The 144,179-nt window shown below is 47.5% G+C and overlaps 2 protein-coding genes, 1 long non-coding RNA gene and 1 pseudogene across 5 annotated transcripts; 2 read left to right on the forward strand and 2 right to left on the reverse strand.

The window, feature by feature from the left end:
* Positions 1-24,459: 24,459 nt before the first annotated feature.
* LOC125523068 (uncharacterized) lies at positions 24,460-26,793 on the reverse strand. The gene is made up of 2 exons (XR_007290092.2): positions 25,732-26,793; positions 24,460-25,382 (listed from the first exon to the last, which is right to left on the reverse strand). It is a non-coding gene; the product is annotated as an uncharacterized LOC125523068 (long non-coding RNA).
* Positions 26,794-29,103: 2,310 nt separating this feature from the next.
* On the forward strand, positions 29,104-65,751 carry PGR7 (proton gradient regulation 7). Of its 3 annotated transcripts, XM_048690878.2 has the most exons (6): positions 29,105-29,554; positions 30,472-30,552; positions 32,889-32,993; positions 39,896-39,943; positions 64,686-64,835; positions 65,224-65,751. In XM_048690878.2, the coding sequence occupies exons 1-6, from the start codon at positions 29,183-29,185 to the stop codon at positions 65,446-65,448; spliced, it is 981 nt and encodes a 326-aa protein (XP_048546835.2). In that variant the 5' UTR covers positions 29,105-29,182; the 3' UTR covers positions 65,449-65,751. The 3 variants fall into 3 exon arrangements, with proteins under 3 accessions (XP_048546837.1, XP_048546835.2, XP_048546836.1); XM_048690879.2 differs by lacking the exon at positions 39,896-39,943 and having other exon boundaries at positions 29,112-29,554; XM_048690880.2 differs by lacking the exons at positions 32,889-32,993; positions 39,896-39,943 and having other exon boundaries at positions 29,104-29,554.
* A 39,215-nt stretch (positions 65,752-104,966) lies between these two features.
* Positions 104,967-109,966, forward strand: LOC147959492 (uncharacterized). Its single transcript, XM_087532686.1, has 6 exons — positions 104,967-105,152; positions 105,273-107,443; positions 107,782-108,058; positions 108,122-108,607; positions 108,794-109,044; positions 109,090-109,966. The coding sequence occupies exons 1-6, from the start codon at positions 104,967-104,969 to the stop codon at positions 109,964-109,966; spliced, it is 4,248 nt and encodes a 1,415-aa protein (XP_087388812.1).
* Positions 109,967-114,401: 4,435 nt separating this feature from the next.
* On the reverse strand, positions 114,402-115,501 carry LOC147959493 (uncharacterized; annotated as a pseudogene).
* Between the last annotated feature and the right edge of the window lie 28,678 nt (positions 115,502-144,179).

Below are 144,179 nucleotides of genomic sequence, written 5' to 3' on the forward strand. Positions count from 1 at the left end.
CTATGACAATGCTACGATGCCTACCACTTGCTTGAAAGCCTCCCAAATTTCCATGTCAAACCTCTAACCCACCTTGTCCTAGCAAACCGTTGTTTGGCTATGTTACCGCTTTGCTCAGCCCCTCTTATAGCGTTGCTAGTTGCAGGTGAAGATTGGAGGCCGTTCCTTGTTGGAACATCTTTTATTTACTTGTTGGGATATCATTATATTATCTTGCTATCTTAATGCATCTATATAGTTGGTAAAGGGTGGAAGGCTCGGCCTCTCGCCTAGTGTTTTGTTCCACTCTTGCCGCCCTAGTTTCCGTCATATCGGTGTTATGTTCCCGGATTTTGCGTTCCTTGCGCGGTTGGGTTATAATGGGAACCCCTTGATAGTTCGCCTTGATTAAAGCTTTTCCAGCAATGCCCAACCTTGGTTTTACCATTTGCCACCTAGCCTTTTCTTTCCCTTGGGTTCTGCAGACTCAAGGGTCATCTTATTTTAACCCCCCGGGCCAGTGCTCCTCTAAGTGTTGGTCCAAACTGTCAGCCGCCGGTGGCTACCAGGGGCAACTCTGGGCTGGCCTACCGGAAGTTTGGACAATCTGAGTGTGCCCTGAGAAAGAGATATGTGCAGCTCCTATCGGGATTTATCGGCACATTCGGGCGGTGTTGCTGGTCTTGTTTTAACCTGTCGAAGTGTCTTGAGTAACCGAGATACCGAGTCTGATCGGAACATCTTGGGACGAGGTCTATTCCTTCGTTGACCGTGAGAGCTTGTCATGGGCTAAGTTGGGACTCCCCTGCAGGGATTTGAACTTTCAAAAGCCGTGCCCGTGGTTATGGGCAGATGGGAATTTGTTAATGTCCAGTTGTAGATAACTTGAACCTTAATTAATTAAAATGAATCAACTGAGTGTGTTACCGTGATGGCCTCTTCTCGGCGGAGTCCGGGAAGTGGACACGGTGTTGGAGTAATGTTTGCGCAGGTTGCTCTCTAGTTTCTCGCTCGCGCTTTGCCTCCTCTTCTCGCTCTCTTTTGCGAATAAGTTAGCCACCATACTTGCTAGTCGCTTGCTACAGCTCTACTCATTTTTACCTTGCCATACCTATAAGCTTAAATAGTCTTGATCGCGAGGGTGCGAGATTGCTGAGTCCCTGTGGCTCACAGATTACTATTACACCAGATGCAGGGCCTGATGATTCCGCTCCAGGAGACGCGTATGAGCTCAAGTGGGAGTTCGACGAAGACTCTCAACGTTACTATGTTTCCTTTCCCGATGATCAGTAGTGGTGCCCAGTTGGGGGTGAACGGGACCGTTGTCGCATGTTGGGTTCTCTTTTATTTTGGTGCCGTAGTCGGGCCATGAGTGTTTGGATGATGTAATGTTATTTATGTACTTGACTGACGTGGCAAGTGTAAGCCAACTATTGCTATCTCCCCTTTTATTATCATATTACATGGGATGTTGTGAAGATTGCCTAACTTGAGACATATGCCTTCAATGTGATTATGTCTCTAAGTCATGCCTCGACACGTGGGAGCTATAGTCGCATCGAGGGTGTTACAAGTTGGTATCAGAGCCTTCCCCGACCTTAGGAGCCCCATTGCTTGATCGTTTTTAGCGGCCGAGTTGTGTCTAGAAAAATGTTTTGAGTCTTTAGGAATTATATAATGGAGAGTTTAGGAATTCTTTTAATTCCCAGTCTCCTCATCGCTCTGGTAAGGCATCCTGATGTAGAGTTTTGTCTATACTCTTCTAAAATTTCACTAAAAATATTTTTTTAGGATCACGCGGGTATCTTGGAATCGTTCCGATGGTTTTGTGATGAGAACATTGTCTTGGTGCCTCCTGTCAGGGGTTTAGTGGAAGTGTCCCGGGGAGTTGAGCTCTGAGGTGTTGTCATCATAATTTTATCGTTGCAATTCTGGAATACCTGAGTTTAGTACGCCGACATCGAAAATCTCTTTTATGCAGTTCGTTGGTGAGATAACCTCGACGCCACCCAGTACTGGGGCGGGAGTTCGGGAGTATCGCCATAACTTGTATAACGGATGCTTTTCGAAGGTTGAGGTAGATGGTTTCCGAAGGTTTCTTGGTTATGTGTTAAAGGATGGATACAGCTGGATGTAGGATTTGCTAGTTTGGGTGAGATATTATGCTTCCCCTGTATCCCCAACACCTGATTGCATAACCGGAAAGGTTCGGGAGTTTCATAGGTGGGAATTCTAGTAACTCTAGTTCTTCTTCCACGGATATTGGTTTGAGATTGGGATTTCTTATCGATTATTCGTTCTTGATCCGTACCTTGTTGATTTATTTCTCTACCCTAATTCTACGTGGCTTCTCAATTTATGGATATGTGACCATTTCAAGAGGAATGCATTCGTTCATTTTGTTCGGATGTGAAGACTATATGTTGCAATTTTCATTCCGTTGGATTCAGCTTCAATATTTGTCTGTCAATGTGTTAATGGACATCAACCTCTTCAGGATGGCTCCTCCAACGCGCACGACTCCGAATCCTGATCCGCCACCACCTCCACCTCCTCCGGAGGCATGGCAAGTTGTGATGGCCGCAACCAATGCAAACACACAGTTGATCATGCAAATTCTCCAAGAGCGCAATCAAGGCAACCAAGAGAATCAAGGCAGCAATCAGAATCACTTTGCTACACTCAACCAGTTCCTTGCTAACGGGCCAAAGACTTTCAGCAATTGTGTTGAGGCAACCGATGCTGACGATTGGCTTGTGGATCTGTGTAAGCATTTCGTGTGCAGTAACGTCAAGACTGAGGACTTTGTTAAGTTCGCTTCCTTCCAACTCAAAGATCAAGCTGCAGAATGGTTCCAGCAGTACAAGGACTCCAGAGGTGGACGTGTTATCACTTGCGATGATTTCCGTCGAGATTTCCGAGCTCATCATATCCCTCAGAGCGTGGTTGAAAGCAAGCGTGAGGAATTTCGCAATCTGAAGCAAGGCTCTTTGTCTGTCTATGACTACAACAAGTTGTTCCATAAGCTCGCCCGCTTTGCCAAGCAGGACGTCCCTGATGAGAAGAGCATGATATACCAGTTCAGGGGTGGTCTCAGAGAAGAAATTCAGCTCGCTCTTGTCCTCTTTGAGCCCTTGAGATACGATGAGTTCTACAACATGGCACTGAAGCAAGAGGCTGCTCAGTTGAGGTGTGATGCTTCCAAGAAGCGAGTCAGAGATGTTACTCCTTCTTCCTCTACTCAAGTGGCCAAGCAGCAGAAGTATTAGCTTCCTCCTCCTCCTTTCCGTCAGCCGTATCAGCAGAAGAGCAAAGGTGGCAGTGGTTCTTCCCACCCACCCAACCCTGGCTTTCAGAACAAGACTTCGTCTCAAGCTCCAAGATCGAGTGCTCCGTATCATCGTCCGCTTTCAGAGGTCACGTGCAACAAGTGCCAACAGAAGGGTCACTATGCCAACAAGTGTTTCAACCAGAGGCGTCTTCCTCCTCCTTCTCCTGTCAGATCGGCAAGTACAGCTGTGGTCAAGCATAACCCCAAGCATACCAAGGTCAACTTGATGAATGCAGCTCAGGCAGAGGACTCGTCAGATGTGATCATGGGTAACCTTCCTGTTAACGATGTTCCTGCAAAAGTTCTTTTTGACACTGGTGCATCGCATTGCTTCATCTCAAAACCTTTTGCATCTAAGCATGAGTTGACTTCCCAAGTTATGCATAAACCGTTAGCAGTTGTCTCTCCGGGTAAATGTTTGCTTGCTAATCACGATATTCCGGATATTTCTATCATGATGGGTGATTTCAAGTTTCTGGCTTCTCCAATGGTTCTTCGTAACTCGGATATTGATCTTATTCTCGGGATGGATTGGCTTTCTAAGCACAAGGCTCAGCTTGATTATGCAGCCAGGCAGATTCAATTGACTCATTCGTCTGAGGATGTAATTGTCTTTGCCGCTCGGGATAATACCATCCGTCTGTTTTCTCTCAATGAGAAGGGTGAATTGGATGCCATCTCTCAAATTCCAGTCGTTTGCGAATATCAAGACGTCTTTCCAGAAGAGCTCCCAGGAATGCCTCCGCACCGGCCAGTTGAATTTGTTATAGATCTTGAGCCTGGCACGGTACTTGTGTGCAAGCGTCCTTACAAGCTCGGACCTGAAGAGTTGAAGGAGCTGAAGAAGCAACTCGATATTCAAGAGAAAATGGGTCTCATCCGGCCTAGTTCTTCTCCGTGGGGTTGTAGTGTTCTTTTTGTGAAGAAGAAGGATGGAACGGACCGACTTTGTGTTGATTACCGTCCAGTGAACAAGAAGACCATCAAGAACAAATACCCACTTCCCAACATCAATGAGCTGTTCGAACAACTCAAAGGTGCTCGAGTATTCTCCAAGCTTGATCTCCACATGGGTTATCACCAGATTCGTATCCGTGAGCAAGATATTCCCAAGACGGCTTTCAGGACAAGCTTTGGTTCATATGAATACACTGTCATGTCTTTTGGCCTCGTCAACGCTCCTCCGATGTTCTCTCGCATGATGAACTTCATCTTCAACGCCTACACCAATGACTTCGTTTTGGTCTATCTCGACGACATTCTGGTTTTCTCCATGAACAAGGAATATCATGCCAAGCACTTGCGTTTGGTTCTTGATAAGCTCAGAGAACACAAGTTCTACGCCAAGTTCTTCAAGTGTGAATTTTGGCTCGATGAGGTTCTTTATCTTGGTCATATCATCTCTGCCAAGGGCATTGCCGTGAATCCTGAGAAGGTGTCTGCAATTGTGAATTGGGAACCTCCTCAGAATGTGAAGCAACTCCGCAGTTTTCTCGGTCTCGCAAGCTATTGCCGAAGATTCGTTGAAAACTTTTCCAAGATCGCGAAGCCTTTCTCTAATCTTCTCCAGAAGCACGTCAAGTACGTTTGGTCTCCGGAGTGTGATATTGCTTTCAACACTTTGAAAGAGAAATTGATCACTGCTCCAATTCTCACTCCGTCTGATGAATCCAAGCCGTATGAGGTCTTTTCTGATGCCTCTCTCCAAGGTCTTGGTGCAGTATTGATGCAAGAGAAGAAAGTTGTTGCTTATACATCTCGCCAGTTGAAGCCTAATGAGAAGAACTACCCCACTCATGATCTCGAGTTGGCGGCAGTTGTGCATGCTCTTTTGACTTGGAGACATCTTCTATTGGGAAGAAAAGTGGACATCTTCACTGATCACAAGAGTCTCAAGTACATCTTCACTTAGCCTAATCTCAACCTCAGGCAAACTCGATGGGTCGAAATGATTCAAGAGTATAATTCGAGTATTGAGTATACTCCAGGCAAGGCTAATGTGATTGCTGACGCATTGAGCAGAAAAGCTTACTGCAACAGTCTGATTCTCAAGCCTTATCAACCCGAGCTTTGTGAAGCTTTCTGCAAACTTAATCTGCAAGTTGTTCCTCAAGGTTTCCTCGCCAACCTCCAAGTCTCTCCTACCTTGGAAGACCAGATTCGCCAAGCCCAGCTTCTTGATGCTATGGTGAAAAAGGTGAAGATTGGGATTGCCAAGAGTCAACCCAAGTACAAGTGCTACCGCCTTGATGACAAGAACACTCTCTTCTTCGAGGATCGTATTGTTGTACCCAAAGGTGACCTCCGTAAAGTGATCATGAACGAGGCTCACAATTCTCTCCTCTCCATCCACCTTGGGAGCACGAAGATGTATCAGGACCTTAAGCAGGCTTATTGGTGGACTCGAATGAAGCGCGAGATTGCTCAATTCATGAATGAGTGTGATGTCTGCAGAAGAGTGAAGGCAGAACACCAAAGGCCAGCTGGTTTCCTCCAACCTCTTGCCATTCCAGAATGGAAGTTTGACCACATTGAGATGGACTTCGTGACTGGGTTTCCTAAGTCCAAGCATGGCAATGATGCTATATTCGTTTTCATTGACAAACTCACCAAATTGGCTCACTTTCTGCCTATCAAAGAGTCGATCACTGCAGCTCAATTGGCGGAACTCTATACCTCTCGAATTATCTCTTTGCACGGTATTCCTCAAGTGATCTCTTCAGACCGTGGCAGCATCTTTACCTCGAAGTTTTGGGATTCTTTTCAGAAGGCCATGGGCACGAACATCCGCTTCAGCACAGCTTTCCATCCGCAGACTAGCGGTCAAGTCGAGCGTGTGAACTAGATTCTTGAAGATATGCTCAGGGCTTGTGTGATCTCCTTCGGCATGAAGTGGGAGGATTGTCTTCCTTATGCTGAATTCTCCTACAACAACAGTTTTCAAGCAAGTTCGGGAAGGTCCCATTTGAAATTATGTATGGCAGGAAGTGCCATACCCCTCTCAACTGGTCTGAAACCGGTGAGCGTCAGCTTTTGGGTAATGACTTAATCACAGAGGCAGAAGAAATGAGCAAAGTCATTCGTGATAACCTCAAAGCAGCCCAATCCCGTCAGAAGAGCTACTATGACAGTAAGCACCGCGATTTGGCTTTCGAGATCGGAGATCATGTTTACCTCCGTGTCTCTCCTATGAAAGGTACTCGTCGTTTCGGTATCAAAGGGAAGCTTGCCCCTAGATACGTGGGACCTTTCAAGATTGTCAGCAAGAGAGGCGACCTCGCCTATCAACTCGAGCTTCCTTCAAATTTTGCAAATGTTCATGACGTGTTCCATGTCTCTCAGCTTCGAAAGTGCTTCAAGACTCCTGACCGCACCGTCAACTTCAAGGACATTGAGCTCCAAGAAGATCTCTCTTATCGTGAGCACCCAGTTGCTATTCTTGAAGAGACTAAACGCAAGACTCGCAACAAGTCAATCAAATTTCTCAAAGTCAAGTGGTCACATCATACCGACCGTGAAGCTACCTGGGAACGCGAGGATCACCTCCGTTCTGAGTACCCGGCGTTCTTTCAGTCCTAGATCTCGGGACGAGATCCTTTCGTAGTGGTGGAGTGTTGTAACACCCCGGATGTAACTTTCCCTATTTGTACTCCAACTCTTGCCGTTTCCAGCGTTAAGTTATATTTATTTCCTCGGGTTCGGGTTTTCGTCTCCGTGTGTTGTTGTCGTCGTCATGCATCTCATATCATGTCATCATGTGCATTGCATTTGCATACGTGTTTGTCTCATGCATTCGAGCATTTTCCCCGTTGTCCGTTTTGCATTCCAGCGCTTCGTTCTCCTCCGGTGGTCATTTCTAGCTTTATTTCGTGTGTGGGGATTAAACATTTCCGGATTGGACTGAGACTTGCCAAGCGGCCTTGGTTTACTACCGTAGACCTCCTGTCAAGTTTCGTATCATTTGGACTTCGTTTGGTACTCCAACGGTTAACCGAGGGACCGAAAAGGCCTCATGTGTGTTGCAGCCCAACACCCCTCCAATTTGGCCCAAAACCCACCCAACTCTGCTCCATCATCTAGAGCGTTCGATCACGATCGCGTGGCCGAAAACCGCACCTCATTTGGACTCTCCTAGCTCCCCCTATGCCTATATATACACCCCCCATTCCAAATTCGCGGATCCTCTCCCCCCTAACCCTAAATAAATCTCCCCGCCGCCGCCGGACATGTCCGCCGCCTAACCGGACACGTCCGGCCGCCACAGCCGCCCAGTCGCGCGCCGCCACGTGGGGGCATGCCCACTTCACCGCGCCGCCGCCCGCGCGGGCCCGCCAGGCCCAAGGCCGGCCCCCGCGAGCCCGCGAGCCGAGCCGCCTCGCCCGCCGCCTCCTCAGCCGCGCCCCGCCGCCTCCTTCGCCGGCCGCTGCCGCCAAGCCGCCATCGCCGCCGCGCCGCAGCCGCCGGACCTCGCCGCCCGGCGCCATCGTCGCCTTGCCGCCTCCGCGGGCCACCGCCACCGCCGAGCGCCGCCACCGTCGTCCGGCCACTCCGGCGACCGGATTCGGCCGGCCCCGGCCTCCTTCGACCTCCCCGGCGCCGCCCCGCGTCCCCCTCCGGCAAACTCCGGCCAGATCCCGGCGATCCTCGACTTCCGCGCCAAAGTCAACCCTAGATCCGGTGGTAAAATTCGGCTAAGTCCTCAGAATTCTCAGTTCAAGTGCTCATGTTCACGGCTCCGTAACTTTGCATCCGTAGCTCCGATTCATGCATATAGCATATCAAAATGTTCATCTCAGAGAGTACATCATTTCATTCCATTGCATCATTTTCATTTGAGTTTATCTTGATTCCCGAAATGCTGTTAGAAGAAGGCTACTTGAGATAATTGTCAGATCGGCTACTCTGTTTAGCTTTTTGTCATTTTTGCTATGATTAATGTGTGCTTGCTATGCCCTGATGCTCTACATATGTTTTGTTAAGGGTTTTGTCTTCTTTCCAGAGGTGCAACCATGTATTTTTAGGATGGGTGTGGTGACTAGTGCAAGCTTGCAAAGTGGTGCACTTGCTAATTCTGTTTTCAGGGACTTAGTAATTTCACTAAGTCCTGGAGCTGTTTATCTCATGATGCCATGTGTTCATGTTGTTTCCTAGTGATCCGTGCCTCTTTTGAGGATGATCAGTAAGGGAGTTTTGTTAATATTGTAGTGCTCTATCCATCCATGCCTTTTTGCAATTATGGAGCACCCTACCTTGAGTCAATCGAGCTCTACTTTTGCTACTTTGTGAATCTGGGTAGATTGTCAACTTGTTTGCAATTTTGCCGGTGATGTTGTAGTTGATCCGTGCATGCTATGTTATTATTCTTGCCATGTCTGGATTGCATTTTGTGCCTTCTTCATGGATGTATGCTTGTCTTGCCATGAATTGCATCGTAGGGAGTGCATCGAGCTCGTAAACATGCCTACTTGAGTTATATTTCAGCATGTGTCAGTTTTCACTAAGTCTGAAAACTGATTATGTTTTTGCTATGTTCACGTGCTTGCAATTGTATTTTCTGATCCCTTTTGGCTCAAGGTCACTAAGGGACTTTTGTTAAGCTCTTCTAGTAGCTCCATGCCATGCTTTACTTTGCCATGTTCAGATCCTGTAGCATATAGTTTTGTTGCTCCGAAGAGAGCTACCTGATCTGAAATTCCAGACAAGTGTTGATTTCACTAAGTCTGAGATATGTTTGCCATATGCATTTTTGCCATGCTTGTTTGAACCTGTTAATGGATTAATTGGCTGTAGCTCAGTGCTAGACTTTTGTTAAGCATCTTGTGTGCATCCCTGCCATGTATTTTGTTGTCATGTTTGGGTGCTGTAGCATGTTCATCTCATTGCATTTAGATGCCTACTTGCTGTAAATCGCAGACCGGGGTCATATTTGAATCGCTTGCCATTTCCAAACCGTAACTCCGATTCCGGCGTTCTTTATATCGTTTTCAAGCGATTTCATCTCATATTTCCAGTGGCACACTTGGTTTTCCAAGTTGAGGCCAGGTTCATGCATTTCCTGTCATATCTTGCATTTTGCATCCCGCATCGCATCCCGCATAGCATATCATCTTTGCATCGTGTTGTTTGAGTTTGCACGTGGTTGATTGTATCCTTGTTGCTTGATTGTCTTGTTTGGGTAGAGCCGGGAGATGAGTTCGCTAACGAGGAGCCCGTTGAGTTTGCTTTTGAGGATCCAGTCAACTCTGACAACTGTGCAGGCAAGATGATCATACCCTCGAAATCACTACTATCTTTGCTATGCTAGTTTGCTTGCTCTTTTGCTATGCCAATGCTACGATGCTTACCACTTGCTTGCAAGCCTCCCAAATTGCCATGTCAAACCTCTAACCCACCTTGTCCTAGCAAACCGTTGTTTGGCTATGTTACCGCTTTGCTCAGCCCCTCTTATAGCGTTGCTAGTTGCAGGTGAAGATTGGAGGCCGTTCCTTGTTGGAACATCTTTTATTTACTTGTTGGGATATCATTATATTATCTTGCTATCTTAATGCATCTATATAGTTGGTAAAGGGTGGAAGGCTCGGCCTCTCGCCTAGTGTTTTGTTCCACTCTTGCCGCCCTAGTTTCCGTCATATCGGTGTTATGTTCCCGGATTTTGCGTTCCTTGCGCGGTTGGGTTATAATGGGAACCCCTTGATAGTTCGCCTTGATTAAAGCTTTTCCAGCAATGCCCAACCTTGGTTTTACCATTTGCCACCTAGCCTTTTCTTTCCCTTGGGTTCTGCAGACTCAAGGGTCATCTTATTTTAACCCCCCCCCCCCCCCCCCCGAGCCAGTGCTCCTCTGAGTGTTGGTCCAAACTGTCAGTCGCCGGTGGCTACCAGGGGCAACTCTGGGCTGGCCTACCGAAAGTTTGGACAATCTAAGTGTGCCCTGAGAAAGAGATATGTGCAGCTCCTATTGGGATTTGTCGGCACATTCGGGCGGTGTTGCTGGTCTTGTTTTAACATGTCAAAGTGTCTTGAGTAACCGAGATACCGAGTTTGATCGGAACGTCTTGGGAGGAGGTCTATTCCTTCGTTGACCGTGAGAGCTTGTCATGGGCTAAGTTGGGACTCCCCTGCAGGGATTTGTACTCTCGAAAGCCGTGCCCGCGGTTATGGGCAGATGGGAATTTGTTAATGTCCGGTTGTAGATAACTTGAATCTTAATTAATTAAAATGAATCAACTGAGTGTGTTACCGTGATGGCCTCTTCTCGGCGGAGTCCGGGAAGTGGACACGGTGTTGGAGTAATGTTTGCGCAGGTTGCTCTCTAGTTTCTCGCTCGCGCTTTGCCTCCTCTTCTCGCTCTCTTTTGCGAATAAGTTAGCCACCATACTTGCTAGTCGCTTGTTGTAGCTCCACTCATTTTTACCTTGCCATACCTATAAGCTTAACTAGTCTTGATCGCGAGGGTGCGAGATTGCTGAGTCCCTGTGGCTCACAGATTACTATTACACCAGATGCAGGGCCTGATGATTCCGCTCCAGGAGACGCGTATGAGCTCAAGTGGGAGTTCGATGAAGACTCTCACCTTACTATGTTTCCTTTCCCGATGATCAGTAGTGGTGCCCAGTTGGGGGTGAACGGGATCGTTGTCGCATGTTGGGTTCTCTTTTATTTTGGCGCCGTAGTCGGGCCATGAGTGTTTGGACGATGTAATGTTATTTATGTACTTGATTGACATGGCGAGCGTAAGCCAACTATTGCTATCTCCCCTTTTATTATCATATTACATGGGATGTTGTGAAGATTGCCTAACTTGCGACATATGCCTTCAATGCGATTATGTCTCTAAGTCGTGCCTCGACACGTGGGAGCTATAGTCGCATCGAGGGTGTTACAAAAGGCCCCCTCCCCCACTAATTCCCCTGGGCCTTAGCCCAACTAGACCGGCCCATCCGGCCCACCTAACCCATCCCCCCTCCCGGTCGCCTCTCTCTCCTGTATAGCCGACCGGGCGCTCGCCCGGGCCGTCCCCGTCCAACTAGCTCGCCGGCGCCGCCCCGAGGGGATAAGGATCCCCGCCGCCTCGGTCCTCCCCCCCCCCCCCCCCCCCGCTCTCGACTGTCGCTCGCTCCGCCTCTCCCTCTCCCATCGGACCCCTCCTTGCACTCCCCCTCGTTCCCCACCGCATCCGAGCGCCGCCATTGCCTCGCCGCAGTAGAACTCGCGACCTCCGCACCTCTCCGATGTGTCCGCTCGCTCCACCTCCTTCGACTACGCCTCCCTGGCGAGCCGCAGGACGCCGGCGTGCCTGCGAACGCTACCCCGGCCTCGTCTTCTTCCTCGGATCCCCAGCGCGTCTCCGACGAGCACCGTCAACTCTGCTGCTCCTAAACCACCAAGGGCCTTTCGTGACCGCTCGGTGAGCTCCATGCCTTCCTTCCTGTCCTCTCTGCGCTGCCTGTCGCCGCCCATAGTGGTCGCGCCATGTTTGCCCAAACGGAGCTTCGCCGTCGTTGATGCTGCTATCGCCACGGACGTTGTCGAGCTCGGCTGAGCTCGCAGTCGTGCTCGCCGTAGCCGTAGGATTCGAACGCGCCACTTGCCGCTGCTCTCCGTGCCCGGAGTCATTGTTTCCATGCACACCCAAACGTCGTCGCCGCCTGCGCTCGTCGTCGGCGTGCCTCCGATGACCAAATGGTCACGGGCCAGCGCCCGTTGCATTCGCCGCCTCACGGACGTCTCGCCCTGGCCTCTCAGTTCACTCGCTAGCGTGCTGTGTCGCCGTTTCCTCTCACGCCCGACTCCGGCCGTCCGCCGATGTGCTCGCCGCCGTCATTTCCGGCCACCCCCGCGCATTCCGACGCCGTACATAGACATGGGGCACTCTCCTCTTTCGAACGCAAGATACGGCGCTCGATTTGGTGCCCCGTAGGCGAATCCCGACGCTCGCCGGCGTTCGGCCGCTGCGCGCGAGCTCGCCGGAGCTACTCCGGCGGCTCCTCTGAGATGGCACACCGGGGCCCGCCCCTGGGTCACTGCCTGTGGGCCTGGGGCCCCAACTAGCCATGTTGACTGAAGTCAACTGCGCTGATGTGGCAGCTACTACCACTGACACGCGGGCCCGCGTCGTTTAAAACTTTTTTGTAAATAATTAAAATGGTAATTATTTCATTAATTAAGTTAGTTAACTAAATAGTCACTGATTGCTGGGCCCCACCCACTAATTAACCCATTTAGTTAGTCTAAACCCCCATGTTAGTGCCCCTGACAATGACATGTGGGTCCCACTGGACCCACCTGTTTGGTTTGACTGGTCAACCAACCAGTTGACCTACTGACATCACTCCGATGTCATGCTGACGTCATATTCTCTTTTCTGTTAATTTAATAATTCCAGAATATTGTTTAAGTCTTTAGAAAATCATAGAAAAAAATTCATAACCCCGATGGAAATGTTTTCTATATGAAAGTTGCTCAGAAAAATCCCGCGAATCCGAATGCGCGGTCCATTCACCTGTCACATGCCCCTAGCATGCTGAACATGGAACCGTCCCCTCTCTTTCATCTGTCTGGAATTCGTCTAACGCCGGGGATTCATCCTCGGATGTTTATCCCCTCCGTCTACAACGTGTAGTACTACGTTAGGACAACCCTAGCTCTGCCTATCGTCATGTTATGCCTTGTGATGCATTGTTTGCTCTGTATTTACTGTTTCTTCCCCCTCATCTCTCTGGTAGACCCCGAGACCGATGTTGCCCCTGTGATCGACTACATCAACGATGACCCCTCCTTGCCAGAGAAACCAGGCAAGCAACCCTCCCTTGAGCATTTCGATATCGCCCATTCTTTCCCTCTCATGCTTGCATTAGAACTACTACTGCTTTCTGTATGATCCTACTCTGATGCATAGCCTGTTTTTTTTGTTACCTGCTTTCATACCTTACCTGCTTATCCTAAACTACTTAGTATAGGTTGGTTAGTGATCCATCAGTGACCCCCACCTTGTCCAAGTTGCCCCGCTTTATGTTCGATGACTCGATCACGTGATCGATGTCCAGGCTCCGACACTCCACATCACCCCCCTAGTTGTATGACTCTGCAGAGTTACCATCGAGTGCCGAGGGTGGAACCTCTTACATCACTCCTGATGAGATCTCTATAGTGTAGCTATACGGTCGAGGTCATCAAGGGTGATTTCCTCCTTAACCACTTCCGTTACGGCTCTGTCGTGCAACCCATCAAATGTGAACCTCGAGGGTGGATCCTCTTACGTTCACCTTGATGATAACATCGAGTGGGATTCACCGGGGGTGATTCCTCGGGTTTTCCCCTTGGTGTTAGACACACAGTTACTATGGTTACTATGACTTTGCACTGAGCCATGTTACTAAAGACGGGTCGGCCCTGAGGGGTACCCGCGCGAGCTTAATAGCGAGTGATGTGGAGTCGGATTGACCTCGAAGGTGCCCGTGAGATACTTACGAGGCGTGGCCGGGCATTCTTAGCCCTCTCCACAAGTACTCGAGATGGGGCGACGGGGTCACATCGATCGTGAGTCTCTGCTCGTTACCGCGTGCTCCTAATCCACTATGATTTGGATATTTGATCTGAGAGGCCTCTGGCCTGATAGCACTAACCATCACGTGGGCATTGTATGGGCGTTCTGCGTTGTATACATCAGCCGAAGTTTAATAGGCGTCAGCGACTGAGCGACGCGCGTCGGGTTGGACTGCATAAGCTCCTGCCTTGTTTAAGGAGGTAGCTAGGTCTGCTCACCAGCCGCGTACGCAACATGCAGGAGTTCCCGGGGAGATGACCCATGACCCCTGGGGGCATAGGTTTAGTCCGGCGTGCTGGCCTCTCTATTAAGCCTAGGTCGGGTTGCGGCGTATTGTTTGGCCGAGGCAGGGCATGACCCAGGAAAGTGTGTCCGACCGGAGTTAATCGAGCGTGATGGGTAAGTTGGTGCACCCCTGCAGGGAAGAAAATATCTATCGATAGCCTGTCCTATGGTAACGGACACTTGGAGTTGTATCCCGATCGATACAACTAGAACTAGATACTTGCGATGAGAAATGAATTGTGCGTGAGAAATGGATAGTACGGCTCTGGGATTGCTTTCTCGCAGGGAGCCGAGAAAGGATCTCAGGCCGAGGTTGATAACTCTATTACTACTTTGCATTATGTCGATCTGTACTCTTCTATATGCTGCAAGATGCTTGAAGATGCTAGTCTTCGATAGGCTAGGCTTTCCCCTTCTCTTCTGGCATCTTGCAGTTTAGTCCATAGATACAGCCCATTTTCCTTGATACAGATGCATACTTGGTTTAGATCTGATGTAAGTCTTGCGAGTACTTTGGATGAGTACTCACGGCTGCTTTGCTACCTGTTTTCCCCCATATCCGATTGGTGCGACCAGATGACGGATCCCAGGAGCCAGACGACACCACTGATGATTACCACTACCCCGAGAGTGCCTACTACAACGTGACGGTCGCTGACGACTTGGAGTAGATAGGAGGCTCCCAGGCAGGAGGCCTTGCCTTTTCGATCGTTGTTGCTTTTGTGCTAGCCTTCTTAAGGCAAACTTGTTTAACTTATGTATGTACTCAGATATTGTTGCTTCCGCTGACTCTTGTGTATTCGAGCTTATGTATTCGAGCCCTCGAGGCCCCTGGCTTGTAATATAAAGCTTGTATTATTTTAAATTTGTGTCCAGAGTTGTGTTGTGATATCTTCCCGTGAGTCCTTGATCTTGATTGTACACATTTGCGTGTATGATTAGTATATGATTGAATCGAGGGCGTCACAAGTTGGTATCAGAGCTGACTGCCTGTAGGTAGCCCCCTTTCCAACTCCTTGGCCGAAGTTGAGTCTAGTCACTACAAAAACTTTTACTAACATGGTTGTGTGTCTTACGGGCCCACGTCGCCATATGGGTGGTATTAGGATCTTTTACTCCTCGATCTTTACTCTGGGACTCTGATCTCTCTTCTATTCGGGTTACAATGGTTTTACTAATTCTAACATTAGGATCCCGTGACCACATTCACCCCAAAGCTGGATAAGCCATAGTTTTTCCTTAGAGTAGTATTCTGGATAGTACACACACTGTCGTGATGACAACGAAGTGGTATCCATCGTACCTCTCTCATTATGCATGTTTCATCATGAATGATCCTTGTTTTTACAATGCTCAATGCTAAACTACCCCCTGTTACATGTTAGCAGGATGGTTAGACCCGCTGGTCGTGGCTGTGGTGCCAACGATCCACCACCGCCCGAATTCTTTGCTGGAATGATGCAACAATTTGAGCTGAACCGCCAGTTCATGGAAGGAATGATGGCTTAGTTTCCTCGTCCGAACATGAATCAACAGCCAACCCCAGGAACTCTGCAGGACTCTTTCGTCTCAACCCAACTATTTACCGCAGCTCAACTCAACCCCTTGATGTTGATGACTGGCTCTGCAACATCACGTATGAAATGGAGTCTGCTAGTGTGGCCTCTGCTAGCTATGTCACCTTTGCATCTTTCTTTCTGAAGGGTCCCGCTGCTCAATGGTGGAACAGCCACAGGTGTACCATGCCTGCTGGAACGGTCATCACTTGGCCGGATTTCCAAGCTGCTTTCCGTGCCCGCTTCATTCCTTAGGGAATCATGGACAGGAAGAAGCGAGAGTTCCGCAACCTCACCCAAGGCAACAATACTGTAGATGCTTATCAGCGGGAATTTCTGGACTTGTCTCGTTATGCTGAAGAAGACATTGCAACTGATGCTCGTAGGCAAGAAAAGTTCAGTGATGGACTTCACCCTGATATTAAGCTAGCACTGCTCGCTCATGACTTTGCCAACTTCGCCACCTTGGTGAACAAGGCTATTCAGGTTGAGACTGGTCTTCAGGAACACCGGGGATCCCTTAGGCGCAGCCGTGATGCTGGCTCATCTTCGAGCCCGTCAACACAGAAGCGTCGGATATGGATTCCCCATAGCTTGTATCGTCCAACTGCACCAACACCAAGACAGTCCTATGTTGCTCCGCGTTTTCCCCCTCCACCATAGAGGCAGCCCCTTCGGGCTGTACCACCCCAAGTTTCTGCTCCCAATCCCAATGATGGTCTGTGCTTCAAGTGTGGCCTTCCGGGTCACCACTCCAGGAACTGCCCTCAGAATCAGAATCAGCTGGCTCTGCCTTCTAATGCTCGTGGTATCAATCAACCCCGCAACCATAATGCCAGACCATATGGTCGTGGGAAGGCTAACAACATTGATCTGAATGAAGCTCAAGACCAGTCTGCTGCTATGATGGGTACTCTCCTTGTTAATACAGTACCAGCATCCGTTTTATTTGATTCAGGAGCATCACATTCATTCATGTCAGAAAAGTTTGCATACACACACGACATTCGATGCGAGCCCATGAACACTCCGATAGTGGTACGCACCCCTGCGGGTCGATGTCAAACTACCATGATTGGTCGCAACGTTCCCGTTGAGATTGAAGGGTTGGAATTCCTTGTTTCTCCCATTATTCTGGAGTCTTCCAATATTGACCTCATTCTGGAAATGGAATGGTTGAAAGCGCATACTGCTTCTATCATTTGCGCCACCAAGGTCGTTCACCTCCTACATCCTTTCGATGAGATAGTAAGCTACCACGCTCAACTTGTTCAAAACGCTGAAGCACGACTTTATGCTTTGAATGCGTTGAACACAGCACCTCTTGAGGGAATTGAAAAGATCCCAGCTGTTCGCGACTTCCTAGACATCTTTCCAAAAGAACTTCCAGGAATACCTCCTACTCGGGCTGTCGAGTTCGTCATTGACTTGAAACCAGGCACCGTTCCTATTGCCAAACGACCCTACAAGATGCCGCCTCATGAACTCCTTGAACTTAAGGAGGAAATCGACAAATCTCTTCGAAGTGGTTTCATTCATCCAAGTTACTCAGCTTGGGGAGCACCTTCTCACTTTGTAAAGAAGAAGGATGGAACGAACCGTTTGGTCCAAGACTATCGTCCTATCAACCAAGCTACAATTCAGAACAAATATCCCCTTCCTTGGACCAATGATCTGTATGATCAACTGGCTGGTTCATCGATATTCTCTAAACTCGACTTGAGGTTAGGTTACCACCAAATCCGTGTTCGTGAAGAGGATATTCCAAAGACCGCATTCGTCACTCGTTATGGTTCTTACGAGTACACTGTCATGTCTTTTGGCTTGACCAATGCTCCAGCCGCATTCTCTCGTCTGATGAACTACATATTCATGGATTACCTCGACAAGTTCGTCGTAGTCTATCTGGATGATATTCTGGTATATTCGAAGAACAAAGAAGAACATGCTGAACATCTTCGACTTCTTCTAGAAAAGCTTCGAGAACATCAACTTTATGCCAAGTATTCCAAGTGCGAATTTTGGTTACCCAAAGTCACCTACCTTGGTCATGTAATCTCCAAGGATGGTATTGCCGTCAACCCAGAGCGCGTTCAGGCTATTCTTGACTGGACCCCTCCGAAAACTGTCAAGCAAGTTAGAAGCTTTCTCGGACTAGCCAGCTATTGTCGCCGCTTTGTCGAGAACTTCTCCAAGATCGCCAAGCCACTAACCAATCTGCTTCACAAAGGCGTTAAGTTCGATTGGACAGACAAATGTCAGGAAAGTTTCCAGGCACTCAAAGACAAGCTGACATCTGCCCCAGTGCTTGCTCCCCCTGATTCTCGCAAGGACTTTGTCATCTATTGCGATGCTTCACGTCAAGGATTGGGCTGTGTCCTAATGCAAGAGCGCGGAGTGATTGCTTATGCCTCTCGTCAAGTGCGTCCTCATGAAGAGAACTACCCAGTTCATGACCTTGAGCTTGCTGCGGTTATCTATGCACTGAAGCTATGGCGACAATACCTTCTCGGTAATCGTTGCGAGATCTTCACTGATCATCAGAGTCTGAAGTATTTGTTTACTCAGCCAAATCTAAACCTCCCTCAGCAGCGATGGATGAAAGCTATTGCTGACTACAACTGCGGTATATCCTATACCCCTGGTAAGGCTAATGTAATGGCCGATGCCCTGAGCCGTAAGTCTTATTGCAATAATCACATGGTCTACAAAGCTCAACCCCGCCTTTATGAAGAGCTATGCAAGCTGAACATTCAACTAGTTCCACAGGGTTCTCTGAATAACCTTGTCCTGGAACCAACTCTTCTGAAAGCAATTAAGTCTGCTCAAGCCAAAGATGCTCATGTTAATCTGATGAAAAGGGATCTTGCCTTAGAGAAATCCAAAGATTTTTCACTTGATGAAGATGGAACCTTATACTTCAGAGATCGCATTGTGGTACCCCGATTCGAGCTTATGACAGAGAAGGTGATGAAAGAAGCGCATGACACCCCTCTCTCTATTCATCCGGGAAGTACCAAGATGTACTTGGACATTCGTCAAAAGTATTGGCGGTCTAAGATGAAGCAAGACATTGCTCGATATATTGAAGAATGTGACGTTTGTCGTCGCGTCAAAGCAGAACATCAGAAACCGGCTAGACTTCTGCACCCTCTCCCTATTCCTGAATGGAAACGGGATAAGATTCAGATGGACTTTGTCACTGGCCTTCCCAAGTCTCAGAAAGGTAACGATGCTATCTTTGTCGTCATCGACCAATTCTCGAAGGTTGCTCACTTTTTGCCAATCAAGGAGACTATCACTGCTAGTCAATTAGCAAACTTGTATATCTCCCGAATTGTGTCACTCCACGGCATTTCGAAGGAGATCAGTTCAGACCGTGGCAGTATATTCACTTCAAAGTTCTGGGATAGTTTCCAAGAGGCAATGGGAACTCATATTACCTGGAGCACTGCTTATCATCCCCAATCCCAAGGCCAAGTCGAGCGAGTCAATCAAATTCTTGAAGACATGCTTCGAGCTTGTGTTATTTCTTTCGGTAAGAAGTGGGAAGAATCTCTCCCTTATGCGGAGTTCTCTTATAACAACAGCTATCAAGCCAGCTTGAAGATGGCACCCTTTGAAGTGCTTTATGGACGTAAGTGACGAATCCCTCTGAATTGGTCAGAAACTGGGGAATGGACGCTGATTGGTCCAGACATTATTCAACAAGCTGAAGAGCAGGTTCGCATTGTCCGGGATAATCTCAAGGCGGCCCAGTCCCGTCAGAAGAGCAACTATGACAGAAAACATTGGGGTTTAACTTATCAACCTGGTGAACAAGCTTATCTGCGTGTCACTCCTTTGAGAGGCACTCATCGGTTCGGAGTTAAGGGCAAGCTAGCTCCGCGTTACATTGGTCCCTTCCGCATCCTCGTCCGTCGTGGACTGGTGGCTTATCAATTGGAGTTGCCACCTCAGTTCTCTCACGTCCATGATGTCTTCCACGTGTTGCAACTGCGTCGATGCTTCAAGGATCCGGAACGTGAAGTGGATCCGGAATTGATTGAAGTTCAAGATGATCTCACATACAAGGAGCATCCGATCTGCATTCTTGAAGAAGCTGAACGTCGAACATGCCAGAAGGTTACCAAGTTCCTCAAAGTGCAATGGTCAAATCATTCTAAAGATGAAGCCACTTGGGAACGCGAGGATAACCTCCGTGCTGAATACCCCGACCTGTTCCCTTCTACCTCTTAATTCTCGGGATGAGAATTTCTTTTTGAGGAGGAGAGTTGTAACACCCCGGTGTAATGATGCTACAGTAACCCCTGGGGTTAAGCTAATCATTTTGCTAAACAAGTGTTTGGTCATCATTGTCCTCTATCTCTTTCATTATTCTAGTTTCTGATTCAAAATCAAATCCTAAGTGAATTTCAAAAATGCTCAAACATGAAAACTAAAATGTTCATCATGTGTAAATTATTCTCCTGGTAATATTGGTGGTGAACCAACATTTTTGCAAAATGCCTATGTGGCCTAAAATAGCTAAAACGGAAAAGCTTTAAGAGAAAAGAAAAAGAAAAGGAGAAAAGGGAGAGGAAGGAGAAAGGCCCCCTCCCCCACTAATTCCCCTGGGCCTTAGCCCAACTAGACCGGCCCATCCGGCCCAGCTAACCCATCCCCCCTCCCGGTCACCTCCCTCTCCTGTACAGCCGATCGGGCACCCGCCCGGGCCGTCCCCGTCCAACCAGCTCGCCGGCGCCGCCCCGAGGGGATAAGGATCCCCGCCGCCTCGGTCCTCTCGCCCCCCCCCCCCCCCGCTCTCCACTGTCGCCCGCTCCGCCTCTCCCTCTCCCACCAGACCCCTCCTTGCACTCCCCCTCGTTCCCCACCGCATCCGAGCGTCGCCATGGCCTCGCCGCCGTAGAACTCGCGACCTCCGCACCTATCCGATGTGTCCGCTCGCTCCACCTCCTTCGACTACGCCTCCCTGGCGAGCCGCAGGATGCCGGCGTGCCTGCGGACGCTGCCCCGGCCTCATCTTCTTCCTCGGATCCCCAGCGCGTCTCCGACGAGCGCCGTCAACTCTGCTGCTCCTAAACCACCAAGGGTCTTTCGTGACCGCTCGGTGAGATCCATGCCTTCCTTCTCGTCCTCTCTACGCTGCCTGTCGCCGCCCGTAGCCGCCGCGCCATGTTTGCCCAAACGGAGCTTCGTCGTCGTTGATGCTGCTATCACCACGGACGCTGTCGAGCTCGGCTGAGCTCGCAGTCGTGCTCGCCGTAGCCGTAGGATTCGAACGCGCCACTTGCCGCTGCTCTCCGTGCCCGGAGTCGTTGTTTCCATGCACACCCGAACGTCGTCGCCGCCTGCGCTCGTCGTCGCCGTGCCTCCGATGACCAAATGGTCACGGGCCAGCGCCCGTTGCATTCGCCGCCTCACGGACGTCTCGCCCTGGCCTCTCAGTTCACTCGCTAGCGTGCTGCGTCACCGTTTCCTCTCACGCCCGACTCCGGCCGTCCGCCGATGTGCTCGCCGCCATCATTTCCGGCCACCCCCCGCGCATTCCGACGCCGTAGATAGTCATGGGGCACTCTCCTCTTTCGAACGCAAGAGACGACGCTCGATATGGTGCCCCGTAGGCGAATCCCGACGCTCGCCGGTGTTCGGCCGCTGCGCGCGAGCTCGCCGGAGCTACTCCGGCGGCTCCGCTGAGCTGGCACACCGGGGCCCGCCCCTGGGTCACTGCCTGTGGGCCTGGGGCCCCATCTGGCCATGTTGACTGAAGTCAACTGCGCTGATGTGGCAGCTACTACCACTGACACGCGGGCCCGCGTTGTTTAAAACTTTTTTGTAAATAATTAAAATGTTAATTATTTCATTAATTAAGTTAGTTAACTAAATAGTCACTGACTGCTGGGCCCCACCCACTAATTAACCCATTTAGTTAGTCTAAACCCCCATGTTAGTGCCCCTGACAATGACATGTGGGTCCCACTGGACCCACCTGTTTGGTTTGACTGGTCAACCGACCAGTTGACCTGCTGACATCACTCCGATGTCATGCTGACATCATATTCTCTTTTCTGTTAATTTAATAATTCCAGAATATTGTTTAAGTCTTTAGAAAATCATAGAAAAAAATTCATAACCCCGATGGAAATGTTTTCTATATGAAAGTTGCTCAGAAAAATCCCACGAATCCGAATGCGCGGTCTATTCACCTGTCACATGCCCCTAGCATGCTGAACATGGAACCGTCCCCTCTCTTTCATCTGTCCGGAATTCGTCTAACACCGGGGATTCATCCTCGGATGTTTATCCCCTCCGTCTGCAACGTGTAGTACTACGTTAGGACAACCCTAGCTCTGCCTATCGTCATGTTATGCCTTGTGATGCATTGTTTGCTCTGTATTTACTGTTTCTTCCCCCTCATCTCTCTGGTAGACCCCGAGACCGATGTTGCCCCTGTGATCGACTACGTCGACGATGACCCCTCCTTGCCAGAGCAACCAGGCAAGCAACCCCCCCTTGAGCATTCCGATATCGCCCATTTCTTTCCCTCTCATGCTTGCATTAGAACTGCTACTGCTTTCTGTATGATCCTACTCTGATGCATAGCCTGTTTTTTTTGTTACCTGCTTTCATACCTTACCTGCTTATCCTAAACTACTTAGTATAGGTTGGTTAGTGATCCATCAGTGACCCCCACCTTGTCCCAGTTGCCCCGCTTTATGTTCGATGACTCGATCACGTGATCGATGTCCAGGCTCCGACACTGCACATCACCCCCCTAGTTGTATGACTCTACAGAGTTACCATCGAGTGCCGAGGGTGGAAGCTCTTACATCACTCCTGATGAGATCTCTATAGTGTAGCTATACGGTCGAGGTCATCAAGGGTGATTTCCTCCTTAACCACTTCCGTTACGGCTCTGTCGTGCAACCCATCAAATGAGAACCTCGAGGGTGGATCCTCTTACGTTCACCTTGATGATAACATCGAGTGGGATTCACCGGGGGTGATTCCTCGGGTTTTCCCCTTGGTGTTAGACACACAGTTACTATGGTTACTATGACTTTGCACTGAGCCATGTTACTAAAGACGGGTCGGCCCTGAGGGGTACCCGCGCGAGCTTAATAGCGAGTGATGTGGAGTCGGATTGACCTCGAAGGTGCCCGTGAGATACTTACGAGGCGTGGCCGGGCATTCTTAGCCCTCTCCACAAGTACTCGAGACGGGGCGACGGGGTCACATCGATCGTGAGTCTCTGCTCGTTACCGCGTGCTCCTAATCCACTATGATTTGGATATTTGATCCGAGAGGCCTCTGGCCTGATAGCACTAATCATCACGTGGGCATTGTATGGGCGTTCTGCGTTGTATACATCAGCCGAAGTTTAATAGGCATCAGCGACTGAGCGACGCGCACCGGGTTGGACTGCGTAAGCTCCTGCCTTGTTTAAGGAGGTAGCTAGGTCTGCTCACCAGCCGCGTACGCAACATGCAGGAGTTCCCGGGGAGATGACCCATGACCCCTGGGGGCATAGGTTTAGTCCGGCGTGCTGGCCTCTCTATTAAGCCTAGGTCGGGTTGCGGCGTTTTGTTTGGCCGAGGCCGGGCATGACCCAGGAAAGTGTGTCCGACCGGAGTTAATCGAGCGTGATGGGTAAGTTGGTGCACCCCTGCAGGGAAGAAAATATCTATCGATAGCCTGTCCTATGGTAACGGACACTTGGAGTTGTATCCCGATCGATACAACTAGAACTAGATACTTGCGATGAGAAATGAATTGTGAGTGAGAAATGGATAGTACGGCTCTGGGATTGCTTTCTCGCAGGGAGTCGAGAAAGGATCTTAGGCCGAGGTTGATAACTCTATTACTACTTTGCATTATGTCGATCTGTACTCTTCTATATGCTGCAAGATGCTTAAAGATGCTAGTCTTCGATAGACTAGGCTTTCCCCTTCTCTTCTGACATTCTGCAGTTTAGTCCACAGATACAACCCATTTTCCTTGATACAGATGCATACTTAGTTTAGATCTGATGTAAGTCTTGCGAATACTTTGGATGATTACTTTGGATGAGTACTCGCGGCTGCTTTGCTACCTCTTTTCCCCCATACCCGATTGTTGCGACCAGATGATGGATCCCAGAAGCCAGACGACACCACTGATGATTACCACTACCCCGAGAGTGCCTACTACAACGTGACAGCCGCTGACGACTTGGAGTAGTTAGGAGGCTCCCAGGCAGGAGGCCTTGCCTTTTCGATCGTTGTTGCTTTTGTGCTAGCCTTCTTAAGGTAAACTTGTTTAACTTATGTATGTATTCAGATATTGTTGCTTCCGCTGACTCTTGTGTATTCGAACTTATGTATTCGAGCCCTCGAGGCCCCTAGCTTGTAATATAAAGCTTGTATTATTTTAAATTTGTGTCCAGAGTTGTGTTGTGATATCTTCCCGTGTGTCCTTGATCTTGATCGTACACATTTGCGTGTATGATTAGTGTACGATTGAATCGAGGGCGTCATAACTACCACTATAAACAAATATAAGAGCGTTGAAACGTTCTTATACTAGATGATACCCCGCGCGTTGCTGCGGGATATTGTTGCGGGATGTTTGACTGATAATTTTTAGATATTGCATCAAAGTATGAATGTGATAATTTTGGCAATATTGAGTAGGTTACTTTCTGTGCAATCAAAACTAAAATACAACTCTTGAACTATCGGCAATTTTGACTCTTTACGAAGCTCAGTAATAGTGGTGGAACAGTTAATGATCAAACAGAAGGATTTCTTGTTGCGCAATTTCCCTCCTGAAATACATGTGAACGAAATCCGAACATAAAATCACTGCCCCTAAATACCTATCATGTTTTGGCTCAATAGTATAACATTTTAATCAAGAATGAACTTGGCCAGCCAGCTTCTTTCTGCTTAGACTCAAATTAGCCAATATCTTGATAACATGAATAACAGAAGAGAAACTATAGCCCTTAGTGGAATAAGCATGAAAACTTAACTTGCGAAGGACAAACAGAATGCAAGATGAAAAACAAACACAACATGAAGCGATAAATTATGTGCACTTTCAGGTTACAACATTAAGTGACACCGTAGAAGAATGCAAGCAAATTATAGAGAAACTTTCAGCACACAATTACCTACAAATCTTTGCATATAGTGACTTTGACACCATCAGAGTAAAAGCAATATCGTCTTAGCAGCTGAATGGCACCCATGAATGACTGCTACTATTGGCACTTGAGATTGCTAATAATTTGCAACCATCATTATTAGAAGACAGTGAACTGAGATACTAATACACTACAGCCATGTAGATGCAACTAACATTCTCAATACAGAACATCTAAACCTTCCTCCCTCCTAAAAGAACATATATGTCAAGTCAAGTTAATAAATATTTTATGAAATGCAAGTGAACGGAAAACATGCTTAACAAAAGTATATACCGTTCTGTAATTAAAAGGGCTTCAAAGTTGATAACAGCATACCTCTCGAAGCTAATCCAGTAAGAGGGCTTCAGGTTACAGAAAATCCTTACATTATTATATGTCACAATATAACTTCTCAGTGTTTAACCATCCATGGTGGAAAACAAGGATATACATGATAACCCAATTGTTTGAAGTACATGGATGTTCATATGTGCCATGAATCAACCGTCATGGATTTCTACCAAAGAAAGGTGCAATAAATTGTGGTAAGGTAGCTAATATAAGGCCATACATGCATATGCTAATTTTGCCTAATAGGAAGAAGAAAACCAAAAGAAATATGAAATATTCTATTAAAATGTAGAATTCCAGCAGCTCCGACTCGATTTATATTATGTGATACATGAACACTGCAATTGCTATAGATAACACGAATTCTTGTTGATCAATATCTCTAGTACAAAATCGCTATATCCCGAACTGTAAGTGTGCATATCAAACTGAATGAAACTATGACGGCTTGATGAATAGATGAATCAATCAGTCAACGTGTTTTCTCCATAAGAGCATGAAGTATACAACATTACCTTTGTACTGTACTTGATTCTTTGGTCCTTCCGCTATATTATCCTAAGAATTATTTTGCTATCACCGGTGTCTCCCTGTCATCATCCTCTAAAACAGCAATCAGCTGATAAGACGTCAAAACCATGGTAATAAAATTATTTGCTTTTGTAGGTTATTGTTGTGATTAACCAAGAATTAAGCAAACACAATTAGTTGCTTGTTTCTAATTGAACTACAACAATGAGGACTTTGTACAAAATACCATGGCAAAAGTTCTGAACACAACATCTTCAGAAAAACACAGTACAGTATTCTCACCTTATCAAATGCTGGATGCTCACAATTCTATTCTACGACACCCAGCAGATTTTGGATGAAAATTTCCAATGATGCAGCAGAACAAAATCTCATATATTTCTCACCTTTTCTTTGGGCTGCATTGAAGCGAAATTTGGAAGCTCGGGAAGGGAGCGAGGCCAGCTAAGCTCGGTTGCAAAAGGGGCTGGCACAACTCCTCACTTCAGAATTTGATGATGGCAGGAGTCATCCCTCTCCTTGTCGTGCTTCCAGCGATCGCGGGGGTCGGCATGGTTGTCTGCTAAGATTATTGGACAGGACAATTCCGCTCTGTTTTCGCCACGTAAGGCGGGATATGGTGGGGAACACACCCGCTGGGCTCTCTCACCAATGTACCCGGATCGAGGAAGGTGCAGTCTGCGGCGGGGTGTGGCCTGATGCTGTCACCGGTGGGAGGAGGAATCCATGGCTACGAGCAGCGACGCCAACAGATCAAACATGACCACTGAGGAGGAGGTCGCTGCTCCTAGCCGGCGCTCCACCTCGGCACCAGTCTGCACCTTGACCTCTCCGCCTCATAGCTCTGATGTGATCAATTGATCGCTAAATAAAGAGATGCATCCCTTCCACTGCCACGATTTAATAAATAATTTGGAGAAGATGAAGTGGGGGAGAAGCCATGAGGTTGCGATTCGGAAGCAGAGGAGGCGCTGCGTTAAGAAAGAGGTCACGGGCGTGGGGAAGAGGATAGGTGTGATGGGAAATCTCTCGGGGAAAAACGTGCGATGGCTGAGAGGACAGAAAAAATAAAAGAAAAAATTGATGAAGTGGCAGATTAGCTGAGGTGGATGGCTACATGATTATTGCTGATGTGGATAAGTTGCATGTCAAGAGAAATATATTAGTGGGGATGAATTGTTTAGGTATTATACTCCCTCCGTCCGGTAGGGCTGCAAACGAGTTGAGTTCGAGCGAGTTCGTGTTCACTCAGCTCAACTCATATTAAAATTCAAGCGAGCACAAACTGAGTGAGCTCATGATCAAGCTGTAGAATATGACTCATGCTCAGCTTGTAACGATCTTGAGTCGATCTCGAGCTAGCTTCGAGCTAAATGAGATGGTGAAAATTATAAATTTATGACTATCTCGTCATTCTAGGGAGGGCTCATCTTGGTATTTTGGGCCAACTAGCAATAAATGGTGATCTTCATGGACAAAAAACAAGAAAATGAAGGTGCATATGTTGGGAACTTTTTCCAAAGACAATAGGATATTTAACACATAGTCGATCACGTATCATAATTAGGCCTAAATCTCAGCTACACTTAAATAAGCTTACATGTTTGCTAGTAAATAAAATGAAGAAAATTCATGAACATCATATATGGTAACAAATTATCTTATTTTCATTTAATATGTGGCATTATCATTTAACATAATAATATCATGTTGAGTTATCGAGCTAAAATCGAGCGAGCTAATATTGGCTCAAGATCGGCTCATTTCTCGGTCGAGCTACATAAAGTGTTCAAACTCAGCTCGTTTCTTTTCGAGTCGATCTCGAATCAAGCCAAAAAAACGAGTCGATCTCGAGCGGCTCATGAGTCTCGAGCTTTTCTTGCAGCCCTACCGTCCGGAAATACTCGTCGGAGGAATGGATGTATCTAGGTATATTTTAGTTCTAGACTAGATACATTCATTTTTATGCATTTCTCTAACAAGTATTTCCGGACGGAGGGAATAGATTTGTTTATGGAGGAAGTAATAAAAAAGGAAAACGCTCGCTTTCCGCCGACTGATAACGCGCAGGCATCAGCCGCCTCCCCTGCCAACCACGTGTCTAGGCGGGAGCCCACTGCAACGTCCTTATTTTTTCCTGAGCTCACCCGCCGCCGCGAAACCAACCAACACGTTGCTCGTTTTGTCTGCTCTTTCTTTCTCAGGCTACACATACGCCCACTGTCGTATGCTACTGATTTGTTTATAATTTCTTAGAATGGAGACACACTGCCATGCCATGTACTAGTAGTTAGTACTGGCTACTAGTACCTTTTTTGTACGTAAAAAAATAGATACGGTGTTATGTTCACTGCCATGCCATGTACTACCTTTGGAACAAGTTTCTGCAACAACGGTGTTGTTGCGGAACGACGACAGCGAACGACGACCGTACCAATGCGCGGCGCGACAGGAGATATTATTGCAATTTTTGTTGTTGCAATTTTTGCAACAAGGATCTTGTTACAGAAAATTAGATACGGCGGGAGGTATGTTTGCAATTTTTGCAACAAGGGTCTGGTTGCAAAAAATTAGAGAAGAGGTTTTGCAAAAGCTGACTTGTTGCAAGAAATTAGGGAAGAGGAGGTTCATAACAAAGCCCGTCTTACAAGAAATTAGAGAAGAATAGGTTTCGCAACAAGAGGGTCTTGTTACAGAAAATCAAAGAAGAAAAAGTTTTACAACAACAGACTTGTTGCAGGAAATTAAAGAAAAGGAGGTTTCGCAACAAAGGTCTTGTTGCAGGAATTTAGAGAAGAGAAGATTTTACAACCAGAATATTGTTACAGAAAATTAGAAAAACAAAACGGACCGTTTGCTTCACACTATCGGAGGAAGAAGCGCAACAACCGGCTTGTTGCAATTCGGGACGCGCATGATTGGGGGAGATCTGATGACTAAGGGCCTCTTTGATTCATAGGATTGTCAAAATGAAGGAATAGAAAAAATGCATGAATAGGGTGACATGTTCCATAGTATTCTACAGGATTTGAAAGAATGTTTGATAGCAAAAAAAAACAAAGGAATTCTACAAAGAGGTTTAAGTGGATGGAAATTTTCCTTCAAAATGTAGTACAAATGGATCATATGGAAAAATTCCTAAAGATGCCAATTCTACGAATCAAACAAGTATCATAGAAAATTTTTTTAAGGGTTTAAATTCTTTAAAAATCCTATGCAATTCCTTTAAATCAAAGGAGCCCTAATTCAGTGTTTATCGGATGGGATGAGAGGTGGTTGATATTTTAGCGCTTTCCGTCAAGGGACGCGTAGCGTCGCCCAAAAAGGAAAACGCTCGTAATTTCGTTGGGAAAGAATGTTTGGAGACCTATTCTACCATCTCACCCCCTACAATATCCCCACGAAATCTCTACCCAAACGTTCTCCAATTCCGCCATGTCGTTGACATCTCCTTCCCTCCTCTCTTCGCCGCTCCCCTCCCGCGGCGCCCTCGTCTTCAATAAGCCGTCTGCTTCGTCGCTCGCAGTCTCAACGGCGAGGCGTGGAGTCCGGGTGGTCGCAGAGGCCGCGGCGGTATCGTCCCCCGCATCGTCGGTGTCGGCACAGCGGACCCAGCCGTCGGCAGCCGAGGTGGCGCGGACGGTGGTTGAGCTCGCGCCTTCCGGGACGCTGTCCGTCGTGGGCGCCGACGGTTGGCCGCTCGGTGTCGGCGCTCGTTTTGTCGCCGACGCCGCTGGCGCGCCCGTGCTCTGCCTAGCCGCAGCGGGAGTGACCGTGCCTGATGCGCGGGCAAGTTTTCACGTTGAGGTGAGGGAATGCGGCAGTTCGACTTCATCATAGTCGAAGACGCCACCGTGCTATGCGCCAATTAAGACCACCAAAGGCCCGTGGGAATAAAATGTGGGTTAAGATATAATTTCCCCACTAGTAGTACACCGAAGTCATGTTGTTTTCGGAGGCTCCTAGTGTCCATGGTGCTCATTTTGCGATGAATATCGAGCTAGAGTTCGGAGACGCAGTTGTGTGCCCTTAATCAGAACTACATAACTATTTCTTTTTTGGAAAGACAACACTTGATCGAAGATTATATGTTTTGTTGTTGTTGTTGTTGTTGTTGTAGAATTTCTCTGATGAATATAATCGGTTTTTGTCGCTGTTAATTGCACTGTGACTGAAAAACAAGAATTATGATCCTTCCAGAGGTTTGTCTTGATGTTTTTTTTTTCGTTCCCTTATATTGAAGTATATTTGTTCTGTCATCTGGTGTTGGATATAACTAAGAGATGTTTTGCAGTTGAAACTTTGACCCTATGAATTTCCCGTGTCAGTTTGGACTTTGATGTGTTAGATTCTTGTCATTTTGAGAATGTTCCCACATTGTAGGGTGTCCAGTGATATTTGATTCATTCTACTTATCACTTTTGGTCTGCTATTGGTAGCCGTGTAGCTGTGGTGAATTTGTTCCTCAGATCTCATTCTTTTGGAATGTGAAGTGATCTCTTGATTTATGTATTGTTGTTGAACCAATGGCCAAATTCCCAACTACTTTACTGCTTTCGATTTTATTGCTGCATTTCACGATAAGCACTTTTTTGTTTTGCTTCATTGTGGTTCGTAAGTTTGTTACGAAATCATATCGGGCCCATAGTCTAACTTTGACATCTAAAGTATGTATCATCTTCATATTATACTCACCGTTTTTTCTTCTACTTTTGGTGCTGCAGTTTCGGCAAAGTGGAGCCAGGACACCACAATGTACTTTTCTTGGTGCCTTGACTAAACCTAGTGATAAATATGAGCTGAAGGTAAGAAAATTATTTTATCGCATCTTGCCAAGGAGATTTTCGCATTGCACTTGTGAACTATCAGTTGATTACATAAGGAGTTTTCTGCTCTAGAAGTATGGGCTTACATACTATGTTGGGCACAATAATGTTATGGCGTGGTTGCATCTCGGGCCTCCTCTTCCTCTTCCTTTGGGCCTCCTCTTCCTCTTCCTTTGGGTGACACGTGCGACGCCCCAAAGCCTACCCGCCGCCGGCATCCCCCGCCCCTCTTTCCCCCTCATTGTTGCTGGAGGAGGCCGCCGGGCAAAGCCCGCACTGATGACGGCGGCCGCGGGGCGTTTCTTAGCTCGTTGCAGTTGCCGATGGACTTCCTGCGTCGGTGAATGTTGTTGGTTGTGGCTGCACGCCCCCTAGTCAAACGCCCCTAGTTCACCTCTCCCCGCCTTGGATGTAACCCCAAAATCACCACGCCGCTGCCTCCGCCTCTCTCCACCCCAGATCGAAGGGCGGGAGGCGTGGACTCGTCGCCGGGGGCAGCCGCGTGGCTTGCCGCGCGGCGTCACTTGTGGTGGCTAGGGTGAGCGGCGGGCCTTGCTTTGGCGGTCGTGTCTACCGATGGCAACATCAGGTCGACCGGCTAACCGACACGAGTCTCGGGGCCCCCGCTGCCTCCTTCCTTCCCCCTCTCTCATGTCCCTCCTCGCCTTGGGAAGCATGATGGATGCAAAGGAGCAACCTTTTTCCTGGTTGGCTAGTAGTGGTCGGCAGATCCAGGGGAGCATGGTGGCTGCAAAGGCCCCTTGCCGACTGAGCGGAAATCGACGACGGTGAGTAGTCAGCCAATATTTAGCTTAGTTGGTTTGAGGAGGTTTCTTACGGCTGTCAGGACAAGAAGAACAGTGGTTCGGTCCACGACCGGTGAGAGATCGGCGTGGGTAGGCGATGTTGGAGATGCTCCTGGCATGGTAACTGCCTTAGGTAGCTGCGTCGTCTCGGTGCTCGACTGGAGGCGGGCTTCGTTGGTGCTCTGACATGGTGATTGGCAGCGTGTCGCGAGTGTTCGGCGATGCGTGCCTTATTACCTTGCCCGTTGCGCCCGTATTCACGCAGCTAGTCCTCTTCCCTCGTAGTCTTCGTTGATTTTTACTTGGCACGGCCGTGGGTGTTGTTGTGTGTGCAAGCATCATACCACATATCTGGGCATCCTTGTTGTGGATCTGGGATGGCTAGTGCAAGGGCCCTCTAGCCACAGGTTGGCTCCTAGGGATGGCGTCGTGGCTGGTCCGTGCTCATCTTTGATGCGTGGCGTGTGTTGGCCTCTGTTGGCGGGGTGGCGGCCATACATGTTATCTAGCGAGCGTGATTGTAGGTAGAGATTGGATCTTGCTGTTGTGACTTGGCAGGGTTGTTGTTGATGCATGAGTTGTGGCCATGGTGCTCCGAGAAAAGCCATGCATGACCTTTGTCTGTGCCAATGTCGACGCCTTTGGGCGTCGTTTCCTCCTTGGCGTAGTCGTTGAGTAGCCCAAGTCCACCTCCGTCCCTTGTGGTCTAATCCTGGGTGAAAACCTAGATATGGCTTGTTGGATTGGATGCCGACAGCATCGCCGATGTCGCTCCCTCCCTTGAGGTGTTGTTTTTGGTTGTCTGACCCTAGGTTGACGAACGTGCTCGTAGGTCTGCCTGCATCACACCCGCACGGATACCATGGATGGCATGGCTAGCAGATTGCGGAGAATCCCATGTCATGGCATCTTGGTCACATAGGGGCACTCGATGGATCTTGACTGACGGCTGCTGGCAGATGTGTGGTGGTGTGGCGTTCATAACACAAGTGGCATATGGTGTTACCGTGGCCTCGACACCCGTGGCGGTGTGTGGCCAGTGGTCTGCGACGTCATCAACTATGTCGCCTCAAATGCAAGAGCGACCTAATTCTGCCCTTCTTCGCAGAGTCAGATGCTCTCTTCTCGTGTTGGGGGTCTCTGTTCTGTGCGCTTGTGTGGATGACATCCAGTTGTAACGCATGTTTTGCGACAGTCGATTGTGTTCTTATCTTGAGTGGTTGGTTGTTTCGGCCTAGTGTTAGGCTTGCAATTTGTTACTCTATTCTATTGAGCCGCAAACCTTGCGTTTTCTCGAAAATAATGATAATGTTATGGCGTATTTGAACGAGCAAATCGAACTGCTTGGCCGTGATTCTGGACTCTTCCTGAAAAAGTTAGCATTTAGTTTATTTGGAATGTTTCTGTTAGTTCTAGTCTCTCAAAACTTAATGCATTATGAACGGCAGATTGTTCAGTTCTTGTGTAGTTGGACTAATGGCTTGTAATGTGCTGAACTGAATTACGCAGAAGCTGTCTACTAGGTGGGAAACCAAATTTGGGGAGGAGATAGATGAAGATCGTTTGTATCTAATATCTGTAGAGCGGATCTTGCACATGGAAGACTTCAACGAGGTAGATCACATTTATTTCTTCTAGTACTTGGGTTTTCGCATATTCTGATGTTAGTAAAGGGAGGGTCCTTAGTCTAGTACTACTAGCATGTTTGTTGTAACAGTCCCAGTTCTAAACTTGCTTAGATCTCCCTACTTCGACCTAACCCCATATGGGTAGCAACTGGGTTGCGTTTTAGTCTGGCTTCACGCAGAACAATTGGTCGAGAGTTACTACCATTGGATGGCTGAGCTTATATGTTTGAGTATGACTTTTCTCCCTAAGAAAGGTGGACTAATCCCTACAACTGCACACATATTGTGGGACTGTGGCCACACGTGGACCGAATCCTGGACTAAACATTGGTGATATAAACCGCATAGGTGGCCTGATCTTCACGATTTGGAGGTGGATTTGAGGAAGCAACACAAGAACAAGGGTAAGCAAAGGGGAAACAACACCTAGGACAAGATCTACAAATCTGAAGTCAATACGAGAGATGCATCTTAGATCCAAGAACAACTAAGGAAATAAAGGGTAACAAGGGTGGTTATTCCCTAATCCCTAGGAGATATAGATGTCTTGAGAGATAGTTCTTCTCCAACTTCTAAGATGACCAAAGCGCTCTTAAGATCTAGTTTATGCTTTGCTAAATTCTAGAAAATGAAGGAGGTACGAATTATATAGGTCCTAGGGAACGAGGCATAAGTCAGGGGTACAAAGGACATTCCGATATTTACTCGTAGGCAGACTTGTGGGCAAGAAGGGGGGTGGGGGGTTGCACACGGGTCCCATGGGCATGGGGTGTCCAAAGAGCTTATGGCTTGACCCTGTGGGCATGGGGGTGCAGGACCCCGTGCGGAGAGCTTTTGCTCACTTTTGAACAATGGGTGCCGTCTTCTTCTCCTCCTCCTTGTTGCTCCTTTTGTACTTGGCAAACCTTCCTCACTTTCCCTTGGAGGTCCTCATTTTGCCTTTTGGAGCCGATAGCGCAAAGTTGTCCTGATGTTTCGATGAGATAGTAACTATTGATTTCTGTGGAGTCAACTTCGACGATTCGACTACAAACATGCGATGATGTTGCGCCTTAGTAATCGCTAAACCAACTCCGAGAGGTTATTGACCATGTCGGACCACGATCAACCTGACCACGAAGCTCTATTCCCGGCAAGCAATCGAAGAACAAGCAAGAACTAAGATTTGCAATCTGAATTTTGTAAATAAAAGATAATGATTATTGATGAAAGTTGGGGTTCTGTATGGTCTTGGCATGGTTGTTCGACACAAACAAAGTACATAAAGTTGCTATGGCTAACTTTTAACTAAACAAAACCCAAGTCTAAACGATACCCTAAGGGCTGTATTTATAGTGAGACAATAAAGAATTTCATCCACCCTTGACAAGGTGAGACTAAAATCCTTTCTAAGTCGTTTTCCCTACCAATACAGACTCGAAAACAACCTATGATATGGTATTTCGAAATTACATGGGACTGGCCCAAAAATAAGGTGGCGCAACACCTATAGAAAACTATGGATGAAAATCATGAAGTGACATCTTGTATATTGTGTCCAAGTCTTCATACGTCATTATGGCAGCTTCAAAATCATGTCATCCCCACTTGAAGCTCCACTCTTGTTCCTTGTGCGCGCGTCTTCATCTCCATGCTTTTTTTTTTAGAACGAAGACGCCGGAGGGGTCCGGCTTTAAATTAATAAAGCCCACAAACAGGCAGAATCCAACAAGTTCAACACAGAACAACATAAAGTAAAGTGGCCACAGCCAAGGTACGTTACATGCTACCGGCCAAAGCCTGCGAGGAAATGGAAATAAGCTGCAGCGCGCAAACGGCCAGTCCAAAAGACTGCAACCAACGGCAAGCTAGTGGCGGGCGCCAATCTGGATCAAACGATCCGCTCCATAGCCTCCGTTATCCGGTCCGCATCACGCCGTTTCCCCAACGGCGTCCATGTCTGAAGGAACAAGTGGCATTTGAAAATAATGTCAGCCGGGTGAGAAGGAAATTTGTGCTCAATAGTCATCTTGTTGCGTGTAGTCCAGATGGTCCACAGCAAAGCACCCACACAACTCCACAACACACGCCCAAAACCGCCCCTATGAGCGACAAGGATAGCACGAAGGTCCGAAGCCGAGAGCGGGTTTCAATTCTGATCAAAAGCCTCCCTAACCGCACTCCAAGCAAAGCGGGCAAGGTAGCAGTTAAAAAAGATGTGGTTGGCATCTTCGTGCTGTCCGCATAGCACGCAAGAGCCATCGGAAGGCCCGTTCCTAAGAGCGATGTTATTAGAGGAGGGCAGGCGGTCACGAAACATTTGCCATAAGAAAATTTTGATCTTTAGGGGAATAGATGCTTTCCATAGCCCCCTAGCTATGTCCAGGGTCGGTCCCTCGGTCAGTTTGTTGTAAAGGGATTGGACAAAGAACTTCCCAGAGCGCGAGAGGGCCCAGGAGACCGAGTCGGCCTCAGGGCGGAGGACCACTCCCTCCAGAGCAGCAACAAGCCCATCCCAACAGGCTCGTTCGTTAGCGAGGATGGGTCTTTTGAAGGAGACAACGGGCGATTGAAGCGAAGCGCGTCAGCCACAAGTATATCAATGTTAGTGACTAATTGGTAGGCAGCGAAATGACTCCGTCACAAGGGTTCCGTGCCAAACCAATGGTCTAGCCAAAATCGCGTTGAGGTACCGTTGTTGACGCAGAACTTGGCTCCTAACGTGAAGGCTGGCATAACTTTCTGGATCCCATTCCAAAAAGGTGAGCCCTTAACTTTGGAAGTGAGGAAATTCCCATCAGGAAAGTATTTGGCGCGAAGAATGTCCGCCCAAAGCCCCTGCTCGTTTTGGGAAAGTTTCCAAATCCACTTGGTGAGGAGCGCGACATTCATGAATTTGGAGTTAAGGATCCCAAGGCCCCCGAATTTCTTTGGGCGGCAAAGCGCGGCCCATTTGATCAGGTGGTACTTCTTTTTGATCCCAGTTCCTTCCCAAAAGAACTTGGACCGGGGGGTATCGAGCTTGGCATGAACCCCATCAGCGAGCAAGAACATGCCCATTGTGAACAGAGGGAGGGAAGAGAGGCTGGAGTTAGTCAGGATCAGCCCGGCTGCCGAGGAGAGGAACCGGCCGCGCCAAGGGCTAACCCGGTTCGCCACCTTGCCGTACAGGGGTTCCCATTCAAGGATAGAAATGTGTTTATCCGAGATAGGCAGGCCCAAGTACTTAATTGGAAAGCTCCCTAGCTTGCAATTAAGCAAGTTGGCGATACGGGCAGCGAGGAGAGGGTCCAACCCAATGGCAATCACCTCGCTCTTAAGGAAATTAATCTTAAGGCCAGAAATGATTTCGAACGCAAGGAGAATGAGTTTGATTGAGGCTACACTATGATCGTCAGGCTCAAAGAGCAGTAAGGTGTCATCCGCATATTGAAGGTGCGTGAGTCCACCCGGGAGAAGGTGAGAAACAACACCGCGGATGTGGCCGGCGTCCTTAGCCTTATGAACCATGGCTGATAGGGCGTCCGCAACAAAGTTGAAGATCAGAGGCGAGTAGGGGTCCCCTTGCCTGAGGCCTCGTTTGTTGCGAAAGAAGTTCCCAACCTCTCCGTTGATCGACACAGCAGTCTGGCCTCCCGAGACCAGGTGCATGATGCGGTGAACAAAGCCTTGCTCGGATCCCTTTCGAGTCAGGACCTCGCGAGTGAACTCCCAGTTCACGCAGTCGTAGGCTTTCTCAAAGTCGAGCTTAAGAAGCACGGCCGGCTGCCCAGTGCGTTTAAGCTCGTGGACAATCTCCTGCAACACTACCGGCCCTTCGAGAATGTTGCAGCCTTTGAGGAAACCGGACTGACTATGATCGATAACACGCTGCGCTACCGGGGCAAGTCTGGTCGCATAAGCCTTAGAGCAGATCTTGAAAGGCACGTTAATAAGAGTGATGGGACGGTACTGCTTAATAGTGTTGGCCCCTTTGACTTTGGGGATGAGGCTGATGACACCAAAGTTGAGGCGCGAAACGTCTACCGTACCTAATGCAAAACCATTAATAATCTCGTAAAAAAGGTCTTTAAGCGCAGACTAGAAACGGCAAAAGAGCGCGACCGACCAGCCATCCGGGCCAGGCGCAGTGTCAATCTTCATTGCTCCCACCGCTTCGTCGATCTCCTCCGTGGAGAAGGATAGGGCCAAGAAGTCGTTCTCGGCTTGCGACACACGAGCATCTTCTCCCCAGAAGTCGGCCCGGAGTTGTAAGGGCTTGTGACGCCCTCGATTCAATCGTACACTAATCATACACGCAAATGTATATGATCAAGATCAAGGACTCACGGGAAGATATCACAACACAACTCTAGACACAAATTAAAATAATACAAGCTTTATATTACAAGCCAGGGGCCTCGAGGGCTCGAATACATCAGCTTGAATACAAACGAGTCAGCGGAAGCAACAATATCTGAGTACAGACATAAGTTAAACAAGTTTGCCTTAAGAAGGCCTGCACAAAAGCATCTACGATCGAAAAGGCAAGGCCTCCTGCCTGGGAGCCTCATAACTACTCCTGGTTGTCGACGGTCTCCACGTAGTAGTAGGCATCGACGGTGGCATCCGGCTCCTGGGCTCCGACATCTGGTTGCATCAACCGGAAAGAAGAAGAAAGGGGGAAAAGGGGGAGCAAAGCAACCGTGAGTACTCAACCAAAGTACTCGCAAGCAATGATCTACACTACATATGCATCGGTATCAATGAAATGGGCTGTATCTGTGGACTGGACTGCAGAATGCCAGAAGAGAAGGGAAAGCCTAGCCTATCGAAGACTAGCATCTTCAAGCAGCTCCAAGCATCTTGCAGCATCAGAAGAGATAAGAGTAGCATAAAGTAAAGTAGTAGTAGTGTTAACAACCTCGGCCAGAAATCCTTTCTCTGACTCCCTGCGAGAAAGCAATCCCAAAGCCATACTATCCAGTTATCACCTCAAGTATCTAGTTCTAGTTGTGTCGATCGGGATACAACTCCAAGTGTCCGTTACCATAGGACAGGCTATCGATAGATGTTTTCTTCCCTGCAGGGGTGCACCAACTTACCCACCACGCTCGATTAACTCCGGCCGGACACACTTTCCTGGGTCATGCCCGGCCTCGGCCAAACAATACGCCGCAACCCGACCTAGGCTTAATAGAGAGGTCAGCACGCCGGACTAAACCTATGCCCCCAGGGGTCATGGGCCATCTCCCCGGAAACTCCTGCACGTTGCGTACGCGGCCGGTGAGCAGGCCTAGCTACCTCCTTCAAAAAGGCAGGTGCTTACCAGTCCAACCCGGCGCGCGCCGCTCAGTTGTTGACGACTATTAAGCTTCGGCTGATGCATACGACACAGAACGCCCATACAATGCCCATGTGATGGTTAGTGCTATCAGGCCAGAGGCCCCTCGGATCAAATATCCAAACCGTTAGTGTGTTGGTAGTGCGGTCACGAGCAGAGACTCACGAAAGATGTGACCTCGTCGCCTCGTCTCGAGTACTTGCGGCAAGGGCTAAGAATGCCCGGCCACGCCTCGTAAGTATCTCGCGGGCACCTTCCAGGTCAACCCGACTCCACCTCACTCGCTATTAAGCTCGCGCGGGTACCCCTCAGGGCCGACCCGTCTTTAGTAACATGGTTCAGTGTAAAGTTATAGTAACCATAGTAACTGTGTGTCTAACACCAAGGGGAAAACCCGAGGAATCACCCTCGGTGAATTCCACTCGATGTAATCATCAAGGTGAACGTAAGAGGATCCACCCTCGAGGTTCACACTTGAGGGGTTGCACGACAGAGCCGTATCGGAAGTGGTTAAGGAGGAAATCACCCTCGATGACCACGACCGGATAGCTACACTACAGAGATCTCATCAGGAGTGATGTATGAGGTTCCACCCTCGGCACTCGATGGTAATTCTGCAAAGTCGAGCAACAAAAGGGGAAAGTGATGTGCGGTGTCTGGGCCTGGACGTCGATCACATTGATCGAGTCATCGAACACAAAGCAGGGCAACTGGGACAAGGTGGGGGTCACTGATGGATCTCTAACCAACCTATACTAAGCAGTTTAGAATAAGCAGGTAAGGTATGAAAGCAGGTAACAAAAACAGGCTATGCATCAGAGTAGGATTATACATAAAGCAGTAGCAGTTCTAATGCAAGCATGAGAGGGAAAGAAATAGGCGATATCGGAATGCTCAAGGGGGGGGGTTGCTTGTCTGGAAGCTCTGCTGAAACGGAAGAAGGGTCGTCGGAGACGTAGTCGATCGCAGGGGCAACATCGGTCTCGGGGTCTACCGGAGAGAAGAGGGGGGGGGGGGGGGGGAGAAACAGTAAATACATAGCAAGCAAGTACATAACAGGACAATAGGCAGAGTTAGACGTGTTCTAACGCGGTGCTACACGTTACCGGCGAAGGGGATAACATCTGGGCATTTTCGGACAGACGAACCGGAGGGGAAAAATTCGATGTTTGCTATGCTAGGAATATGTGACAGATGAACGGACCGTGTAGTGGGATTTGTCTCGTTGTTCTAAGCAACTTTGATGTACAAAGTATTTTCATCCGAGTTACGGTTTATTTTCTATGATTTTTCGAAGTTTAAACAAATATTATGAAATTCCTGAAGATTGGCTAAGTCTAAGAACTGCTCGGTTTTTGAACATTACTTAGCTGTTTTTCGGAGGCTATAGCTGTTGTTCTGTACATCCTATGATCTTGTGCCTTACATCAATTATGAGCATTTTTCTGAGATCTACATGTTAGTAACACCTTCCTCCATATTAGAGTTCATTTGCTTGATCATCAACAGCTCTAAAGTAGCTATTATTATAAAGCTGTTTTTCAGTTTTCCAGCTAACAGAACTTACCATTTTGTGAATTTTATAGGATTTAATCCGCGCATCAAATGGATTTGGTCCAATGGGGTATATTGAAGTTTGTCAAGTGTACTTCCTTCACATATTATTTTTACTCATGTTAACAATTGTTTTGCCGGAGTTTGAGGGCTATCTAGAGGGTTAACCATCGTAGAATTAGAAAAGCTAGCTAGCGCTACAGTAACTTTCAGTTACTGTAGCTGCAGCAGTACAGGCAGAGCAGCGACAGTAGGCAGCGAGCAGCATCGGCAATGGGGAAGCAGGGGCAGCGCAACGGCGTGGCGCAGGCGCGGCGAGGCTGGCCGAAGGCGGGCGAGGCCGGAGCCACGCACACACTGCACGCACCATACACACAGCGTACACCACACACGGCTCATGGCCATGGACATGGCCATGGCCATCTGCAACAGCAGCAACAGGCGGGAGCGGCGGCCGGGTCGCGTGGGTGCGGCCACGACCCACGAGCAGGGGCGCGCGGGCCAGCGCGGCTGCGGCCAACGGTGAGCGGAGACAGACGGGCGCATGGGCGGTCGGGGCGAGGTCAGGGTGTGGTCAGCGCGCACACGCACGGGGAGCGGAGCTCTCGTCATGGCGGCGAGCGGCGGAGCGGACGCCAAAGTTCGGCGTTGGTGGTTACGGCGATGTGGGGGCATGTCAAGCGACGCGGGGAGCGGGGTTGGGCTCCTACGAGCTTGGGCGCGAGCTCGGGCTACGGTGGTCACGGCGGCGAGCTCGTCTACGGCAATGAGTACGGCCATGACGTGGTCAACGACTACGAGCGCGGAGATGGGCAAGGGAGTAAGGGGAGAAGGAGTGGAGCTCACAACGCCCCTGCAGATGTGCAAAGCGGGCTTGGGGGAGGCTCGGTGTGGGCAGACGGCGGCGGATCGAGCGGCAGGGTTGCGGTGGCCGTGGCGTGGAAGACGGTCGCGGGTGTCGTCGTTCAGGCGTCTTGGCTCCGATCCAGCGATGAAGACGATGAAGGCGGAAGCTGCGGCTCTCCTGGACATCCTCCGGTGGCACGGAAGCTCGATGGCCACGATGATGGCGAAGGCGATGGCGACGACGTCTCGGGCACGTGCGAGGTGGACGGAGCAGAGCGTGGGAAAGAGGAAGAAAAGATCTTGGGAGTCCAGAGCGTCGGTGCTGGTCTTCTTATCCCCTCCAGGCGCCCTGTAGCGACACGATGGCGAGAGGGTGTGGCGGGAACGACGTCCTGGCTCGGGCGTCATGGACAGCTGGAGGGAGAGGTTGGGGGCGACCTGGGAGCGGGCTGGGCCGGCACTGTCGCTGAGCAGGCCTAATTGCACAGTAGCTTTAGTCCTTGTCTTTTCCCTTTCCTGCTATAATTCTCAGGCACTGTTTTGCATTTCCTTTTAGTACCAAATGAGTTTTGTTTTGAACAAAACTTGGCACATAAATCTAACACAAAACCTTGATATGGAACAAAAAGATTTGGGGTCAAAAGGAGTTGTCTAACTCTTTTTTTTTTAAATTGAAAAAGCCAAAATAATTGATGTTGGACCACTAAATTAATTCCCATGGGCATCTCGGGAATTTAACAGAGGTTGTTTCAACATGACAATGATCAGGGGAATTTATAGGATAAGGTGAACATTTTAGTTTTACTGATTGAAGAAATAAATATTTGATTGGCATTTTAAATTTGAATTTGTGTTTGGTTTGAAACAAAGTGAGGATTAGCAACTTAATTATGACGACATGGCATCATTAGGCAAGATATTATTGTAGCATGATACTGGGGTTGTTACAGGGCTTCTCCTCGGCTGTTCCCAACAAGTTGAGGAAGAAACCATAGATGTGGGCCGAGATCTCGGCCTGACTAACCAACAGCCCTTGATCGGATTGAAGTCTCAAAATCGAGCACTTCCGTTTACTTCCGTTTATGGCCGTTGGCAAAGGCGTGGAAATATCCCGTATTCGCGTTGTCCTTGGTGATCCACTTGATGCCGCCCCTACGGCGCCAGTATTCCTCCTCCCTAAGGATAGCAAGCACCTGGTTTTCAAGAGTGTAACGGTTGGCCCATTCCGCTTCCAAGAAGGGTCTGGTATCAGCTTGAGCGTCTAGGGCTTTAATTTCGGCGATAATAGCATCCCTAGCGTGCTTCGCGTCACTCCCGTGGTTTGCACCCCACCCACGGAGGAAACCACGGAGGGCACCGGCCTCGAAATCCAAGTGTCAAGAGGACCCCTGGAGCGGCCGACCGCAGCTCTTGCACGCTCCCAGCGCGCAATGAGCAAGGGGCCGAAGCCCTCAACCTCAAACCACCCTGTTTCAAAGTAGAAACGAGGGCTGCGCTTGATCCGGTCCTCCCTCGAGGCCAAAATCAGCGGCACGTGGTCCGACCCAATGCGCGTTTCTGCCACCAACGTACACATGGGGAAGAGCACTTCCCAATCGGAGGTCACAAAGACACGATCGAGAACACTACGCACCAGGAGAGTTGTTTGTTGGTCCACGTAAATCTAGCACCTGTCCTAGCAATCTCCCGCAGGGCACATGCCACGATAGTATTATTTAACAAGTTCACTCTAGGCCAGTCGATATCGTGGTTGTTCTTATCCGCTCCCGAGCGAGTAAGGTTAAAATCGCCCCCAAGGACGATGGGGATATTGGCGGCTTGTTTGGCCCCAACCAAACTTTGGATTTCACCCAAGAAACAAAGGAAATCCTGTGTTTGATCGTGACTGAAATGAAAAAAAATACCCGCATCCCAGCTTACAACATCACAAACATCACTGTTACATCCCAGAAGAAGACCGCCCGAGTGGCCGCAGGAAGGCACCCAGCCCCATACAAAACGATGAAGAGGGTCGTAGGCTGCCAGATCTCTATAAGTAAAATCGGCTTTAATCGTTTCTTGAAGCGCAACGACGTCAATACGCTCTCGGGCAATGTACTCTTGAGTTGGGTTTGGCGACCTGAATGGCCGCAGCCCCGAATGTTCCAGAAAAGGTAACACATCAGATAATTCGATTGCGAAGGCGCACCCCTCTGGATGTCACCGGTTTTGCCACACGTTTTTTAGCCGGGGCACGGCTCGTCGAGGGGGTAGCCTCAACCTCCCTGGTTTCAGCGGCCCCACCCGACACCACAACAGACCCAACAGGGTCAGGCACTGCCAGAGCCGTGGCAAAGGCCTCCCTGGCCTTTGCCAACGCGGCTGCCTCGGCCAGAGCCGCTTGGGCATCTTCGCGAGCGCGAATCAGCGAAACTAGCTCACCGCTCTCCGCACCTACTTTAAAACCGCTATCGTCTAGGATCGAGACAAGTTCAGGGTCTGTAAAGGCATTCAGAATCTTAAAGGAGGGGGGGGGATTACCTGAAGTTTTGAGGTTCTTCTCCGCTAGGCGCAGCTGCGCGCTCTCCATGGAAGACAGCTCGCCCAGCTGTGCCTTGGCCCGGGCACTAGGAGCGCGCTGGGACACTGGGGATGCACGAGAGCGCCGAGCCTTAGCCGACTCGCCCGTAGAACCCAGAGCAGCCTGCAGGTCCACGCACACCGACGCATTAGGCGAAGGAAGGGAAAGCATGGCGAGGTTGGCCGAAGGCTTGCGTCCAGCCGTCTTCTTGGGAGCACGCCTAGATCCCCCCGCGCTGCGATGAATTGACATCGGGGTTTGCATGGATGGTTCGTTGAGCACCACACCCGTGTCAGAGCCTAGCAGGCTGGGAGAGGCCGGGGCGCCCGAAAGCATAGAGCCAGCACCAGCCAACGCCTTAGGACCAACCTGGTTAAATGCCCCCATCAGCGCACGAGACGGTGTCGGACTGCTCCCAGCCGTGTTCGCAATCGCAAGCGCCCCGGCTCCGCGACTTCTTTGTCCTCATCGAGCGCGAGAGCTTTGAGGCCCAGCTTATCCCAAGTCTCTGTATCAATCGACGTATCCGGCATGCTGTCCTCATTCTCCTCTTCACGGCAGGCCATCTCCACATCCTGCTGGAGGTTGCCATTGGCGATGCTCGTCCCTTCCTGAGCTCCGGGAGCAGCCTGCGGTTGGCCTGCCGCACCCCCGGTCCCCGAACCAGGCTGGCCCGCGTGTTTGTCGCTAGGGCGGGGAGGAGCCTTGTCAGAACCTGGCGCCACTGGCCCCTTACCAGTGCGCTTCGGGAGTCTTTCCACCTCCACCTTGATGTCATAGCCCTCATGGTTGAACCATACTTGCACGAAGCCATTCATCTTGTTCGGGGCTTTGCAGCCAAACTTCATCCTCACCGGTCCCATCCGAATGAGAGAGAGCTCGTCCACCACAATGGGCCTGCCCAACATCTTCACTCCTTCCATCAGGCGATCGACGCGGCGGTGCTTCTTAGGGATGCCATGGAGACAAAGCCACACCTTCGGCATGGAGAGGGGCACGCAGGTCTCCTGGATAGTATCACGCACCCGCACCGTAATGTCATTGATGGAGAGAAACAGTTTACCACTAGATTTGACCATGTGCAGCAGATCCGCGGAGGGAAAAGTAACTGCATAATCATCATCACCCACTTGAGAAATATGCCAGTCCCAATCCCCCGCCACCATGTGCTTCAGCTCCTACTTGAGCACGCGCAGCGAGAGCCTCCCTGGCTCCGCCGACAAGATAGCACCATTGGCAGCCTGGAGATTATTGCCCTCCACCTCCTCTTCTTCCTCAAACTCCAAGCAGAAAAAACCTTCGCCCGGGATAGCACTGCCCATGATCTGGAGGTGAAGATGCTTGCCCCGCGACGGGCAGAAGGCCGAGGCGTGTCCTTCCTGCTTACAGATCACGCAGAGGGGAGGGAAGGTGCACTTGGCCTGGAAATGCCCGGTCCTGCCGCACTTGAAGCATTCGCCCCCCTCTTCTTCGACCGGGATGGGCGCGGCCGCCGACCCCCGCGGCGCGTCCGGCAGCACTACCGCCAGCGGAACGGCCGACGCCCGCGGCTTCTTGGCCAACGGATCCCCATGGCCCCCACCACAGAGTGGGTGCTCCTGAGGCTTGCGCTCCAGCTCGCGCCGCCGCGACCCATGCTTGCGCTTCTTCTTCCGCTCCTGCTGACCCCACCAAGGGGGAGGAGGACCCCAATCCCCCTCGCGCCCGTGAGATCCAGAGCCATAGCTTTGGCCATGGCTACCCCGTAGCCCTGACCGAATCCACCACCTTGTCCTTGATCGAAACCACCGCCACCATCTTCACGCCCCGCCGTCCTGGCCCGCTGGCCACGCTTCGCCTGCTCCCGCAGCGCCTTCTCACGCCTCCGCTCCTCGTCGGGGATCAGAGGATCCATCGGCCTCTTCTCCGCACGCCTGTCTCCCATGGTTGCCACCGCAACAAAGGAGCGGGTGAGGGGTGGAGGAGGAAGGGGGGAGAGAGATCTGGCAAACTGCCTAAAGCGCCACACCTCATTGGGACGAGCTGGAAACCCTAGCGAGGGGTCGCGCACGCCCCTGCGCAGCCATATATAGCGACGCGACCCGGGCTCACGGGCTCCATCCTGGACAGGCCGAGAGGCACATGGCCCAGCTGAGCCAGGCCCAGCAGCTGCAGCGCCCACTTGACCCCCCACAGCCCCATAGGAATCCACCCCAGAAGGCGGTTGGGCCCCAAGACAGCCCGAGGCCGGCCCAGGCCCAACAGGCGAAAGCAGGCCCAAGGCTGGCACCCCGCCCGGCAGCAGCAACCCTAGCGCGTTGGCTGTCTCCGCCACCCGCGCCACCGCCGCCGTCAACAACGCCAGAGCTGGCACGAGAGGGAGCGAAGGCCACTCCTCGGCCGACACCGAGGCCGCCACAGGGCCAGGGGACGACGAGGAAGCGCGGGCACGGCTCCGAGGGCACCGGAGGTCTCCAGCACCGCACCGCCGTAGCCCGAGAGCCAGCCACTGCCACCCGGAGCAAAACGACAGTGACGGTCACCCCGACCGGCGCTGGCCTCCACCGCCACCTGCACGAAGTCGCCGAGGGTTGCGCCCGCCGGCGGGGGTGCCAGTCGCGGCGGAGAGGACCCATCCTCCTTGTCGGACTCGTCCGCCGCCAGGGCCCAGAAGCGGCCACCGCATGCCCCCCGCCCCGACTCCGATGAGCACACCTGAGCAGGGCGCGCCGGGGCGCCGCTCGGGCCCCGCCGCACCTGCACCCACGCATCAGCCGCGACGAGATCACCGGGGAAAATGGAGGCGCCGCCGGCGTCGCCCTGGTCCGCCCCCAACGGCTCGCCCGAAACAGAACCCATCACTTCCCAGTCCCACACGAATAGGTCGTTCCTTCATCTCCATGCTTGATCATGCCCCAATGTTCATCCCTCTTGTCCATGCTAGGCCCTTCATTCCTAAGCAATACAAAAGTATCCAATTTAGGCAGCGTCATGTTCTCATGAACATTGGAAACATTACAAAGAAACGAAAGTACCTGATAATTTTATTAGTGTGTGAGCTCTAGTAACTGATCCATTTATGTGTAGCAGTAGGGGATATGGGTGGAGTGTTAGGGATGTCCTTATCATCCTCCCCTTCTTAAAAGTGAAGTTGTCCTCGATGGAAGCTCATCTCCCTCTTCCAAATAAGGCTTCAAATCTGTAATGTTATATGTGTAACTAACCGTAAAATCTGCAGACCATCAACATGTGCCATTAGCTTAGACTTGCGCAATTAGGAAATCTATCTTTGCGTAAATGTAACCAAACAAGATCTTCAGGTGCAAAGACAACATGTTTTCTATCTTTATCTTTAGCAAGTTTGTATTTAGCATTTATTTGCTCAATGTTTTCCTTAGTTAGCTCGTGTATTTTAAAGATAAATTCAACCCGTTGTTTTGCATCAAAATTAACCCTTCTTCGAAGATGAAAGAGGCAACAAATCAATGAGTGTACGAGGCTTAGTGGTAGAATGCATTGAACGATTATAAGCGAATTCAATATGAGGCAAACATTCTTTCTATATTTTTAAGCTATTATTTAAAACAATCCTAGGCATAGTAGACAAAGTTCTATTGACTATTTCAGTTTGTCCATCAGTTTGGGAGTCACATGTAGTACTAAAAAAACAGTTTAGTGATTTTAGTACCCAATTTAGCCCATAAATATCTTCAAAAGTGGCCAAGAAATTTAGCATCATGATCTAAAACAGTAGTATTTGATACACCATGCAAGTGGACAATTTCACGAAAGAACAAATTGGCAACATTAGCATTGTGTCTTTTTGAAAATTTACTGACGACAACAAATATGGTAGCCCTCCCCTTCTTTGTTTGAGGTAAACCTAAAACAAAGTCCATGGATATGTCCTCCCATGAAACACTAGGTACAGTCAAAGGCATATATAAACCATGAGGATTGAGTCGTGACTTAGCTTTTTGACATGCAGTGTAGCGAGCAACAAAACGCTTAACATCTCATCTCATCTTTGGTCAAAAGAAATGTGTAGCAAGTACGTCCTTTGTCTTCTTCATGCCAAACTGTCCCATTAATCCTCCACGTGTCTCCTGCAAAAACAAAAGACGAACGGAGCTAGTTGGAATGCATAGTTTGTTAGCACGGAACACAAATCCATCATGAACTTGTTCCATCTTCTTTCTTCTTTACAATTTTGCATTACATCTTCAAATTCAGCATCATGCACATTGATCTCTGATGGGCTCCAAACTAAACATTTTAAAGTCAAGTTATGAAAGCATAGTATAGTGATGAGACCATGTATCATCAATAGTATTTTCTTTACCCTTATTGTGTTTAATGACATAAGGAAAAGTCTAGCATGTTTACGGTCCAGTTTTGCTTGACTTGTAATATGTTTCAAAGATTCATGATCAGAATGTATAGCAAATTCTTTGGGCCATAATAATGCTGCCAAGTTTCTAAAGTCAGAGCATAAGTAGAATAGTTCAAACTAGGGCCACTCAACTCAATTTTTCAAAAAAGTATGCAATGAGTTTACCATCTTGTGTTATTAAAATCAGGAAGTTGGAGCAAAGGAGCATGTGCTAACTTCTCTTTCTATACCGTGAAGGCTTTTTCTTGTGCGGTAGCCCAAGCAAAAGGTACCATCTTTTTTTGTAAGCTCATTAAGAGGTGCAACAATGGTGCTGAAATCTCTCACATACCGTCCATGGAAACCAACAAGTCCAAGAAAACTCCCCATTTCTGTGATCGTTTTGAGTTGCGGCCAACTCCCAATCACTTCAATTTTGGCTCTAGCAACTTCAATTCCCTGTATAGTAATAACATAGCCAAGAAACGATACTTGGTCGGTGCGAAAGGTGCACTTCCCAAAGTTACCAAACAAACGTGCATCTCGTAGAAAAATAAAAAGTTAAAAACAGAACGTAAATGATCCAAGTGTTCCTTCTAAGATTTGTTATAAATCAGTATATCTTCAAAATAGACCACATCAAATCGTCCAATGAAAGCACGTAAAACTTCGTTCATTAATCTCATGAAAGTGCTAGGTGCATTAGTCAACTCAAAAGGTATGACTATCCACTTATATAAGCCGAACTTAGAAATGTTGTTTTTCATTCATCTCCCAATTTCATGCGAATTTGATGGTATCCACTACGCAAATCAATTTTAGAGAACATGGTAGAGCCCCTTAATTCATCAAGCATATCATCTAGCCTAGAATTAGGATGACAATATCGAATAATAATATTATTAATGGCTCTACAATCAACACATATAGGGCATGTTCCATCCTTTTTTGGCACTACTATAACAGGAACAACACAAGGACTAAGGGATTCGTGTATATAACTTTTGTCGAGTAACTCCTGTACTTGACGATGAATCTTCTTTGTCTCCTTTGGATTGGAATGGTATGGCAGCATGGCGCACAGTTGGGCAGTAAGGCACCAGGAATTAAGTTAATCTTATGCTCAACCCCTCAAATAGGTGGTAATCCCGATGGCACGTCTTGTGGATAGACATCAACAAACTCATGCAAAATGTTAGGGACAACAGGAGACAAAGAGTCCTCAAATGAAAATAATGCGTCTTTACACACAAAAGCATAGCAAGCATGCTTGCTAACATCCGGATTGATAAATAAAATGGACTTTTCAATTTTATTTCATTCACAACAGAGGATGATGGTCTGTTATTAGTCCTATGTTGCTCAAATTCTTTTGCCACAATTTGATTTTCACTCTTGTTTTGCTCCTATTTTGCTTTACTATCTCTAGTTAGATCATCTTTCAATATTTGTTCAGGAGACATCGGAAGTAAAGCAATATTTTTATTCATATGAACAAGAGCATACTGATTTGTCCTAGCATGGTGTACAATTTTTTATATCAAATTATCATGGTCTACCAAGTAAAAGGGAGCATGCTTGCATGGGTGCCACATCACAATCAACAAAATTAGCACATGCAACAATACTAAAATGCACACGAACAATACGTGTTACCTTAACCTTGTTGTTGTTGTTGAACCACTCGATATAATAAGGAGGATGCGGTCTCGTGGTGAGGGACAACTTCTCCACCATCTTCATGCTAGCCAAGTTGTTGCAACTCCCCCTATCAATGATGCTGTGAACTGAACGTTCTTTCACAACTCCCTTTGTATGGAACAAATTGTGTCTTTGATTTTGCTCGGCTTGGGTCATCTGCACACTCAAAGCCATATGAGCAGCCAGACTAGCATACCTGTCGGCGTTGTCAGCAGCCATATATTTCATATCTTGATCAAATTCATCGCCACCCTGTTCTTCACGTGTAATAAGAGTCAGCATATCCTCACTGTAGTCACTAGCGGACTCATACCACCATCTTCAATAACGATCATCACATGCTTGGATGGGCATTGGCTCGCATAATGACCCACACCAGTACAACAAGCACATTTAATATCACGATCACGTGTTTGACCTGTGGATGCCATGGATGACGAGGAACTCTGCGCAACACCATCAGGTGTGCTCTTGGCTGATGGTGGTGGTGTCTGTTTTGTTGTCTTTGTGGAAGACTTGAAGTTGGCGTCAGAAGGTGGTGCAGTAGGATGTGTGGAAGTAGAAGACGCACACAACGTACACGATGAAGGTCGTGCTGCAGAAAAGTTAGTTCGTGCCGTGGTCTGTTGATCCTACACTTGAAGCTTTGCAAGCAAGATCGAATAAGCGAGTGATGTTATACTCCTTATACTCTAAGATGGTTTGAATTTCTCTGTTTAGCCCACCCAATAAACTTGCAAGCATAGCTTTATTATTTTCTTCAATACCACATCTAAGCAACCAAGTTTGCAATTCCCGATAATATTCCTCTACATATTTTTTTCCTATCAAGGCTGCAATTTTTGAAGCAATTCATGTTGATAGTATGGAGGAACCCAACGAGTACGCATAACATCTTTTAAAAATAATCCAAGTAGTTGAAATATTAGTAGGATGCAATCGACAATGAATTCACAAACAACTATAACCCGTCTATCCTCAGGATATTGTAAGCATGTATAACGTTGTTCAGTTTCTAACTCTCAAGTAAGATACACATCGGGAATATATCTACCCTTAAATGGCGGAACATTTAATTTCAGTTTGGCCACATGTTCACCATCTCATACCTGAGGGGGTGGTGGTTGTCTACCTTTTCGATTGCAGCGTGTGGACAACCAGGTGGTTGTCCGTAGTTCTGCTCTTGTGCAATCTCAGCTTCAAACTTGTCCTCACCCTCGTAGGCCTCATACTGCTCGTCAGTAGTAGAACCTTGTTCCTGCTCAATGGTGACATGCTTTGCACATCCAAGTTGATTTGGGAGGTGACGTGCAGGAAGAGGTGGTAGTGGTTGTTGAGGTGCAGCATGTGGTGGTGGTAGACGCGCGAGCACTTCATTGGACTTGGCGGCCAACTTGGTGTTGAACATCTTCTCTAAGCTACCTATCTTGTCCATGGCCCCTCCAAATCTGGACTGAATGTCTTGTACCTGTGCAGTCATCATTTGTGCAAATTTATCGTGTAGCTCCTTGCCCGTCGTGTTCTCCCAGTCCAGCTCATCGACTTGTGATCTTGGCATCGTTAGTAGTAACAGAAACACACAAGAATATGGTCTTACTGACTACTAATAGGATGTGGTGTTGTGGAAAGTCACAAATCCGTCAAGCTAACCATAAATTCTTATCAGTTCTTACCAAGCAGCAGGTGATGATTAGCAACCGCTGTAGTCAAAACTCTCAAAGCTTGAGTAGAGTGATTGCCAGGTGCTGTCAAATGCATGAAGTAGATATATGTGCTTGGAAGACTTAAGTATGGTAGCAAAAAGGTTATTGTGCTGGTCCTAGGCTAGACCGTACTAGAGATGCGAGCCTAGAACACTAACAAAATCACGATGCGACACGTAATCAAGGGAGGAACAAACAAAGAGATAGCAGGTTTATCATGTATATGGAACGCATTTTGGTAAACCAGTTCAGTAGTAAGATGTACATGATTATACTAACATGCCTTTTGTTGCTAAGTACTCCCTCTGTAAAGAAATATAAGAGCGTTTAGATCACTACAGCATAAAAAAAACATATCCATGTACCATGGTCATTGTATTGTCTATTCCATCCCATTTTGTGTTGGCTCATTATGAATCTTTATTCTTTGTCGCACTTTTTTTGCTCTCTTTTTTGCACTTTTTTTTCGCTCCTTTGCTCACTAACATTAAAAACTGCCTAGCTAGAAATTTCCAGGCTTATATTCTTTTTGGAGCTTTAGTATGAGAAACCCAGACGTTTTTTGTGTGAAACTAGCTAATAAATCGGGCAGTCGAACCTGTGTAGAGAGAAAATCAGAAAAATACTGTTGGGAGTAGTGGGATTCAATCCAAGGTCGTTGGCTGTGGCCTATCCTTGATCTGATAACCACCTTAGTTGCGCTTATTTGTTGTATAACAAAGGAAACCATTGCCATTTGCCCTATTTAAATTCTATATAGCATATATTATTACTCTAAATATAGTATTCGATTGTAGAAAACTAGCAAACGAATCGGTGAACCGGCGGTCTGACCAGCAAAAACCTGAATCGAAGGCCTTAATGGTTCGATCATCGGTCCGCTTTTTTAACTATGGTCCGTACACACCCCTGCCTACTCATCACTAACCACGGTACTAAGGATACCCCCTCTCGAAAGTTGTTTCTTGAACAACAACATTAACGCCGACTGTGGGGAATCCTTATCGTGTGTGAAGTTACCCTAACCAGCCAAGCTAGACTGCTCCGATGAAACGAGCCTCAAATGAGGCTGAAGTATCTCTCAAGGGAAAGGCCTTCACGACAAAGTTGAAGGACCCCACCTGCTCGCAACACCACGTGTTATCCTTGCTCCATTGCCAACTTGGGGGCACTCGTCAATGTAGAGAATGTCAACATCGACTCCATTTGAGCTTTGGTCGAGACCCTCCAAACCGGCGTGGCAAATATCGGTCTGCATCCCGGACAGTCCTCTCCGATGAACCTCGGGCAGCATCCACCATGACTCCACCGTCGCAATAGCAGGACGAACCCTGTGTCACCAACGGAATCTGGTCCGATTAGAGGACCACCGTTCCAAGCCAACTTTGTCTCTTAGATGGCTCTGGTACCCTCTGGATCCCCATGGTTCTAGCCCTATTGGGCCTGCACATGGCCGTGCCCCCGCCATACTCAGGCCCGCCAACCTATGCCGCTCCAATGGGAGGACCTCATGCTGGAGATGCTCACTAAAGAGCCATCATCCTCCAAGTATGGTCCGCAAGGGACTCGCCCCAAGGTAGCCAAGCCTACATTGAACATAATGATTGGGAGTTTGTCGTCCCCAAGGAGGGCGATGCCGGTTCAAAAACAAGAACGGCGGGAGCAAGTCATCGTGAGAGCACTCTCGTCCCTCTAGTAGGGTCTGGGGCCGCCTATTGGAAATCTCCACTGACAAAAAAAGCGTCGACTCGTATGAAAGGTCGTTGCTAGCTCGTTTAACTTGTTAAGCTCGTTAAAGATATGAACATAAAACCTTACAAATACGATAAAAACATTACTTGGGAAATTTAACATGTACATATATGGTCATGCACCTGTGAGTCACCTGGGGTGAGTGAATGGGCCTTGTGTTGGGACGCAAGGTGTTTAGTGGTTGTTTTCTACTACCCCTAAAAATGTTTATTTTTTCACCGAGCCTAACGAGTTTCACGAGTACTTGTGAGATCGGCTCGTTTAACTCGGTCTATAAAAGATCTTAAACTAAAGCTCGACTCGACTTGTTATTGTTCGAGTTCGAGTCGATTCGAGCCGAGTCACGAGCTACTCGTTTAGCTCGCGAGCTTCGAGCTTTTTTTCCAGCCCTAATTGCGGCCACATGCCAAGTTGTTAGCACCGTCCTCACCGTGGAGCGGGAAGAAGAGGGCAAGGCTTACAAAGTTCAACGTCCAGTCTACTAAATTTCTGAAGTTCTGACTTCGTCCAAGCAGAGATATCCTCATTACCAGAAGCTCGTATGTGGTATTTACCTGACTGCGAAGAAGGTAGCTCATTACTTTCAAGAACACACAGTATCAATCGTTAGCGATGCCCTGTTTTTGAGATTATGAACAACCGGGATGCGACTGGTCAAGTGGCGAAGTGGGCTATTGAGCTCTTGCCCCTAGACATCAAATTCAAAGCAAAAGAGGCGATCAAGTCCCAAGCATTAGCAGATTTCCTGGCCGAATGGACAGAGCAACAACAGCCGACTCAAGGTCATTCTGAACATTGGACCATGTTCTTTGATGGCTCCAAGATGTTGAATGGTTCGGGCGCTCGGGTAGTCCTGGTGTCTCCAGAAGGCGATCGGCTCAGCTATGCTTTGCAGATCCACTTTGATTCCCTCCAACAATGAGGCTGAGTACGAAGCGCTCCTCTATGGATTACATATGGCCATCACACTCGGCATCCGTCGCCTGATGGTCTACGGTGACTTGGATCTCGTTGTGAATCAAGTGATGAAGGAATGGGACATCAGAAGCCCTGCCATGACGGGATATTACAACACAGTGAGAAAGTTGGAGAAGAAATTCGAGGGTCTAGAGCGTCACCACATCCCTCGAGCTAAGAACCAAGCAGCTGATGACCTGGCAAAGATCAGTTCAAGGAATGGGACATCAGAAGCCCTGCCATGACGGGATATTGCAACGCAGTGAGAAAGTTGGAGAAGAAATTTGAGGGTCTAGAGCTTCACCACATCCCTCAAGCTAAGAACCAAGCAGGTGATGACCTGGCAAAGATCGGTTCCACTCGGAAACCAGTACCCAACAACGTGTTCCTTGAGCACCTTCATTCCCCGACAGTGAAAGAAGATCCTTTCACCAAAGAGCCCCCGCAAGTAGTCGAACCCTCCGATTCGACTGAAGTTGAGATCCCAGCAGTTATCGACTTGGTCATGAAGATTCTGGCGATCACGCCCGATTGGACAGTACCTTATATTGCGTACCTGCTTAGGCAGGAGCTTCCAGAGGACGAGGTCAAAGCACGTCAAACTGTTCGTAGATCCAAGGCCTTCACTGTGATGGGCGACCAACTGTTCAGAAAGAGCGTCACCGGCGTGACTTAGCGCTGCATCTCCCCAGAGGAAGGCCAATTGATCCTCGAGGAGATCTACTCGGGAACTTGCAGACACCACGTGTCCTCTCGGACGATTGTGGCTAAAGATTACCGAGCGGGTTTCTACTGGCCACGTGCCAACGAGGCTGCCCAAGAGATAGTCCAACGCTGCACCAGCTGTCTGTTCTATGCAAACTTATCACACAAGCCAGCGTCTGCATTGAAGACCATTCCACTCGTCTAGCCATTTGCAGTTTGGGGACTTGACATGGTCGGCCCTCTCAGGGCAGGGGCGAGTGGATTCACTCACTTGTTGGTCGCTGTCGATAAGTTTATCAATTGGATGGAGGCGAAACCCATCAAGAAGCTAGACTCTCGGATGACGATCAAGTCTTCAGATATGGCGTCCCCCACAACATCATCATCGATTATCGCTCAAACTTTGACTCAGAAGAGTTCAGGACATTCTGCAGCACTCAAGGCACTCAGGTCGATTATGCCTCTGTGGTACACCCGCAGTCGAATGGACAAGCCGAAAGAGCAAATGGTTTGGTCCTCCAAGGGTTAAAACCACACCTCATGCGTGATTTGGAGCACGCTGCTGGAGCCTGGGTCACCGAATTGCCGTCTGTTCTTTGGGGCCAAGGACGACCCCTAATCGGTCTACCAATCACGCTCCCTTTTTCATGGTGTATGGAGCAAAGGCTGTCCTGCCGAGTGATCTGCTCCACAATTCAACCCGAGTGGAATTGTACTCTGAGGCCGAGTCGGAGCTGGCATGCCAGGACGGCGTCGACCTCCTGGAAGAGGGAAGAGAGATGGCCTCATCCGCTCGGCCACATATCAACAGGACCTGCGGCGCTTCCATGATAGACACATCAGGGGCCGGGGGTCGGGCCTTTCAGGAAGGTGATCTTGTGCTCCGAGTGGATCAGCAGAGGCCTCATAAACTTGCTCCCACGTAGGAAGGCCCTTTTATCATTTCAAAGGTTCTGCATAACGGAGCGTACAGGCTCTACAACCTCCTAAAGAATATAGATGAGCCCCGTGCTTGGAATGCCGACCTGCTTCGGTGGTTTTATACTTGACGTCGACATGTTAAGATGTAATAAAAGCACTAAAGTGATATTTGATAAATAAAAGCATGTCTTTTCCAGTACTTCATTGAGTTCACCTTTACACACTTGAGCCCAAAGCCCTTGTGGGTGAACACTCGTCAGCTTAGTTGCGAACCAATTTCGCCTAAGTTGAGAAACTACTTCGAGTGACGAAATTCCCTCTCACTCGGGGGCTTAGCCGCGAACCAGCTTTTGCCTAAGTTAAAAAGCTACTCCGAGTGACGAACTTCCCTCTCACTTGAAGTGGTTTTTAAACTTGGGCGAAAGCTGGTTCTCGGCTAAAGCCCTTGAGTGAGAGGGGAGTTCGTCACTCGGAGTAGTTTTTTAACTTGGGTGAAAGCTGGTTCTCAGCTAAATCCCCCGAGTGAGAGGGCTTAGCTGCGAACCAGTTTTCGGCTAAGTTAAAAACCACTTCGAGTGACGAACTTCCCTCTCACTCGGGGGCTTAGCTGCGAACCAGCTTTCGCCTAAGTTAAAAATCATTTCGAGTGACGAACTTTCCTCTCACTCAAAGGTTTAGCTGTGAACCAGCTTTTGCCTAATTTAGCAACCACTCAAAGTGACGAACTTTCCTCTCACTCGGAGGCTTAGCTGCGAACCAGCTTTCACCTAAGTTAGAAACCACTCCGAGTGACGAACTTCCCTCTCACTCGGGAGCTTAGCTACGAACCAGCTTTCGCCTAAGTTAAAACAACCGTTCCGAGTGATGAACTTCCCTCTCACTCGGAGGCTTAGCTGCGAATCAGCTTTCGCCTAAGTTAAAACAAACACTTCGAGTGAAGGCTTCCCTCTCACCCGAGGGCTTAGATGTGAACCAGCTTTCGCCTAAGTCAAAGACATTAAAGGAAAAGCATTCGAATAACTCCAGTAGTTCAAAAGCAAATGCAAGTACCCGGGCCCAAGACCAGAAAGAGTTTAAGTGGATACAAATTCACTTGGCATACCGAGGCAAATGGTTAAAGTTTAAAGTTTTCCCACGCGTCTGAGGGACTGGCAGGCTCAACAAAGGTGTCCAGATCGATGCCATCAACAATTCGAGTGACGGCCTTGATGAATGTCTCCATGAAGTCTTCAAACTTGAGCTTCTTCGTGTTGGCGACCTTGAGAGACTTCAACCTCTCTTCGTTCACGTCTTTGCAGTGGATGCGGGGGGGGGGGGGGGGGCTCGTTAAGGCGAGCCATCATCGCCTCCAAGTCACTATGGAGTGTCTCCTCTACCCACAGCTCCTTGTCGATCCTTCCCACCGCGCCCCGCAGATGAATGATGTACCCCAAGGCGTCATCGAGATGAGCTTCTAGTCGAAGAATGCCCAGGGTTGTCTTGTCCTTGACAAGTGACCTGGTGGGATCCAAATCCCTCTCAATCCTCTCAGTCTCCAACTCGACGTCGCAGCAGTATTCTGCCAAACAAAAATATGACAAAGGTCAGCATGTGCAAACAAGGTTCACTCGGAAACAAACAAAGTTCACCCGGACGATATAAAATACCTTCGAGCTTGGCGCGCATCTCCTCGGTAGAATCCTGTATGTACTTCTCTAGAGAGTCCCTTTTTTGGGTAAGCTGGGCGATCTTCTCGCTCAAAGTCTTCTTCTCCTGCTCGAAAGCACTCGCTTGAGTCTTGAACTTGCCATCCCACTCGGCTTGTCGCTTTTTGAGCTCGGTGATCTCCTTCTTCGCCTCCTCAGCAGCAGTCTTCAGCGATTTGTTCTCCTCCTCAAGCTTCTCGATTGCGGCCAACTTCTCTTTGGCAGCCTTGGTTTTCTCTCTCACCACCTTCTGTGCTCCCACCAGATCGTTGTCCTTGTCGACAAGGGCCTGCTTCATAGTTTCTAAAGAAATGCAGTTCCTGAGTCGCAGTTGGATTCGATGGTTTTCACTACGCACATCTGCTCGAGTGAAATCACCCGGTTCAAAGAAAGGAAGAAAATGAAAATAAGACACTCGGTTGCTGAAACTTACCTCTCATGGTCCGCACCTCCGCCCGCGCATGGGCTTTAGATCCAGTCGGAGTTGGTTCTCCTCCTTCTCCAGTGACACATACTGAGCTCCGAGCTCGCAAGTTCTCTGGAGTACAAAAAAATGAGTCAGTCGACGGTAAAAGGTACTCCGAGTGCTCGAAGATCAACACTCCTGGAAGGAACAAGCCAGACCAGTACCAGATCCTCAAGCACCCTCTTACCTTGTTGGCATCGTACACCTCCTTCAGGCACTGGGTCATCAGCTCCGCTTGGATCATTGCCTCCTTGCTAGCCCCCGTCTGGTCCTCCGGCACTCTATGCAAGCTGAACAAGCTGGCGGGAGGGACATGCGCCGGAACTGGGGCAGTTGGTGCGGCCGCAATGGGATCGATACCAGCATGGGAAGAGCCACTCGTCCTTTGTGGCGCAGTCGCACTGAACTCGGGCAGAGCTTGAGGCACTTGGCACAGTGGCGTCTTCCGAGCAGCGGTCCTTGAGTCGGTCGACATCTTGCTCCCTTTCTTGGCGCTCTTCTGTGGCGGCTCTTTGTCGTCGTCCCCAACAAGGATGATCTCTGCGGGCGCTGCGTTCACTCGACATCATCAGCCAGAGTTCACAATTCAGCCGGATCGAAAGCAAAACAAAAGGAAACAGTCTGAACCTTTCTGGGAAGTGGCCACATCCCCGGACTCAGCCTCGACGTGTTCCTCGTCGACCTGCATCAGCGACATTGAAGTTGCAGGTCTGGTTAGATTCACTCGGTCAAGAAGAATCAATGGAGTTCCTTGAAGCGAAAGAGGAAAGTGCAATACTTACGTCAACGTGATGGGCACAATCACCTTGATTCTAGGCAAGGCCACGGCCTTCCGAGGTTTGGGGGTTGCGACCTTGGGCTGCTTGGCAGTCTTCTCTGCTGGCTCCGGCGTCGCTGTCCGAGTGCGCTTTGGATTCCTTGCACTCGGAGCCGCGTCATTGGTCTGGCGCCCACTCGGATCATGGGACTTCTTGGTGCGGTGTTCTATGCGCTCCTCAGCAGACGGGTAAGACTCGGCCTTGCCCCCTCTTTCGTATTGTCGTCCTCCTCGCTGTACTCTTCACTATCAACATTGCCATGGTCACTCTCCACATTCCCAAGAATGTGGTCTCCATTCGGCACGGGCGAAAACACTTGTTGGAACTCCTGCGAGGCACGAGAAACGCAAATAGTCAGATCAGTCGAAGTCACTCGGATATCTTATGCAGAAATGATTCAGTCGGAAATACAAGCTTACCTCCGTTGGCCGGTGCTCGTTGTCGTATAGCGGGATCCGCCTCGACCACTAAGGGTTGTCGCGAGTGCCGGTGAGGCTCATGAGCCACCCTTCCACGACCTTCTCGTCCACGTGCTTCGAGTCTACTTGAGTTGGATTGTTGGGACCCTTATGCAACCATATGGGGTGAGCCCGTTCCTGCAAAGGCTGAATCCGTCGTCAGAGGAAAACCTCCAGCAGATCCAGGTCCGTCACTCCGCCCTGAATCAGCCCGACTAAAGCAGTCACCAGGATCCCCACATTCGTCTTTACTTGTCCATCGTCAGTCATGAAGGAAGATTGACCCTCTCGGTCATATAAGGGAGAAGACCAGTTGACGAGCCGGTGCAAGGGATATCATTGCAGTAGAACCACGTCGACTGCCAACCTCTGACCGAATCAGGAAAGGTCATCGTCGGGAAAGCGCTCCTACCCCTCATCCGGATCCCTAATCCACCACACAGTTGGGTCACGTGGGTTCTCTCTCCATCAGGAGAAGCCTTTTTCACCGACTGAGAGCGACATGTGAAGATGTGCTTAAACAACCCCCAATGCGGCTGGCAACCCAGGAAGTTTTCACACATGGAAACGAATGCGGCAAGGTAAGCTATGGTGTTCGGAGGAAGGTGGTGGAGTTGAGCACCGTAGTAATTCAAGAAACCACGGAAGAAAGGGTGGGGTGGCATAGAGAAACCTGACTCCACGTGGGTGACGAGGAGCACACGCTCCCCTGGCCGCGGTGCAAGCTTGATCTCTCCCTCCTCCGGCAGCCTCCAACTCCCTTCCGGCAGCCTCCAACTCCCCTCCGGCAGCAATCCGTTGATGACGAGTCCACCGAGATCTTTCGCTGTGGTGGTCGGCGGGAGCCAATCACCCTAGACCCAGCCCGTCGGAGGCGCGACCTTGGAGCTCGACGTCTTCTTCCCCTTCTTCGCCTTCTCCAGTTTCGCCGTCTTGTCCTTCGCCATCGCCGCGTAGCACTCCGGTGCCGAGCGGGCTCGCACAGAGTGGAGAAGAGGAGACGGGAGGACTGGGGGCGAGAGGAGAAAGGGGATCTCGTGCCCTCCCACCTGACGTGGGGGCCCTCTTATAGCATCGGTTCCTCTGCCCGCTGATCCTCATCGTTGGCTTCTGGGCCCGTGGATCTCCTCGAATCTCGCTGGTGGAGATCCTGCGATACGTGGCGAAAAGCGGGGCGAAAATCAAGGCATCACGCCCCACTTCCCCCACTCACCGCGTCGCAACTGTTAGCGCGCGCACACATTCCCAGTTTTGAATCCCGCGAAATCCGGGATCCGACAATCCAATTGCTTGTCATTTAAAGCCCTTCCAAAAACGCTCGGGCCTGGCCAGCCGCCCGACGCACGAAGGCTCATTTCACTCGGGCGGTGATACCCCTCAATTGGCTCGGCTCAGAGCGGAGCCCTCACTCGGACGCCACGTGATCCAGAATCCGTCGAGGCGTCGTGCAAGGTCGAGACCGTCGAATGACCAGCAAGAGTCCTTGAGCGCTTCCATAGCACTCGGCTCACCTGGGAATTCACTCCGACTTAACCCTCCTAACCCCGATAGATTCGGGGGCTAATGATGGGGTCATGTACTAAGGGTAGGGTAACGGTCCAGACCTACAGACCCTACCCTAGGACACCATACACCTTATATTGGGCCCCAGGGCCAGGATAGCATTCAGATGCACGTCAGTCAGAACGTTCACTCGGACGGAAGCATTCCACTCGACCGAACCCGTCGGCACTCGGACAAAGAAGTCCAGGAGACTCCTCGGAATTACAACGGTCAGGACGTGTGTTCACCCTCATCAAGTGTAGTTAATGCACCTGTTACCAGTGACGACTGTCCTTAAACTCCCCCCTTAAACCCTTGGTAATGGCAGCATTCATGGGGCGAAGGCGCACTCTATATAAGCCTCCCCCCAACTCCATAGCAAGGGTTCGCAATCTTTCTAATCTATACACTCTAATCAATCAGCTCCTGAGCACCGAGGCGTAGGGCTATTACCTCCACCATGAGGGGCTTGAACTCGTAAATCTGTGTGTAACAACTGCGTCGTAGCTGGGCTCAGACGTAGGCGTATTACCCCCGTACACTACTGTTAGACTTACACCCACGACACCTACTAGAGGAGATAGATCGACCAAAGCTCTCAGTGTTTTTTGGAATAACTAAGCTCTCTCAAGTTCTTAGTTTATACTTTGCTAACCCTAGATCTGGCCTAAGGTACGGTTTATTTAGTCTACAGACGAAGGGGTAGGTGGGGAGGAGAGATACATTGTCATTCAGCCAGATTCCTGCTTGTAGGCAGTTGGCTGGACATTCCAATTGAAATTAGCCCGGATAGTCCGGGCCTTAATGTGTGCCTTTCTCCTAGATGGCGCGGGCGTCAGCGAACTGGCAAACTCGGTGGCTGAACAGTCCGGGACTGAAGTGGCCAGACAGTCCGACGTCAAGCCCTGACAGTTCGGCCTCTGTCAGGCTTTGAGTTTTTGCTCTCGGATATCCAGGGCGCGAGAGCTTGACAGTTGGCCGGTCTCTCTTGCGATTCTCTAACTGTGACTGGACTTTCCAGGATGATTCTTCCGGATTGTTCGATTGCCTGTATGTGGCAACTCTTCCTCCCCTTCTTCTCCCTTCTCCACAGCTCAAACTTCTTCCCTTGCTTCTTCATGGGTGGTTCCTTGGTACTTGAGCATGCACCAGATCTTGGATTGAGGTAGTAGCAATGTCTCAGATGAATGCATGGGGAGCTCAGAGAGTAATGAAGTCACCTTGGTTTCAATGGCTCATGCGCGAGCTCATGTCATCGGTCCACTTGGAGTTTGTGGGGTTGATGATGGGTTCATGGTGATGTCCATGGGATGCTCGGCATCATCTCCCCCTTGGGGAAGATCTGTCCTTGGATCAAGATCCTAATCACCATGAAAAGGCGCAAGGTCGGTGAAGTTGAAGGTGTCGCTCACCGAGTGTAAATCTTGTATGCGTTATCGCTACCGTCGGCTCATGGAAGTAACTTGAACTTGCACTCTTTCGAGAAGTGATCTTTGTGAAGGTTCACCCACACGAGGTCATCGGTAATGAACACCGTAGGCTTCTTGGTGAAGTTGACCTTGTCGGCATGGCGTTGAACTTTTCGCTCAATGGTGAGTCTTGTGTCATTGTGCATTATCTTCATGAACTCGGCGCGGGCACTTGCATTCATATTGGTGAGCTCTTGGCGAGGTACCGATAAGATGTCCAAGGGTGAAAGTGGGTTGAACCCATAGACAACCTCGAACGGAGACTTGAATGTTGTTGAGTGTCTTGCAGGTTGTAGGCAAACTCGGCGATCGGTAGGCAATCTTCTCACTCTCTAATATTCCTTTTGATGAGCACTCGGATGAGGGTGGAGAGTGTGTGGTCGACCACTTCTAGAATTGGTATAGTTTTTACAGGAGTGAAAAATGTGTCAAACAACCACAAAGACCTAATGCTTATGTATCGCTAACATGCCGCAAGGTCACGAATCCTTCTTCGGCTGGTGGCAGGCATCCACGTTATCTGCTCCAGCTTCCCTTCGCAAAGGCACTGCCTCCCTTGGGATCATCGTGGCCCGGACCCTCTGGAAGCATAGGAATGCTTGCACCTTTGACGACGCCCGCCCATCAGTTACTGAAGCTTCCCGAGCTGCCCTGGCCGAAGCCGCAATGTGGGCCACGGCTGGTGCAAAGGGACTACGTGTTTTCATCTTTGAACCACCTTGAACGAACCTTGTAACCGCCTTGTAACCGTAACTTCGCGCAAGTCTAGCCACGAGTGTGTGGCTCGACCAAGCGCCTGTAAACTCTTCTCCTTATCAATGAAATGATACGCACTATGCGTATTCGATAAAAATTTCAGTGACATATAACATCCTCACTTTCCACCACAAATGGATGAAGTGGTGTCTTTGGTTCATCCTCTAGAGGTGCATCCCCAGGCGCAAAGTCGTCGAGTTTGATGAGGAACAAGCGTGTACACCGGTGACCCAGGACGTACTGCACGTCGCAGTTGTAGCAGAGGCCTTGGCGGCGTTGTTCTGCCATCTCGGTGGGTGTGAGGCAACGTGTAGCGCAAGGAGCTAGTGTAGGGGCAGCAGCTGCAGCAGGAACGGCCTGTGGTGCAGGAAGAGCAGCAGGCAGCGAGGTCGGCCTCCACACGGCATTGGTGCTGGGAATGGATGGCATTGTTCATATGCCTTAGAGAGGGAGACTGCCGTGTGGAGGTCCATCGGCTGCTGAAGCTTGACATTGACTTTGAGGCTCTCGGGGAGCCCGGGTGTGTACAAGAAACGTTGCTGCACTGAGCTTAAGGGCTAGCTGGTCCTGTGCAGCAGCGCTATAAATCTGCTGGCGTAGTCGGCAACGGTGGAGGTGCGGAAGCCGAGCCAACTCGCCCAGGGGTTGGTGTGTACAGACTGCCACTGCCCAAACTGAAGGTGTCACGCCTCTTTGAAGTGCTGCCAGGAGGGAATTCCGTGATCGCGCTCAAACTGGAGATACCAGGACTGAGCATTGTCGACAAGGTGGTATGCCGCTGTCCACACCTTGTCAGCCTCCTCCGTGCGCTGACCCCGGAAGAATTGCTCACACCTATGAAGCCAGCCGAGTGGATCGACGGAACCACGGTAAGTTGGAAAGTCAAGCTTGTGGAAGCTTGGGACAACGAGCTGGAGCCAGCACCTTGGTGCTGGTATGGGAGGGGGGCAATTGACGTGAGGTATTGTGAGATTGCATTTGTAGGCTGGGTATGTAGTGTTTGAGGAAGTGGGTGATTAGGGTTGGTGGGTGGCTGTTGGTAGGGCAGCGGTGGCAGAGATGCGTGGTGGAAAGCTGGGTTGAACGGAGGGTAAACAAGGGGTTGGTGATGGGGTGGTGGAGGGCCAGTTTGCTGTGGAAAGAACTGGGAGGCTGGAAAGCGCGGTAGTGACGATGGTGGGGGAAGGCGTGGATTAGATCCTGTTTTCACGAGGGTGGGGGTGGTGGTGGCATGGGCCGGAGCGGAGGAGGCGGAGGAGTCGCTAGCTGCCAGGTGAAACACCGCGTGTGGGTCAGTGAAGCTGAGCGCCAATGCTCGAGGGTCGACCAGGGCAGAAGGTGGTGGAGTGCTGGTCGTTGCTCCAGGGCGTCAAGGTGCTGGACGAGGCCCTCCATGAAGGCCTGATCAGTGGTCCGTTGCGCCACCACCTCCTTCATCTGGGTCGTTAGCTCCTTGAGCATGAGGTTGGTGTTGCCACCTTCGACTTTGTCATCGTCCGCTGTCGTAGTTGACTCTGATACCAGATGGAACAAACTCTAATTACTCAGCCTAATATATAGTAATAGTCTGAATTCTGATGATTTATTAATCTCGGGAGAAGCACTAACATATAGGAGGAATAGCTTGGCTGACAAGCTGACTCGAAGGAAATACAATCTGGTCTCTGAAACAGGTTCTTCTGGAGTCTGTACCTAATACGAATCTGATCGTAATAACTTGTAGCAGTACAAGAATCCTAGTCACTTTCGGCTGGACCAGGGGGTGGTGCGGCCAGGGCTGGGGCCCACCGACCATATGGTTCCGCACATAACAATGATGCTAACTGAATATTATATGGTTACCAAAATGGTTTCTCAACTGCCTTCTATTTTGCTAATTGCCTTTAGTATCATATATTTAAGATCCATCTTTAGCATGTTATGAATTTACTGATTTGTGTTTCACTTCATATTTTTTTCTGCTCATAGATACATGTTGAAGAGTCTACAATACCTTAGTAAATTGTAGTTTTCATTTTGCATCAATGATTAATTCTCTGAAATTTTTCTGTACTTGGATTTTGCCAGTGCAATTTGGCACTAGGAATTTGCTAATGATCAAGATGGTGATGTTGCATACTTTTTCTATCCAGGGCCGTGTGTGGGTAGTCCCGTCAGAATACAGTGATGCAGAACCAGATCCGCTTCGAAACTTTGCTGAAAGCGTTGTTGAGGAAATGAACAGTGAACATGCTGAAGATGTTCATAGGATATACAATATTTATGCCGAATCAGATTTTCAGGTAGTATTCAACTTATTCTGTTAATCCTTGGTTTGTTTCTCAATTATTGGGAAAAAGAAAGCCTAATGGAAACACATATTTTGTTTCCTTGGAAGTTAACATAGAGCTGTAGAGTTATTTATATTCAGCTTCTTGCACTTCAAAGCAAAAAGGCACAACTAACTTGTGCATCAGACATATGAGTTAAGAAATTGAAGATGGATATAAATTGAGCATCTTTTTTTTTTCTTTTTTAGAAGAAACAGAAATTTAGCCGTGTAGGAAATTTCTGATTTCATTTTTTTAGAAGACCTCATTTTATATTCCTATAAGATACCATATGCAACTACTAGGAAGCTTTTGAACTGTTGCTATAGTAGAATTAACTGTGTCCCATGTGTGGTAATAGGCATTGGATGTGAAGATGATTTGGGTAGACAGACTTGGTTTTGACTTGCACGTTCATTCCGAGGAAGGCATCTTCGCTGTTCGGATACCTTTCTCAAGGCAGGTCTCTGACCAGAAGGCGGTGAAATCGTCATTCAACATGATGGCTCATCATGCATGGGAGGTGGACAAGAGTTATGCCACCCCAGAGTTTGAGAAGGTACAATTCTTGAAGAAGGTCACATAGATGGTGTGATATCTGTATTCGATATGATACCTCCATTGTCAGTATTTTTCTGTCAGTTTTTTTTCGAATCGATTTCTTTTTTTCTTTTTTCTTTTAGCGCAAAGCGAACTATTCTTTCGCCTTTTTCTGTCATTTAGATGACCATGGTTGTGATATTCTATGCCTAACACATACGGAGTAGTTTTAAGTGTCTTTGTGTGTTTCCATCCATCTCTTTGCCTTATGTACCATTGATTAGCGCCATTCTGTAATAAGAGCAATGAATTTAGACGGTAATGTTTGATGTACATTGTAGTTGGTTCACCATAGTTTCACCCTCACCTGTATCTTTGAATTATGAGATGAGATCGGGCTAAATTATGTTCCATTATACTGTCTTTCCTGCTAGCGCTTGCTAGTGTGCCTTTGTGGCCTCTGTCAGTTGTAAGTTGTAACATGCAAAGTGATATGCATTTTCCATCCTGTCCTTGCAAATGTTATTTCAGAAAGCAGTCATCTAAATCCATTTCAATTTTTGTACCCCAGACATTTTACTTGATAAAGTTTTTTTTAAACATATGTAGTTATACAGTGTTACTTTGTGTCTTATTTAATTGTGAGACTGCTGGGCAACATGGGTAAGATCGTTCTGTGTGAGCATTCCTGAGATTCGACTTTATATTTCGTTCAACACATGTCACAACCGATGCACGTGGAATTCGTGTGAGTATAAATCATGAACTAGAATGTGATGCACGCCTTGCCGCGCCGTTTTTCAGTTGCGAATTAAGTTTACAATGTTTGTTTTGTGTGCAATTTATTATGGTTGGTTGGCTTGTTCATGTGTAATTGTCAGTTAATTATCTTACAAAGCAGCGTCATCTTGTTTTAACATCTCCATGGGAATATAATGTGGAGAGAAATCCATAAACAATTGGTGAGTGTGAGTTACAGCAACTATACACAACCAATGTAAACTTCAACACCGATGCATTAAAATTCACATGACAAAGAAATCAGACCATCATCAATATTCATACCCTCGAAGCAAAACTGAAAAAAAATCTGCAATATGTGTCTATCTGGATTCAGCAAATTACAAATAATTTTAACAAAGAACTAACAGTATTTTGGATCTTCAAAATCAAAGAACTCAAGATTCATCGCTCGATATAAAACAAATTTTCTGAAGAAATAAACAAATTGAACCGTCATGCAGAACTAATAAAACTGCATAGTACTGGAACTGCACATCTGGATGAAAGGATTAGCACACTTGGATGAAATTTATACATAAATATTTACACTGTAAAAGGATTATATATCCAAACTAATCAATGATTCATATAAGTAAAATAATATATGCATACAAAAGCACTTTCGTTCACCCAGGAAGAAGATCAAGTACTGTGAAAGCAAATTTCACCATCTTGGTAAATCACCAATGACCTGAATCTGTTGCATGCTTTAATGTTGTGAATAACACCATTATATGTCATCACACCACTGGAATGCAACCTTGGGAGCTTGGGAGATAATTCTTGTATGCATTTCTTTACCGCCATCCTTAGAAAAAATTGGAGCTCAAAATCAAGAGTGGTCATTAGAAGAAATTTTTTTCATGGTTTCAGCCTAGGCACTGTCACAAGATCTTCATTTATAGGTGCAAGTAAATGAAAGTATGGCGACTCCCACCTCCCACCCCCACCGAAACCCTAGCCACCTACCACCCCGACGATCTCCACATACCACCGTGGGTTTTGCCATCTAATCCACCCATCCTCTCCGCGTCCTCTGATCTCCCCACCGGTTATCATCTCAATGGTGGTTCATGCATCCATCTCCCCCAGGCTCGATTTTTCCCCGTGGATGGGGTTTGCGCAGGGGTTTGGCGATCTATTCACCGCACGGTGCACCCATCAGCTGAGTCCGGGCATTTCATCATGGTTGTCTCTTCTGTGCGGCACTCGTTTCGTCTCACTAAGGAGAATGTTTCATTGGCTTTGGAATCCGCAATTGGAGGCTATTGTTTTGATCTCAAGGTATCGTGCCTCAATGACCATGTCTTCTCTTTTCATGTGTCTTGCAAAGAAGTTAGGTTTTTCGTCTTGCACTAGAGGAATTTTGTTTTTCTCAATTCAAGTGTTTCTATCATCTATGGGGACATGGGGTCCAATTGGTTGCGAGACATTAATTCTTGGCAGTTTGATTGTCGAGAAGAATGGAACTTAGTTAGTCCTTCTAAGCATAGATCACGTTTAGGGATGGAAGCAATGAAAGTTCCTTCAGTTAAATACTCTACGCGTTCATCCTATCCTACCGAGCAAGTTAAGAAGCTGCGCTTTGCCACTGTGACGCCCCCGATTCAATCGTACACTAATCGTACACGCAAACGTGTACGATCAAGATCAGGGACTCACGGGAAGATATCACAACACAACTCTACAAATAAAATAAGTCATACAAGCATCATATTACAAGCCAGGGGCCTCGAGGGCTCGAATACAAGAGCTCGATCATAGACGAGTCAGTGGAAGCAACAATATCTGAGTACAGACATAAGTTAAACAAGTTTGCCTTAAGAAGGCTAGCACAAACTGAGATACAGATCGAAAGAGGCGCATGCCTCCTGCCTGGGATCCTCCTAAACTACTCCTGGTCGTCGTCAGCGGGCTGCACGTAGTAGTAGGCACCTCCCGAGTAGTAGTAGTCGTCATCAACGGTGGCGTCTGGTTCCTGGACTCCAATGTCTGGTTGCAGCAATCGAATATAGGAAAGGGGAAAAGGGGAAGAAAAGCAACCGTGAGTACTCATCCAAAGTACTCGCAAGCAAGGAGCTACACTACATATGTATGCATTGGTATCAAATGGAATAAGGGTATCTTATGTGGACTAAACTGCAGAATGCCAGAATAAGAGGGGGATAGCTAGTCCTTTCGAAGACTACGCTTCTGGTAACCTCCATCTTGCAGCAGGAGAAGAGAGTAGATGGTAAGTTCACCAAGTAGCATCGCATAGCATAATCCTAACCGATGATCCTCCCCTCGTCGCCCTGTGAGAGAGAGATCACAGGTTGTATCTGGCACTTGGAAGGGTGTGTTTTATTAAGTATCCGGTTCTAGTTGTCATAAGGTGAAGGTACAACTCCAAGTCGTCTTGTTACCGAAGATCACGGCTATTCGAATAGATTAACTTCCATGCAGGGGTGCACCACATTTCCCAACACGCTCGATCCCCTTTGTCCGGACACACTTTCCTGGGTCATGCCCGGCCTTGGAAGATCAACACGTCACAACCCTACCTAGGCACAACAGAGAGGTCAGCACGCCGGTCTAAATCCTATGGCGCAGGGGTCTGGGCCCGTCTCCCATTGCACACCTGCACGTTGCGTACGCGGTCGGTGAGCAGACCTAGCCTCCCTTATACAAGAGTAGGCGTTCCAGTCCAACCCGGCGCGCGCCGCTCAGTCGCTGACGTCACAAAGGCTTCGGCTGATACCACGACGTCGAGTGCCCATAACTGTCCCCGCGTAGATGGTTAGTGAATATAAGCCAGTGGCCAGACTCAGATCAAATACCAGGATCTCGTTAAACGTGTTAAGTATCCGCGAACGCCGACCAGGGCCAGGCCCACCTCTCTCCTAGGTGGTCTCAACCTGCCCTGTCGCTCCGCCACAAAGTAACAGTCGGGGACCGTCGGGAACCCAGGCCCACCTCTACCGGGATGGAGCCACCTGCCCCTTCAGCCCCCAACTCCAAACAGTACCACAGGTAATGTAACAGTGTAAAGTATAGAGTATATACCCGTGATCACCTCCCGAACTGATCACGGCCCAGTAGTATAGCATGGCATATGGACAAGAGTGTAGAGCCATTGATGGAACACTAGCATCCTATACTAAGCAGTAGGATAGCAGGTAATGGTAACAACAGTAGTAGCAAGGACATGCTATGCATCAGGATAGGATTAACAGAAAGCAGTAACATGCTACACTACTCTAATGCAAGCAGTATAGAGAAGAGTAGGCGATATCTGGTGATCAAGGGGGGGGCTTGCCTGGTGGCTCTGGCATGAGAGAGGGGTCGTCATCGACGTAGTTGAACGCAGTGGCATCAGCGGCAGTCTCGGGGTCTACCGGAGAGAAGAGGAGGGGGGGGAACAGTAAATACGAAGCAAACAAAGCATCACAAAACATAACGAGGCAATACGCGATGCTAGTTATGCCCTAACGCGGTAGTAAGTGATACCGATGAAGGGGGGAAACATCCGGGAAAGTATCCCCGGTGTTTCGCGTTTTCGGACAGATGAACCGGAGGGCGAAAGTTGCGTGTTTTCTATGCTAGGGATGTGTGGCGGACGAACGGGCTGCGTATCCGAATTTGCCTCGTCGTTCTAAGCAACTTTCATGTAGAAAGTATTTTCATCTGAGCTATGGTTTATTTTATACGATTTTCTAAAGTTTTAAATCACTTTTAGAATTTATTTAATTAATTTAATCCAACATTATCCAGAATAGTGCATGCTGACTTCATCATGACGTCAACATGACATCAGCAGTCAACAGAGGTGTTGACTAGTCAAACTGACGTGTGGGTCCAGTGGGACCCACCTGTCATACTCTATTTTAGATTAATTAGGGTTTAGTTAACTAATTACTATTTAATTAAACTAACTAGTTAATTAGATTAATTAAACATGATTAATTAACTTAATTAATTCACTAATTAAATAATTAATTAAATAATTAATTTTATTAAATAAATTTCCTTTTATTATTATTGATTTTTTTAAATTTTTTTAAACGTTCTCAGGGGCTGGGCCCCACCTGTATGTGGCACAGGGGCCATAGCAGGCGAGCGTGTTACGGGCGCGGCACCCGTTCGTTTGGGCGCACCTCCAGGGGCGGGCGGAGCCGGCAGGGAGCAGGGGAGGGGCCGGTGACCACGACGCCAGCTAGGCGGCCGAGGCAGCGATGGAGCGGCACAGGCGAGGCCACGGTGACCTGGGGAGGTAGCGGCACGACACGTCAGCGGCGGCGAAGGCGTGGGGAGCAGGGGGCGGGGGTCGGAGCGCTTTGGCCAGGGGAGCATGGTGCGCGCGGCCACCCGCAGGCGAGCGCGGCAGAGGGCGGTCCAGGGACCTGTGCGCGCGGATGGGGGCACGGTGAGCGCGCGTCGGGCGTAGCCAGAGATGGCGCGGGCGCGCACGAGGGTGGGGACCGGGGTGCGTGGTGTCGAGGCGAGCCAGGGAGAGACGAGGCGAGGGAGGCGCTCACTGGGGCCGTAGGGTTAAGGGCAGTGGGGCGCGAGGTGGCGGTCGGAGACGTGCGCCGGATAGGAGGCAGTCCGGTAGGGAGGTCCGACGAAGGCGCTCCGGGACGTCGGCGTCGAAGAGGTGGGTCGACTCACCCGGAGCGGCCACGGCAAGGTTCGGTGCGCGCCGGCGGGACCCTGCCGGCATGGTCCAGCGACGAGGTGGGCTCAGCGAGGGGCGCCAGCCTGGTGGCGGAGATGGGATGCGCCGGCCGAGGTGGGCAGCGGGGCGCTGCCTCAGCGGAGCAGCGGCGAGGGGGCGCCGTTGCACCCCGATCCGGATCGGGAGGGATCGAGAGGAGCGAGGCGTGAGGGGAGAGTGGAGGGGGCTGGTCCCGGATCCAGATTGGATCGGGAGAGGGAGTGGCGACGTGGGGGGGGGGGGAAGTGGGGGGTGTCGGTGGGTTAGGGTTTGGCCTGGGTGGGGTTATCCAGCCGGGGTGGGCCAGCTGGGCCTATTGGCCCAGTTGGCCGGGGTTGTCCTTTTCTTTCTATTTTTATTTTGTTTTGTCTTTCTCTTTTCTTATTTTTATTTGCTATGTTTGCTTTCTTTTAGTTTCGTTTTATTTTAGTTTTAGTAAATTACCAAAGTGGCACCTAAATAGATTTTACAAATTATGCCACTACCACAATAGTTTAATACTTATAACAAATTAGTTTTGAAAATGTTTATTATTTTTAGAGCATTTAAATAATTGTATTAGCTACTGTTTTATTCATTTTAGAGTATTTAAACGTTTTATAAAAGTAGGGTTTCTTCACCTTAATTACCTATGCATTATCTGGCACAAACCGAACATTTTAGTTTTAATATTTGAAAGCTTTTGATGTTTGCCTCTATTTTGAATTTGAATTTGAATCGGTTTTGAACTAACCCAGAATTAGCAACAGTAATCGAGGTGACGTGGCATCATTAGTAGAAAGTTACTGTAGCTTAATTATCCGGGCGTCACAATTCTCCTCCACTACAAGAAATCTCGTCCTGAGATTTAAGAGGGGAGTAAGGGGGAAGACTAGGTTACGAAATTCTAACGATTCTTCTCGGTCTTGGTTGATCTTCTCGAAGAGGTCGATCCATTACATTGTTGTCTTCATTTCTCTGCTTCAAGTCATCATGATGAAGTCAACATCCTTTCTTTGGGAACTCCATCGTACTTACGAAAGGATAAGGGGGTATTACGGAAGAACGGACCGCTTGCTTATCTAGTAGATAACATCAGGGAAGGTGGCGAGAAGTAACTCTCGAATTGAAACTTAAGACAATATCGAGAGCAAAGTAAGAAGGTGCAAAATAGAAGTTTCAAGCGCATAGGCAATCGTTCGTTGCCTGAAGCGAAGTGTGAAAGGGGTTCAGAGTAATGGGAATAAGTATAACGTCTGATACCAAATTGATGATCTCAAAGGAAGGTGGCTCGTGAATTACACATGAGGCCATGCGCGAGGAATAACTTTGGGAACAGGGGGTGTGCAGGTGTTGGGTTTCGTAGTAATTTCAAAAAATTTCCTACGCACACGCAAGATCATGTGATGCATAGCAACGAGAGGGGAGAGTGTTGTCTACGTACCCATGCAGACCGACTGCGGAAGCGTTGACACAACGTAGAGGAAGTAGTCGTACGTCTTCACGATCCAACCGATCAAGTACCGAAACTACGGCACCTCCGAGTTCGAGCACACGTTTAGCTCGATGACGATCCCCGGACTCCGATCCAGCAAAGTGTTGGGGAAGAGTTCTGTCATCACGACGGCGTGGTGACGATCTTGATGCACTACAGCAGCAGGGCTTCGCCTAAACTCCGCTACAGTATTATCGAGGAATATGGTGGCAGGGGGCACCGCACACGGCTAAGGAATAGATCACGTGGATCAACTTGTGTGTTCTAGGGTGCCTCTACCTCAGTATATAAAGGACTAGAGGGGGGAGGTCTGGCCGGCCATAGGAGGCGCGCCAGGAGAGTCCTACTCCCTCTGGGAGTAGGATCCCCCCCCCCCCAATCCTAGTTGGAATAGGACTCCTTGAGGGGGGAAAGAGAGAGAGGGGGCCGGCCACCTCTCCTAGTCTTAATAGGACTAGGGGAAGGGGGGAGGCGCACAGCCACCTTGGGCTGCCCCTTTCTCCTTTCCACTAAAGCCCACTAAGGCCCATATAGCTCCCGGGGGGTTCCGGTAACCTCCCGGTACTCCGGTAAAATCCCGATTTCACCCGGAACACTTCCGATATCCAAACATAGGCTTCCAATATATCAATCTTTACATCTCGACCATTTCGAGACTCCTCATCATGTCCCCGATCTCATCCGGGACTCCGAACTCCTTCGGTGCATCAAAACTCATAAACTCATAATATAACTGTCATCGTAACCTTAAGCGTGCGGACCCTACGGGTTCGAGAACAATGTAGACATGACCGAGACACGTCTCCGGTCAATAACCAATAGCAGGACCTGGATGCCCATATTGGCTCCTACATATTCTACGAAGATCTTTATCGGTCAGACCGCATAACAACATATGTTGTTCCCTTTGTCATCGGTATGTTACTTGCCCGAGATTCGATCGTCGGTATCCAATACCTAGTTCAATCTCGTTACCGGCAAGTCTCTTTACTCGTTCTGTAATACATCATCTCGCAACTAACTCATTAGTTGCAATGCTTGCAAGGCTTATGTGATGTGCATTACCGAGAGGGCCCAGAGATACCTCTCCGACAGTCGGAGTGACAAAACCTAATCTAGAAATACGCCAACCCAACATGTACCTTTGGAGACACCTGTAGTACTCCTTTATAATCACCCAGTTACGTTGTGACGTTTGGTAGTACCCAAAGTGTTCCTCCGGTAAACGGGAGTTGCATAATCTCATAGTTATAGGAACATGTATAAGTCATGAAGAAAAGCAATAGCAACATACTAAACGATCGGGTGCTAAGCTAATGGAATGGGTCATGTCAATCAGATCATTCAACTAATGATGTGACCTCGTTAATCAAATAACAACTCTTTGTTCATGGTTAGGAAACGTAACCATCTTTGACTAACGAGCTAGTCAAGTAGAGGCATACTAGTGACACTCTGTTTGTCTATGTATTCACACATGTATTATGTTTCCGGTTAATACAATCCTAGCATGAATAATAAACATTTATCATGATTATAAGGAAATAAATAATAACTTTATTATTGCCTCTAGGGCATATTTCCTTCAGTCTCCCACTTGCACTAGAGTCAATAATCTAGTTCACATCACTATGTAATTAACACCAATAGTTCACATCTTTATGTGATTGGTTCACATCTTCATGTGACTAACACCCAAAGGGTTTACTAGATTCAATAATCTAGTTCACATGCTATGTGATTAACACCCAAAGAGTGATCATGTTTTGCTTGTGAGAGAAATTTAGTCAATGGGCCTGCCAAATTCAGATCCGTATGTATTTTGCAAAATTCTATGTCTACAATGCTCTGCACGGAGCTACTCTAGCTAATTGCTCCCACTTTCAATATGTATCTAGATCGAGACTTAGAGTCATCCAGATCTGTGTCAAAACTTGCATCGACGTAACTTTTTACGATGAACCTTTTTGTCACCTCCATAATTGAGAAATATTTCCTTATTCCACTAAGGATAATTTTGACCGCTGTCCAGTGATCTACTCTTAGATCACTATTGTACTCCCTTGCTTAACACAGTGTAGGGTATACAATAGATTTGGTACACAGCATGGCATACTTTATAGAATCTATGGCTGAGGCATAGGGAATGACTTTCATTCTATTTCTATCTTCTGCCGTGGTCTGGCTTCGAGTCTTACTCAATTTCACACCTTGTAACATAGGCAAGAAACTTTTTCTTTGACTGTTCCATTTTGAACTACTTCAAAATCTTGTCAAGGTATGTACTCATTGAAAAACTTATCAAGCGTCTTGATCTATCTCTATAGATCTTTGATACTCAATATGTAAGCAGCTTTACCGAGGTCTTTTTTTTGAAAAAAAAACTTTCAAACACTCCTTTATGCTTTACAGAATAATTCTACATTATTTCCTATCAACAATATGTCATTCACATATACTTATCAGAAATGTTGTAGTGCTCCCACTCACTTTCTTGTAAATACAGGCTTCACCGCAAGTCTGTATAAAACTATATGCTTTGATCAACTCATCAAAGCGTATATTCCAACTCCGAGATGCTTGCACCAGTCCATAGATGGATCGCTGGAGCTTGCATATTTTGTTAGCACCTTTAGGATTGACAAAACCTTCTGGTTGTATCATATACAACTCTTCTTTAATAAATCTATTAAGGAATGCAGTTTTGTTTATCCATTTGCCAGATTTCATAAAACGCGGCAATTGCTAACATGATTCGGACAGACTTAAGCATAAATACAAGTGAGAAACTCTCATCGTAGTCAACACCTTGAACTTGTCGAAAACCTTTTGCGACAATTCTAGCTTTGTAGGTAGTAACACTACTATCAGCGTCCGTCTTCCTCTTGAAGATCCATTTATTTCCATGGCTTGCCGATCATCGGGCAAATCCATCAAAGTCCATACTTTGTTCTCATACATGGATCATATCTCAGATTTCATGGTCTCAAACCATTTCGCGGAATCTGGGCTTATCATCGCTTCCTCATAGTTCGCAAGTTCGTCATGGTCTAGTAACATGACTTCCAGAACAGGATTACCGTACCACTCTGGTGCGGATCTCACTCTGGTTTACCTACGAGATTTGGTAGTAACTTGATCTGAAGTTACATGATCATCATCATTAGCTTCCTCACTAATTGGTGTAGCAGCCATAGGAACAGATTTCTGTGATGAACTACTTTCCAATAAGGGAGAAGGTACAATTACCTTATCAAGTTCTACTTTCCTCCCACTCACTTCTTTCGAGAGAAACTCCTTCTCTAGAAAAACTCCAAATTTAGCAACAAAAGTCTTGCCTTCGGATTTGTGATAGAAGGTGTACCCAACAGTCTCCTTTGGGTATCCTATGAAGATTTACTTCTCCGATTTGGGTTCGAGCTTATCATGTTGAAACCTTTTCACATAAGCATCGCAGTCCCAAACTTTAAGAAATGACAACTTTGGTTTCTTGCCAAACCACAGTTCAGATTGTGTCGTCTCAACGGACTTAGATGGTGCCCTATTTAACGTGAATGCAGCTGTCTCTAATGCATAACCCCAAAACGATAGTGGTAGATCGGTAAGAGACATCATAGATCGCACCATATCTAATAAAGTACGGTTATGATATTCGGACACACCATTATGTTGTGGTGTTCCAGGTGGCATGAGTTTGTGAAACTATTCCACATTGTTTTAATTGAAGACCAAACTCGTAACTCAAATACTCTTCTCTACGATCAGATCGTAGAAACTTTATTTTCTTGTTACGATGATTTTTCACTTCACTCTGAAATTCTTTGAACTTTTCAAATGTTTCAGACTTATGTTTCATCAAGTAGATATACTCATATCTGCTCAAATCATCTGTGAAGATCAGAAAATAATGATACCTGTCGCGAGCCTCAATATTCATCGGACCACATACATCAGTATGTATGATTTCCAACAAATCTGTTGCTCGCTCCATTGTTCCGAAGAACAGAGTCTTAGTCATCTTGCCCATGAGGCATGGTTCGCAAGCATCAACTGATTCATAATCAAGTGATTCCAAAATCCCATCAGCATGGAGTTTCTTCATGCGCTTTACACCAATATGACCTAAACGGCAATGCTACAAATAAGTTGCACTATCATTATTAACTTTGCATCTTTTGGTTTCAATATTATGATTATGTGTATCACAACGATCGAGATCCAACGAACTAATTTCATTGGGTGTGTAACCATATAAGGTTTTATTCATGTAAACAAAACAACAATTTATTCTCTTACTTTAAATGAATAACCGTATTACAATAAACATGATCAAATCATATTCATGCTCAACGCAAACACCAAATAACACTTATTCAGGTTCAACACTAATCCCGAAAGTATAGGGAATGTGCGATGATGATCATATCAATCTTGGAACCACTTCCAACACACATCGTCACTTCACCTTTAACTAGTCTCTGTTTATTCTGCAACTCCCGTTTCGAGTTACTAATCTTAGCAACTAAACTAGTATCAAATACTGAGGGGTTGCTATAAACACTAGTAAAGTACACATCAATAACATGTATATCAAATATACTTATGTTCACTTTGCCATCCTTCTTATCTGCCAATCACTTGGGGTAGTTCCGCTTCCAGTGACCAGTCCCTTTGCAGTAGAAACACTTAGTCTCAGGCTTAGGACCAGACTTGGGCTTCTTCACTTGAGCAGCATCTTGCTTGCCGTTCTTCTTGAAGTTCCCCTTCTTCCCTTTGCCCTTTTATTGAAACTAGTGATCTTGTCAACCATCAACACTTGATGCTCTTTCTTGATTTCTACCTTCATCGATTTCATCATCATGAAAAGCTCGGGATTCGTTTCCGTTATCCCTTGCATATCATAGTTCATCACGAAGTTCTACTAACTTGGTGATGGTGACTAGAGAATTCTGTCAATCACTATCTTATCTGGAAGATAAACTCCCACTTGATTCAAGCGATTGTAGTACCCAGACAATCTGAGCACATGCTCACTAGTTGAGCGATTCTCCTCCATCTTTTAGCTATAGAACTTGTTGGAGACTTCATATCTCTCAACTCGGGTATTTGCTTGAAATATTAACTTCAATTCCTGGAACATCTCATATGTTCCATGACGTTCAAAACGTCTTTGAAGTCCCGATTCTAAGCCATTAAGCATGGTGCACTAAACTATCAAGTAGTCATCATATTGAGCTAGCCAAACATTCATAACGTCTGCATCTGCTCCTGCAATAGGTCTGTCACCTAGCGGTGCATCAAGGACATAATTCTTCTGTGCATCAATGAGGATAAACCTCAGATCATGGATCCAATCCGCATCATTGCTACTAACATCTTTCAACACAATTTTCTCTAGGAACATATCAAAATAAACACAGGGAAGCAACAACGCGAGCTATTGATCTACAACATAATTTGCAAAATACTACCAGGACTAAGTTCATGATAAATTTAAGTTCAGTTAATCATATTACTTAAGAACTCCCACTTAGATAGACATCCCTCTAATCCTTTAAGTGATCACGTGATCCAAATCAACTAAACCATGTCCGATCATCACATGAGATGGAGTAGTTTTCAATGGTGAACATCGTTTATGTTGATCATATCTACTATATGATTCACGCTCGACCTTTCGGTCTCCGTGTTCCGAGGCCATATCTGCATATGCTAGGCTTGTCAAGTTTAACCTGAGTATTCTGCGTGTGCAAAAACTGGCTTGCACCCGTTGTAGATGGACGTAGAGCTTATCACACCCGATCATCACGTGGTGTCTGGGCATGACGAACTTTGGCAACGGTGCATACTCAGGGAGAACACTTCTTGATAATTTAGTGAGAGATCATCTTATAATGCTACCGTCAATCAAAGCAAGATAAGATGCATAAAAGATAAACATCACATGCAATCAATATAAGTGATATGATATGGCCATCATCATCTTGTGCTTGTGATCTCCATCTTCGAAGCACCATCGTGATCACCATCGTCACCGGCGCGACACCTTGATCTCCATCGTAGCATCATTGTCGTCTCGCCAATCTTATGCTTCCACGACTATCACTACCGCTTAGTAATAAAGTAAAGCATTACATCGCGATTGCATTGCATACAATAAAGCGACAACCATATGGCTCCTACCAGTTGCCGATAACTTGGTTACAAAACATGATCATCTCATACAATAAAATTTAGCATCATGCCTTGACCATATCACATCACAACATGCCCTGCAAAAACAAGTTAGACGTCCTCTACTTTGTTGTTGCAAGTTTTACGTGGCTGCTACGGGCTTAAGCAAGAACCAATCTCACCTACGCATCAAAATCACAACGATAGTTTGTCAAATAGACTCCGTTTTAACCTTCGCAAGGACCGGGCGTAGCCACACTTGGTTCAACTAAAGTTGGAGAGGCAGTTGCCCGCAAGCCACCTGTGTGCAAAGCACGTCGGGGGAACCGGTCTCGCGTAAGCGTACGCGTAATGTTGGTCCGGGTCGTCTCATCCAACAATGCCGCCGAACCAAAGTATGACATGCTGGTAGGCAGTATGACTTATATCGCCCACAACTCACTTGTGTTCTACTCGTGCATATAACATCAACATAAATAACCTAGGCTCGGATGCCACTGTTGGGTTTCGTAGTAATTTCAAAAAATTTCCTACGCACACGCAAGATCATGTGATGCATAGCAACGAGAGGGGAGAGTGTTGTGTACGTACCCACGCAGACCGACTGCGGAAGCGTTGACACAACGTAGAGGAAGTAGTCATACGTCTTCACGATCCAACCGATCAAGTACCGAAACTACGGCACCTCCGAGTTCGAGCACACGTTCAGCTCGATGACGATCCCCGGACTCCGATCCAGCAAAGTGTCGGGGAAGAGTTCTGTCAGCACGACGGCGTGGTGACGATCTTGATGCACTACAGCAGCAGGGCTTCGCCTAAACTCCGCTACAGTATTATCGAGGAATATGGTGGCAGGGGGCACCGCACACGGCTAAGGAATAGATCACGTGGATCAACTTGTGTGTTCTAGGGTGCCTCTACCTCAGTATATAAAGGACTAGAGGGGGGGAGGGCTGGCCGGCCATAGGAGGCGCGCCAGGAGAGTCCTACTCCCTCTGGGAGTAGGATTCCCCCCAATCCTAGTTGGAATAGGACTCCTTGAGGGGGGAAAGAGAGAGAGGGGGCCGGCCACCTATCCTAGTCCTAATAGGACTAGGGGAAGGGGGGAGGCGCACAGCCACCTTGGGCTGCCCCTTTCTCCTTTCCACTAAAGCCCACTAAGGCCCATATAGCTCCCGGGGGTTCCGGTAACCTCCCGGTACTCCGGTAAAATCCCGATTTCACCCGGAACACTTCCGATATCCAAACATAGGCTTCCAATATATCAATCTTTACGTCTCGACCATTTCGAGACTCCTCGTCATGTCCCCGATCTCATCCGGGACTCCGAACTCCTTCGGTACATCAAAACTCATAAACTCATAATATAACTGTCATCGTAACCTTAAGCGTGCGGACCCTACGGGTTCGAGAACAATGTAGACATGACCGAGACACGTCTCCGGTCAATAACCAATAGCGGGACCTAGATGCCCATATTGGCTCCTACATATTCTACGAAGATCTTTATCGGTCAGACCGCATAACAACATACGTTGTTCCCTTTGTCATCGGTATGTTACTTGCCCGAGATTCGATCGTCGGTATCCAATACCTAGTTCAATCTCATTACCGGCAAGTCTCTTTACTCGTTCTGTAATACATCATCTCGCAACTAACTCATTAGTTGCAATGCTTGCAAGGCTTATGTGATGTGCATTACCGAGAGGGCCCAGAGATACCTCTCCGACAATCGGAGTGACAAAACCTAATCTAGAAATACGCCAACCCAACATGTACCTTTGGAGACACCTGTAGTACTCCTTTATAATCACCCAGTTACGTTGTGACATTTGGTAGTACCCAAAGTGTTCCTCCGGTAAACGGGAGTTGCATAATCTCATAGTTATAGGAACATGTATAAGTCATGAAGAAAAGCAATAGCAACATACTAAACGATCGGGTGCTAAGCTAATGGAATGGGTCATGTCAATCAGATCATTCAACTAATGATGTGACCTCATTAATCAAATAACAACTCTTTGTTCATGGTTAGTAAACGTAACCATCTTTGATTAACGAGCTAGTCAAGTAGAGGCATACTAGTGACACTCTGTTTGTCTATGTATTCACACATGTATTATGTTTCCGGTTAATACAATTCTAGCATGAATAATAAACATTTATCATGATTATAAGGAAATAAATAATAACTTTATTATTGCCTCTAGGGCATATTTCCTTCAGCAGGAGAGTCAGGTTTCGATCCTGTGGAACTGTGGGTTATGGGCCCACCATGTTTTTTTAATAGGAGCAGTGACATCTTGCACGGTCATGATAGCAAGGCATGTCAGAGAGTACCATGTCAGTTATGTTGGCAACAATGTTGGTACCAAGGGCGAGGGACAAAGAGAACCATTTTCCTGCTCGTTGCTACGAGGCGGGCTAATAGGCAAAGTTCTCGTCCATCGGTGGTTACCGGAATGTCATCAACAAAGTAACAGGGTCTTACAGACAGAGTTGTACACTTTGGTGCTTATAAAAGCAGTGACGTATTACTGCTTAGATCACATAAACCTCAAGAAGGTTAAACAGAACAATGGAAAGGAAAATGTGATTATCAGATTAAACAGAACAATGGAAAGGAAAATGTGTTTAAACACATATTTCGGGGGTATATCCTTCCCAAGAACAAGCAGAGTATGATATCCAAGACCGGATAGAAGGTAGAAAACCACATAAGTAAGGGGGGGGGGGAGCTCATGATATTACCCATACAACGGTGTTTGGATAATTGAGCAGGAAACATTTAGCATTAGCTTCAATGTTCTTGTTGAAAATCGAAATACCATAGACATGCTTCGAGATAGCATTGACATGGTCAACAGGTGAAGATCAGACTCTGGAGACACAAAGGATCCATCAGGAATAACTTGAATAATAGGTCTTACAATTCCCTCATGGAAGAAGGGATAACTTTGCTGAAAAGGAATCTATAACAACAAGTCCTCCGGCCAGGTGTGATAGGCATGACATCACCTTACCGATATATAAGGACCAATGTAATAATTCTTGGAAATATGTTCCGACCATCATATCTGACCGAGATTCAGATCTGATTGGTGCCAGGATGCCCTAGACTCGGGATGCCTGAGAAGAAAAGGTACAACACAATTGACGAGATGACATTGTAAGATTCTCGGGAAATGTACTATGGAAGCGAGTTCCGAAACAAGAGTTCATCATTAAAACCAAGGAGAGGATGAAGAGGTGGCTGATGAACTCAGCGACAATTTATTGAGATTTCCAAAAGATGGATTTCCGCACTTATGTGAACAAGGAGATAACATTTGTCGGATCAATTGATATAAGGATGTATGCTCGAGGAAAACATACACAATTAAGCATTGGTTGAAAAGTGGACCCAAAATCTGGTCTTAGGTAGCATGCTCAATGTTAGAAAGGTGATCCAACAAGCAATAGTCTAAGAATGAAATATCGACCATTAACTTGAAAGCAATAGGGTTGCTAGAAACACGAACAAGTTTGTGTTGAACGGAAGGCAATAAAGTGGTCGATGATAACACAAATCATCAAGGGCAAGGAGGGTAATTCTCATCATGAATTCAATTGATATCTTGGAAGGGGTCAAAATGTTGATGATGATCACGACACATTTGTCGAGAGGTTTCAAGAAGATGTAACCGATCGGCGATGCCATCAAGTTAACGGAATGATGAAGCGATAAGATATTGAAACCATAGGTACGACACAAACTTGAAATCAAGCTTGTCATTCAAGTACAATTGTCATGACGAGGAAGATCGACGTAAGCTTAGCTATCGTCGCAAATTGGTGCTCCGAGAATAAGGACCAGGTAGCATAGTTAAAATCGGCATGATAATGATATAGCCGAGCAGGCCAGGAATGACATGGTTGAGTACAAACTCGTGAGTAAAGGAGATTACTAAGAGTTGTTTAATCATGGTGGGGACCTGATTTAGTTATCGGTGTCCTCGAGTGACTAACAACTCGGAACCAGGAAAAATTGGAATCGATGAGGAATAATACTTGATGAAGGCTCATAATAAGCAACATGGTTTGGTGATATAATAGAGATACCAGAGGGTAATACTCAGAGGTAGAGCAAAATAGAGGGTTGACAAGTGTATTGATCTGCAAAAGACAATTACTTTAACTTGTCCGAGAAAAGGAATCAAGGAATATCAATATGGCCGAAACCATAGCTGCAAGGGATCGAATTTAAAGACACCGAAAGAATTAACCAACTGATTAAAAGTTTTGCAAGAAGCTTCCATGATAAGTTCCACATCGGGTGCATGGGCATGAACACTAAGTTCAAGGTTGACTCCCACTTCTTCAATGCATAACCTTCCATTCACTTCTCGTGTTTCAAAAATGACATTAGTTGTTGAAAGTTTTACCTGGTGCAATACCAGATAGGCATGACCCGTGAAATCTTATGGGTTCAAACAGGTTAGGGAAGGCATTGGTTCAACTCATCAGGGCATCTTAGGAACATATACCACAAACTTCGGAGTAAATAATACAAGCTCGAAAGTAGAGTATGGTTATCAGGGCAGAGGATACAAATTACCAAAGGCATTATATACCCATGGAAAGGCTCACAAGGTTGTTGAATATGAAGGACACCGTCGGATAATAATCCAACAAGGGGTTTGTGGTCTACAACGGAGCTGTTGCGAGTATCGGTACTCTATCAGAGGAAGAAACCATGCAAAGACATTGGATTATAGAAACAACTGACTAACTCAAAGCTCAATTGCAAAGGAATTATGATTTCCAAATCAAGGGATCAGAAGCAAATGCTCTGATTAAGGATGGATAAGTCGAGTAGCTTAGGGGTACAATCGACGACAATTGGGTTGGTCGAGATCCAACTCATGTTTAAAATGACGTCTGAGCCGAAAGGATGAATTCTAGGAACTGATTGAGGACCGCGAGCATTCGCAACATATTAAAGCAATGGACTCAAAATGATAGTGACAAAGGCTGCCAATAAGATTACTATACTTATGGGCTTAACCATAATGCAAGCAAGCAAGAATTTCAAGAGCAATAAGTGCTAAGGATTTTTCGAAGATCGAATATTATTTTGAAGACCTTAGTGAAACACATAAACAACTGGGGAAGGGCGGATACTCGGTAAGTGCGAGGAATTATCCGTAGGGGTATTCAGGTGGCTTAGAACTGCAAGGCAGTAGGCACACAGTATTCTCGGAACAATAGAGAGAATTTTCGGTGTATCTTGTAATAACAAGATCAATGGGATTTGAAAGGTCAAGCATATGTAGTTATCCATAATGATACAATAGTGGTAGGGAATTTGCAAAGGCGGCGGGCACAACTGTCTTGAGAGAGCAACGGAGATTATCTTCGGAATCTTCTGGTGCAGCAGGCAATCATCTGTAATAAGGGAAACTCTCACATGGACGTGATAACGAGATCCTAATGTTAGAGTTAGTAAAACCATTTAAACCCGAATAGAAGAGAGATCAGAGTCCCAGAGTATAGACGAGGAAGAAAAGATCCTAATACCACCCAATGGCGACGTGGGCCCATAGGCAACACAGCCATGTTAGTAAAGGTTTTGCAATGACTAGACTCAACTTCGACCAAGGAGTTGGAAAGGGGATTCCTATAGGCAGTCGGCTCTGATACCAACTTGTGACGCCCCCGATTCAATCGTACACTAATCATACACACAAACATGTACGATCAAGATCAGGGACTCACGGGAAGATATCACAACACAACTCTACAAATAAAATAAGTCATACAAGCATCATATTACAAGCCAGGGGCCTCGAGGGCTCGAATACAAGAGCTCGATCATAGACGAGTTAGCGGAAGCAACAATATCTGAGTACAGACATAAGTTAAACAAGTTTGCCTTAAGAAGGCTAGCACAAACTGAGATACAGATCGAAAGAGGCGCAGACCTCCTGCCTGGGATCCTCCTAAACTACTCCTGGTCGTCGTCAGCGGGCTGCACGTAGTAGTAGGCACCTCCCGAGTAGTAGTAGTCGTCATCAACAGTGGCGTCTGGCTCCTGGACTCCAATGTCTGGTTGCAGCAATCGGATATAGGAAAGGGGAAAAGGGGAAGAAAAGCAACCGTGAGTACTCATCCAAAGTACTCGCAAGCAAGGAGCTACACTACATATGTATGCATTGGTATCAAATGGAATAAGGGTATCATATGTCGAATGAACTGCAGAATGCCAGAATAAGAGGGGGATAGCTAGTCCTTTCGAAGACTACGCTTCTGGTAACCTCCATCTTGCAGCAGGAGAAGAGAGTAGATGGTAAGTTCACCAAGTAGCATCGCATAGCATAATCCTAACCGATGATCCTCCCCTCGTCGCCCTGTGAGAGAGAGATCACAGGTTGTATCTGACACTTGGAAGGGTGTGTTTTATTAAGTATCCGGTTCTAGTTGTCATAAGGTCAAGGTACAACTCCAAGTCATCCTGTTACCGAAGATCACGGCTATTCGAATGGATTAACTTCCCTGCAGGGGTGCACCACATTTCCCAACACGCTCGATCCCCTTTGTCCGGACACACTTTCCTGGGTCATGCCCGGCCTCAGAAGATTAACACGTCGCAACCCTACCTAGGCACAATAGAGAGTTCAACACGCTGGTCTAAATCCTATGGCGCAGGGGTCTTGGCCCATCGCCCATTGCACACCTGCACGTTGCGTACGCGGCCAGTGAGCAGACCTAGCCTCCCTTATACAAGAGTAGGCGTTCCAGTCCAACTCGGCGCGCGCCACTCAGTCGCTGACATCACGAAGGCTTCGGCTGATACCACGACGTCGAGTGCCCATAACTCTCCCCGCGTAGATGGTTAGTGCGTATAAGCCAGTGGCTAGACTCAGATCAAATACCAGGATCTCGTTAAACGTTTGAAGTATCCGCGAACGCCGACCAGGGCCAGGCCCACCTCTCTCCTAGGTGGTCTCAACCTGCCCTGTCGCTCCGCCACAAAGTAACAGTCGGGGGCCGTCGGGAACCCAGGCCCACCTCTACCAGGATGGAGCCACCTGCCCCTTCAGCCCCCAACTCCGAACAGTACCATAGGTAATGCAACAGTGTAAAGTATATAATATATACCCCTGATCACCTCCCGAAGTGATCACGGCCCAGTAGTATAGCATGGCAGACGGACAAGAGTGTAGGGCCACTGATGGAACACTAGCATCCTATACTAAGCAGTAGGATAGCAGGTAATGGTAACAACAGTAGTAGCAAGGACATGCTATGCATCAGGATAGGATTAACGGAAAGCAGTAACATGCTACACTACTCTAATGCAAGCAGTATAGAGAAGAGTAGGCGATATCTGGTGATCAAGGGGGGGGCTTGCCTGGTTGCTCTGGCAAGAGAGAGGGGTTGTCGTCGACGTAGTTGAATGCAGCGGCATCAGCGGCAGTCTCGGGGTCTACCGGAGAGAAGAGGGGGGAGAAACAGTAAATACGAAGCAAACAAGCATCACAAAACATAACGAGGCAATACGCGGTGCTAGTTATGCCCTAACGCGGTAGTAAGTGATACCAACGAAGGGGGGAAACATCCGGGAAAGTATCCCTGGTGTTTCGCGTTTTCGGACAGATGAACCGGAGGGGGAAAGTTGCGTGTTTGCTATGCTAGGGATGTGTGGCGGACGAACGGGCTGCGTATCCGAATTCGCCTCGTTGTTCTAAGCAACTTTCATGTAGAAAGTATTTTCATCTGAGCTATGGTTTATTTTATATGATTTTCTTAAGTTTTAAATCACTTTTAGAATTTATTTAATTAATTTAATCCAACATTATCCAGAATAGTGCATGCTGACTTCATCATGACGTCAGCATGACGTCAGCAGTCAACAGAGGTGTTGACTAGTCAAACTGACGTGTGGGTCCAGTGGGACCCACCTGTCATACTCTATTTTAGATTAATTAGGGTTTAGTTAACTAATTACTATTTAATTAAACTAACTAGTTAATTAGATTAATTAAACATGATTAATTAACTTAATTAATTCACTAATTAAATAAATAATTAATTATTAATTTTATTAAATAAATTTCCTTTTATTATTATTGAATTTTTTTTAATTTTTTTAAACATTCTCAGGGGCTGGGCCCCTCCTGTCTGTGGCACAGGGGCCATAGCAGGCGAGCGGGTTACAGGCGCGGCACCCGTTCGTTCAGGCGCACCTCCAGGGGTGGGCGGAGCCGGCAGGGAGCAGGGGAGGGGCGGTGACCACGGCGCCAGCCAGGCGGCCGGGGCGGCGATGAAGCGGCACAGGCGAGGCCACAGTGACCTGGGGAGGTAGCGGCACGGCACGTCAGCGGCGGCGAAGGCGTGGGGAGCAAGGGGCGGGGGTCGGAGCACTTCGGCCAGGGGAGCACGGTGCGCGCGGCCACCCGCAGGCGGGCGCGGCAGAGGGCGGTCCTGGGACCTGTGTGCGTGTATGTTGGCGCGGTGAGCGCGCGTCGGGCGCAGCCAGAGATGGCGCGGGCGCGCACGAGGGTGGGGACCGGGGTGCGCGGTGTCGAGGCGAGCCGAGGAGAGACGAGGCGAGGGAGGCGCTCATTGGGGCCGTAGGGTTAAGGGCAGTGGGGCGCGAGGTGGAGGTCGGAGACGTGCGCCGGAGAGGAGGCAGTCCGGCGGGGAGGTCCGACGAAGGCACTCCGGGACGTCGGCGTCGGAGAGGTGGGTCGACTCGCCGGGAGCGGCCACGGCAGGGTTCGGTGCGCGCCGGTGGGACCCTGCCAGCATGGTCCGGAGACGAGGTGGGCTCGGCGAGGGGTGCCAGCCTGGTGGCGGAGACGGGAGGCGCCGGCCGAGGTGGGCAGCGGGGCGCTGCCTCAGTGGAGCGGCGGCGAGGGGGCGCCATTGCGCCCCGATCCGGATCGGGAGGGAGCGAGAGGAGCGAGGCGTGAGGGGAGAGTGGAGGGGGCTGGTGCCGGATCCAGATCGGATCGGGAGAGGGAGTGGCGACATGGGGGGGGAGTGGGGGGGGTGTTTGTGGGTTAGGGTTTGGCCTGGGTGGGGTTACCCAGCCGGGGTGGGCCAGCTGGGCCGCGTGGGTGGCCAGCTGGGCCAGTTGGCCCAGTTGGCCGGGGGTGTCCTTTTCTTTCTATTTTTATTTTGTTTTGTCTTTGTCTTTTCTTATTTTTATTTGCTATGTTTGCTTTCTTTTAGTTTCCTTTTATTTTAGTTTTAGTAAATTACCACAGTGGCACCTAAATAGATTTTACAAATTATGCCACTGCCACAATAGTTTAATACTTATAACAAATTAGTTTTGAAAATGTTTATTATTTTTAGAGCATTTAAATAATTGTATTAGCTACTGTTTTATTCATTTTAGAGTATTTAAATGTTTTATAAAAGTAGGGTTTCTTCACCTTAATTACCTATGCATTATCTGGCACAAACTGAACATTTTAGTTTTAATATTTGATAGCTTTTGATGTTTGCCTCTATTTTGAATTTGAATTTGAATCGGTTTTGAACTAACCCGAGATTAGCAACAGTAATCGAGGAGACGTGGCATCATTAGTAGAAAGTTACTGTAGCTTAATTATCCGGGCGTCACAGCCACTTTTCTTAACTATGATGCTTGCAAAGGGTATCGTTATCGTGCATCCCCTGAGGAAATTTTGACTGTCTCCAATGATGCAGATTATGTGCTTGACCCTCAAGATATGGTTACAACCTCGCCACCATTGGCAAGCTCACCGTCGATGGCTATTCCAGCTTCCCCGACAATTCAGTTTGGGTCTGTTTCACCAGTATGACGATCTCCAAGGGTTTTAGAAGTTGGAGGGAATTCGAGCATAATTTTCTCGGCAAATCTTCATGTTAGGCCTTGTGCTTTTCCTGGCTCGGCCCAGGATCCGGTTGAAATCTCTGATGATGACTCCGATGGGCCAACCCATGAAGGCGGTGACCCTTTGGGCCCAGGATCTCCAAAACGCAGCCCGTCGATTATTTTGGTATCTCCATATGCATCTTCGCTTTCTTTGGCTAAATCACTACAGGAGATTATACATGACCTACAAGGATTAGATGAGGTTGTTGAAGATATTGCCGCATGGTTTTGCGATTGTCAGAAGTGCCTTGGCATGGGCCATATTTTGGAAAATTGCACTAATAAGGTTCGCTGTCATAAATGTTTCAGACTCGGTCACGTTAAAAAGGCTGCAACAGGTCATCTCCTTCCATTTAACTCTGTGTTCCCAAAAACATCAAGTCTCGTGCCCACCAACAGCCTAGCCCGGACTCTGCGTTCCTCCTTATCCCTGGCTAGATAGCCACGATGTTTCGTGCTCCTCTGCTCCACAACAAAACCGTCCTCCACCATCGTCAGATCAATCGCCGACAACCAGCCCGCCGCCGCCACCCAAAGCATCGCCGGGTCCTATGGAAAAATTTGAGCTTGACCCACGGCGCTTCCTCCTAGCGGACCACGACATCGTTGATGGTCGGTCGCTGCGGGTCCCCAAGACTTTCTACACTCCAGCACGAGCTCTGCCCAACCGCCATGAGTCTTTCATGGTTGACATCGTCGAACCGTCGCCACCAGTTGAAGATGTTGCCATCCGAAGAAAGCAGGTGTTGTCCTTCATCACCAATGAGATAGAACTCCCGGTACACTCTGCTCAAACCTGGTTTCAAGGAGTCGGGCTATATGAGATGCAAGACCCAGTCATTCACAATGCTTTAGTGAATCACCCTCCATGGCCTTTGGGTCTAGATCAGCATGGCAATGAGCTTTTCGTCAGATTCATCAATCATGATGATGGGAAGGGGTTCTGTGCACTTCAGGGGCATCGATCAGGTTGACTCATGTTTATTGGTGTTCCGCTTGATTATCGCAATGAAGTTAATCTAGCAGAAGTAGTGGGTACTTTTGGCCAGTTTTAGTATTGGAACTCTAAAGATGATAGGCTTGTCAGATCTCTCGTCTATGCTTCTTTCCCAGATAGTCAGCTAGTTCCACATGATGTTGTTTTTCGCCAGCTTGCAAATGTTGGGGCTGCTATTGTGTCTTGGACTGCTGCATGTTACATCCTCACAACTGTGTTTGCTGGTCAGTTGCCACCAGATGAGGATTTCATGCCGCTAGACAGAAAACCCACACTCAATGCCAGGGCAGTTGCAGCCGCCTGAGCATTTTTGGGTAGTTCCTCCATACCCATCTCTGGGCTGGAATGATGTTCCTCAACCAGACGCTCAAGAGGAGCCATAGCAGCAGCAAACAGATGCTCAAGATGGTTGGGCACAGCAATGGGAGGCCCAACATGACCAGCCTGAAGATCAGCAACATGTAGTGCAAGAGGCTAATTCGATGGTTCTGAACCCCTCTTTGGGTTCTAATGATTCAGTTAACCTGCAAGTAGTTGATGGCCCTCATATCATGGTTGATGCTCAAATCTAACAGCCCTAGGTGGAAGTGATGCGGCTAGAGCCAGCCCAGCAATAGGAGGTTGTTCAAATCGAGAAGGATAATGAGCTGGACATTGTGCCCTATAACCCAATTGTTGCACCCCAGCAACCCATTCAGATTGGGTTGGTTAGAATCTACATGGGCCTTGTTTTTCCCCCTGATATGATATGGAGCAGGGCTTTTCAATCCCTCATGCCTTCTTTACTGACCGCTGAAGTACCAAGGCCTCTGAAGTTTTTTTATCATCCCACACCACTGAAGAGAAACCGGGCACAAGCTTTTGTGTCTGCATTGTGATATAAGGTTTTCACTAGGCCCTCTTCTCCAATGCCAACTCAAGTTGTTTCTCTAGCATGTCCTGTTGCTCGGCGTTTGTTGTTTGAAGCTCCAAGTGACCTATCTGAAATGCAAATGACTTTTACCGCACCACTAGCTGTCAAGCACAGAGACAAGAAGTCCAAGAAGCCCTTGCTTGTGGCACCTGCTGATTTCTCTGACAAAAGGTGACAAGGAGCTTGGCTAAGCTCATGGGCTTTAAACCTACATCTCCTCTTGTTGCAAAACAGAAGCCACTCAGACAGCCCAGGGCCAAGAAGTTGAAACCATCTACACTAGTATCTAATGATACTCCTCCTGTTGAGCAACCCGAGAAGGAGCAAGCTATGCTAGATGATGTCCCCCCAACTCGAATCCCAACAATGCAACAGCTGGGTGCCTCTCTTGGAATTCCACAAGAAGAGCTTACTATGGAGAAGCTTATGGCATCTCTAGGAAATGCTACTGATGCTAATGTTTCCAATGATGTATAAACATCTTTTATGTATTATTGGGAGGCATGCCCCTTGTCATGCCAGTTATTTGCTTTCTTGCCTTGTTTGGGATCTTTCAGACTATGCACTTGGTTATTACTATATTTTGGCTCTCTACTGTTATGTACTAGAGCTCTATCCCTGATTGTTATATTTGTGTTTATATAGATGCACACAATACTAGATACTGGATAGTGTTGTGCTAGAATGTAAGAGGTTTAAATTCTAAAGCTAGACAGAGGGCAGTAAGAGCAAAAATTGACAAATCCTAGTGCTCAATCATTTGTCTTCAGGAAACTAAATGTGATTTGTTTGATCAGAGATCTATCAGAAAAATCTGCCCAAGGAGATTTGACAGATTTGCTTATTCCCCTTCAGTTGGGGCTTCTGGTGGGATTTAAGTTCTGTGGAACTCTAGTGTTTTCTCAAGCAATGTCATTCAAATTAAAAGTTATGGCATAATCATATATTTTACCTCTATGCATAACTCAAGTCAATGGAATCTGGTTACTATTTATGGTCCCTGCCAACGTCAGCTAAGAGATGAATTTGTTACTACCCGCGTCCTGGTTTATTGGTCCCTGATGTACTTAGTGCCAAATTTTGACCATAAATTTAACTAACAAAATGTTCATGCATGCCACCAAGAATTATGTCATTGAAAACTATGTTTAAATAAAAACCCAACGATATAATTTTTTAACATGCATTAATATTTTGTTAGTTAAATCTTTGGTCAAAATTTGGCACAAATTATAGAGGGGACCAATAAACCAGGACGGAGGTAGTAATTGGCTATATCACTTGAACATTCAAACGATGATTTATGGCTCTTGGTTGGTGATTTTAACTTCATTAGATCACCTAAAAATAGAAATTTGCTTGGGGGGGGATGTGAATGATATATCCTCTTTAATGAGATTATTGGTCACCTTGGGCCGTTAGAGCTTCCCATTAAAGGAAGGTCCTACACTTGGTCTAACATGCAAGAGAATCCTCTTTTAGAGCAATTGGATTGTTTTTTTACCTCCTCCAGCTGGATCTTTGACTACGCCAACACAATGGTTTTGCCACTGGCCAGAACCACCCCTGATCATGTACCATGTCTGGTTACTATTGCCACTTCAATACCAAAAGCAATGGTTTTCAGATTTGAGAACTACTGGGTTGATATGCATGGTTTTTTTATTATGTTTAGGCCTCCTGGAATGCACCAACCTTTAAAACAAATTCTGCGGCAATTTTGACTGAAAATTCAAGAGGTTGATATATGACTTAAAAAAGTGGCACACATGTTTATCTAAGCTAAAGATTCTGATACATGCTTGTAACTCTGTGATTCTTGCTTTTGATAATCTGGAGGAAAGGAGGGCCCTTTACGGGCCTGAATTTAATTTCAGAAAAGTGGTAAAAACTCCACCTTGAAAAACTTCTTCATCTCCATTTGTGTACTAGAAGCAGAGGTGCACCATAAGATGGATAAAAGTTGGAGAGGAAAATTCCAAACTTTTCCAAGCAATGGCCACTGAAAGGTTTAGGAAAAATACCATTGCTTGCCTGCACAACGATGAAGGAGTACCAATTATAGATCACCAACAGATGGCGGGTATGATTTGGGGGGCTTTCAAGGAAAGAATGGGTATGGCACAAGGAATTAATATGAAATTTGATCTAAATTCCTTGACTGACAAAATACCTGACTTGGAAGAGCTATCTGCTCCTTTCAGCCAAGAGGAAGAAGTCCTCAAGAATTTGCCAACTGATAGAGCTCCCGGCCCTGATGGTTTTAGAGGGCTTTTTGTCAAAAAATGTTGGCCCATTATTAAATATGACTTCATTAATCCGATAAATGATTTTTACAATGGCAAAGTCAGTCTTGCAAGCATCAATGGTTCTCTAGTAACTTTGATCCCTAAAATCCTCTCTCCAGAAGGACCAAATGACTTCAGACCCATTTCACTCACCAATGCATGTCCGAAGTTCTTGACTAAACTGCTTGCCAGTAGGCTCCAAAAGGTTATTCTCAGATGCATACATAAAAACCAGTATGGTTTCCTAAAGTGTAGATCTATCCAGCATTGCATAGCCCAGGCTCTAGAATACATCCATCAATGCCATGCTTCAAAGAAACCAAATTTTATTGTGAAGATAGACTTTGCAAAAGCTTTTGACACACTAGAGCATGTGCTGCAAGGGATTTGATAACAAGTGGGTTGGTTCGATTAGGGAGCTTCTAGCCTCTGGAACATCATCTATTTTATTACATGGAGTTTCTGGCAAGCAATTCATCTGTAAAAGAGGTGTCAGGCAAGGTGACCCTCTGTCACCTTTGATCTTTGTTCTGGCTGTAGACCTTCTGCAAACAATTGTTAATGATATGCTCAAAAGAGGAATCTTGTCTCTGCCAATTCCATCTCATGACTCAGATTTCCCAATTAGCTAGTATGTTGATGATACACTACTAATTGTTCCAGCTGAGGAATCACAGCTACATGCAATTAAGGAGATGTTCCATGATTTTTCTGAGTCCACTGACCTTAAGGTTAATTTTCACAAATCTTGTATCCTACCAATTAATGTGGATGATGCTGAGACTGCAAGGCTTGCAACTATCTTTGGCTGCAGAGTTGGATCTTTGCCTTTTACATATCTTGGGCTGCCTGTTGGAACAACCAAGCCAAGAATACAAGATCTATTACCTTTGGTGGATAGAATTGAAAGAAGGCTAACTGCCAGTCCTTCCTTACTATCCCAAGGGGCAAGGCTCCAGCTGTTATAGTATGTTCACTACTCAATGCATATATATTTCCTATGTAGCATTTGCCTGCTAGCTGGAATAATAAAACAAATTCAAAGGATTATGAGACAGTGTCTATGGATAGGTATTTTGATACTCCCAAGGGGCAAGGCTCCGGCTTCTATAGTCTGTTCTCTGCTCAATGCCTATATATTTCCTATGTAGCATCTGCCTGCTAGCTAGAATAATAAAACAAATTGAAAGTATTATGAGACAGTGTCTATGCAGAGGTAATTTTGATACTCCTAAACAGTCCCTAGCTTCTTGGCCTCTGGTGTGCCGACCAAATCAGAATGGTGGCATGGGCATCATCAACTTGAGCATTCAAAACACAACTCTCCTTAGCAAGCACCTTTTCAAATTTTACAGTAAGGCTAATATTCCATGGGTTTAGTTAATATGGAACACTTACTATGATGGCGTGGTCCCACATGCTACCAATTTCCATGGTTCATACTGGTGGAAGGATATCATGAGGATCAATGACACTTTCAGAATGCACTCACTTATAATTGTTAACAAAGGTGATTGTGTTTTGTTCTAGCATGATTCATGGAAGATACTCAACTCTTCTGTACCTCTCAGAGAGAGGTACCCAAGGTTATTTTCTTTTGCTCTGGATGATAAACTATCTGTCAATGATTTCATAATGTAAGGGGAGCTCTCCACCCTCTTCCAACCGCCTCTCTCGCAAGAGGCTATGCAAGAACTGCTAGACATACACAATGGTTTATCTTCTTTGCACAGAGATGCTAGTGAGAATGATGTTTGGTACTGGGTACGAGGAAAAGGTCAATTCCCAGCCAAGAGCTACTATACCATGATGCATGCTCACTTGCCAATTGACGAACCTTGCAAATGAATATGGCAAATTAAATCTATAATGAAAATTAAAGTGTTTGCATGGCTACTACTTTATGACAGGCTAAACACGAGATATATGCTTGTAAGGAGGCAATGGAGGTCCCCGCATGAGGATAATACATGCCCATTTATGTCCTGTGCAAGCTTGGGAGCCCAGGGAGCACCTTCTCTTCACCTATCTCTTCAGCACTAGGGTCTGGAATTATTTGCAAATTCAATGGGCAGCCAACCTGTCAATCAAGGATTGCCTTTTGATAGCCAAGAGGGACTTTGGGCACCCCTTTTTCTTTGAAGTGGTATACCTAGCAGCATGGAATGTATGGTTAATCAGAAATGGCAAGATATTTAGAAATGAGAGGCCAACTTTTGCAGCCTGGAGATGAAAGTTCATCCATGATATTACCCTGCTGGCCCATAGGTTCAAGACATGCTCTTCTTGCATGGATAGATTCTTTACACTAGCTCACTTTTTGTGAATAGCTTTTGTTGTATATAGGTATGTGCATACACCCCATGTAACCTTATGTAAGCTTCCTTTGTAACCTAGATTCTAGAGACTTTTTGCTTGATTTATTTTAATAAAGGACTATGAGGCTATTGCCTTATAGTAATCAGTCAAAAAAGATCTTCATTTATTATAGGTCTAAAGGAAAATACAATCCTTGACACACCTCTCGTCAATGAATACACTCGTGCTATATTATTCTCTATTACATTTTAGCTAAAACATGTAAAGTTTCCTAGGCCTGTTTGAGTTTTTTTCTTTTCTTCACCTTTTCCTTTCAGCCATAGAGTATGGTGGCCGTAGCACCCAAAAGTATAGGTACAAACTTAAACAACTGACTAGCCTATGCATTTTGTGTCATGCTTAACCAAAGCATGCAAAAAAGCACGCAACTCCGCCTATGTTGTCTCAACATAGCTGGCCCCAAGCCCAAGTGAAGGAGGAGGGTTGGGATAGGCTTGGCGATCCAACGTCAAAACTCAGCCACTCTTATGGAGATGAAACTCAAAAAGATTTTTGTTGGGGTGTAACCCTCTCAGCGCCGCGCCACATCAGAACCTGGGTGTGGTGTCAAATGGGCAAGGGCCAGGCCGTCACCCCCCGAGTGATGCGCCGTATCTTGATATGGATATGGTGGCAAGTGAGCAAGGATCGAGTCATCACATCCTTAGTGGCGTGCTACACCGACTTCGGGTGTAGTGGAAAATGAGCAAGGGTCTTCACATTTGACTCGACGAGTGCGAAGGGTAAGAAAGCTAGCTAAGCCTAGGAGGTCTCGATTAGGTAGCTGGAACATAGGTTCCCTGAAAGGTAAGCTTCAGGAACTAGTTGATATAGCGGTGAGGAGAGGTGTTGATATCCTTTGCGTCCAAGAAACCAAATGGAGGGGGAGAAGGCGAAGGGGGTGGAGGATAGCGGCTTCAAGCTATGGTACACGAGGACAACTGCCAAAAGAAACGGAGTAGGCATCTTCATCAACAAGAACCTCAAGTATGGAGTGGTAGACATCAAGAGACATGGGGACCAGATTATCTTGGTCAAGCTGATAGTTGGGGACATAGTTCTGAATGTTATCAGCATGTATGCACCGCAAGTAGGCCACAATGAGAACACTAAGAGGGAGTTATGAGAAGGTTTGGAGGACATGGTTAGGAGTGTACCAATTGAGAAGAAGCTCTTCATAGGAGGAGGCACCAATGGCCATGTGGTACATCTACCAGAGGTTTTGAAGGGGGTGCATGGGGGCCTTGGCTATGGCATCAGGAATCAAGGAGAAGATTTCTTAAGCTTTTCGCTAGCCTATGACATGATTGTAGCTAACACCCTCTTTAAAAAGAGAGAATCACATCTAGTGACTTTTAGTAGTGGTCAACACTCTAGCCAGATTGATTTCATCCTCTCGAGAAGATAAGACACACGTGCGTGCTTAGATTGTAAGGTGATACTTTAAGAGAGTGTTGTCCCTCAGCATAAGCTTGTGGTGGTTGACTTCCGCTTTCGGATTTGTGTCCGGTGGGATAAGTGTGCCAAAGTTGCTAGATGAAGTGGTGGAAGCTCAAGGGGGAGGTAGCACAGGCGTTCAAGGAGAGAGAGTCATTAAGGAGGGCCCTTCGGAGGAAGGAGGTGATGCAAACAATATGTGGACGAAGATGGTGACTTGTATTCGTAAGGTGGTCTCAGGGGAGTTTTGAGTGTCCAGGGGAAGTAGAAGCGGAGCTAAAGATACCTGGTGGTGGAATGATGATGTCTAGAAGGTTATTAAGGAGAAGAAAGATTGTTTTAGATGCCTATACCTGGATAGGAGTGCAAATAACATAGAGAAGTACAAGATGGCAAAGAAGGCCGCAAAGTGAGCTGTGAGTGAAGCAAGGGGTCGAACATATGAGGACCTCTACCAGTGGTTAGCCATGAAGGAAGGCGAAAGGGACATCTAAGATGGGCAAGATCTGGGAGAGGGAGAGAAGGGATGTTGACCAAGTCAAATGCATCAAGGACAGAGCAGACCAGCTCCCGATGAAGGACAAGGATATTAAGCATAGATGGCGGGAGTACTTCGACAAACTATTCAATGGGGAGAATGAGAGCTCTACCACTGAACTGGATGACTCCTTTGATGATACCAACATGCATTTTGTGTGGTGAATTCAGGAGTCTGAGGTCAAGGAGGCCTTAAAAAGGATGAAAAGGAGGCATGGCGATGGGCCCTGATTGTATCCCCATTGAAGTGTGGAGAGGCCTCAGAGACATAGCTATAGTATGGCTAGCTTAGCTTTTCAACCTCATTTTTCGGGCAAACAAGATGCCAAAAGAATGGAGACGGAGTATATTAGTACTCCCTCCATTCCCTTATACAAGGCCACAAACTCATATTACACATACCATGGTAAAATTTAATGACTGCTTTGGAGGCCAACTTTTTTTTGTTAACCGGGATCATTAATATGCCTGCATGCATGCAAAGAAGGAATGTGAAGGAAGTAGCATAGTGTCATTATGACTACATGCATGCAAGTATTAAACAAGTTGCTAGTACTCCCTCCGGTCCTTTTTAGTCCGCATATAAGTTTTGTCTGAAGTCAAAGTATCTCTACTTTGACCAAACTTATAGAAAAATTTATCAACATTTACAATGCCAAATCAATATTGTTAGGTTCACTACAAAATGTAGTTTCATAGTGTATATATATATATATATGCTATTGTAGATGTTGATATTTTTTAAGATAAATTTGGTCAAACTTTGAAAAGTTTGACTTGACACAAATCTAATATGTAGAGTAAAAAGGACCGGAGGGAGTATGAGAAAACATCATCAATTTTTGTCTCGATTACTGTTAGTGGCCTTGTATAGATGAAAAATCTAATTTTCATAATGGCCTTGTATAAGGGAATGGAGGGACTAACAATCTTCAAGAACAAGGAGGATGTTCAGAGTTATTCTAATTACCGTGGAATTAAGATGATGAGTCATATAATGAAGCTATGTGAGAGAGTCATTGAGCACAACTTAAGAAGAATGGCAGGCATGACCAAAAATTAGTTTGTTTTCATGCCTGGGAGGTCGACTATGGAAGCCATTTTCTTGGTATGACAACTCATGGAGAGATATAGAGAGCAAAAGAAGGACCTGTATATGGTGTTCATTGACTTGGAGAAGGCCTACGATAAGATACCGTGGAATGTCATGTGATGGGCCTTGAAGAAACACAAAGTCCCAGCAAAGTACATTACCATTATAAAGGACATGTACGATAATGTTGTGACAAGTGTTCGAACAAGTGATGGCGACACTGATGACTTCCCGATTAAAATAGGACTGCACTAGGGTTAGCTTGGAGCCCTTATCTTTTTTGCTTTGGTGATGGATGAGGTCGCAAGGGATATACAAGGAGATATCCCATGTTGTATGCTCTTTGCGGATGATGTGGTGCTAGTCGATGATAGTCGGATGGGGGTCAACAGGAAGTTAGAGCTATGGACACAAACCTTGGAAGCGAAAGATTTTAGACTCAATATAACTAAAGACGAGTACATGAGGTGCCATTTTAGTACTACTAGGCACGAGGAGGAGGAGGTTAGACTTGATGGGCAGGTGGTGCCTCAGAAGGACACCTTTCGATATCTTGGGTCAATGTTGTAGAAGGATGGGAGATTGTTGAAGATGTGAACCATCGAATCAAACCCGGATGGATGAAGTGGTTCCAAGCTTCTTTCATTCTCTGTGACAAGAGAGTGCCACATAAGCTAAAAGGCAAGTTCTATAGGACGACAGTTCGATCCGCAATGTTGTATGACGCTCAGTGGTGGCCGACTAAAAGGCGACATGTTCAATGGTTAGGTGTGGCGGAGATGCGCATCTTGAGATGGATGTGTGGCCATACAAGGAAGGATCGAGTCCGGAATGATGATATACGAGATAGAGTTGGGGTAGCACCAATTGAAGAGAAGCTTGTCCAACATCATCTGAGATGGTTTGGGCATATTCAACATAGGCCTCTAGAAGCATAAGTGCATAGCGGACAGCTAAAGCATGTTTCTAATGTCAAGAGAGGTCAGTGCACACCAAACTTGACATGGGAGGAGTCCGTAGAGAGATATATGGAGGACTGAAGTATCAGCAAAGAACTAGCCATGGACAGGGGGTGCGTGGAAGCCTGCTATACATGTGCTAGAACCATGAGTTGGTTGCGAGATCTTATGCTTTGCCTCTTAGATTCACCCAGTTAACAAAGAGGACAACAAAGAAATGTGGAGTGGAATGGAGTGATGGGGTAGCCATGTGAAAGCATATATATGGCCGAGAGAAGAGAGTCAAAGTGGTGCACGGTGGTCAAAGAGGTAAGAAGTGGGAAAAAGTATGCTTAATTTTATCAAACATGAACAAGAGAAAGAGACCCAAAGTGCTAGAGGAGGTAAGAAGTGGAAGAAATATGTCTTATTTCATCAAACACAAGAAAACAACAAGCTCAACATACAACTACAAAGTGGAACACGAGTTTTGCCAATGCTTTTAACATTGTTGTTTGATTCGCTACAATTGAAAAAGGTGCCCAATGGATGGTACAACGAGATGCTATGTTGTTTAGGTGAGAGTATGAAGAGAGTAAAGTTAAAGGAAGTAAAGTGAAAGGGAAGGACATGCGAGGAGAAACAAGGCACTTTATATTTTTGCAAGGATTTACGATTGTCGAAGGAAAGAAGCGGGAGGTAAAATTGGTATGTGTTGTTATATAGCTAGAAACCACATGGCATTGTTTGACACACATTTCTAATTAAGACCTTGATACATTTTGATCGTTTGGAATTTAGGTTCACTACCAAACAATCCCTATGCATGTATGTAGTTTTACCAGTGTGGCTCTTTTTCTAGTGAAAGCCGTGATGTGCTTAGGTGATTTTAAGTATGCATGCATGTAAGACAATACTGACGACGTCAACAAAGATTGTCATGTAATTCGAAATTTAAAATTATGTGTAGCTCGAACCACCAATCTTATTAAAAAAACAGTTTTAACATAAAAAATCATCATGACGAGACCTTCGAAACTAGATCTCATATTAATATGTTTCAAAAACTTTTTACAGTAAAAAGTTATCACGCCTGTGCTGTGCAAACTATCATACTTGTGGTACATAAGTTATTATACTATTTACACAAAAATTATTGGTGCATACAAAATAGTTCCTCCAATCTCCTCCTCACATGCACTAGAGACAAAAAACTGATGTCATCCTACATTCTACTAGTATGAAACTTCAAAATGTTTTGTAACTCAAACCGTCAGTTAGACCGGGAAAATGTTTTTATACAAAAAAATCCGTCGCGACGAGACCTTCGAAACTACATTCCATATTGGTATGTTCAAACGACTTTTTCTGGTCAAAAAGTTATCAGGTCTAGGCTAACTAGGTTTTCAGCTCGGTTGTGTATATATTATCATACCTTTTACAAATGAGTTATTGGGGTGTTTTCCAACAACTTTTTGGCCGGGTCAAAAAGTTACCATGTGTGGGCTGAGTAAGTTACGATCTCTGTTGTGCACATATTACCATGCTATTTACATAGAGGTTACCAAACATGTTTTTGAACAATCTTTATCCATATCGTGGTGTTTGTACGCGAGTTATCATCTCTGTTGTGTGTATATTACCATGCTATTTACATAGAGGTTACTGGGGGTATATTTGTTCAAAAGTTTATTCCAGGTCAAAAGTTACTATGATGTTTGTACATGAATTATCATCTTTGCTCTGCATATATTACCATGATATTTACACAAATTGTTTTCCACAAAGTTATCATGGTGTTTTTACATGAGTTATCATCTTTGTTAGTTATATTACCATGCTATTTACATAGAGGTTACCAGGGGTATGTTTTTCAACAATATTTATTCCGAGTCCAAAGTTACCATGATGTTTGTGCATGAGTTGTCATCTCTGATATGCGTATGTTACCATGTTATTTACATAGAGGTTACCGGAGTATGTTTCTCAGCAACTTTTATCACGGGGTCCAAAGTATCGTGGTGTTTATATGTGAGTTATCATCTGTTGTGCGTGTATTACCATTCTATTTACATAGAGGTTACGGGAGTATGCTTTCTAACAACTTTTATCCTAGGGTCCAAAGTTACCATAGTGTTTCTACATGAGTTATCATCTTTTCTCTGTGTATATTACCATGTTATTTACATAGAAATTACCAAGGGTATGTTTTTCAGCAACTTTTATCACAGGTTCAAAAGGTACCACTGTATTTGAAGTGAGTTATCATCTCTGCCATGCGTATATTACCATGTTGTTTGCACAGAGGTCATGGGATGTTAATATTTTTCAAACAACTTTTTTCTCTGGGGTCGGTGTTACCGTGGTAAATATGATCGGTCACCGAGCAACCAACCAAAATAAAAAAACGACTGGTGACCGAGCTAATCAAACTCTCAGTTTGTTCGTTCCATGTCCTGACTGCTATTAGAAGATAGGTAATCACCGAATACTAGCCATGTGGTGCGATAGAAGCGAACAAAAATTAAGAAAGAAAAGCGGGAGCGTGTGATACATCTCCATCATATATACTTTTCCTAACGCTTTTGGTCTTGTTTTGGACTCTAATTTGCATGATTTGAATGAAACTAACCCGGACTGACGCTGTTTTCAACAGAACTACCATGGTGTTGTCTTTGTGCAGAAATAAAAGTTCTCGGAATTGGACGAAACTTTTTGGAGAATTATTTTGGAATAAACAAAAATTTGGAACCAATACCCACTAGAGGGGGGTCCCAGCTGCCCACTAGGCACCAGGGCGCCCCATCCCCTCTGGCGTGCCCTGGTGGGTAGTGGGGCCCATGAGGCTCCGTTGACCCTAATTTCAACCCTATAAATTCCTATTTTTGGAGAAAAAAGAGGACATGATGTTTCATCACATTTTACGATACGGAGCCATCGCCGCCTCCTGTTCTTCATCGGGAGGCCAGATCTGGAGTCCGTTCGAGGCTTCGGAGAGGGGGATCTTCCGTCTTTGTCATCATCAACCATCCTCCATCACCAATTCCATGATGCTCACCACCGGGAGTGAGTAATTCCTTCGTAGGCTCGCTGGTTGGTGAGGAGTTGGATGAGATTCATCATGTAATCGAGTTAGTTTTGTTAGGGCTTGATCCTTAGTATCCACTATGTTCTGAGATTGATGTTGCTATGACTTTACTATGCTTAATGCTTGTCACTAGGGCCCAAGTGCCATGATTTCAGATCTGAGCCGTTTATGTTTTCACCATTATATCTATGTTCTTGATCTGAACTTGCAAGTTATATGCACCTATTATGTGTTATGATCTATAAACTCCAAGGTGACAATAATTGGGATACTTTCCGGTGATGACCGTAGTTTGAGGAGTTCATGTATTCACTATGTGTTAATGCTTTTTTCCGGTTCTCTATTAAAAGGAGGCCTTAATATCTCTTAGTTTCCTGAGAGAATTCCTTATTTTGCCCTTTCTTAAAGTTTAATTCCTTTTTTGCCTAAATTTTTTGTTTTCTCCCTTTTTGACACCCGAACTTCGTTTTGTTCCCTATGTGACACTTCCGTCAGTTTTGTCTAGTAACAGTGTTAGGCTGATATGAAAAGACCGTTTTACCCCTAGTGTAGTATGTGAATAGATTATTTACATGCAAACATAAAGGTAATGTGATATATTTTGTCATGTTTGAATAAGTAAATAAAAAAGTGTTGGCACATGTCTGACCTCAACGCTGCGATCGCCCTGTACCTTTCAGCGAGACGCATGTACGAGCTACTGCAGCCGATTGCTTTCCAGCTGATCGAGCATAACACACTGGTACAGAAGAAGCAAGTAGGTAGGCAGCTGGATCGATTCTCTCATGATGGATATGCACGTACACAACATGCAAGTAGACAAGCATACAGGTAGGTGGCTCGATTTCAGCTGGAACCTCATGCACGTGTAGCAAGCTTAAATAGGCTATAAGCTAGCGATCAACTCGCCGGTACAAACTCAGGCGTGTCGCAGCTGTTGAATATCTTTGTATTAGACAGAGTAGTTTAGACGAATATATATAGTTTGAAAAGCTAGTAATACAAGTACTAATCTATTTGGTGATTGCACCGATCTGAGCCGGACAACGTCTTCTTATCGTGGTTAATTCCAACAAAAAGTTTTTTTTGCGAGAGCAAGAAAAAGTATTTATATAACTAATAACAATAATATGATGAAATGCCACCATCCACCGAAGTGCCCCTTCTCTACCCTTTTCGTGACATACTACCACTAAGGGCAGAATTGTCTTTGCATATGCCAGTTAACACCTCTGGATTAAAAAATGGATGGAAGTTTCACATAAGGCACAAAATAAAGTTTGAGTGTCAAATAGAGAAGAAAAGGTTTTTTGGGCCAAAAAGGGAAGCAAATTTTAAGAAAGGGCCAAATAAGGAAGTCCCTCATGGACCCCGTTGCCATGGGAGGGTAGGACAAAAGATGCCATGCAAGTTTGTCGGTGGGATGGACCCCGGGCAGGCAAGGGAACCCGGATCCTCTTCAAAAAACAACGGGGATGGCACCGCTCCTCAATACCGGCACGCGCTTGGCCGGGTTGCCCGACCCGGCCAAGCCCCGCAAGCCGGCCAAACTAGCCAACCCGGCAAGGCACGTCGACTCGGCCCCAATAACTAGCGCAAGACAGCCGAACCCGGCACGGTCAAGGCCTCCTCAACAAGCCAGCGCCACCCGTGGCGTGCTACGCAATCCAGCCGCGGGTCAACTCCCGTCCCATCCAGGCTGTATGATGGGAACGATACTTCAATCAACGATGACCGAGGCAACACTGCCCCGCCCATGCCTCTGGTCAGCAGGAACGTGGCAACAGTGCCCCTCACCTACCCGCTGACCAGGGCTGGCGTGGCTACAGTGCCCCCGCCTTCACCGCTGACGACAGCAAGCGGCAACCTGGCGGAGAGCACTGTACGCGACTCGACTCGGCCACGCCCTGACGATCGACAAGACAGCGCACAGTCCCCCTAGGCATGCGGTGCCCGCACCTATGGGAACCCGGCGAACCACAAGCCCTCAACGGGACCCAGCCCGGGTTCCCGGACACCGACAATATGGACCCACCGACTTGTAACATTACCATTGTACCCCCGGGGGGTTGGACTATAAAACCCCGGGAGCCCACGATCATGAAGGACCGAGCGAGAGAGAAAGCAGAAAACACATACGAGAGAAAAGCAAGTAAGCATAGGATTAGCCACAAAACAGCGACACCGGAGAGAAGGAGCAGCCCAAGCCTTGGCCAGCTTCCTTCCTCCTCCATACAGCTCCAGGAGCAACACTGTACTATCGATCATCCAACTACACTGGGCAGGACTAGGGGTATTATCTCTCCGGAGAGCCCCGAACCTGGGTATGTCCGGCGTCCCGCGCCCGCTCATGCCAACCTCACCTCTAGAGTCCACCAGCGCCCTCGAGCCTCCTCCTCTCTTTAGCCATCCCTTGGCATCTGCCATGCGCCCACCACGACAGTTGGCGCCCACAGTGGGGCAGCTCGAGGAGCTGGCCGGGAACATGCTTCAGACGGGGCCTTTATCCTACACCGACGAGTCCGTCGTGCTGGTGGACGATGTCGTCGGCGCACTTGTCGGTTCCTTCGCCGCGCTGCGCATCTCTGATGCGTTCGCGACCGACGAGTACCCCAGCGAGGTGCTTAGCTACTCTGACTCTCCCCTCTCCCTCGACGGCGGCATTTCCGCCGGGGCAATGGACGTCCACGTGGAGGTCTTCGTCACCGGCGACGGCGCCTCCTCCTCGTCGAGCAAGACGAGGAAGGCTGCCGAAGCCAGGGCCGCAGCGGATCGGATCGAGCCGTCTGATCCATTGCGCGCCGTGATGCAGAGCCTCCGCATCCCCATCGGCACCGATGTCGATGCCACCAACGTCGCTGAGGCCTGAACCCAGCTCAAGGAAAGGCACCAGCAGATGCTGGACCTGTCCGAGATGCTCGCCACCACTCAGCGTCGCCTGGACGCCGTTCGGCTGGAGCGCGATGCCGCCTATGGATTCACGCCCGCCGCGGCTGACCCAAGCCGGGTCACCGACGTGCGTGCCCAGGGGGGAGCGATCAGCCGGGCCCTTGGCGCCGTCCCAACCGTCTATGAGACCCCAGTGAAGAATATGCGCGCTGCCCAGGCAGCCGCAGCCAGCCTGGACCAGCTCGCGGGTGAGGAGCTGAAAGAGCGCATCGGACGGATGCGCGAACTCCTCCACGCCGCCAACACCTAACAGGACCGCCTCAACCAGCTCACCAAACCGGCGGGATCCGGCTCTGCCCGCCTTGGCGGGCCCGGCGAACTTCTGCACACCGCTTCCTCGCCACCCGGCGAGGCGCACTCCAGCCGAGCCCGGACTTGGCGCGACCACACCGCTTCCTCGCCACACGGCGAGGCACACTCCGGCCGAGCCCGGACTCGGCGCGACCCGGCCACTACAGCCGCCGGCGGATTGGGCGACGAGTCCGTCCTAGAGATCCAGCGCGGACCCGGCCAGCATGGCCGGCGTCCGGCTCCAACCAACCCGGCCCCCCGTGGCCTGGCCGCAAGTCGACTCGGCCCGCGCTCCATCGACGACGCCGACGCTCGCCACCGCCTCGATCGGCTCGCTCGCTCCCTGGAGGTGGAGGAGAGCGGCGCTATCGGGCCGGCGTGCTTCGGCCTGCGCATCCGGGAAGAGCCCTTCCCCAAAGGATTCATGCTCCCCCGTGACACCCCCAAGTACAACGGGACGGTGAAGCCAGAAGACTGGCTCACTGACTACACCACGGCCATTGGCATCACCGGTGCCAATCATCGTCTCGCCGTGCGCTACGCACCGCTCATGCTCCAAGGGTCGGCCCGCACGTGGTTGAACAGCCTACCGATGGACAACATCAACATGTGGGTGGACTTCGAGGAAGCCTTCGTCTGCAACTTCACGGGGACCTACAAGCGGCCCCGCCACCCTAGACAGCTCGCCATGTGCGTGAAAGCGCCTACGGAGACCGGTCGCGAGTACCTCGCACGCTGGACTGAGCTCCAAAACAGCTGCGAGGGCGTCCATGAAGTCCAGGCGATCCAGTACTTCGTCAGCGGGTGCCGAGACGGCACCCTCCTCAAGCACAAGCTCTTACGCTCCGAGCCGGCCACCATGGCCGCGCTCATGGTGACGGCGGACAAGTACGCCACCGCCGACTCCGCCATGAAGATCCAGGTGGCGCTGGAGGAAGCCGGGAAGACGAAGCCGGTTCCCCCTCCAAAGCCGGCCGGCGAAAGCAGCCGACAGCAACATCACCAGAACAACAAGCGCAAGGCCGACCAGCCGGCGCCGCGTCACGACAACCGGCTCATCGCGGCCACCGAGCCCGCGGTGGACCCGGCGGCGAAGCGCCGACAAACCGGCAAGACGGCATGGCAACGCGCCATGAGCTTCGAGCAGATGCTCGACGCCCCCTGCAAGCACCACAGCGGCGCAAAACCCTCCACACACACGCTTCGGCAGTGCGCCATCACCAATCGCATCATGAGGGGCGACGTCCCGCCCCCTTCGGCTCCAGGCGCGGGACAGCTGCCTCCGCCTCCACCGCCGCCTCCAGCTGGCGGCGCGATGCGCAACGACGCCTACCTGGACCAGAAAGCGGCCTACGTCGTCTTCACCAGCCTCGGCGACGACAAGCGCAGCGAGCGCCTCCTTCAGCAGGAGGTGAACACCGTCGTCCCGGGCAAGCCAGAGTTCATGCATTGGTCGGATCGCCCGATCACCTGGACCCGGGAGGATCACCCGACAGTCATGCCGAGTCCAGGTGGTTACGCCCTCGTCCTCAACCCCACCATCATCGCGCGACGCACATGCAAGTTCTCCCGAGTCCTCATCGACGGCGACAGCAGCATCAACATCCTCTACCGTGACACGATGACCAAGCTCGGCCTCAAGGCCGAGGACCTGGAGCCGACCCGAACGATCTTCCACGGCATCGTGCCCGGCCTGTCCTGCTCCCCCTTTGGCCGGGTTCGGCTAGATGTCTTGTTCGGTGACAGTGGCCATTTCCGGCGCGAACCGATCTGGTTCGAGGTGGTGGACCTGTCCAGCACGTATCACGCGTTGCTGGGCTGGCCGGCGCTCGCCAAGTTCATGTCGGTTCCCCACTACGCGTACCTGAAGATGAAGATGCCGGGTCCCAAGGGCCTCATCACCATCACCGGCGATTACCGCAAGTCCCTGGAGTGCGCCCGAGACGGCGCCAAGTTGGCCGAGTCGCTGGTCATTCCTGAGGAGAGGCGCCAGCTCGACCGGATCGTCGCCCTGGCAGGTGAGGCCTCCGCCGCGTCGATCCCGACCCCAGACCCGGCCGACGAGGCCGCCTTCAAGCCCTCCAAGGAGACCAAGAAAGTGAAGCTCAACCCAGAAGACCCCAGCTGCAGCAAGTATGTTGTCATAGGCGCCCACCTCGACAGCAAATAGGAAGGCGAGCTCGTCGACTTCCTCCATGAGAATCGGGATATCTTCGCATGGACCCCCAGGGACATGCCCGGTATCCCGAGGAAGTACGCCGAGCACAAACTTCACGTCCGCAAGGACGCCAAGCCTGTCCATCAACCCCTACGACGATTTTCCGAAGAGAAGAGAAGAACCATTGGAGAAGAGGTCGCTAAGCTTTTGGCGGCCGGCTTCATAATGGAAGTGTTTCACCCCGAGTGGCTGGCCAATCCAGTCCTCGTCCCAAAGAAGAACAAGACCTGGCGCATGTGTATCGACTACACAGCCTCAACAAGGCCTGTCCCAAGGATCCGTTCGCCCTCCCGCGGATCGACCAAGTCATCGACTCGACCGCCGGGTGTGAGCTCCTGTCCTTCCTGGATGCTTACTCCGGCTACCACCAGATCAAGCTGGACCCGGCCGACGCCCTGAAGACATCCTTCATCACGCCCTTTGGGGCATATTGCTACGTCACCATGTTGTTCGGCTTGAAGAACGCCGGCGCCACCTTCCAGCGCTGCATGGAGAAATGCCTGCTGCCGCAACTCGGCCGCAATATCCACGTATACGTGGACGACATCGTGGTGAAGACCAAGCAGCACCTCACGCTCCTCGACGATTTGAAGGAAACCTTCGCCAACCTCCGCGAATACAAGGTCAAGCTTAACCCGGAAAAATGCGTCTTCGGCATCCCGGCTGGAAAGCTACTCGGTTTCCTCGTCTCGGAACGCGGCATTGAGGCGAACCTGGAGGAGATCAAGGCCATCGAGCGCATGCGCAAGCCGGCTCGGCTGCGCGATGTCCAGAAGTTCACCGGATGCTTGGCCTCGGTCAGCCGGTTTCTAAGCCGGCTGGGCGAGAGGGCGCTACCCCTGTACCAACTGATGAAGAAGACGAGCCCGTTCGAATGGAACAGCAAGGCACACGAGGCCTTCCAAGACCTCAAACGCATGCTGTCCACCGCACCAGTCCTGGCCGCATCGACCGACAAGGAGCCACTATTGCTCTACATAGCCGCGACCTCGCGGGCTGTCAGCACGGTGCTGGTGGTCGAGCGACCAGAGAAGGGCAAGATCCAAGCCGTCCAGCACCCAGTCTACTACCTGAGCGAGGTGCTCTCCATCTCCAAGCAGAACTACCCGCACTACCAGAAGATGTGTTATGGCGTGTACTTCACCGCCAAGAAGCTGAAGCAGTATTTCCAAGAGCACGTTGTCACCATGGTAAGCACGGCGCCTATTGGAGAAATCATCGGGTGCCGGGATGTCTCTGGCTGAGTTGCCAAGTGGGCGATCCAGCTAGCCAGCCACACCATCCTCTACGAGCCCCGCACCACGATCAAGTCTCAAGCCCTGACCGACTTCCTCGTCGACTGGACCGAGACCCAGTACTTGCCGCCGCCTCCCGACTCGACGCATTGGTGCATGCACTTCGACGGGTCCAAGATGCGACTCAGCTTGGGGGCCGGCATCGTACTATCGTCCCCGAAGGGCGACCGGCTCCGCTACGCGCTCCAGATCCACTTCGCCGCCACCAACAACGTCGCTGAGTACGAAGCCCTTGTGCATGGCCTCTAGCTTGCCAAGGAACTCAGCATCCGGCGCATCCTGTGCTACGGCGACTCGGACCTGGTGGTGCAGCAGTGCTCCGGCGAATGGGACGCCCGCGACTCTAACATGGCAAGCTACCGCTTCCTCGTCCAAAAGCTGTCCGGATCCTTTGAGGGCTACGAGTTCCTCCATGTCCCGCGTGCGGAGAACGAAGCAGCCGACACGCTCGCCACGATCACCTCATCACGACAAGACATCCCGTCCGGTGTCTCCCTCGAGCACCTGCACAAGCCGTCCGTCAAACCATCACCGGACTCCGAGTCCATCCACGTTCCAGACGACCCGGCCGCACCTCAACCCGGCCCGGGGACTGCTGAACCCGGCCCAGGGGCTGCTCAGCCCGACCCGGCCACCATAGACCTGCACCCGGCCGTCGCCATCCCCGACCCGGGGGCTGCTCAACCCGGCTCAGGGGCTGCCGACCCGGAACCCACCCTAGTGGCCGTCTTCGCCGTGGTTACGGCTCCATCTTGGGCCCTCCCAATATCAGAATTTTTGGAGAATGTGGTTCTCCCCATGGACGAGACCGAAGCTCGGCAAGTGCAGCGCCGGGCATCTGCCTACAACATCATCAACAACAAGCTCGTCAAGCGCAGCTCCACCGGCATGTTCCAGCGCTGCGTCGAGCAGGAACGGGGCATCGACATCCTCGACATACATCAGGGCGAGTGCGGGCACCATGCCGCATCACGATCCCTGGTGGCCAAGGCGTTCCGCCACGGTTTCTACTGGCCCACGACCCTCCGAGATGCCGAGTCGCTCGTCCTCAAGTGTGGGGGATGCCAGCGCTTCAGCAAATGCAGCCACCAGCCAGCATCAGCACTCTGCACCATACCGATCACCCGGCCCTTCGCGGTCTAGGGACTCGACATGGTGGGACCCTTCAAAACTGCTCGAGGTGGCATGACGCACTTGCTAGTGGCAGTGGACAAATTCACCAGGTGGATCGAGGCAAGACCAATCAAGAAACTGGACGGGCCAACAGCCGTCCGGTTCATCAAGGACATAGCAGTGCGCTACGGCATGTCGAACAGCATCATCACTGACAACGGCACCAACTTCGCCAAGGACGCGCTTGAGCAATACTGCTTCGTCTCCGGCATCCGCCTCAACCTGGCCTCCGTTGCGCATCCGCAGTCCAACGTGCAGGTCGAGTGGGCCAATGGACTCATCCTGTCCGGCGTCAAGCTGTGACTCATCGAGCCACTCATCTGCTCACCCGGCAGCTGGCTTGACGAGTTGCCAGCCGTTCTCTAGAGTCTACGCACCACGCCAAATCGATCGACCGGGTTCACCCCGTTCTTCCTCGTCTATGGAGCCGAAGCCGTCATTCCGACCGACGTCGAGTTCGACTCGCCGCGCTCCGCGATGTACACCGAAGCCGAAGCCAGAGAAGCCCACGAAGATGGCGTTAACCTGCTCGAAGAAGCACGCCTCCTGGCGCTCAGTTGCTCGGCCATCTACCAGCAAGGCCTGAGGCACTACCACAACAAGAAGATCAAGCCCCTCACGTTCCGCGAGGGCGACCTCATTCTCCGACTCGTCCAAGAGCAGGCAGGCCAGCACAAGCTGTCCCCTTCATGGGAGGGCCCATTCATCGTGAGCAGTGCCTTGCGCGACCGCAACGCCTACTACCTCATCGATGCACGCAAGTCAAGGAAGCGCAAGAAGGACACCGCCGGTGAAGAAACGACCCGGCCATGGAACGCGGAACTCCTCCGCCCGTTTTACAGTTAGCCGCACGAGCGTAGGTATCGTCGCCTTTTGTAAACGCATGAAACTATGGGGTCCCCGAACGAGACTCAGGGGCTGCCTTTTGTTGACCAATTTATTATGTCCCTATTTTCTTGCATCACTATATCACTGAACCCGGCCACCAGTCCGACTCGCTCGACCCGGGGGCTCGGGGGCTGGCCGGCTCGGTCGCCACCCCGCCGCCTTACTTGGTGATTCCTGATAAAGTCAGGATGCCGTGGTCCCCCACTTCGCCCTAAAGCCACAGATCCAGCTTTGGCTGTCGGCTGGCAAGCACAACGGGCCAAAGCTCCTTTACACTTCATACACTAAGTCAAAGGCTGCCGGGTCGATCAACCCGGCCCACCATTCATCAAATAAACAACCGCATGACCGGATACTCGCCAACCGGCTTCGCCGGATTGCCGCCAACCGGCCCAGTGGGTGTTTCGCTCTCCCTCAACGTTTCGAGGGACCCAAGTCCTGCACGATCCTCTCAAAGAACCGAACTCCTTGTCACAGACCGGAGGCTCGGCCGTCTGACTCGCGGGGGGGGGGGAGGTTTGAGAAAGGAAAAACGCATGAAATCGGTCCAAAAAACAGAAGGCAAAAAGCAAAAGCACCCACGACATCTACATAAGTATTTAAGAAAAGGCCCACAGCCCGAGTTCATTACACCCTAAAAACCCCCAGTGGGTGGGTGGACCTGCTATTTAACAGATTTTACACAAAGTGTCTCAAGCATCTCCAGCGCCGCGTCGCGACGTCGACGGCTCTCCCCTGGCAGCCTCCGGGTCCAGCGAGGCGCCGGTGTCCTCCTCAGCACCCGCGTCGCGGTAGACGTCCGTCTCCTCCGAGCTTCCCTCCGGATCATGGAGGAGCAGGCCGTAGTCGTCGCCGTCCATGGCCTTGCCGGCTTCCGTCCGCTCCGGATGGAATTCGTCGTGGAAGGCGAACTCGGTGATGTAGCTGGCCCGGGAGGCGATCCGGCCGGCTTGCTCGTGCAAGAGCTACTCCGAATCGGCCCGCTGGCCCATCAACGCGTCCTGCTGCAGGTCCGGATGCCAGGACAGCGCGAACCGAAGCGCCGTCTCAGCACCGGCACGAGCGGCGGAGACGCGCCACTCGCCAAGCCGGTCCGGCCCCATCTCCAACCAACACGCCAGGCGCGAGAAGCTGCTCGGTTGGACGGAGTCCGGCCATAGGGCCGCCGTCATTGCGGTGCCGGCCTGAGACAGCCTCCCCAACTACATTCCCAGGACCTGCAGGCGGGCCTCAGCGGCGGCGATGATCTCTGGGAAGCTCCAGGCCACCCACGGATCCGTCCCGGACCCAACGATGCCGGTCGAGTCGCGCTGATGGCGGACGGCTTCCTCCGCCAGCCGCCGCGTCTCCGGGAAGGCCCCTGCCACAAAGGAAGAAGCGAGTTAGAAGAAGAACAACAAGGAAGAAAGGCCGGATCCCGACCCGGCAAACGACAGAAGAAGCACTTAGTGGAGAAGGACTCTTCCAGGTGCTGCGCCACAAGCAACGTACCACGCCGCTCTCGTTCAATGGCGCGGTCGCGCTCCTTGAGCACCTTCTCCAGATCGACCGCCTTGGTAAGGGTCACCTTCAGCTCAGCGTCCTTGTCTTCGGCCGCCTTCTCGGCCGCCTCGCGGCAACGGGCCTCGTCCTGACGGCCCCCTCAGCCGTGGTGACCTGCCCCCGCAGGCAATCCACCTCGGCCTCGAGCCGGCCCTTGTCGTCGGCCAGCTGGCCGCGCTGCTGGTCCGCCTCCACCAGGGCCTGCTGCGCCTCTGCCACCTTGGTGGCTTCTGCCTTAAGGAGCTCCACCTCAGCCTCGAGGTGGATCTTGTGACCCGCTAGCTGCTCATGCAGCCGGTTGACCTCGTCGAGAGACCGCCGAGCCGCAGCCGCCTCCGCCCTCGCCTGCGCAGGCTCGACGCCAAGACGGCCGGTGTCGGCAACGAGCCGGTCGTAGTGATGACCGGCCCGGAGCAGACGAGTCCGCCAGGACATCACCTCGGCTGCGAAAAAGGACTCAACTGAAGAAAAAAAAGCAAGACTTAAGATTTGGCCCAACTATTACACAGTTGGCCCGAATCTCGGGGGCTACACCCAGTGGGTGCGCTAGCGCGCCCCCACTAGAAAAGAGCACAAGAATACCTGTGGCGACGCGCAGCTCCTCGTCCTTGGCGGCAAGCTGCTCCATGAGCTCCCGGTGCTTGCCTAGGAGACGATTGTAGGCGGCGACCCAGAAGGCGTCGAGATGCTGAAGAAAGCAGAAATCAGAACAAGGCCAACACTCTAAAGATTCGACCCAACTACTACGAAGTTGGCCCGAACCTCGGGGGCTACACCCAGTGGGTGCGCTGGCGCGCCCCCATAAAGAAGAAATTACAAGAAGACTTACCAGAACGATGCGCTCCAGGTCACGCGTCCGCTCCACCTCGGCCTGGGCGAAGGCCTCGAGTCGTCTGTTCGGCCACGCAGGCGGTGACTGACGGCGTCCAGCGCTGCCTCCTCCTGGGTCGGAGGCCCGTAGACAACGGCGCTCCCGCTCCGGGCCGACTGCGGCATGGTATCTCGGCGCCCTCCCTGCCGGGGCACCAAGGCATACTCCCCGCTGGCCGCTCGCGACGCGGCCAACACCTCCTCCGACGCCCCTCCCGGCGCCGCCGATGACCCGGAAGCCGGGATGCCCTGCGTCGCTGTCTCCGGCCCAGCTGCCGGGGTGGCCTCCGGCACCGCCACCCGCGGTGCCTCCTCCTCCGACACCACCACCCACAGCGTCTCTTCCAAAATGTCGCCACCTCCACCACCATCAGTCCCCGCTCACCCGACCACGTCGGCCCGCGGCGGGGTGTCATCCGCCACCTCCACGACCTTCCGGTCGGGGATCACCACCTCAGCCCGGCCTCCATGGAAGCGCTCCCTCACCGACGACGGATCAAAGACCGTCGCCTCCACCACCGTGCCCTTCGGCATCTCGCGCCAGGCCGGCTCCGCACCGGCTCGCGCCCATGCCGCCGCCGCGTCGGTCCAAGTACGGACCGATGCCGCCTCCAGCTCCGCCTTGGCCCGGTTCCTGTCCCGCCAGGCCAAGGCTTCTGCGTCGTTTGGATCCAGGCCGAGGTCCGAATCAGCCCATCCCTCCACCTCGGCCTGGTCGGCGAGGTCAGACTGGCTCCTGCGGAACTCGGCCCCTTCGGCGTCCGCGGCTTCCGCCGCCGCCCTCGCCAGTGCGATTGGCAACCCGAAGAAGATAGAATAAGCAGAAAAGAAACAAGACTAGCTCAAGGAAAAAAATCAGAGCGCAAACGAGAGATGAAGCTTACCCCGCCAAGACCGGGACCGGGGTTGGCCTCCCGGCCCCGGCCAGGTCCGCCGTGCGCTTCGGGGCCTGGGGTCGTGGTGCGACGCTGTCTTTCCCATGTGGGCGGCTCGGCGCCGCCCCATGCGAGGACCCGACGCTGCCCGCGTCGCCGCCTCCCCCGCCTAACGCTACTACACCGACAACTAGCGTCAGCACCGACCGTTCCGTGCTGCGGTCAGCAATTCAAGACACATGAAGAAAAACACGAGACTTACCCACGCGACGCCCAGCGCCGGCGTCAGACTCGGCCTCCTCCTCCCCACCATGAGCCGCGGGCTCCTCTGGCGCCATCGGCGTCACCTGCGATGGGGCCCGGGCGTAAGGATGGCGAATCACATTCAGAAGTATCCCCCGCGTCCCGTCAGGACGGATGAAAAGGTGCGCGGCAGCAAAGTAAGAAGGCCAGACACTCACCTGCGGCGCCGGGTTCGACTGGCTGTACGGTGCCTTGCCGAACCGCCAGTCCTCCCCAAGGTTGGCCTTGGAGATGTCATTCACGCCGCGCGCGATCTGCTCCACGGACAGCCGCGTCGACCCCATGCGGTTGGGGTCTTGAAGGCCGACCATTTCGTCGATGAGGCAGGAGCGCCCCTGAAGCAGAAGGACCCGGCACCTGACGACTGCAGCAAGGAGGTCAGTGACGGTGAGCCCCTCCTACATCCTCATCACCGTCACCCGCTCACAGAGATTGACGATCTCCTGCGACGGGCGCCTGGGCGAGTAGCCCCAGTTTGTCTTCGCCCGCGGCGGTGCGATGGCGAAGGCCGGAAGATTGATGCGATCCACACCAAGGTTGCGGACGTAGAAGGAGTTTTGCCACTTCTTGGCAGAATCCTCCAGCGGGATCTTGGGGAAATCCGCCCCGAGCGCTTCGAGATGACGGTGGCGTCGCAATCGGCGAACTCCCCGGCCGACGGGCCCTGCTGCTTCAAGGAGAAGAAGCGCGCCCAGAGGTCGATCGTAGGCTCGACCCCTAGGTACCCCTCGCAAAGGGTGACGAAGCCGGAGAGCTGGACGATGGCGCCGGTGCTAAGATGATGCGGCTGGAGCCCGAAGAACTCCGGGAATGCGTGGAAGAAGGTGCTCGCCGGCAGCCCGAACCCACGCTCGAAGTGCGTGAGGAAGACCACGCGCTCCTGCCCCTCGGGCCGAGGCCTCTGCTCACCGCGTGGCAGGCAGACGCCGACGTCCGTCTCCCGCGGCAGGCGCCGCGTCGCCCGGAGTTGGGTGATGTCCTCGGAGGTGACATTCGAACCCATCCAGGAGCCCGATGGCAGCGGCATGATCAAAGGAAGAAGAAGGAAGATGGACGGCGAAGGAGTTCTACTCGAAGCAGCGGGCGCCGCTGTGCGTCAGTTGCAAAGAGCGGAGCGAGAGCAAAGGGACAGGAGGGCGCGAGCGAGAATAATGTCCGCCACTCCCTGCCCCCCGATTTATAACCCTCGGTTTGAACGTGGGGAAGTGGGGAAGTGGGATCGTCTGCATGCGCCAGTTCCACTACCCCGCAATAAGTGCTCACGTACATGTGCAGTAACTACCCGGGGAAGAGCAACCGGCCCCCGGATGCTGCAATAAATCCGCGTGCTTGGGCCAAGGGCGCGCGGCGGTGGGCCCCAGCTCGCCGCCTGGTCCCGTCACGCGCGTGGCCTGTCAGGCCCCTCCGACTTCAGGGCACCACGTGGCGCCCGTGCAAAGCCCGAGGGATTGCCCCAAGATTTGGCGGACTTCTCAGTCCCCGCCACAGCCGGGATGCCATGATCCAGTTTCCAAGAAAACCGACACACAGTGGGTGTTGCCGGACCCGGCGCTCGCAGAATCTACCTTGCTTAAGGGGGAAACTGCGAAGGCCCACTCATCCGAAGACGACGGACCTTCACAGCTTCGGGGACTACTATCGGGGGGATGGACCCCAGGAAGGCAACGGAACCCGGATCCTCTTCAAAAAACAGCGGGGATGGCATCGCCCCTTAATACCGGCACGCGCGTGGCCGGGTCGCCTGACCCGGCCAAGCCCCGCAAGCCGGCCATACTAGCCGACCCGGCAAGGCACGTCGACTCGGCCCCAATAACTAGCGCAAGACAGCCGAACCCGACACGACCAAGGACTCCTCAACAAGCCAGCGCCACCCGTGGCATGCTACGCAATCCAGCCGCGGGTCAACTCCCATCCCATCCAGGCCATATGATGGGAACGATACTTCAATCAACGATGACCGAGGCAATGGTGCCTCGCCCATGCCTCTGGTCAGCAGGAACGTGGCAACAGTGCCCCTCACATACCCGCTGACCAGGGCCGGCGTGGCTACAGTGCCCCGCATTCACCGCTGACGACAGCAAGCGGCAACCTGGCAGAAAGCACTGTACGTACTCGACTCGGCCATGCCCTGATGATCGACAAGACGGCGCACAGTCCCCCTAGGCATGCGGGGCCCGCACCTAGGGGAACCCGGCGAACCACAAGCCCTTAGTGGGACCCAACCCGGGTTCCCGGACACCGACACTACGAACCCACTGACTTGTAACATTACCATTATACCCCCAGGGGGTTGGACTATAAACCCCCCCGGGAGCCCACGATCATGAAGGACCGAGCGAGAGAGCAAGCAGAAAACACATATGAGAGAAAATCAAGTAAGCATAGGACTAGCCACAAAACAACGACACCGGAGAGAAGGAGCAGCCCAAGCCTTGGCCAGCTTCCTTCCTCCTCCATACAGCTCCAGGAGCAACACTGTACTATTGATCATCCAACTACACTGGGCAGGACTAGGGGTATTATCTCTCCGGAGAGCCCCGAACCTGGGTATGTCCGGTGTCCAGCGCCCGCTCATGCCAACCTCGCCTCTGGAGTCCACCAGCGCCCTCGAGCCTCCTCCTCTCTTTAGCCATCCCTTGGCATCTGTCGTGCGCCCACCACGGCAAAGTTCTTTTCCATAAGCATGTATGACTATTAACGAAATACATGCCTACATTATATTGATGAACTGGAGCTAGTTCTGTGTCGCCCTAGGTTATGACTGTTATATGATGAATATCATCCAACAAAATCACCGATCCAATGCCTACAAGCTTTTCACATATTGTTCTTGCTAAGTTACTACTATTGCTGCTACTGTTACAACTACTATAAAATTATTTCTACTACTATTACTGTTACTATTACTGCCAGTACTTTGCTATCGCTATCAAACTATCATACTATTGTGCTACTGATCACTTTGATGCGAATATTTAGTCCCCAGGTGTGGTTGAATTGGCAACTCAACCGCTAATACTTGCAAATATTCTTTGGCCCCCCTTGTGTCAAATCAACAAATTTGGGTTGAATACTCTACCCTCGAAAACTGTTGAGATCCCCTATACTTGTGGGTTATCAAGACCTTTTTCTGGCGCCGTTGTTGGGGTGCATAGCTATATTTGTTGAGTCACTTCGAACTTATATCTATTGATCACTATGAAGAATCTGAAAGATACTAGAACCAAGATTGTTCCCTCTAAAATGATGGGAGGTAAGGAATTGCCATCTAGCTCCGCACATGATTCACATTCTGTTTTGAATAGACTTGCAATGCTACCACTTGCTATTAATTCTGATATGTCACAAGTTATTGATGATGCTACTTTTGCTATGAATGATGCTTATGATGATGCTAGTACCTTGCTTGATAAGAATGTGCCACTAGGAGAATTTCTTGATGAACAACTTGCTAGAGCTAAAGATATTGAGAATGTTGAAACTGATGAAATTACTGAAACTGATGGAGTCTTTCAAACTGAGAATTATGAAACACTATTAGATCTAGCTCTCGTAGATATGAGTTTCCCAAAATACCTGAGTGTTATGTTATGGATGGAGAGGTTGCTAGGAACTTTCTTGCTTGGAAGGATAGAGATGATCTTACAAAATTATTATGCAAGTTGAAAGAATAATCTTTGCATTCTAGAATGAAATGTGATCCTAAGTTTGCTACTTCACCTATCTTTATTACTGATAAGGATTATGAATTCTTTGTCGACCCAGAGTTAATTACTTTGGTTAAATCTGATCCTTTCCATGGCTATGGAACTAAAACTGTTGTGGCACATCTTACTAATTAAATGATATAGCCACCCTATTTGCTCATGATGAGAAAATTCGCTACTACTATATTCTCAAGTTATTTCTGTTCTCATTAAAGGGTGATGCTAAGATATGGTACAGTACTCTTTCTCCTAGTTGTGTGCGTAGTCCCCAGGATATGATTTATTACTTCTCTGGAAAATATTTTCCTACTCATAAGAAACAAGCTGCCTTATAGGAAATATTTAACTTTGCGGAAATTAAAGAAGAGAGTCTCCCACAATCTTGGGGGAGGCTTCTCCAATTAGTTAATGCTTTGCCTGATCATCCTCTCAGGAAAATGAAATATTGATATCTTCTATAATGGATTAACCGATGCTTCTAAGGACTTCCTAGATAGTTGTGCTGGTTGTGTTTTCATGGAATGAACTGTTGAACAAGCTGAGGAGTTATTGAATAATATATTGAAGAATTATGATGATTGGACACTTCTTGAACCACTGGCTAAACCCACTCCAAGAAGAGGGGTATTCTATTTCTCAGTCCTGAAGATATGCACAAAGCAAAAAATGTATGAGGGAAAAAGGTATTAAAGCTGAAGATGTTAAGAATTTACCATATTTCGAAGAAATACATGGCCTTGGCACAGCACCACATGTGGTAGAGGTAAATTCTCTTTTGAAGTTTGATGAAGGTGACATACCTCATAATAAACCTCCTAGTCAATGCTTATATGAATTTGACAATTACATTATGACGCAAGATCATTTCAATGCCTATGTTATGACAGAATATAAGCAAAGTGATATGATTGCTTGCTTGAGTGACTGGTTATTTAAAAGCACTAATGATGTTAGAGGAGTAGGAAAACATGCTTCTATGGTTCGAACTCAATTAGAACAAGTTGCTAAATCTCAAAGTGAGCTAGTCAATGAAATGAATAATAATATGAATGATCATGCTGTTAGAGTAATGACTAGAGGAGGCAAAATGACTCAGGAGCCACTTTATCCTGAAGGTCACCCTAAAAGAATTGAACAAGACTATCAAAGAACTAATGTAGATGCACCTAGTCCTTCTAAAAGGAAAAAAGAAAATTGATAGGACTTTGCATACTTCTAGTGAACCTGAGGCTGAAAAACCTTCTGAAGGCAACAATGATGTTTCTATCTCTGATGCTGAAACTCAATCTGGCAATGAACATTCACCTAGTGATAATGAAAATGATGATGATGATGTTTAGGAAGATACTCAACCAGACAATGATAAAGAACCAGATAATGATGTTGAAATAGAACCTGCTGTTGATCTTGATTATCCACAACCTAAAAATAAACATCATGATAAAAGAGACTTTGTTGCTAGAAAACATGGTAAAGAAAGAGAACCATGGGTTCAGATACACATGCCCTTTCCACCTAAACCATTTAAGAAAAAGGATGATGAGGAATTTGAACGCTTTGCTGAAATGCTTAGGCCAGTCTTTTTGCGTACTCGTTTGACTGATATTTAAAGATGGCCCCTTGCTAAATATATGAAAGATATTATCACTAATAAAAGGAAAATACCTGAAGCTGAAATCTCCACTATGGATTATTCTTTTAAGGATGGAGTACCTAAGAAACTTGGAGATCTAGGAATACCAACTATACACTACAAAAAATACACTTCCGTGATGATACGTGTTTGTCACAGTAGGTCATGTTTTCTGTCATGCATGTACGTCCATGACGATTTTATGACAGAATCAAGATAGTCATACCGGTGCTATCGTAGAAGTGTTCCATGACATTACCAAAATTATCATCACGGAAGTGTCCACTTCCATGACGATAAATGGCGCGTCATGGAAGTGTTTTCTTCAAGGGTAACCAACATGTGGCATCCACCGTAACGAGTCGCGGTTAAGCTATCGGGTCCGGTTTTGGATCCGATAACCCATTAATAGCCCGGGCCAATGAGGATTTTCCACGTGTAAAATTCTCATTGGCCGGAGGAAACACGTGTTGGCTCACTGTTGGGACAGATGTCATCCATTCATTCGACAGGAGGCACCTATGATACATTGACACGTGGCATGGACCAACAGAGGCCCATTCCAGTGAAAAGGCCGGCCTGTTTGACTTGATCAAAAGGTAACGGGCTGGCCCACAGAAAGCATGTTGACGGCCTGCTCGTATATAGCCCATTTACGGCCCGCTAGCTCATGGCCCGTTACGGCCTATCGAAATTAAGCCCAATAGCTTCATCTGGGCCGTCCAATATGATTCCAGCCCGTTGTACCCATGTATGGCCCATGATGTCTTTCGCCCCATATGAGGCCGTTGTAACTCTTGGCCCATTAACGGCCTGTGGTTAATCTGGCCTGTAATGAACAATGTACCACTTTATACCCATTAACGACCCATTATTCCATCGGGTCGTTTCCAACCCGTGTTATCTTTCGGCCTTCTTAGGGCCCATTTATTCTTGGGCTCATTTCCAGCATTCGGTTACTTACGGCCCATTACTGGGCCAAATTCAGCTCATGGTTACAATTGGCCTGTTTGCGGCCCGTTAATCCGTTGGGCCGTTTTCATAGCGTAATCAAATACAACCGATTAACGACGAGCCATTATGGTCGGCCCATTAACAGACGATTCCAAATCTAGCCCGTTTATGACCCATAATGTGGTCTGTTATTGGCCCATGTTTGGCCGATCGATCATACGGCCTATAGAAGGCCCATTGATACTACCACCCATAGAAGACCTATTGATTCTACGACCCGTAGAAGGCCCGTTGTTTCGGCGACCCTTAGAAGGCCCATTGTTTCTACGGCCCGTAGGAGGCCCATGGTAACTACAGTAAATATGTAGCCCATGGTTATTGTGGCCTAGTTTTAAAAAATAGGTTATTGCGGCCACTAGCAAACCGCGGAAAAAGAACTGCACTGACTACAAGCAAACAAACAAACAAACAAACAAACAAGACAACAAGGAAATAAATAAGCAAGCAACTTACACTAGGCTATCATGGCTATTACACATATTACATCCACTAGGCATCAAAGTTCGCCACCAGTGCAAATATAAGTAACAAAGCAACATATCACATACACTAGTTGTCAAAGTTGGCGACTAGTGCAAATAAACGCCGCAGCAAGACAAGTCCAGAACTGAAACCACTTCAGAAGAGCTCAAGAAACAATATCCTGGGTACCCATAATGCTGGCAAGATGCTTAGCAAGCTTATTAACTTTCTCTTGTTTGGCGCTTAAATCCTCCAGCGCTTGCTGTTGCACCAAAAAGTATGCATCTGAATTCTGCAGGGACTTCATCGGTCCTTCAGCTTCTTGTCGCAGCACATCTGATCAATGTCTTTCAACTTGAAGTTGAGACTCAAGAAGACGAACTGATTCAAGCAGCAAGTTCGAAGAGCTTGTGCCAGCAGTAGTGGCCAGTAACTCAAACACTACATCAAGACATGACTTTTGGGTTCTCTCACTGTCGTCAAGATAGTTTTTATTAACTTTCTTCGAGACCAACAGGGATGTCTCACTATCTTGAACCTTATCTGCATTACTTCCTTTACCATTGCATAAGGGGGTACTGTTCTCCAATATTTTGTTCGCATTCTAAAAGAGAAACAAGCAGACACATCACAAGTTTACCATGTTGTTTATGAAACTCATTTTGGTAAATCAGTTCAGTAGTAAAGTGGATAGGATAACAACATGAAATAGACATATATGTATGTACCATGGTCACTTTATGGTCTATATCATTCTTGTTTTTGTTGCCAAATCAAGATAGATACATAGTTCAAATAATATTTGTTCAAGACAAAGCAGAAGATAGAATATAAGTGTGGGAAACTACAAAGCAATAACAACACTTGTAACGTGCATGACATGAGAACATAATTGTTTATTGAATTGAAACTGAAATCAACATAGAGCAAGTTACAGCAGCAAACCATTTAAAGAAACAGGTTTAAAACATACCTATTGCGCCATTGGAGTTTCAGTTCCATCCTTCAAATTTGAAAATAGTTGGTATGAGTAAATACAGTGATGCAAGAGCAAAGGAGTATGAACCATAGCTACAGAACCTGACTTGAGAATAGTTCTTCTTCTGCTTTAAGCGTTGAGTTGGGATTCGGAGTGGTGGTCCTCGTGCTTTGGGACTGCAGTTCCCTTACTAACTGCTCGTGTTTGGGTGCTCTGTGGTGGAGACAGTGCTGTGTCAACTGGAACTAGGTTACTATCTACTGGGGTTGGGGTTAGAATGGGTGTAGATGGTTCTTTGCCCAACTGGGCAGGGGTACAATCTACGAGACTCTGGGTTATGTGTGGTGGGGCTGGTTCTTCACTACTAGGGAAAAGCCTAGAAGTAGCATGGGTTTTTAGCCTATCAGTAGCGCAGGTAACTGCGCTACTGCTACGCCGCTATAGCTAAAGGTTAGCAATAGCGTGTGTTGACACGTGCTACTACTATATCTACTTAGAAGTAGCGCGTGGAGGAACATGCGCTACTGGTAATTACTAGTAGCGCATCTCACAGCCCGCGCTACTACTATTATTCCGTATTCTATTTTTTTTTATTTTATGTCGTTATTCATACACCTTTATACAAGTTTTCATACAGTAGCAATTTAGAGATTGTTTTTACATTATAATGAGTTATTAAATCACTAGGTGAAAGAACCGCGAATTAATTTCAAGTGGATGGATCCTAAGTGATCAAGTCATGGATTATCATGATAATCCATGACTTGATCACTTAGGATCCATCCACTTGAAACTAATCCGCAGTTCTTTCACCCAATGATATAATAACTCATCATCATCATCATCATATTAATATAAAAACTCTTACATCATATCATCACCAACAACACTAGCTAATAATCATCATAGTCATTACCACTATTTAATGATCATAGTCATAGTGTAGCTATCTAATCACCACCAACACTAGCTAATAATAATCATCATAGTCATTACCACCAACACTAGCTATTTAATCATCATAGTCATAGTGTAGCACTTCATCATCTTCAAACTCATTCTAGCTAGCCAATCACTCCTGGTGCTCTCTCTCAGGTAAAATAGCATAGAACATGTGTAACAGTCCTAATTCATCATATTGGAGTATGCAGATGAACCTGTCTCCTAATTGTGGGCTACGCTTCTGATTGCTTCCCCCTAGCATTTCTCTATGATCCTTCACAATTTTGCTCCAGTCTTTCACTATTAAGACTTGATCGGTTTTAGAAATCCTGAATGCACTCTTGTGCAATGTAGGATGTCTTGGCCGTAAGCTAACCATTGCCATGCGACCTTTAGGCTCGATCCAATGAGGCACAACTATCATCGGGAGTCCCTGTTGAAGAACATAGTAGTAACATACTTAGCAATGAAGTTTAGCTTAAAAAATAATGTATGCAAAAGATGCACTGAGGAAAAATAGTAAAAATCTTACCATCTTTCCTAAATAGATGTGATCGTAGTTCAGTACAAACACTATTGATCACATGTTTTGAGTACTAAGATTTTCAAGTCCAGGAAAATAATTTGTCTTGACAACATAAAGATCCTCAAGCCATGAAACATAATGAGTTATCTCCTCGCAGTTTAGTTCAACCTCGGTACAGTAGTAGGTCATGTCTACCAAGCGATGGATATGTTTGCTTGATTGGAAATAACCTGTCAATAGAAATTAGTTGTCAACTATTTTTGAATAAACAATATCCAAGACATAAATGTGGTTGATAAACTCACATAATGGTAGACTGGAGCCGTCTACACATCGACCCGGATGTCGATATTGCCTTCAATATTATTTTCCGGACGAATATCAAAGGTGATAAGCATATCAGGCTCAAATGCATAAGCCTTGCATAGTGCTCTCCAAGTTTTGCATTCAAAATACGTGTATGTGTCTGCATTGTTTAATTTTGCGTCAAAAGTATAACCATGCTTGGTCTTCAAGTGAACTCTCTTTACCTCCATAGTTTTCATAGGACTGAAACCAATGTTATCCAAGACAAATTCTTGCATGGCAGGGGATACGCTAGTAGAATAGTAAAAAATTAAAATTATAAGTTGTAGCAAAAGAAGCAGAAATGTTTGTCACTTTGAAGACTTGTCGTTGTGACTTACTGTATCCACTTCAAAGTTCTCGTCCAGCTTGATGTTGAAGCGCCTATCATCAACTAGGAAATGTCCGTCGCACAAGCCGCGCTCGTCTTTGCAGTATTCGCACATACCGAAATCCTTTTCCTTGTCAGACATTTCCTATGTTCATAGTTGAAACATTAATTGAAAACCGATCGAAGGCAACTAAGAAACTCAACACACAAATCTGGGGCACTCGATATTTCCTACATATTCTAGCACAAGTCCTGCTTAAATTCACGAAAAAATCCGGCATGACCTTTGCTAAAATAGGACATATCGAGCGCCTGAAATTTGCCGGAGCAGAAATGAATCAACACTCCAGCATAACATAGGCCACTCGGATTTTCCTAGCGATACAAATATGTTCATACACATACAATGATGCTTAAACTTGCAATTCAATCCAGATCAATTATCATAAGCATTCGCACATGAGCTCACCGACTAAATACCCTAGTTCTACTCTGTTCAACACACCAAGGAGTGGATAAAGAGGAGGTGGACTTTTAGCTCACTGACTCGGGTGTAGAGGAAGTAGAGGTAGCTCGGATGATGATCACTCCAAGGAGACATGACTGTACAAAGCCTGCATATTCCACCGAGTAAAATTTTAGATAATCAAATCTCATATAGCATTGTTTGATCACAAAGTGATAAACTAGTTCTATTAACTACTTACTAAATAAACTAGTTCTGTTAAGCACTTACTATAAGTAAACTAGTTCTATTAAACTAGTTCTTGCCTATCTATATTCTACAATGTCTACATTTAAATTACCAACATTCTATTCAAACCACCTAAAATAGTGAAAAAATATATTCTATTAAAAAACCTACATTCTACAATGTCTACATTCTAAAATCTACATTTATATTACCTACATTCTTCAAGAACAGAGATAAGGAAGGGAGGAAGGAGGGGTAGGAAGGAGGGAAGGAGGAGGGGGAGGAAGGAGGGAGGAGGCGGGAAGGAGGAGCAAGGGAGGAGGGGGAGGAAGGAGGGAGGAGGCGGGAAGGAGGGAAGGGAGGAGGAGGGAGGTAGGAGGAGTTACCTCGGTTGCGGTGACGACGGGGGGGGGGGGGGTGACAACAACGGGATGGAGGGAGATGGAGGAGGGAGCTAGGGAGGGAGGGGCGACGGTGGCTGGATGGAGGAGGGAGATGATGTAGGATGGAGGGGGCGATGGCGGCAGAAGCCGGCGGCACTGCGGCGACGGCGGATGACAGGGTGGGGGAGGGGATGGAGGAGGGAGTGGCGAGGGGAGAGTGAGGGGTGGGTGTAGAAGATATGTTGGCTTTAGCAGTATCGCTCTTTAGGGGAAAGCGCTACTACTAAACTCTATAACAGTAGCACTTTATACAATAACGCGCTACTGCTAAGGCTAAGCATGTAAAAATAAACATCAAAAATACATTGGTCATGAATGATCTTTTTGTGTAGAATCTAAATAGTCAACATGAATCCTCACCTATTTAGGTACAGGTGAACATTCCTATTGCGGCCACAAATCCTACACATAGAGTTCAATGAAGACCAAGTGCTTGTGATAGTTTGAGAAGTAACATATTTAAGGTGGTCAACACCATGTTCGCTTAGCAGTATGGGACTAAACTTAGTTGCAAGAGGGGATGATACTTAGCAGCAGCGTGTGTTGGCGAAACACGCTACTGCTAAGTATGTTAGCAGTAGTGCGTCTATGTAAAGGGCGCTACTACTATGCCTAGTCTGGAGGCAACACCCTGGCAATTGTAGTAGCAACGCTCTTTTCACATAGCGTGCTACTGCTACTGGGTTATTAGTAGCACGGTCTTATGCAGAGCGCTACTAGTAAGTAGTAGTAGCATATGTTTTTAAACTGCGCTGCTGGTAAGATTCTATGTATAAGGTTTTCCCCAGTAGTGCTTGGGCAAGTACAACCGTGGTTCTATCTGCATCAACTGGCAGCACTATCTTTTCTGAAGACCGTGTTGTTACTCCCTTAGATATTTCCATCACCCTCTCTAATTCAAATGGCTGATAAACAAGAAAGGTAATTGAATGTACAACCATTGTATGATAGACAGGTGCAATGGATAGTGGGGAATAAAAGAGGGCATGAAATAATTCACATTTATGTTGTCTAACCAAACAAGATAGCGTGACACAATTTCACATATATGATGGCTAACTAAACAGGATAGCATGACACAATTTCACATATATGATGGCTAACTAAAAAAGAGGGAAAGACATAGTTCAAAATAGGATGACTATGTAAACATGATGACATGATATAACTATATAGGGTTTTTTATCTCTCTACCGCGGTCGTGGGGTAGCACGTGTCCATGGGACATGCCTAAAACATCCCATCGTATAAAGAGAGGCAACCACCTCCATTGCCCCCTACCGTTTCCCCCAAATCCCCTCCCTGCCACATCGTCTTCCTCTCCCCCACCGATGTCGTCTCGCTCTCCTCCACTGCCTCGACCGCACCGTATCGCTCTCCCCACTACACCCTCTTCCTCACCTTCACCGCCTTGACCCGCAGATGGCTGAAGCCCGTGGTGACACCGGCGCAGCGACTAGTGATGTGGTCGAGCTGCAGGGCGCGGTGACCACGGATGTCGGCGGCATCCACGGCGGTGTGGGGAAACTCACAATCACTGTGGATGTGGAGAACGAGGTGGCGGGCTTCGCCTCAGCGCTGCAGAAGGTAACAACGTCGAGTGGCGCAGTCAATCCCGATACCCATGATGCACAGCCTGGCGAGGAGCAGGAGGTATTTGCACTTGCTTTTCTTTAGGATATTAGCTTGTAGAATTAGTTGGATTGGTTAGATTGTGGATTCATACCGTAGTTCCGATGGTTAGAGTAGTTGGTTTGACGGATGGTCCGGGGTTTTCTGTATTGGGGGGATGGGGGTTTTTGTACTAGGGTTTGTTGGACAAATTTGTTGCAAAAATGCTAGATAGATCTGTTTATTAGATGTGCTTCAATGCTACACAGATGTATGCTTATTATATTTATTTTTAATACCCATAGATTGGGGTTTTTAATGCTACAGACATGTATGCTTATTAGATTGGGAGATTGGGTCCCTATTAGATTTGTTTTTGAATTCTACTCAGATTGGGGTTTTGAATGTCATATGCCCAAATGGAATCCATTGATTAAGAAGTTATTTGATTCATTAGTATATAAATTTGTCCACAATATGTAGTTATATTAGCTCTGTTCTTCAGTGTGTGTGCATGACTGATACATCTCTGTCGTATATACTTTTCCAAACACTTTTGCCCTTGTTTTGGACTCTGACTTGCATGATTTGAATGGAACTAACCCAGACTGACGCTGTTTTCAGCAGAATTGCTATGATGTTATTTATGTGCAGAAATAAAATTTCTCGGAATGACCTGAAACTTCACGGAACATCTTTTCGGAAATAATAAAAAATCCCTGCAAAAGATGAAGGCCAAGGGGGCCACCACCTATCTACGAGGGTGGGGGCGCGCCTGCCCCCCTAGGGCGTGCCCCCTACCTCGTGGGCCCCATGGAGCTCCTTCGACCTCAAGTCCAACTCTATATATTTGCTTTCGGGGAGAAAAAAATCAGAGAGAAGGATTCATCACGTTTTACGATACGGAGCCACCGCCAAGCCCTAAAACCTCTCGGGAGGGCTGATCTGGAGTCCGTTCGGGGCTCCGTAGAGGGGAATCCGTCGCCATCGTCATCATCAACCATCCTCCATCACCAATTTCATGATGCTCACCGCCGTGCGTGAGTAATTCCATCGTAGGCTTGCTGGACGGTGATGGGTTGGATGGGATCTATCATGTAATCGAGTTAGTTTTGTTAGGGTTCGATCCCTAGTATCTACTATGTTCTGAGATTGATGTTGCTATGACTTTGCTATGCTTAATGCTTGTCACTAGGGCCCGAGTGCCATGATTTCAGATCTGAACCTATTATGTTTTCATTAATATATGAGAGTTCTTGATCCTATCTTGCAAGTCTATAGTCACCTATTATGTGTTATGATCCGTTAACCCCGAAGTGACAATAATCGGGATACTTACTGGTGATGACCATATTTTGAGGAGTTCATGTATTCACTATGTGCTAATGCTTTGTTCCGGTACTCTATTAAAAGGAGGCCTTAATATCCCTTAGTTTCCGTTAGGACCCTGCTGCCACGGGAGGGTAGGACAAAAGATGTCATGCAAGTTCTTTTGCATAAGCACGTATGACTATATTCGGAATACATGCCTACATTACATTGATGAATTGGAGCTAGTTCTGTGTCAACATAGGTTATGACTGTTACATGATGAACCGCATCCGGCTTAATTCTCCATCACTAATCCATTGCCTACGAGCTTTCCATATATTGTTCTTCACTTATTAACTTTTCCGTTGCTATTGCTATCATCACTACAAAATACCAAAAACATTACTTTTGCTATCATTACCTTTTTCTACCGTTACCACTACTATCATATTACTTTGCTACTAAACACTTTGTTGCAGATATTAAGTTTCCAGGTGTGGTTGAATTGACAACTCAGCTGCTAATACTTGAGAATATTCTTTGGCTCCCCTTGTGTCAGATCAATAAATTTGGGTTGAGTACTCTACCCTCGAAAACTATTGCGATCCCCTATACTTGTGGGTTATCAAGACTATTTTCTGGCACCGTTTCTGGGGAGCATAGCTCTATTCTTTGAGTCACTTGGGATTTATATCTGCTTATCATTATCAAGAACTTGAGAGATCCAAAAACAAAGATTTATCCCTCAACTACGAGGGGAGGTAAGGAACTGCCATCTAGCTCTGCACTTGATTCACCTTCTGTTTTGAGTAATCTTGCGACACCTAAACCTGCTTCTGTTATTCATTCTGATATGTCGCATGTTATTGATGATGCCACTTCTGCTATGCATGATACTTATGATGAAACTACTTCTATGTTTGAGACTACTGTGCCACTTGGTGAATTTCTTGATGAAAAACTTGCTAGGGTTAGAGAGAGTGAAAATATTGAATCTGATAATACTGATGATGAAGACTTGCCTGTTATTCCTAAGGGGTATGTTTTTGATAAAGAAGCTTCTTTAGCTATTTTAGCTTGCAAAGATAGATACAAACTCAAGAGGTTATTAGCTAAATGGAAGCAGCAATCTCTAAATGCTAGAATGAAACCTGGCCCTGCTTTCGCTACTTCACCTATCTATGTTACTGATAAGGATTATGAATTCTCTGTTGATCCTGATATAATTACTTTGGTTGAATCTGATCCTTTTCATGGGTATGAATCTGAAACTGTTGTGGCACATCTTACTAAATTACATGATATAGCCACCCTGTTCACTAATGATGAGAGAACTCGTTACTTTTATATCCTTAAAATATTTCCGTTCTCATTAAAGGGTGATGCTAAGATATGGTTTAATTCTCTTGATCCTGGTTGTGTGCGTATTCCCCAAGATATGATTTATTACTTCTCTGCTAAATATTTCCCTACTCATAAGAAACAATCTGCTTTGAGGGATATATATAATTTTGTGCAAATTGAAGAAGAGAGTCTCCCACAAGCTTGGGGGGGGGGGGCTTCTCAAATTACTTAATGCTTTGCCTGATCATCCTCTTAAGAAAAATGAAATACTTGATATCTTCTATAATGGACTAACCGATGCCTCCAGAGATTACATGGATAGTTGTGCTGGTTCTGTTTTCAGGGAAAGAACACCGGATGAAGCTGAAATTCTATTGAATAATATGTTGAAAAATGAAAATAATTGGACACCTCCTGAGCCAGTTCCTGAGCCTATTCCTAAACCAACTCCGAAGAAGAGAGGTATTCTATTTCTCAGTCCTGAAGATATGCAAGAGGCAAAGAAATCTATGAAAGAAAAAGGTATTAAAGCTGAAGATGTTAAGAATTTACCTCCTATTGAAGAAATACATGGTCTTAATTTACCACCTGTTGAAGAAACATATGATCTTAATCCATTACCTATTGAAGAAACTCATGGTCTTGATAACCCGACACATGTAGTAAAGGTAAATTCTCTCTATAGATATGATAAAGCTGAAATCCCATTTACTAAATTTGCTAGCCCATGCTTAGATGAGTTTGATAAATTTATGGCTAAGCAAGAAGATTTTAATGCTTATTTTGGTAGACAATTGAAATACAATTCAAATATGCTTGAGCACTTGGGTGATTATATGGCCAATGTTAAAGGTGAACTTAAACTTATTAGTAAACATGCTTCTATGGTTACCACTCAAGTAGAACAAGTACTTAAAGCTCAAAATGATTTTCTCAATGAGTTGAATAGTAAGAATAATGATAATGCTGTTAGAGTGGCTACTAGAACTGGTAGAATGACTCAGGAACCTTTGTATCCTGAAGGGCACCCTAAGAGAATTGAGCAAGACTCTCAGAGAAATAATGTGGATGCACCTAGTCCTTCTAACAGGAAGAAAAAGAAAAATGATAGGACTTTGCATGCTGCTAGTAAACCTATTACTGAAACACCTGAGAATCCAAATGATATTTCTATCTCTAATGCTGAAACACAATCTGGTAATGAACCTGAAACTAGTGATAATGTTAATAATAATGTTCATGATGATGCTCAACCTAGTAATGATAATGATAGAGAAATTGAACTTGCTATTGATCTTGATAACCCACAATCGAAGAATCAACATTATGATAAGAAAGACTTTGTTGCTAGGAAACATGGTAAAGAAAGAGAACCATGGGATCAGAAACCCATGCCTTTTCCTCCCAAACCATCCAAGAAAAAGGATGATGAGGATTTTGAGCGCTTTGCTGAAATGATTAGACCTATCTTTTTGCGTATGCGATTAACTGATATGCTCAAAATGAATCCTTACACCAAGTATATGAAAGATATTGTTACAAATAAAAGAAAGATACCGGAAGCTGAAATTTCCACCATGCTTGCTAATTATACTTTTGAGGGTGGAATACCAAAGAAACTTGGAGATCCAGTAGTACCCACTATACCATGCTCTATTAAAAGAAACTATTTTAAAACTGCTTTATGTGATCTTGGAGCTTGTGTTAGTGTTATGCCTCTCTCTTTATATCGTAGACTTGATTTGAATAAGTTGTCACCTACTGAAATATCTTTGCAAATGGCTGATAAATCAACTGCTATACCCGTCGGTATTTGTGAGGATGTGCCTGTTGTAGTTGCAAACGTTACTATTTTAACGGACTTTGTTATTCTTGATATTCCCGAGGACGATAGTATGTCTATTATTCTTGGAAGACCCTTTTTGAATACTGCAGGGGCTGTTATTGATTGCACTAAAGGCAATGCCACTTTTCATGTTAATGGTAATGAGCATACGGTACACTTTCCGAGGAAACAACCTCAAGTTCATAGTATCAACTCTATTGGAAAAATTCCATCGATTATATTTGGAGGTTTTGAATTCCCTCTTCCTACTGTCAAGAAGAAATATGATATTCTTATTATTGGGGATGTGCATATCCCCGTTGAGGTAACATAGTGTTATTCAAAATTTCTCCGGTTCCATGTTATTTGAAATGAGTTCGTTAACAAGACTTGATCAACCTTGTTAGTGGATTCCTTTTGATGAGCATGAGATGGATGAAACTAGAAGGCACAACCCGCTGTACCCTACTCTTACTTTCTGTTATTTATATTAAATAAAATAAAAATAGTATTTTTCTGTCTATTATCTGAATTATCCGTGCAATATAAAAATATCCCGAAAATAAAAGTTCTCCAAATGCCCTGAAATTTAAATATAATTTTTCCTGGAATATTTGAGAATATCTGGCACTGAGAACACAGCAGGAGGAGCTGGCACCTGGCCATGAGGGTCAGGGGCGCGCCCTACCCCCCTGGGTGTGCCTCCCTGTCTCGTGGGCCCACGGTGGCCCTCCTCCACTTATTCCTGCACCCACACACTCCTTCCTCCCACAAACACGATTATCCAGTTCAAACCCGAGTCCAAGCTCATTTTGCTGCCATTTTCGATCTCCTTGCTCAAAGCACCTCTCACAAAACTGCTTGGGGGGGATTGTTCCTTGGTATGTGACTCCTCCATTGGTCCAATTAGTTTTTGTTCTAGTGCTTTATTCATTACAAATTTGTGCTGCCTAGGTGACCATGTTCTTGATCTTGCATGTCAAATTTATATGGTTCCAAGTAGTTTTGATGCATGATATAGGCTCTAGGCACTTGTAGGAGTAGTTGCTATCAATATTATTGAGTTTGGTTTACTTTTATTTTGAAGTTACTAAAAAATTTCATAATTTTTCAAAGGAAGAAATATGCTTAGGAAAATGTTCCAAGGTGGTTCTTCAAGAAAGCAAGGACCCAGGCTTGCAATGCGTGATGCTGATGAAGAGCCACCAAGAGACGCTCTGGTGCATCCTTGTGAATGGCCTTCTGAAAACTTTATGGATCGAGCGGGAATTAAGGAAGAATTTAACGCATATTTGCATAACGCGGATCTTGTGAGCTTCGAGGAAGAGAAGTGCAGCCAGTATCACTATCTCACTAGTTCCTTTGTGAGGAGGTTTGAATTTTCATCTTCATGTAATTCTCCAACTGTCCTGTTTGATCTTTATGAAAATTCTTACACTATGGACTTAAGAGGATTTTACCACCGCTTGCAAACTTCCACAATGGGGTAGTATCAGGGAACCTCGCAAATCTGAATTTAGAGATTTTCTAGCTAGTATAACTATGGGGGAATCCAGAGATATAACACAAGCTACCATAGGGAGCATTCATTTTCCTGCTATACATTATTTTGCTCTCTTCATAGGTAGATGCATAAATGGTAAAGATGAAGCATGTCATATGTGTGTTCCTGACCTCAGTATTCTTAGGAGTGCTGTGTTAGGAGACAAATCTTATAATTTGGGAGCCATTGTTGCACGTAGGTTGCATCTTAATAGATTTAATGGAGATTTCTTTGGTGGAATTTATGCAACCCGCATAGCTAATTTTCTTGGTATAGCCATACGTGAAGATGATATTGAATTACCTCCTGCTTACCTAGACTTTAATGCTATGGTTCACCACCAGTTTGTCGAGAGGAATGAATCACCTCTCCAGTATCGACTAATCTTTGACATACGGCGTGCTGTCCGTATTACTCTCCCTGCTCCTGCCTTCTTTGATTATCAGGCAAAAGGAAGATATGTTATTACCAGAGAGGAGGAAGATGAGTATGAGAGGAGAGTGGAGGCCGCTCGTCGCCACGCTGCAGCTCAGGGGGCGATAGCCGCTGCATCGCAGTACGACCCCAACTACTATTATGGATATCCGCCAGGCCAGCCGTGGCCGTAGACCAACTTAGGCCAAAAGCCTAAGCTTGGGGGAGTACGTATTTCTCACTGACATTACATTTATGTTCACACACTCATTGCTAGATGTCGGTGCTCATACCTTTTCATTGTATCATCCATGCTAGTTTATTTTCCTTTTATGCTTTCTTCTTGTGTGTTTAATAAACCTTAAGAAAAACCAAAAAAAATTAGTTGTAGCTTTTAATTAGTTTACTTTCCATGCTTGTAGTAGTAATTAAAAAGAAAACCCAAAAATATTTCCTGTTCTTCTTTTGCTTGTTGGGAGCTTTCCCGTGTAAATAGTTTTATTTCTTTTCTTTTCTTTGGGGGTCGATAGGAGAAGACCATAATTAAATTGTTGAAGTGGCTCTTATATGCATAATTGTTGATCCAACAAAAGAGCCCATATTGCCTTGTCTTCTCCTGTTTATTGAATGCTTGCAGATTCCAGCTTAGTCCAATGCACTCGCACTATTATTATTATTCACATCATTCGGTCGTGCAAGTGAAAGGCAATTATGACGATATATGATGGACTGATTGAGATGAGAAAAGTTGTTTGTCAACTGAATTGCTTGAGGACAAGCAAATGTTTAAGCTTGGGGAGTTGATACGTCTCTGTCGTATCTACTTTTCCAAACACTTTTGCCCTTGTTTTGGACTCTAACTTGTGTGATTTGAATGGAACTAACCCGGGCTGACGCTGTTTTCAGCAGAATTGCTATGGTGTTATTTATGTGCAGAAACAAAAGTTCTCGGAATGACCTGAAACTTCACGGAACATCTTTTCAGAAATAATAAAAAATCCCTGCAAAAGATGAAGGCCAGGGGGCCCACCACCTGTCCACGAGGGTGGGGGGCGCACCTGCCCCCCTAGGGCGCGCCCCACTACCTCATGGCCCCCCTGGAGCTCCTCCGACCTCAAGTCCAACTCTATATATTTGCTTTCGGGGAGAAAAAAATCAAAGAGAAGGATTCATCGCGTTTTACGATACGAAGCCACCGCCAAGCCCTAAAACCTCTCGGGAGGGCTGATCTGGAGTCCGTTTGGGGCTCCGGAGAGGGGAATCAGTCGCCATCGTCATCATCAACCATCCTCCATCACCAATTTCATGATTCTCACCGCCGTGCGTGAGTAATTCCATCGTAGGCTTGCTGGACGGTGATGGGTTGGATGGGATCTATCATGTAATCGAGTTAGTTTTGTTAGGGTTTGATCCCTAGTATCCACTATGTTCTGAGATTGATGTTGCTATGACTTTGCTATGCTTAATGCTTGTCACTAGGGCCCGAGTGCCATGATTTCAGATCTGAACCTATTATGTTTTCATCAATATATGAGAGTTCTTGATCCTATCTTGCAAGTCTATAGTCACCTATTATGTGTTATGATCCGTTAACCCGAAGTGACAATAATCGGGATACTTACCAGTGATGACCATAGTTTGAGGAGTTCATGTATTCACTGTGTGCTAATGCTTTGTTCCAGTACTCTATTAAAAGGAGGCCTTAATATCCCTTAGTTTCCGTTAGGACCCCACTGCCACGGGAGGGTAGGACAAAAGATGTCATGCAAGTTCTTTTCCATAAGCACGTATGACTATATTCGAAATACATGCCTACATTACATTGATGAATTGGAGCTAGTTCTGTGTCACCCTAGGTTATGACTATTACATGATGAACCGCATCCGGCATAATTCTCCATCACTGATCCATTGCCTACGAGCTTTCCATATATTGTTCTTCGCTTATTTACTTTTCCGTTGCTATTGCTATCATCACTACAAAATACCAAAAACATTACTTTTGCTATCATTACCTTTTGCTACCGTTACGACTACTATCATATTACTTTGCTACTAAACACTTTGCTGCAGATATTAAGTTTCCAGGTGTGGTTGAATTGACAACTCAGCTGCTAATACTTGAGAATATTCTTTGGCTCCCTTGTGTTGAATCAATAAATTTGGGTTGAATACTCTACCCTAAAAAACTGTTGCGATCCCCTATACTTGTGGGTTATCAATGACCAATGATCAATGTGTTATTTGAAGGTCATATTGGGGTTTTGAATGTCATATGTATTATACTAGATTTGTTTTTGAATGCTACTCAGGTTGGGGTTTTGAATGTCATATTGGGAGTATATTAGCCCTATGATCAATGTGTCATGTGTGCATATCTAAATTTTCAGTAGGCTACTAGTGATGGATGTATTGTTTATTCGGGAGGATGATGGTTGGGGGGGAGGGAAGCTGGCCGACTACGACCCGTATGATCCAGAGTTTAGTGACGACGAATAATATGAGGTAAGCCTATCCCTTCTTCATTTAGTTCCTTTAACATGGTGTATATGTATATGAATGTATAATGTATTAATGCAATTCATTCATGTGTGCAGTATGATTCAGGAGATGATGTCGACAAGGGCAACGTCGCGTCCTTCACAGCCAAGGAGGTGGAGAAGATCAAGGCCAAGGGAGTTGCTTCCTTCTACAACCGCAAAATCAAGAAGTGGCACTGCCCCTACTGCACCACCAAGCCAAAGCCAAAGGATGGCCGCTTCGATCACCTTCTGTCTCATGCAGAGGATGTAGTGATCCGCAGGGAGTGCTACATGATCAGGGGCAGCATGCTGCGCTCGTGAAGGCCCTGACTCCGACGTGAAGTGATGTGATGATGCTGTGATGATGTGATGCTGTGAACTTAATCTTAATCTTTTAAGTTACTTTTGGTCCGGTTACTTTTGGTAAACTTAATGTGGCTGTTTATGGTGTGAACTGAATCTATGGTGATGCTAGTAATGTATTATTCTATCTATATTTGTCTGTCCTTATATTTGCCTGTGGTGTATGGTTAGTTCTGTTTAGATGTTGTGAACTATGAGTTTAGGTGCTGCAATTGGCAAACACATGTTGTTTCAGTGTTGCTTCACTGATCAGACATGTTGTTTCAGTGTTGCTTCACTGATCACACATGTTGTTCCAGTGTTGCTTCACTGATCACACATGCGTGCTTTTTCCCACCAGCAAATTATGTATGTATGTTTGTGTAAATTTAAGAAAATGCAAAAAAAAACTTGGCAAACTATCTATGTCTGTGTAGGAGATCATGTGTGCAAAATTTGAGGTGATTTAGAGGAGGTCAAAGAAATTTGAATTTAAGAAATGTGCTCCAAATGAGCTCCCAGGCTAGGGTAAACAGCCCATTTGTAAAGTTTTTTTGGACCTACTCTAAATGAGCCAAATGTTTTTATTAACACCTATTCAATCTATATAGTGTAGATTCGAAGTCTCACTATTTTTTGAATTAATCCTCATATTTTTACATTTTCTTTTAAAAATATGCTTTAATATAAAAACTATTATAAAACATATTTGAAATATGAAAATGGAAAACTAAGTTCAGATCCTTCTTATTCACTTTGAAATAAAGCTTTGGTGATTTTTTTGATTTTTTTTAAAATTTTCAAAAACAGAAGGTAACCCTACTTCATCTCCTTGAACTCTATGAAATCTTCTAGGTGATAGCTCATATGTGTGAAGGTTTTCTCATGAAAATGACCATAGACCAAGTTTATGATTTTTGGTTGCTAACATGTCACATAAGACAACATTGCGCGCATGTTTCATATTTTTATTTTTTTCTAAATTAATGGTGCTCATTTGACCTCGATCATGACAACTAGGTTTTTTTTCATGAAAATGACCATAGACCAAGTTTAGTATTTTTCCTCGTTAGTGTGTCTTATAAAATGAAGAACGGCGAAGGTTTCATATTTTTCCGATTTTTAAAAAATTAGTTATGCTTAGTCAAAGCTGTCGTAACCCCGTTGACCAGCTCAAAACCCCTCAAAATCCCGTGGGGTTTCACCTAACCCTAGCTCCGAACGTCAGCCATCCGATCATACCCTGGCGCCAAGCGACATCCCTCGGTTGTGGTCTTCTAGAAGGATTTGGTGGGCATGCTGCGTGCAGGCTCCGGGCCATTGGATCAGAAGGACGACTCCATATCGTTGGATCATGGGGCGACCCGCGAGAGGTGATCCTGTTGGTTGTGCTCGGCTGCTCGCGCACCACTGACTCCGAGAAAAAAACATTGTTATTGGGCCCAAAAGGAAACCAAGCTCTGGTTGGGCCATCGAATTGCATTGTTTTTTTTGTGAACATGTTGGCTCTGTTTTTTGTGAACATGTTGGCTCTGTTTTTTTGCATTGTTTGAAATGACACAATAATTGACATTGCGTACAAAATTTAGTTCTTTTGTTCTATACAAATGCAAAACGACCAAGTTTATAAGGGCTAAATTTATTTTTATCATGCAAAATGGCGACAAACTATTAAAAAATGGGTCATTTTGCATTTGTATAATGGCCACAAGCCCTCTATCTTTTTTTATCATGCAAAGTGACCAAAATTTTAAGGGCCAAATTTATTATTTGTATCATTTGACCCCGTTATTGCCAGGGCCAAATAACACGTAGCACTATGGCTATTTAAGCCACACTCTGCCTCTGCCATCTCCCACCCTCTGCCTCTGCCATCCTCATCCATCTACCCTTCTTGCTCTTCGACCCCTTCTCCTTCTTCTGCACATCCCTCAGCCATGCAGTACACTGGACCAACCTACCGCTTCCCACCCACCGCGCCGCAGAGGCTCTACCCTACCGGCATGTACGTTGATCGCCACTACGTGTGTCGGCGATATCAAGGCTGAGGACCGCAAGGAACTTCACCGAGTTCTTCCTCGCGTCCGGCTACCACCACCTCCCGAGGGGATCTCTAACGATGTTCCGCGTCAAGGAGGTCATCCAAAACCAGGTGGTGATTGCTCTCCTTGCCCACTTCACCAACACATTCAACGCCTTCTACCTCCTCGGCCGGGTGTTTTGGTGTGGCTCCGAGTTCATCGCTTTTACCACCCATAACAGGTTCACGGAGCATCTTTCCCACCGCGATGTGCATGCACACTCTTCCAATACCCCATCGACAACACCCCGGAGGAGTAGTGAAAAGGGCGCCTGGAGGAGGAGCGAGGTGGAGAAGGCGGCGGCTAGGGTTCTAAACCCTCTATCTTTTTTAGTCTTTGTTATGTTAAGTTGTAATTGAACTATGTTGGAGTTGCTATGGGCTTGTTGGCTTAAGTATTCTATCTATTTATTATTAAGTTCTTCCTAGTTTGGACTATGTGATCGTGCTATGTGCTTGTTGGCCCTATCTACATATTAGGACTACATATTTGTTGATTGTTTTCTTATAGAGCTTGGCTTGTTAGTAGGGTTCCCTTGTTAGTAACCACCTAGTGCATGCAAGCAAGCTTTGTTATTAGGGATGAATGAGTAGAGCTAAGAAAGGGAGTGGCTCTTTTTTTACACAAGCCACAAATATGTAGCCACCTAGCTAGAAGAGAGGAACTAGCGGCAGTGACCGTCGCTGCATCCGTGGCGGCTGGTGTGCAAGAAAGCTGCTCGGTCAGTGCATCGTGGTGGACGCATTGGCACATGTAGGCTCGGTCGGTGCCTGCAGGCTCGGTCGGCGCATCATAGGATCATGGCATCAGCGCATGCAGGCTCGATCGACGCATGCAGGCATGCTTTGCTGGGTGCATGCATAGCAAGCTTTTGTCCTGGCGGCGTGCGCAGACGTTTAATGCAAGGGACAGCCCAATGAAACCATGGCCCAACGATCGAACAGCGACACCACCCAACACGGCCCCACTTGTCAGGTCGAACGGACGACACAGTCCAATGTGGCCCCACTAATCAGAGTTAATAGTCAAGCCTTTGACCAGACGGTAATGTCCGTTGTGCCCAGTTATGAGGGTTTATGGCAAGGGAGTGGGGAAAATTGAGCAAAATTTAAGAGTGCGGGGATGAATGAGTAGAGCTAAGGAACCAGGAGCACAGATGTAAAAATCCCAACTATATAATGTGTTTATTAAATAGGTTGTCATGCCATAATTCACATACATGCCACCTATGGAAACATGATAGCATGATATAATTCATGGATAGAATGACATAATTGAAAATATGATGACTGTAAACACTAAACATGATGAGATGATATAACTATATGATGTCTTTATTAAATGGGTTGGCATGCCATAATTCAGATAGATGCTGTGTATGTAAACATGATGGCATGATATAATTCAAATATATGATTTATATACTAAGCAAGTTAGCAGATGGCAATCGCATATATGATGTAAAAACTAAGCAATGCAAGACAACATGCATGCCATGAGTAATATAACCCTGCCAAGTTTGAGCATAGACCTCAAGGGGGAAATAGGACTGGTCATCAGTCTCTGAATCCTCCTCTAAGGAGCTCTCTGTAACCAGCAAGATGTCTGCTTCAGCAGGTAGCATTGTCTGCTCTGAATACCTTGTTTTCACTCCAGTTACTTCCATCACCGCCTCAAATGGCTGATGCACAGGAAGAGTAGTTGAGTATACAAACGTTGTCGACAAATGGAACACGTAATAAAAAAAGGATAACATGGTATAATTCACATACATGATGATTGGCTAAACAACATGGCATTGCATAATTCACATGTATAATGCCTTGCAACAAGATAGCATTGCATAATTCACATATATAATGTCTTGCAACAAGATGGCATTGCATAATTCACATATATGGTAATTAGACACTAAATAGGTGGAATTCACACAAAGCATGTCTAAACTAATCAAATGACGTAGCAATGCAAGACACCATACGCACGATATGAGCACCATAACCCTGCCAAGTTAGAGCATACACCTCGGGGAGGGAAATAGGACTGGTCATCTGTCTCTGAATCCTCCTCTGAGGAGCTATTCGTAACCAACGAGATATGCGCTTCCTCAGATAGCATAGTCTGCTCTGAAGACCTTGTTTTCACTCCAGAATTTTCCATCACCGTGTCAAATGGCTGATGCACACGAAGAGTAGTTGAATGTACTAACATTGTTGACAAATGTAATACGTAATGAAAAAAAGGATGGCCCAATATAATTCACATATAAGATGACTGGCTAAGCAGGATGGCATTGCAAAATTCACATATATGATGCCTGGCTAAACAAGATGGCGTTGCATAATTCACATATACGATGAAGAAACTAAACAGACGGCATTCACACAAAGCATGTCTAAACTAAGCAGATGACACATTTGATGTATAAAGTAAGCAATGCAAGACACCATATGCATGATATAACCAACATCAGAATGCCAAGTTAGAGCGAAGACCTCAGGGGGTAAATAGGAGTGGTCTTCTCCTTCTGAATCAACCTCAGAATAGTTATCTTCCTCTTGATTACAATCCGAAATGGGTGGAGGGGGGCTGCCTTTGCGCCCACCATGGAGCGACGTCTGCATGAATTTTTTTTGCCACGCAAGGCTCGTCTCTTTTGCTCTACTTATTCAGTTCCATTGTGTACAATAACTGACATGCATAGGAATAAAACATAGTGAGATTATGTAAGGAGTGCATGCACAAATCCAGAGTGATGGTAGCAAACTGTGGATAGACCCAAAACCAATGATAGCAGGAAGATAATAGCTTTATTTAAAAATACAAATAATTGCTCCTTTAATGTTTGTTTGCACCCAACATGAAACTCATAGTAGACACCCGAGATTAACCAGATAGTAGACAGATAGTACTGATTGCTGCCCTAATATGTACCCCACAACCATTTTAAAACTCAAGTTTCAGCATTAGTTTGGAACCGACTCGGAATCTAATAGGTGAACACGATGATAAAGTAGCATGTCATCATGTTAAGTGATGCATAACGTAAGCAGACACGGAAGAGTGTGACCTCTCTTGCGGACCCCTGTAGTCCTCAAGGTCATTTGCTCAGTTGATGATGGTAATGCAGTTGTCGTGGTTGCCGACGGCAGGGAAGAAGATCTGAGGCGGCGAAAGACACTCTGGAGAGCGAATCCCTGCTGTGGTGAACCCTTCCGTCGTTGGAGCAGCTGAGCTGGGGTGGAACACAGCGCAGCAGGAGCGGGAGAAACCACACAAGGTTTTCCTTGACACATATTTGTAACAGAAGTAATTATCTAAGGGCTTGTTTGAGTTTGAGGATTCTAACAATGCATGAATAGGAATGCACGTGCAAAACAGAGAATTTAAGGCCTCCTTTGGTTTGGAGGAATTTCATCGGAATTTTAGAGGATAGGATTCTTATAGGATTTTTTCCTTTAGAGCCCTTTGGTTTATAGGAATATATTTCTATTCCTACATAGGATTGGTTCCTATCCTCCACATTTCATAGGAAAATAAAAATGAGCCTAGGCTCAATGGAAAAATTCCTTTGGTGTCAACCAAATGACATCTCATTTTCTATTCCTACTCATAGGATTTGAGATACATGCCATCTCATTTCCTACAAAATTCCTATTCCTATGATAATGCTATCCTATGAACCAAAAGAGGCCTAAAAACACAAGATTTCGACCAATCTGGGTGTTTGGTTCACAAGAATTGGAAGATCACAAGATGCAAAGAAGCATGGTTAAGTCAAACCATAAGAAAATGTAGAGTTATAATACTATCATGCTACTATCTCTTAGTCTTGTGCTTCATGAATAGAAATTTGAAAAGGAGGACAAGTGGATATTAAAATTCCTATGGTTTTTTTTTCAAGGAGACACTAAAGGAACAAATCGTTCAGTTTTCCTTTGCTCCATTCCTTTGAACCAAATGCATGAATAGTAGACCATAGGAAACTTTCAAATTCCTATGTTTTTCCTTCAGTTTTCCTTTCAAGCACTGGCGATTCTAGTAGGTAGGCTTGAGCAGGGGAAAGCCTACACTCAAAAAATGTTTTTGTGCTATTCTATTACTTTGGACCCAGACCACTGCCCTACTGGCTCAACTCCCAGGCCAATCTAGAAATGCACAGCTCAAACGCGCAGAGATAAATAATGATGGCGTTCAAGTGAGTCCATCACGGATAGCTAAGTTGCCTGGTACCTCACTGCTTGTCATATAGTAGGAGAAACTAATCGTATTTCACGTTACTATGTGTGCTCAATGGACAATATATATAACATGTAGAGTAAAAAAGAGATGCAACAAGTGTACAACCTCTTTGGTGAAGCCATGTCGATCTCAGCGTGATTGGGTTGGTCGATGAGGATGCTCCGGCTGATTTGGCTATCGGAGGAGGGGAAGAAGATCTTAGGTGTCTGGAGATGGAGCCCGGGGTACTGCTCCGCTGTGATGGAGGGTTTTGTTGTTGGAGCAGCTCCGGTGAGTTGTATGACGGCGAGGCTGAAGTAGGACAAGAGAGACAATGCTAACCTGAGTGGAATTCTAATAGAATCTCCAATAGATGATGTAAAATACATAACCACAAAGTGCTAGATGCAAAATACATCAGCCGCTCATCTCTGAACTTAACTGTCAAAACTGAATTTATCTGTTGAAACTGAATTTAACTGTCAAAACTGAATTTTGTTGTCGAAACTGAATTTTACTGTCGAAACTAAATGCACCAGTAGCAGAAAAGCAGTAGTAGCAACAACACCAGGAGCAGCAGCGCGTGTGAGAGCCGGGGCAACTGGTAGTGTCATAGCATCTCGAGTAGCAGCCGCAGGGGCTCGAGGGAGAGCAGGATCTACTGCTTGTGCAGCAGCAGCGTGCGCAAGAGTAGAGCACCAACAGTGCGCGCAAGAGTAGAGTAGCAGCATAAGTAAGAGCGAGAGCAGCAGCGCAAGCAAGAGCAAGAGCGAGAGTAGCAGCGCGAGCAAGAGCAAGAGCAAACCAGGTAGTGGACCGAGAGCAAGAGCAGAGCAGCAGCGCGAGTGAGAGCTAAAGCAATAGCAACTCCTACTGATGTGGACGTCGCCGCCGAGGGAGCGACGCCATGGAGGAAGTGGCCGGCGACACCGCCATTGATGGAGCCTTGCCCTATCGGCTCGGGACCGAGCGCCGGCTGCACCGTGAGATCGAATCAAGAAGAAAATGCGGCGATTAGTGTACAACCTCTTTGGTGGCACCAATTAGGCCTCAACTTCATCCGAGGAAACCGTGATGATGTTGCTCTTTCGGTGGTGCAGGTGAAGATGGCGGTGTGTGAATGGAGGAGGTGCGAAAGACGAGGGGAACGTCGGGGTAGCTCCTTGGAGGTGGAGGACGGGGTGGCTGAACCGGCGGGACGATGAGATCAACGACGGATCCTCATCTGATACGATGGATGAGGGACGTCAAGGTGTTGCTTTTGGATGACGTCGTCGGGGAAGAGGCTTCGGCTGGGTGGCGGACGGAGGAGGGTGTGGGGCTTCGCGGGTTTTCACGGCCTCGGTGTACGAATGGGTGGGCGGATGGGATGGGAGGGGGGAACTATGGCTTAGGGATGCGCTTGTCCGAAATGT

This window comes from Triticum urartu, chromosome 7A (genome assembly GCF_056163025.1).
Source record: "Triticum urartu cultivar PI428250 chromosome 7A, HENAU_Tu73, whole genome shotgun sequence".
NCBI lineage: Eukaryota > Viridiplantae > Streptophyta > Magnoliopsida > Poales > Poaceae > Triticum > Triticum urartu.

Bases quoted from the DNA above. Each gene is read 5' to 3' on its own strand.
- PGR7 (XM_048690878.2), top strand. From the start codon at position 29,183: ATGTCGTTGACATCTCCTTCCCTCCTCTCTTCGCCGCTCCCCTCCCGC. The intron at 30,553-32,888 runs GTAAGAAAATTA...TGAATTACGCAG, and splicing joins GTGATAAATATGAGCTGAAG to AAGCTGTCTACTAGGTGGGA. The intron at 32,994-39,895 runs GTAGATCACATT...TGAATTTTATAG, and splicing joins ACATGGAAGACTTCAACGAG to GATTTAATCCGCGCATCAAA.
- LOC147959492 (XM_087532686.1), top strand. From the start codon at position 104,967: ATGCTGGACCTGTCCGAGATGCTCGCCACCACTCAGCGTCGCCTGGAC. The intron at 108,608-108,793 runs GTGCTCTCCATC...TGGGCGATCCAG, and splicing joins CAGTCTACTACCTGAGCGAG to CTAGCCAGCCACACCATCCT. The intron at 109,045-109,089 runs GTACGAAGCCCT...CAAGGAACTCAG, and splicing joins GCCACCAACAACGTCGCTGA to CATCCGGCGCATCCTGTGCT.